The following is a 144179-nucleotide window of genomic DNA, read 5'->3' on the forward strand; positions in this document are numbered from 1 at the left end:
ATCTATCTATACCTATTTTAGTCTTAGATATAGCCTTCACAGCCAAATAGTGGTAACTAATCGAAGATTCACGAAGTGGTTTTCTCTTGATTTAATCAAAAGTCTGTCTACCGAATTAATGTTATACGTTACATTAATTACAACTTTCCGAAATGAAATTAGTCTTACAGCTCAGCCGACGAGTGGTGGTAGAAATAATTAAGTTTTCCATCTTAAAAGCAAAAATACCGAAATGCTATACGTATACAGTGATGATAGCGGCGAAATGATAATAATGTCATAAAACGATTAATGAAAAGAAAACAATCAACGTAAAAGTTACTAAATCAAACAAAAGTTGGTGAATGGAAAAAAACATTCCGTCGTCGTCGTTTTCCTTTATTCTAGATAAACTCATTCATGAGAGACTGTTCGTTCGTCGTTCGTTCTTGTAGCATAATAAAACACAGCATAGAAACGAAAAATGATGTATATTGTATTCATTGCTCTATACTAGTAGTACTAGTCTAGTACGGCAAATCGAAATGAATGAAAAACATTATTATTTCGACGATGAAGTTTTTTATCGGTTGTTTTTCTCGTCAAAAGATTTTTTTTATGTTAATGGGCCATTCATATTTCAAAGGCTATTGTTCGTTGAATATGTAACTTACAGAAAGTTACTTGTTGATGGAAAAACAGCAATGGCGTTCTCGGAATTACTGTAACTATAGTTTGTAGTGTTACAGGAACAGTATTAAGTCAGCAATTCTATTTTCTGTATCAACTTTATCAAGAGACTGTACGTGAAAACGTTTTCGCTAATATTCTTTATGAATTTCTGTGAATTTTACCGATTTTCGTAGATTTCAAAAATTGATATGGCTGAAGACACACGAGCAATTTTGCGTTGATGAGATCGACAATTATGCTGCGTTTTCCATTGTAATCGGATATTCACACATACACAATGGAAAACGCAATATAATTGTCGATCCCATCAATGCAAAATTGCTCCGCTTAAAATAAAAATAAAAAAACGTTTTCACGATTAGAAACTCTGCCAACTACCGTGGAACGGCCATCCTCAAATTCGTAGAAAATACATAGACAATCTTTAGGAAAATCCACAAAATCACAGAAAATCCTTTAAAAGACTCAATAAAATCAAATAAAAAGAAGAAAATCCCTGAAAATCGAAGAAAAAAATCCTTTGAAAATCCATCCAAAATCAGTAAAAAATCCTCTGAAAATAGATTAAGATTGGCTCACTTGGTATGTGTTTTTAATGTAGATATAGCACGGGGTTTCGGTGGGTTTTGAAATTAAGTTACTCTATATTGCCCACATTACAATGTCAAACATATGACCCAAGACTGTAAACTTTGGTGAGGTCACGCATACCGACATTTTATAAGATACGCGGGAACACACCACTTCTGATGATTTTACATACAAAGAAAACTCACCACATCACCATGGCGATGACAATCATCAGAGTAGGTAAATTTTTGTATGAAATCCTCCATGTTATTATCAAGTGTGGTGTTTCTGCGTGACCCTTTACCGACCTCCCCAAAGTTTATAGCCTTGCATATGACCAAGGTCTTAAATTTGTGCTGTTTGAAGTACTTTTTCACCAAGCGATCAGTGTAACCTCATAATTGAAATTGAAAAATCTTGAAATTGTCAATAATGTGTCCAAAAAAATAAAAATCAAAACCCACCAGAAACCGGTGGCGATCCACTTGTCAAAGGACAAATTCCTAATCTATCCTTGTAGATCGATAGGACAATCTTTAAAAATCCTCGAAAATCTTTTATCAACGAAATTTAAAAATATTTGCCCCTCGCGTCCAGCATAGGTCGAAATTATACGTCCAAATCCACCAATACAGACAATCAGTAGCACGTCGGACCGTCAAATTTTTTTCAAATAGAAATGAGTATCCTGATAGGGTTGAACCATGTATCCTTTGAGAAATATAGTTATTTGTTTACCGATGGAAGAAAATCTGAGATTCCAACAAGTGGGAAGTTTTGTGGCCAAAGCGAAGCGAGTTGAAACTTTAAAAACTAATTTAATTACTGTTCCAGAGTCCTGAGGTGGTATGCTTTACGATGACATTTTATTTGACTAATATCCGTCGAGTAAAACATTTATAATTTTGCTGTTCACATTGACTTTGTTGCTGAGACATCTGCCAACAAAAAAGTGAATCGTATTTTATCGGTAGAGTTGACATAAAATAGATAAAAGAGAACTGATGCCGGAATCCCTCTCCAGAGCAAGGTGCAGGGAGTGATATACCGTCTCTCTCAGCGAAACAAGAACAATATTTTGTTATTCACACAATTTTTCAAAACAAAAGCAAAAGTCATAGTACGGTGGAGTGCGAATAGCTTTTCATTGGAGAAGAAAATGAAGTAAGAGAAATGAAGAGTTTCACATTGCAGGCTTTTGATACGAATAGGTGTTTCGTACGGGTCGGTGTTAGCTATGTTTTTGTTTATTTTTCTTCATTTCCATCATTATTGGCTTATATATTGCTACTTTCTATTCATTTTTGAAAATTGGTTCTTTTCGTAAATACTTTTATATCATTTACACAATCTCCCAGATCAAAAACGTCTTATGATTCAACAACGTCAGAAAAAAAAATAATAAAAAAGAATAAAAATAAAAAGCGAAAATTAAAAACACCCTTCGCGTTACCGCCATATGATTTATACACATTTATAGGCAAGCCGTTTTCTTTCCCTTCACTTTATTATTCACAAGTCATTTCCACTGGTGTACATACAATCACGCTCGCATAAATTTGTATCCGTATAAGATCCCTCATTAGAAAGATTTAAAAACGAAGAAAAGAAATGCTCGTTTTCGTTGTCACTCTTCATTTTCCAAACCGAAAACAAAGTTAATAAAAGTTATAAACCATCCAGATTTGTATATTTTGCCGCATAACACAGCAATGATATATAACATTTTCATATTCCAAGAATTTAGTGCCAACTCAATGTGACATTTCCGCTTCCGTACTAATTTCAAAAGATTTTCTTTTTTTTACATTTAAATAGAAAAGGGCAAAAAGGGTTCCACTTTCAATAAAAGAGATTATGCTCCCTGGTAAATAACGAAATTTCATTTGTCTCACATCAAGTCAGCGAAAAATTTTTGTAAACTTTTTTCCACAGAAATACATCGACTTGTATGGGTGTTGAGTATATAGTATATGGTAAATTTCTAAAGTCGAATGATGTCAGCTCACTTTTTGTTTTGTTGAACAATAAGGAAAATACTTTTGAATGTAAAATTATCAACACCATACTACCATGTGACACCGACACGGTAAGATTATGTAGCTCGTCATAACTCTAGAAGGTCCACTTTATAGGCTTTAAACAAAATATTAAATAAAATAGAAAAAAAATGTCACACAATCTGTTAATGCCAATCGATTCCAAACACATTTTAAAACATTTTGGTCCAAAAAAATATGAAAAACCACTTAAAACAGCAAAGATATCTCAATTTTAGTTTTAATTTCCATACTAAATCGCAAAATAGAAAAACTGACAGATCGTAACAAAGGAGAAAAAAGCTCTCTCTGACCTATAAATTTATACGACTAATGGCGTGGATTGTTCAATCTACAGTGTTTGCAGACAATAGAACAATAGACATGCAAATAGTAAAACAATAGACATGCAAATAGTAAAACAATAGACATGCAAACAATAGAACATAGGATATACCAACAGTAGAACATTAGACATACAAAGTTTATAACAATAGACATTTCAACAATAGACATTTCAACAATAGACATGACGTGCAAACAATAGACATGCCAATAATAGACATGCAAACAATAAACATACAAACAATAGACACGCCGACAATAGACATTATAACAAGAATAAACATGCAAACAACAGAAAGAACACTTGAACTTTTTCGCTTCGTCACTATTTTGCTAACTTTTTCGGGACAGTAGTTTCCAATTACATTTACATATGTACAATTACAATTATTTCTGTCTTTCGACCGTATTTGAGACATTTGAGACAGAGATTGTAAGAGCTTTCTACTTCAGTGAATCTTTCTTAAGTTTCTGAAGTGAATTGCTCCCAACATGTACACATTTTCATAGGGTCTCTCACTTCATGCCGGTCACAAAAACCTGACCTTTTTCAAAAGATTTCAATCGAAATATTTTCGTATAATGTGATTCTTGTGGTGCTGTCTTAATCAACAACGATTGGAGACATTTCTCGTGCACGAGAAGCTCACCATGAAAATTTTGGAATACATCGCATTAAACGAAGAGTTGCCTGAGTGTAAACAATAAACATCTAAAGACCCAGTCTGAACGAGTCTCATAAATATTGAATTCAACAAATTAAATGTTTCATGAACTGTTGATCACGTATTTAAAAATGGTCTTAGTGTACATGTACGTGATACTCTAAAACGTTTTCTAAAGCTTATAACAGTTCCGTACACAACCAATGCAAATACTTTATGTTCGTGACAGATTTTCATGATAATTTCGTCAAATGTATATTTAACATAAAGTAAAGAGGTGAATATAAGTAACCTACTTGCCACTAAACTTCACAAAATTGTATCTGAAACCTTAAAAGTTTATTCTATATACGAACTACGATTTCCTTTCAAAGTATCCCTGGAAACTCGAAACTTATTCCGAGAAGTCGGTGGATTAAAATGTGTACCACATTGCGGCGATTTGCAATTAAATATTCAACAAAATAAACACACAGCCAAAAAAAGTGTTCGGTTTAGGTTATTCGTGTGGTTGAATGCAATAGCACAATATCCATTTAATTTTTGACATTTTTGTTATATGCTACGGATATTTCTAAAGCACATGTTGACAATTGTTAATCAAATGCAATTTAAATTTGGATTATTACATTGCTAGTTACAGCATAAAATTGTTTAATTTTGTATTATAACGAAAAACCGAATTTCAGAAACATCACCAAAGTTAACTTTTATCAACGCACTTCAAGCAAAAGTGCTATTAATGACAGCTGCCAAATAAAGTACTATTTTGTATGAAATTTTATCCCCACTATTTTTACAGTGTAAAATTATGTTTGGAGCACTGTCAAGTTTCAGTACCCTATTTATAGTACTGTCTTGAAGTGCGTTGCTCTTATGCAACTAGTTGCGAAAAGTAGTCGCTTCGCTCATTTAATAACATCACAACTAGTGACAAAAACTACCACTTTTCGCAGCGTGTTGCATACAACGTTTTCTGCAATCAGCTGCGAAAAATTAACTTTTAACCATTTCATCACTAGTGCCGAAAAGTACATGGGAAAATGTACAGCTCGTTGTGAACAATGTGTTTATTTGAGCGCGTTCAATTTTTAGTTTCTCTTATGAGCGAGTGTCTCTACACGCAAATGTCATAAAGTGAACTGTATTTCGCATACATCAAATCAGAAAGGATTTTTATATTGTCACGCAACAGCAAAACGAAATGTGAAATTAATTAAATAAAAATTGTTTATTTGAATAAAATAATTCCAGAAACGTGTTCCTGTGATGTTTTCTACTTGTGAGCCCATAAAGTACTTCTAAAAAGTTTTTGTGTTAGTCATGAGTTGTCGTTTTGCGTCAACCTCGCACATGAAAGTTTCAATTTTGTAACGGTAGCAGCACAACAATTTTGGTGTGATTTTCTATAAAAATTATTTATTTTTTTTTCTTCAAATATTAACAGAACTACTAATGCTCTACAGAATCTAGTAAAACAATTTAAGTATCATCGCCTCTTATTCCCTTAATATTGAAGAAGTTTCACAGAAAATGTCTAATTTAGATCACATCCGATGAAAATCCATTTTACCACTAGTGATAAAACGAAGACCTTTCGGTCGCCACCCAAAACACGCATGATAAAGTTCAGTTTTCGCAGCGCAGTTGCAGAAGTAACTATTATTCCACCGAGCTATTACAGATTACCTGGAGCCAAAATTACCAGCTACAGGTGAGATTTTCAACTCTTCTTCCTCAGTGTAATACAAGAAATTCTTTAGTGCGAAAAAAACCGCTCGCTTCACTCGCGTTCTACTACACATTAATCTATCTTTGAATAGAAAAGTTAGGAATTTTACGATACAGAAAATTGTGTGACATAAACACCCGAATTCTCGAAATTGGGTTTTTATCAAACTCGCCACACTTGTTTGACAACTACAAATTATTTAGTGACAAAGACAACCCCATTTCGCAACTTGTTGCATAAATAACTATTGTTCATTAGAGTGTTCTCGTTAGTGCGTCAGTACATTCCAGAATGGGCTGTGATTTTCGCCATTTTAAGAAGAAGAAAAATTACGTTTCAGGTCTATGACGCTCAGTAAATACACAATTTGTGAAACTATTTATGTTTCAGGCATGTAGTATACGTTGAACAAATTGGTTTATTGAGTCTATATCTCAATTTCAATAGATCATTGAAGTGAAAAATCAAAAAGAAAATGTTGACAGTGGCGCTGGCGATCAGTTTCGACGGTCAAATCATGAACTTTCATCACAACCCATTCCATTCCACTCAACAAAAAGTACTTCGTTAGATAGCAGAGAGATATGGAGAGAGAGTGAACTCTCAAATAAACAAAGCAAAAATTGAAAAAAAATCAATTTTGTCTCTCACACGGAGTACTTTATTGTTAAGTGTCCATTCCACTCAACAAAAAGTACTCCGTGAGAGAGCGAGCTGTCAAATAAACAAAGGAAATATTGAAAAAATTCAATTTTGTCTCTCACACGGAGTACTTTTTTGGTAGAAGAAACTAAGCATTAAGATAATATTTGATTTCCACTTACCAAAAAAGTACTCCGTGTGAGAGACAAAATTGATTTTTTTTTTCAATTTTTGCTTTGTTCGCTCTCTTACGGCTCTCTCACGGAGTACTTTTTGTTGAGTGGAGTGGCCACTTAACTTTTACTGCAAGCATTTTGTTCTATGACTATTTCCGTGTGGTCCTTTGAGGGTAGAGCTATCACGGAATCTTGTGCTAATATTCCTGAGTCTTATGCTCTCCAATCATCAGTACTTTAATGTCTTTAAAAACGACTTGGACTACAATCAATAAATCTCATGTTAATTTTTGAAATCTTTTACTTCAAACTTTGAAGCGATCATTATCCTTCATAAGAAAACATTAACTAGAGCATTTATTATCGTTGCTTTCGAAAACACCCGTTTTTAAAAGGTGACTTTCATGTCATGAGGGATTCTTTTGAAAAACAGCGCACCGAAATCGGACGCATTTTCCAGTTGACTTTTTTCTATGTGCCTAGAAAGGACTTCAACCCTAGAACCCAAAACCACTTTCAAAAAAATTCTTCGAAGCTTTTGTGACTGGTGAAAGGTAAATTTATGTGCTTTAAAAGTTAATTAAATTTTATTATCACCCCAACAAAATATTTTAATTTACATTAAGTGAAACATACTAGACATCAAAATCTGAAGTGAAAGCATTTTTGCTCATGTTGTCTACAGCTGGGCTTGAACTAGCAACCTCTGGTTTATAAATCCAGCGCCTATCCAACTCGACCAACGAGACGAGCAAAAAATGAAGTCATTTCAGATGTTTATGTGCCACATTTAACGTTAACCACTAATGCCAACAATATTCATGTCATTACTAGCTCACAGGCTCGCATGAATATTGTTTGCCACACATCAGTAACTACGCTGATCTATCCAATACACTTCGTTCTCCATTCGTATTTACACGATTATAGTCGGCATCAGTTCGATGTCATCGTATAGTGTGGATTTTACGACAATGGCCAACTAAGGCCATTGTTTGGAGAAATGAGACTAACTCAACTGAACAAATACAGAATTATGAGTTCCTATGAACTCTGGTGTGAAACCAACAAATTTTTAATAAAAATTAAAATTAAAAATTTGTTGGTTTCACACCAGAGTTCATAGGAACTCATAATTCTGAAAATATTTTACTAATTATTAATATAAATAAAGAGTGGTTTTGGCTTCTAGGGTCGAAGTCCTTTCTAGGTACCTATAAAAAGTTCCACTAGAAAACACGCCCGATTTCGGTAGGCTGTTTTTCAAAAGAATCCCTCCATGTTATTCCACCTTTGTTCGAAGCCACATAAATTTCACTGAACCGAATATACGATTAGGGCTAAATTGTGAGGGTGTCAATGCTCATTACCTTCGAATTAGTAATAGAGAAGGATGTTCCGAAGAGTATTTAGCATGTTTCCCATTATTTCGATGCTTTTTTTTGTTTCCTTGTAAACAAAAACAAACTGAAGAAACAGACACCGAAAATGCCTGCAGCCAGTCATTACGCATAAAACTCGTCGACGAAATCATGCCGAAATAATAAATGATTTCGTTACCATCATTTATCGAAATGCGTCTGTGACATTCTCATTTTGTTCAATTTAACGACGAATAAGATTTATTATACTTTTATGTCATATAATGATTGCATGCTATATCCCCATTTGCTATTTTAGCTCCAAACAATCATATATTGGATAGAATGTTTGTAGACAGGGACTTATGTTGTCAATCTAATTAATTTAGTGTTAGTGTTACATCTGATGTTACCATCTCCGGATATTGATGAATTATACGTATGCTGTGCTTAAGTGGTATTATGTATCTCGTATACGAATTCCATTCAATAATATGAAATGTTCAGTTCAATTTTAAGATTGAAATGCTGACGGTTTTTTCTATTTCAATCGGAAGTAATTGAGACTTGTGCTGTTATAAATCGATTGTCATGTCTGTGCTACATTGTATATATATACCAGAAAAAAACCTTTTAGAAGAGGAAAGGTGACGCAAGTCCTTCGTAGAAACCAATAGCATAACTGTCACATTTCCAACAATAACCTAAAACCATAAAAATTAAACATTTTTCCAACTGCCCGACATTTGTTCCCAATGCCGCACCCTTCTACCCTCAAACCACTGAGACTTTGTCGAAGAAATCAATACTCTATCTGTCATGGTTCCAAAAAAAAACTAAAACCATAAAATTGAAAATCTTTTCCAACCGGCCGACATTTTTTGCAAATGGCGCACCATTCCAGTTTTTTGAGCCATCTAACATGTCAAACCGAAACTCTAACTTCACAACACATCAAGATACACTTACTCACACATAAAAAAACTCATTTTATATTATGTAAATATATGGGGCGTCCATACAAACTTTCGAGAGCTGTAGCTCCCAAACTAGATCATTTAGACCAAATTTTCTTTCGCCAAATGTCTTAGAATTATGCCTCCGAACTACTCCCACTACTCCCAAAATTTCATCAACATCGCTTGAGCCAATCTCGAGATAGAAATTTTTCACAGGCAAACAAGCAAAGGTTGGTAAAATTCATCATTTCAAAATGAGTCAAATCTGACCATTTCCATACAAATGTGCTATAGATCGTTGAACTCGTACTCGTACCTAGATTACAACTAACATACTTTTGGAGTCATTGGAAGCAAGGGGAAAAGCCAAAACGTTCTAAAAAAAATCAAAAAAATTTTGTAGTGTGGACTTGCGTCACTGCGCCTTACTAACGTGGTGCCATGATACGTAAACATGTTTGTATGTACAACTACAACTGACGAAGAAACGAACATACAAAGTGATACTTTGGATGGATTTTATAGCCAGGAAAAGGTCAGCGAACATAAAAAAACGGAAAAACAAAAATATGTTCCTCGAGTAAACTCAATAAGTTTATCACATCATTTGAATTCGATCAATTGTTTTTTAACGGAATGAAATAAAATGTCAACTCAAAGTCATCTCTATCGATTTTGACCACTTGGGAATCGCTATACTTGCCTGATGTTCGCATATAGAACGTTATGTCGACACAGTACATTTAGTCGGCTTTTTAATCTTGGACGAAAAATGTGACAAGCATATAATGAGAAATTCGCGATTTTTTGAAGCTTTTCTGCGATGTAAATCAAATTATGTTCAACGTCTCATTAGTATTTTCGTATCTCTTTGCACACACTTTCGCTCACGAAGCAAGATTAATGATTGGGTACATGGGGTACACAAGGTTAACGGTTAGGTTAACAGTATGAATATGTGATATCTGAAGGTAGCAGGAGATGATAAATTAAAGAATCACGATTTAGCGTTTCTCAATTTATTTATTTTTTTTCGATGACTTATTTGCCCTTCGATATTATATTTCTTCGGCACAATGTTGTTTGTTGTTCGTTCGTTTCGGTATCCAGGGATAATCACTATAAAAATGAGGTACTTTGTCTGTAATAATTCCTTGATTATTTTAGTTCTTTGGACAAGGCAAGACCAAAAACTAAATGTATTCTGAGTACGATCTACTCGTTTTCTCTTTTGTTAGTTTTTATTAGACTTATGTCCGATATTCAAATTTTCTAACATAGAAAGTAGTGTCACCTATATCGTAATACTTGCAAATCGCGAATACAGTCCCAATATTTTATTCATATGACGAATAACTCGCCAAAGTGGAAACGAAAATTCTCGTTGACATTTCAAAAAGCTATATACAAATTGTGACACATCGATGTGTCAAATTTGTTCTTTACGTTTACTCTTTTCTGATGTTCTTATGATATTTCGACAAACATGCCTTTTTTTCGTATGTGGGAACGGACAACAAGTTTCATTAATTTTTCAGCTGGCTTTGCATTGCTTCAACTGGTCAACCAACATTGTAAACCTTTGTGCTTCATTAAGCTTTGTGTATTTATTAAGCACTTAAGCTTCTTTTGTGCGTTTTGGGTGTACACAGATGATAAATGCATGTCGTGCTAACAATGCAATACCAGTTGTTGCTGGTGATGCATTTAGAAAATATTTTACTGTAAGTTCAATCAAGTTAAGTCTAACCCTACCCAAAACCAGAACAATGGACCCAAACGGAGGCCCCCGTACGTGATCTACGCTAGTAAATCGGCTTATTTTCTAAAAAAAAATAAGTTCAATTCTGCGAATTTGTAGATTGACGTCAGACTTCAATGTTTAACATATCAGCATCCAGTCCATGTTTAGGGGTTACATGAAAAAATGTTCTCTTACTTTCTGCTCAGATAATGACATGTTCTGAGCTTTATTCAATTTTACAGGCGCTGCAGATGAGAATGAGATCAGATACGTGCTTTCATATCAAACTTACATCTGATTGATCTGTTCTCGAGCATGACAGAGAAAAGTAAACCATCTAGCTCATATGGTCTTTCTCAATCATTGGTGATTTGTCTATGCTATTAGCAACATTAGTTACAGTGGATGTTAGTGAAATCTAGGCATAAATTTGCTGCCAGAGTGTTTAAGCTGGTCCAGTCATATAAACAAAAACAAACGTATTTATACGGTTTGCCACCATCACACCGTATAAACAAGTATAAGCGTTTTTGTTTGTGTAAATGGGTCCAAGGTTCTAAAATAACAGGTTAAGACACTTGCGAAGGCTGGTCGAACACAAATTTTGACAATTTAGACATGTTTTGTTAAACACACTCAATACTAGTATTGACAGTAAAAAAAATTGTTTTCATCAAGATGACATTTCACTCAATCTATAATGAGTTAGACAAAAGTAAGGTTCTGAAAGAACAGGTTAGGACACTTACGAAGTCAGGGGCGGATTAAGGTTTCCAGCGCCACTGGCAAACGGAATCTAAGCGCCAATTTTTCTATACGAAATTCGTATATAAATAAACGAACATCATTACTGCTTGTTCAAGACGAACGTTACGTTACGGAGAGTATTGAAATGGATGATAGTGTTAAGATAGAAGTGGAATAAATGTAATTGCGAGCTCAGCGAGCAAGATAATTTTCAAAAATACTATATCACTACAAAAATTCTGATACATCTGAAAAGAAAATGCTGTCTTGATTATTGTGGTATAGCACTGGTATGAGTGAAAAGTTAAAAATTTTAGTTCGAGCTTTTTCTTTTTCATTTTTTCACTTCTTAATGCGCTCTGGTATTATTTTCGAGAAGTCAGCTTTCCTCAAACAAATCGAGGGCAATATTTATAAAGAAGGGCATATCCCCGAAAGGTAGTGAAAAATTATGAATCTCGAATCCGACATAAATTTTAGGGAAATTAGCATTAATCGGCGTATTCTCCTGAGGTATTTCAGTTTTTCGACAATATCTTCGGAACGATATGGCGGTAAGGCTCGGAAGCAGGTCAGGTCAACCTGAAACCTGAAGCAGGCTACCTGAACCTGAGTTGACCTGAAACCTGTTTTATTCAATTTTGACCTGACTTGATTGACCTGAAAACCTAATTTTGGAAAAACATGAAATTGACCTGAAGAATAAATATGCCAGAACATAGAATTTAGCTTTTTCACTATGTAAAAGCTGCCTTAAAGATCTCTGAGATATCGGAGATATGCCTTTAGTGATGTTGCCCTCGAAATGAAGATCAGATCAACACTCCATTCTGAACTAGTTCACGAGGTCCTCCTTTTTTGCCACTTTATATAATGTAAGGAAGAACTATAGTTTTAAATATTTCATTTTAGACTTTTCGTAGATCTTTTCAATTGATTTCGTCACACCAGAGTTTGGTTTTTGTAATTTTACCTTTAAAACTGAATTAAATGAAATGGAATGACCATTCATGGACCCATGCGCTTGTCAAAATAAAAATTGGGAACTACTTGCGTACTGTGCTTTACGAGATTATTGTGTATAGTTCATTCGCAAACTCTCTGTAGGTTTGTGACAGATTACGAGCGCCAGAGGCAAAAATTTTTTAAATTTCAGTTTGAAACTAATAAACAATTTCTCTTCAGACAGTAATTGTCCATTCAGTGACTGAGCTCAGCGCCAAATTTTTCCAGCGCCATGGGCACGGTACCGAATTTCCCATAGTGTAATCCGCCCCTGTACGAAGTCGGGTGAAACACAGATCTTGACAATTTAGGCATGTTTTGTTAAATTCAATCATTAAAGATTGTACGGAAAGAGAACTCGAAGAAAAAAAATTGATTTTATCAAGTTGACATTTCATACAATCTGTAATAAAGAGTGTGTTTAACAAAACATGTCTAAATTGTCAAAATTTGTGTTTCACCACCTTCGTGATCAACTCAGACGTGTCTTAACATATTCTTTCTGATAGGAACCTTGAGCCTTAATTTCGATTACGTCCACTGTAGCTCTAGTAACACTAACAAAGTCGTGCAAAAAAGGTCCTGCCGTCGTGACATCTACATTGAAATAGCAAAAAAAAAACTTCCTATTCAAAAACGTGAAAAGACTACGATTGCTTTCCTTGGTCATTTTCTATCATCTTTCCTTGGTGTGATGAAATTATGTTTTAAAGGGACATTAGTACATAATTTTCACACAACTGTTTCCTGACCAAGTATTTAAAAAAAAGGTCATGCCCTCTAAAAGAGATAGGTGATGGGATGTCGTGCCATTACATAAATTGAATATTTTTCTTGCATATTTTTTCTCTCGAAAGTTTTTCATAAATATTAATCAAAGAACATTAAACAAATTTTTTTTTATTGATATCTCATAAGTAATGCCGTCGTCTTATAAGTAAAACTTTTGAAAAATAAGGAAACATATTGGAATGAACGAATTATTGAAAAGCAATAAAAGAAAATATCTTCAGCCGAGAAAAAAATACATAAAATAAATTGACAAAGTTTTGAAGCGCAAAAAAAATATTTTATTTCTCGAATATCGCTAGTGGAGCCGATATATTCGTTGGTAGATGCCTTGCAGCAAATATCAATAATATCCTCAATATCTCGTTTTGTCGAATCACTTTAAACCGGAACCGACACTCCACAAAGCAAACAAAGACAAACTAACACTTTAGCTTCAAACACTCCAAATATGCTTGCAGCATATTTACAAGCAGAATATAATTTACAATTAGGCGTACTCTTCGACCTAAACTATATGGCACCAAATCTGACTGAAGAAATTGTTGTCCTAAATGAAATGAATAAATTGGGTGGACATCGCAGTTATACCCAGCATAATTGTCGACTAAAGACACCAACCCAGGCGGTCAGCAACGACCGGATATTTTATCTATCATATTCTGATAAGTAAAACGGAAAGAAAACGTTTTTCTTTGACCTCCATTCCCCGTCGTATTTAATTTCTCCACCCACTGTGATGCGGTATTGGAAATGAACGAAAAATGAAGAAGTCGCTGAAATGAACATTTTCTCCTTCTTTTCCATAAGGAAGACATGCGCCACACACAATCACCGCGTGTACGAAAGCTTTGACAACAATTGAATGAAACGAAACTGGTGAAAGTAGTGCTTTATCAGTTCGATGGTTGGACGTATGTTGTGCCTCCTGCATACATTTTGTGTGCTGGATAAAACGGCAATTTAATTCGGACACCAGATTGTGTTACAATGGATAAAATGCGTATATTCAGGACTGGAATAAAACAACTTGAAACCAAACATTTTTGTATTATATTATGTACGTACACACATGGATCTATCTGCCTAGAACGGATGAATTCTAGCGTTTCGACATTGAGGAATGTATTTCGAAAATAAACTAACAAAATGCATGCCCTGCCACAAATGGGATTATCACATTGTTGTACATTTCCCATATTAATGGATAATTGATTATGCTGGTTTAGCAATTTTAGATGGATGGGACGTCGATTGATTATGCTAATTAGTGGCATATATAGGTTCGGTATCATCTGGTGTGTGCGTTAACAAAAACTGCAAGCTCCATTTAATCAGTAATCAGTAATGAGACCATTTGCCCGAACCAACATTTCGTATAACGAAAATAGTTCCGTACCAGCGAAAGAGCATAATCGCTTTTCTATTATCCTCTGAAGCACAGGAAAAACCACTAGAGTATTAGACAGTAAGCACCGTCCGTCGTATGAAATTTGAATGTACGAAAAGCATAATTTAACGAAACGAGAAGACGATGGATTGTACATCAATCGACAGAAATGTTGTTTCACTTAACTTGAATTATGTATTAAAGAATGTAAACTACCTTTCGTGTACGGATTAGTGACGTGAAGCATGAAGCGTACATATAAATTAAGTTGAGTGCTGGTTCCGCAAATCTCCGCAAAGCTAAAAATTGGGTTTGTTGGACGTAATACATTTAAGCTTCTAACGTAACAACATTTTTCGAATACTTAAAACGTAATTATTCTTATTGTAGCATTAAAGCTCAAAGCACACGAGGCAGCGAAACGTGTTTCGACCAAAATTTTCTTTATTCTCTGATGCTTAACGAAACTATGACAAAGCGAATTTTGATCGACAAACGTTTTCGTTGCCTCGTATGTTTTGAGCTTAATTTTAATAGCATCGCTGTGTTTTCGGAAATGTTAAAAATTTCGGATATTTTGCAAGGGGGCCCAAACAGATGGCCCAAACATTTTCTGTCAAAGTTTCATTTACAACTTTTTTACTTTACATGTGAAGAGTTGTTCTAGTTTATTTACATATTTCAAGCACTGATTTCGACGCACTCAACATGTAAAATTTATTGCTTAACTCGGATAAAAATGAAAAGTATCAGCTATGCCTCCGATCAACAAAATTCACACAAAAATTCTACTTTTCATCTTTTTACCCCCAGTCATGTAATATGTAGTTGAAATTTACGGTTGTGACAGCAAAAAAAAAAAAACTATATTGGATGTTGTGGGTTGTGACAACTTGTGGGGCATGTAATTCATTGAGTCGGGATCAATTTTGTGATACTAGTGAACTCACAAGTGTTTATTTACTCATGACTACACTTTGTTTAAACGTAGGTTCCCAATTGATCCCGAATGAATGAATTACATAATTATCAGGATCCAATGAAAGTCTTAAAAGGGAGCGATTTCTGACTAGATTACTTGAACTGATGGGGTTAGAGGCTTTTCACCCATACATTTTTGGCAGATGATAGAATTTCGTTATCAAAAAACGTTTCTGCGTTGGATTTTACGCCATGATTTGTCGATTTTATCTGCAAATAAAGTTGCAATTTTTGGTTGAAAACTCATAGATGGGAACACTGACGTAGCCACTCTGCCCGACTGAAGACGTAGATCATTATGCTATTTTGTAGCTGGATTCCTCAGCTATAAACTACAGTTATCAGTAATGTCTTCTGTTCCCAAATGCCAGATATATCAGTCAGCAATTTGTGCAAGCTCACGCTACGAAAATAGAGGTCCGCCTGGAGGCATGGGCCAAACCAATTTTTTAGAATTTCTTTTGCTGTTTTAGGTTTCTTGTTCAATTTTAAGTACAAACTGGGGTCAGGCTTTTTAAAATAAAAACAAAAGTAAAATACGACCCATATAGTATTATATAGTATTAATATCAGCTCTATTACTTCCATCGAACAAGTTATTTTTAATCTGTTGATTTCAAATCTTCTACTTCAATTGTTTTAACATGCATTTTACCATACAACTCACCATAACACCCAGAGCTTGTCATTATTTTTGTCGTCGTTATCGATAACAGATGAATAGCCGACAAAGGGTTTTATCTAAGTGTTTGCCTCTCGCACTATACTGTGTGGTATCCGCTAAATGGCACGTACATTCACGCCGTAAGTGCGGTCGAAATTCAAAATAGAAAGTGCGGAGGTCTTTTTAACGTAGCGTCATTTTCATACAGGGAAGCGTGGAAATATATTTTTTGGTTCACTTTTTCACCTAATCGTTCACTTAAAATTCAAGTTTTAGGCACACTTACGGCGTGAATTAATTGTTTTCCGTCAAGTGACAACTGTCAAAGTTCACTATCCATCTCTCTCCTCCAACCCATGTCTGCAATATGGGTAGCTTTGTTAAAACTGTCAGAAATTCGCTAGTGAATGTCGACGAATAATTGCTGTATGGGCTCAAACTATGTAAACGAAACACTGTCAATTTTGAACGAAACTGTCAAAATTCACTAGTGTTAATGAACGAACAAGTATAAGGGATCTTTCATTGATTCTCACGCTAAAAGATGGGCTTGGGGAATTTTGGCACACGGTACTAAAAGAACGCATTTTTCAACTACGTGAGCTCGTTCAGAAACTCTTCGTTAAGTTTTACTGGTGAGGATTTTGACACTTCTTTCATATAAAATATGTCAAAATCTTCACTTTGGGTAACGAATTTTTAGTTCCTGAACGAGTTCTAAAAGGTGAACTCGCACACGATTTTTCGATACCAAAATTTTGTCGATGACATGGCTAAAAAGCATTTGCAGCAATAAACTTGCGTGTGCGAGTTCACCTTTTACGTAGTTTAAAAGTTCGTTCTTTTGGCACCGTGTAGTGTGCCAGATTATCCGATAACAAAAGATGAGACAAAGCATCGAAATTACATACGATAAAATCTCCTTTTGTTTCAGGTTTAGCGTAACATACCTTATGAGAGGTAGAGTGGTCCCTAATGAAGAAACCACGTTCGTTCTTAAAATGCGATACGAGTTTCAGAATCAAGGCTGGAAAACTCGAACAACATAAATAGTCCACGAACTGTAAGAATCTATGGTTCCACAATTTTGTTAATTATAAAGTGTGGCAATCAATGCGCAAGTGTATATGGACGTGATGTGTTCCTAAAAAGTTACGGAAATGTATTTCAATATTCAAATTTTAAATTGCCGTTTCACACGTCTATGCCAAAATGCATTTTCCCCGTCCAAATTGTGTTTAATGCTCCAGGGAACAGCAACAAAATTAATGTAATTTGAACATTTTTAAAAGCAACAAACATTTGCATCACATATTCATCCTCCTTTCGGAGTCACATAGTCACATCAATTTGCGTCTAAAGGGAAGTGTTTGCAAAACCGTGATTCATATAATTTGACTCGCAATGTAAACTGATATAAGAAGACAAAACTTTCTCGTTGTGTATAATACGAAGACAGCTTTTTCATGCACATTAGGCAAATAAAAGAGAAAAGCAAGGAAAAACGTTTCCAAGTTATCGCAATTTTTTTTTTCTGCTTCGTCTTGTGGCTGTAGCAGACCTTTGTGAAAGAAATTTCGAACTTTTTAAGAATATTTAAAGTCGTCACGAAATAAAAGTTGACTTTCAGTTCGGTATAAATGATGTGAATAAAAGCAATTCAACGAAACTTAAGTTCAATACTAAGATGCTAAGACGGCTTTCAATTTAAACTTTTTTCTTTCTTCATGTACATTTATATACGCAGGTTTCAGTGGCATCTGATTCGGAGATGTTCTATTAGCAAAAAGACAAGTTGCGGTACTGGTTTTGTTAATGACAAAATCGTTTTTTACACGAACAGATGTTTTTGAATGTCATCAACATAATCTAAACGAAACAAATTATCGAGAGAGAAAGAGAGAGAGAGACTCTCAGAGTCTGAGAGAGAGAAAGATTGGAAAGATTTTTATGGATTTAAATTGTTTCAACAAAATTTTCGTTTAACAACTGATAGTCCTGATTAACATTTTCTGTCTTGTGAAGCGCATGCAGGAATGAGATACTAGAGTGTAGAATCTAGATCTTCATTTTCCAGACGAAATTTCTGTGGAAACAATTCCAACCCGCAACAATTGCTAACTCAGAAAATGTGTCACATTCCTCTTCTCAGCGAGTGTAATAATTTCCCTCAGTTATTTGCATTTGAATAATAAATTTAGCTAAATTTACTCAATGCACTTTATTTGTAAACAAAGAATCAAAGAATTCATCCAATATGATTTTATGAAATTTTCCCAACTTTTATCGCAAACTATACAATAGGAAGGAACTAAAAGTTAAGTAGCAAAGAGAGTTACGAAGAAAATTCATTTTCAAAAGATGTATTGAAAAGCTTTTACTCAAAGGAAGACATTGCACAAAGACTTGATGAAAAATTTATTTATAAAAATAAGAACTTACGAAGTGCAATGATTATTATGCAAATATTGATGCTACAACATCTTTCAATAAATAATGCAAAGGGGGATGTATTAACCCCTTCGAATGCCTTTTGTCACTTACTTGTGTATCGAATATTAAATGATGGCAATTCAGAGAATCTGCTTCCGCAAATTTGCCATTTTAAGGTTTGATTTGCACTTACGAAAATAGTACTACGTGTGAGAGACAAAATTGAATAAAAGAAATTTTTGCAACAATTTTGGTCAAAGCAATACAAAGTTTTTGCTAAAATTGAATTTTTTCAATTTTTACTTTGTTTACTTGACAGCTTGCTCTCTCACTGAGTACTTTTTGTTGGGTGGAAACCATACTTAACTGGTAAAGATGATTTTACTGGTAAAGCAGACTTTTACGTATGAGCAATTAAGGCGATGGCCCTTGGCGCTGAAAAAAGAGTCAAAAAAAGTGTTAGAGTCACGTAGAGAATTTATTTGGCATCCAACATCTCCGTTCACCACTTCACCCTTGGCACCAAAAAGAAGACTGTACTGAATGAAATAAAAATGTCCGAACAGAAAGCACAAAGAAATGGACACCTTGCCTTTTTATCGTTGTTAAAACAGCTAATTTCACGTTTCTACGAGCGTAAGCAAACATGTTGACAATTTGGTGCATATGACTTAGCCATTTTACCTCAGCTCTCTTACCTTAATTGAATTTGCGAACACGTACACGACGCATACGTATGCGCGCGATAATATTTTTTTTTAATAATTTATAATAGACGAAGAAGCTCGGGTTGTATGTTAATAAACTTATTATTGTTAAATAATGCTAAGTGAATTGAATATTAAATTAAAATGAAATACAATCACAATTAATATTAACAAATAATTGTGATGGAATAGAGGATGACACAAAACAAAAAAATGGTTGGTGCAACGTTGTTTTTTAAAGAGAATTAGTGGCGTATAATGATTAAGTGAGGGACGTTGAGAAGTTATTTATTTTGCTCGAGTTGGAGGGCAATGTCAAAATGAGAGAAATTTCATCACAGCACATCAAAATGAATTTTTGAGAGAAAACTGTGTACTAAACGGTGACAAAATTGAATCGTGTTCAATTTTTCATCATAAATGGAGACAAAACGGAATGAAAACGGAGAATTTTTACGTAAACGAAGCTATAAGCACGAAACGCACTGCACTCCGTTTACTCACAGTTTACACTACGACAATGAAGAGAGAGAGAGAACAGTTTTCCTTGTTATTTTGAAAACGGCTACCAAAACGGAGTGACTGCGAATCGGTCCATATCGTTTACGCTAAGGCCTGATTTCAACTTACCAAAAAAGTAGTCTGAGTGAGAGACAGAATATATTTTTTCAATTTTTGCTTTGTTTACTTAACAGGTCGCTGTCATGCTGCCTCACGGCTCGCAAGAGGAAGTTCTTTTTGTTGAGTGGAAACCATTTTTAAAACAATGGAAAGAGAGAGAGTGGGAAGGAAAGCATTTTTCATTGTGTATAAACTCAGTGAAATGCGAATCAAGCTTTAAGGTGCCAGCGCACTTCATTGTTTTGGGTCTCCGTTTAGATATTGCACATGATCACCGAGTACTTTTTGTTGAGTGGAATGGAAACTTTAAGCTTTTCAGCGCTTTAAGATTTTTCGTTTATTTAGAGTTTTGTCAAGTCCAAGTAGAGAAGCAAAAATATTTGATTGCGTTCAATGTTCTTTTTTCGAAAAAGTCACTTCATAGGACTGTATCCTTGGGTCAAACGAAAAACAACTTAACCAAACATTGAGAGTCACAAGTCCTTTTGACGCTAGTCACATGAGTTTAAAAAAATTCGAATTTCGGAAAAATGTCCTGCAATCCCTGATAAGCTATATGAAATTTAAAAAATTGTGCCTTTCAAATTGTCATTGTTTATTGGATGGAGTGGGAGGACTATTTGGTCGAATCAAGTATTTCCTCCCCTTCTCTAAAAAATAAGTTAACTTTGCCTTTCAATGTTTCTACATAGTCCAAACATTTTACCATTTAACAACAATACTCTACCATCCAATCCTGAATTTTTAGCAAGGATGGGATTTCTATCAATACCATGAAAAACTTCAGCGTTACCCAATGATGCAGATTAAAAAATGAAATAATTGAATGTACATGTCCTTGTTCTTTGAACGTTTAATGGTTATTAGAGAACGAACTTACTTTTGGGATCATTTGCGGTATTCTAGATTTTCTAAAATTACTAAGAGCTTCCGCTAAATTTACTGCTAAAGAAAACCATATTAGCCCTTATCTCGAAAGACAGCCAAATATGTTACATTACATTTTCGTTCGCCACTCGAGGACAAACGTGCTTATGGAACGGTACCCAAGCATTTTATTTAATTTCTACGTAAAATAAATTTTATTAAACCATTGCTGTGACACCACAATAATTTCAATATTTTTTCAAATTAATTTTATTAGTCGTAAACCAACCATCGTTATAGCTGACACACAAATGGAATCGCTTGAAGTGAAGGATATAAGTGGAACCACCCACACAAAGGTGGAACGAAAGGAAATTTTGTACAGCGGATACTTCTACGATGTCACTGAATTCATTAAAAAACATCCCGGAGGAAGAATCATTACGTATTATACTCAAACAGGTGAAGACAGTACAGTTGCAGTACAGCAATTTCACAGCAGATCCATGAAACGAGTCAACATAATGATGAACACTTTAAAGAAACGACCAGCATCAAGTAGTGAAAGTACACAACATGCAGCTAGAGTTGTTACAGTCGAAGAAATTTAGTTTTCGGGTTTTCCAAAGGTATTAATCTTATTTAACCCACACTTTATCCCACAACAATGGAATCCACAAATTTAAATTTAGTTAACTCAGCGGTCGCAATGACGGCGCTGCAGTCACGATTTCAAAATGTGATATAGGGTGGATAAACTAAATTTTGGTTTTGGTTACATTTTCTCTTGGTTTTTAATTATTACATCAGGCTTCTAAATTAAGAGTACCTTTATGCAATATAAACCGTTTGAGTTTGAAAAAATATGTTTTGTATCAGTGAACGATATAGGAAAGCGTTCAGTACGTCTCAACATACAAAAGAACGTAAAATATAATTGTACATTTAGCCACCCTACGTCCGTCATCGCTTCTATTGTCTTCAAAAACATATTGTGTGCTTGTCATGAAATGTATCAGACGTTTGTTTATTTATGTGTCTCATCTAAAATGCTGGCCAGCAAAATTTTGATCATTAAATTCAACGGCAAAATTGATCTAAATGTTAAAATAATTGTGAATAATAGTGAAGCTAATGTGGTTTTGTTTTCTCTTCATAAAGGAATTTGCATCAGTTCGATGTAAAGTGCGGAGCACCATTAGAAAAAAAAAAACTTGTCGCTGAAGAATGATCAAAAAGTTGCTGGACGCAGTAGCTACAATTAATGCTTTGCAGGATATAGAATAAAAATTAGAGAAACACCAAGAGCCGTCCATTTGAAATCTTCACAATCATCATTTCAACTAAAGGCTTTTTTTTAAACGAAACGCAGATTCGGAACATTCTTTTTCGCCAAATTACAATTCGGCATAGGAAATAAATTCAACTCTTTGTATAAGTGAAGCTCATGATTGAGCTCAATCATGAAAACAGAATCTGGTCAGGAATAAGATAAGAATATGAATATATGACGAACTTCAAAGTTCCTGATTTATAATCCTGAGATGCCTGCTCATGCAATTATGCGATTTACGATTTCCAAAGAATTTTAATATCAACTTTTAGACAAAATAACAATTTCCAAGTCTGTTTTCTATTTGATTTATTTGATGTATTTCCGACCTCGTTCTAGGGTAATAAAATTTTCTGTGGATTATTTGTAACTTCATGAAAATATTAAGATGGAAAACCTCAGAAACATTCACATAAAAATTATGCTTTCCTAACTAATGTTGAAATAGCCTTTTTGCACTCATTATGAACTTAGGAAAATAGCTACTGGGCAGTCGAGACGGTTTAATTGTAGTCCGAAATTATATTTTGGCTTCGTAGAACACAGATAAACACAAGAGAGAGGAATTATATGATATGCAGTACATACTGTCCCGTACAATCTTTTTCTAAATAAAAGTTATAGTCAAATCGACAATATTGTATTATTTGGCGATTTGTCATATTTTGGAGTTTCTTCACACTTTGGCGATTTTTCTTGACAATTCATCATATTTAGTTGATTTGTTAAATCATCAAGAAAAGTCTCAGAAGTGTGAAGAAACGCCATAAAGACAAATTTTCAATTCTCTATGATCCTTGGAGTTTCTTTACTCTTTGGCGATATTTCTTGGTTTTTCTTCACATTATGGCGATTTTTCTTGTTGATTTAACAAATCAACCATAATGATGAATTGCCAAGAAAAATCGATAGAGTGTGAAGAGAAGAAGAGAAAAACGCCAGAGTGTGAGGAAACGCCAAAGTGTAAAAATACGTTTTTGAAATGTCTCTACATTATCTTTCGTAAAATGATAGTGTCCTCGGGATCTTTCGTTAAAGTATGAATTCCCTAGGATCGAACAAGATGCCGTTACCTGACGTAAAATAAGAGTTTCCTTAGGATCGAACCAGGCAGCATTTCGTAACTTTTATAAAAGGATAGATTCACTAGCTTCGAACAAATAACGCCTTTTAGATAAATTTCGTAAAAGGATACATTTCAAAGGATTTGTTTAATCACCACGAAGAATCGCCAAAGTGTGAAGAAACGCAACAAAGACAAATTTATCATTCTTTGTTTTTGCCGGCGTTTCTTCATCCCTTGCCAATTTTTTATTTTTGGCGATTCTTCATGGGAATCATGATTAATGACGGCTACGAGCGTTAGCGAAAACGAATGAGATGTTCCGATCCGAATCTGCGAGCGAACTTCCGTTTCGTTAAAAAAAACCTTTAGTTGAAATGATGATTGTGAAGATTTCAAATGGACGGCTCTTGGTGTTTCTCTAATTTTTATTCTATATCCTGCAAAGCATTAATTGTAGCTACTGCGTCCAGCAACTTTTTGATCATTCTTCAGCGACAAGTTTTTTTTTCTAATGGTGCTCCGCACTTTACATCGAACTGATGCAAATTCCTTTATGAAGAGAAAACAAAACCACATTAGCTTCACTATTATTCACAATTATTTTAACATTTAGATCAATTTGGCCGTTGAATTGAATGATCAGAATTTTGCTGGCCAGCATTTTAGATGAGACACATAATATATATTATGCACCTGTTGCCACGATTGGTATTTTGACGCGTAGGACATTATTGCCATAGCCGAAGGCGTGGGCCATAATGCCTATACGTCAAAATAACAGTCTGGCAATAGGTGCATATCATATTTTATCTGTCGAGAACAGATATATCGAGATAAACAAAAACTCCCTAGAGGGATAAGCTCGAGATTATCGTTCTAGACAGATAATAGTTATTTACGTATCGATTGAGCAGGCCGAAAGAGTTACGTATTAAGTTTTGTATGCTTGCTACGAGGACCGAAAGTAAAGAAATGTCAATTCAAGGGGCGAAAGCGAAAGCTTTCGCCCCGCGAATTGACAGCTTTACTTTCGGTCCTCTTAGCAAGCATACAAATAAACAAACGTCTGATACATATCATGACAAGCACACAATATGTTTTTGAAGACAATAGAAGCGATGACGGACGTAGGGTGGCTAAATGTACAATTATATTTTACGTTCTTTTGTATGTTGAGACGTACTGAACGCTTTCCTATATCGTTCACTGATACAAAACATCTTTTTTCAAACTCAAACGGTTTATATTGCATAAAGGTACTCTTAATTTAGAAGCCTGATGTAATAATTAAAAACCAAGAGAAAATGTAACCAAAACCAAAATTTAGTTTATCCACCCTATATCACATTTTGAAATCGTGACTGCAGCGCCGTCATTGCGACCGCTGAGTTAACTAAATTTAAATTTGTGGATTCCATTGTTGTGGGATAAAGTGTGGGTTAAATAAGATTAATACCTTTGAAAAACCCGAAATCTAAATTTCCTCGACTGTAAAAACATGTTTACATTCAGTAATGTCTCTGTTTCCAGTTGGATTGAATGCAGAACAGATAGAAAAAGGTCGCGTTCTCACGGAAGATTTCACAAAGCTGTATCTGGAATTGAAAAGCGAAGGGCTATTCGAACCGTCTTATACGCACATTTTTCTACGAATCGTGGATGTGCTTGTTATGGCACTGGTTGGATATTCATTGCTTTGGTCGTCAATTCATTCTATTAAAATCATTGGCATGCTCATATTTGGTTTGTCACTCGGCCGATGTGGATGGATCCAGCATGAGTGTGGCCACAATTCTATGAGTGGAAATCCGAAAATCGATCGACTTATGCATGTGATTTTCATGGGTAAGCAAACTACTGAAACAACACGTCGTCAATTGCATCGAACTCTCATTACAATTCGCAACAGGTATAGGAATGGGACTATCTTCTACGTGGTGGGCACGACAACATAATCGGCATCATGCAATGCCTCAACGGTTAAACTATGACGTCGACTTGAATACTATGCCAGTTATAGCTTACAGTGCTAATGTTGTGAAAAATTCCAAAGATGGCAAGGGATTTATGATTCAAAATCAGGTTAGGAAAGCGCGTCTGCATTGAATTCGTCATACGTAAGACTAACCTATTGATTACCAAAGGCTTACATGTTCATGGTGATTGACACACTACTCATAGGATGGCTGTGGAAGCTGTATCTTCATCCGAAATTCGTCTACCAACGCAAATACTACCTGCAAATAGGCGCAATGATTTTTCACTGGCTACTGCTCTACCACATCGGTTTCTGGCCTGCAATTATCGTTTCGTATATCAAGGACACTTATTTGCTGGTGAACTTTACGTTGAATCACACTTTCTTGCCGACAACAAGCGAACCATTACATTGGGTTGAATTTGCTCTCCTTCACACAGCCGATGTAGAGCAGACTACGTGGTGTGACTATTGGATGGGATATCTGAATTATCAAATCGAGCACCATTTGTTTCCAACAATGCCACAATTTCGACATCCGTTGATCAAAGATCGAGTTAGGGCTTTGGCTGAAAAGCACAACATTCCGTATATCGTTCACTCATATGCAGGAGCGTTGCGGAAAGTGTTTCAAAATCTGCACGACGTTTCAAAGGAATTGAAATATTTGTAAATTGACGAGAAATGAAATGTTTTCTACCGAATTTGTGTACAAAGTCATGTCGGATAAATATATTACCAAGCAGTGAGATATCATTGCATAGATGAGATAAGCACAACATACCCACTGATGACTTAGGCGCAAGGTCTCTCTCCCACCCACTCACATTAAAGTGTCATGAATGTTGTTCTAAGAAAATTTCTTATGGATTAAGTGTGAAATACTAAATTCAACAAAGTTCACCACAGAAAACCTAAAATTTCCAAAATTCCCCAATTTGAAAACCTGTCCCAAAAACTGTCAAAACTGACTTCAGATATTTTTTTATCCGCCTTCGGCAGGCTGTGGCATGTCTTCAAAGAACGAAATTACGATTTTTTTCGAACTTCTTTTACTGCCCCTAAAGTTAAACAGCTGAACTGACAAAAAGTCTTCAAAATCTCACCTGTTCCGAGTAAATTTCTCATCAGGTAATTTAAAATGACTGTCACAGCTGTGTTTTTCGTATGGCTTTGTTGAAAAAACAAGGTCTTGTTATGGGTGAAATTTAAGTGCCCAAATATATCGAGCTGCAACCATCAAACTTTTTCATTTTTACCCCGAGATATGTAACGGATTTTATATTCAGGCGGACGAAAAACGTTACATTTTCTCACCAAATAGAGTGCCAAAACAAAATCAATTTTTCCCACTCTTTCTTCCAACATTTTTCGTTACAGTTGTGTCAACTTTTGCATCCTTTGACCAAAAACATATATTTTCAACCGCCTGGGCCAAAAACACATCTTTTTGGTTCTAGTGACATAATATGCTATTACTTGCTGAAGGCGTCGAAAGTGCATGATCTATGAAAAGTACGGGTTTCGACCCATATAGCATGCAAATAACTGTTACTCACTACATACTGTAATATCGGGTGGAAACACAGTAGTGGTACTGTATTGGACCTGCTTAGGCAAAAAAATCGTGCATCTTACGAAACAATGATTTGATGTTGTTCCGTATCGATTCCTGATTCAAAATTGATGTGGGTCAATGTCGGCATCTCAATCGTTCACCCGTGAGCGGCCGTTATGTCACTTCTTTCTATGGTTTTTCATTCGTAAACGAGAAGAGGTTAGAAAAAAGTCCATTTTTTTTCGTGCAAGTTATTTTAGGATATTTAGGATATAATTAAAAATGGTGGAAATATTGGTCAAAGTCGAAAAATATTTTTTCTCAATCGCTGAAAACGATAGAAAAGACTGCAAATTCACAAAAACTTTCTTCGGAATGTTTATATAGAATTCAAGGCACTACATTTTCGTTTATTTTTGTTTATTTAAATCGGTGAGCTCGTTCCAAAGATAGTTAGTAACAGTGGAGTTACCACATGCTCCTCCAATGTTTTTCATGTAAAAATACATCGAAATTGATATTCGATTTGAATTAATAATTTGATAAATAATCATGACTATCGACTGAAAGTTGTATTTTCTGTAAATTTCATTTACATTGAAACATGCTCCCACTTCTAAAATTTAAGGATTTTGAAGGATCTCTGAGTTTTAGTCGATTCCCTTCAGGATTGATTGAAATATTGAGGTACTGCAGAATTTTAAAGGATCTTTAGGTCTTTTTGAGTTGTATTCTGGACTTTCAGGATTATTGGGGTACCTAAGATGGTCATCCAGTAAGTCCAGAAGATAATTGATAGAATCTAAGAAACCTCAATGTCTAGAACTGTAAAGATGGTAAGGAAGAATTTTGAGAGCCAATAATCCCAAAAGTCCGGAAGGATACCCAGAACTTGACAAATCCCTCGAAATATCAAATTACCCAAAAATTTCCCGTTTCTCCACAATATATCTTTAAATTTAAAAAATGAGAAACGGGAGTGCCACGTTAGTGATCTTACTTCTTCCTAAAATGAAAAAAATATGATTGTTGGTTGGTTGGCTCGAGTGCATCAGAAACAACTGAGAAAGTCATAAAACAAACATAGGAATTTTGATAAGCGATCGAAGGAGTAAATACAGCAAAAATCTTTTAAAATGTAATAATTTTTTAGAATTCAATTCTCTCAAACTAGGCCCTGTTTTCAAATGATCCCTCTGACTAAATTAAACAGTATCGCATCGTGCGTGTGTATACTCGTAGATTGCAAATGCAATAAACCTGGTTCTTGTTATCAACCCGCGAAAACAAAAAGCAATAAGTAACATAATTTGCCATAAATCATTGCTGTTTATGGATTCAGACGATACAATTTGTAATGTCCAATACAGTGAACGACATCTCAAATGTCTCACTGTCATTTTTTTCAGAGAATGTCATTGTGAATTTGCAATGACACAATAAAATTCTCAGAAAAATTTGACAGTGAGACATTTGAGATGTCGTTCACTGTAATGATTAACAATCAGTAAAATACCAAAAGTGATTACAATTTTCATTTAAAAAATCAATTTAACTTCCGTCGTAACACACCGCTCTCTATAAAGAGTTTCCAAATGAATCAACAAAGCTACATCATGATCGGTTGATTAAATTTATCATTAAAATTCCCAGCAACGACGAACCAAAAATATGTCGATACATAACGTTTAACAAAAATTTGTTATTTTCCATTGTTATCTCTAAAATGCATAATGCCATTCCGAACACACACACACAAAAAAAAACATCGTAAAAAATGAGATTTTGTGGAAAATAATTTGATTTATGTAAATCAACGTTGATAAGCATTGGGAAGGAAGTCACTTCTGTCACACAATATTTCATAGTCAATAGCATTATTTCAGCCATCTAAATCCCCAATCCTTCTCGGCACACAAAATGATCTGGTTCAATATGGTTTCCATTTTGAAATAAAGCGATTATAATTTACAATAAAATGTTTATACATTTATGCACGAAATGTGCTCGCTCTCATGCTCATATTTTTCATCCATCCGTATTCGTCTCCAAAATATGTTTCATCCTTTACAATATCTCATAAATTTTATCGCTGCTATTGTGATGTAGACCTGGATAAATATATATTCATGGAACCATACAACAAGCCTCGCTCATCGTAGTACTACATACTTTCATGTCTAAGTTGCGGTATTATATAAATAATGTGTGTGTTTCATCTATACGGTCTTATGATTCCAGGTTATGACTTTGTGTACCCTTTTTGCTATAGTTATCGTTGCTATTTGACTTTCAGTGAACCATGTTTAATATTCATAATGTCACCATGCTCTGCTGACGTTGAGAGTAGTTTTGTTTTAACATCTGAATATGATTCACCGGAAAACAGTCGATTTTTTTTGGAAAAAAATTGTCTTCAAAAACAGACGGTACTACATAGTTGTGGATTCCCGCAATCGATGACAGGTATATTGAAACCTTTTTATCCTTAGCATGAGCGAAATTTCTTACATGCATATTATACATTCCATCTCGCAAAATTGGTTCAATCGACTTACAGAAGGTTCGACAATAAATAAATTAAGATTGGCGCGTGATGGATGTATTTATTACGTTGGAAGCACGGAGTTTCAAGCAGGGACTACTTATAGGAAAAGATTTTTTTTCTCCATATTTTTTCGACTTTTCTAGATTTCCTAGATCCTAGATTTTTCCATGTTTTTCCTAATTTTCCCGAAAAAATGTTTTTGAGAAAATTCAGAAAATTGTTGAAAAATTCGTAAAAATGTGGAAAAAGTAAGGAAAACATGGGGAAATGCCTGATTGCATGAGGTTTTCAAATTCAGCATTCAACCTTTTTCTCCCTCATATTTTGGGAACAATAATGTTCTGGGAAAGTGATTTCTACACGTGTCCGAAGGTTCTCTACCCGAAATGTCATTAATGTCATAATATTCACAATTTGAGTGTCATTTTTAGAATTAAAGTGGGTTAGATTCAAACACGTCATTCTCAGATGACGTGCGGTTATTAACCGACTCAATGGCGTAATGGTTAGCACGTTCGCTTTCCAATATTCGATTGAGTTGTCAGTGTCAGTGGTTCAAGCCTCAACCAGGCCAGAGAAAAAAATCGGTTGCGTGTGTAGAGCTGTCACATGGCTTACCGGACAAGACATTGTTGGGAGCTGCCGGTATTCTACTCCTACTGCGATTTAGTGGGTACTGCTATAGGTACTAAGGCGCAATATTCAAAAGACCTTTAAAGTGTAAAATACTTAGATGCCGTGGTTCGGAATTCTCGTTAAGCATGTGGTGCCTAGTGTTAGGTCATTACAATATCATGTAAAAGTACCTTCACTAGCAATAGCAGCAAATGGTAGCCGAATCTGTCACTTAAAATGGGCCCTCCCGGCTGAAAATTTGGATAATTTGCGCACGGCTAACTTCGATAATTTCACATTTATTCACTGAAAATTAACAAATTTTTTTATTTTTTTTTAAATTTGTTTTTTTTTGGTGATTACGACATTACGCGAGATAAAATCGCTTCGCTCGTTTCGTCAATCTCACGTCTGGTGCGCAAAACAATCCCATTTACTACCTTATTATGAAAATAGTTTTTTCTCACTTCCGCCTTTGTTGTGAAAAACGTTTTGTTTAACACAGGAAAAAAGTTGGAAATTGCATTTTCTCGGGTGAATTGTGGCCCTTGTCGCTACGCTCTAGAACACCATGAAAATGCAATTTCCAACTTTTCTTCCCTCGATGAACAAATAACAATTACTGCCCTTCCGGGAAATGAGTCATTAGGGAACGTCAGCTTTTTCGACGCTAATTTACAGTCAACCGGAATTTTCACCGATGTAGCTCACACCAACGATAATAAAGAATGAGTTTGAACCAGCATTTTGTTATGGAAATTCGTAAATCTGATTAAGCGATATTGAATGATACAAAAATGACACTTTACCATTAGAGGTTACACCTGCTTGTGGTGTACTGATCTATCGAATATCGATTTGTAAAGTGAATACATTTTGCCAACTCAGTGTGGCTTGCTTCCAGCCACGGCAGAGTAAAATAAACCAGGCAGAAGCGGTTCATTTTCGAAACGTCAAATTAGGGACCTAATACACTGTACGAAAATGAACTCAAATGAACACTGATAAGAAAGGGCTACTAGATTATTCAGGTCACTAGTCAAACCAGCGCTCCTGCCTGGTTAACTTTACTCTGTCGTGTTCCTGCACGTGCTTTGTGAGAAAAATAACGTACGTAATTGTTCGGAACTTTGTAGTTTGCCTTGTGTGGTTGCTTCCATCGCCTTCGGCTCGATCTTCACAAAATAAAAAGTTCCAAACAATGACACACACACACACAACACATACACAGAAGAGGTAAATTTTTGTAGTGGTGCACTCGTATCACGCGAACTATCGTGTGAGCCATAGCACTTACGTTCTATACCATTGAATATAGTGTGGAATTTTTCGTAGTTTGACCAAAATTTTACCAAAAAAATCTGCGTCGCATGTGGCAGATAAATTTTCTTGCTGGTCTGTTCCTCAACATTTGCCACTTTGCGACGCATTATTCGATATTCGATATTCGAACTTGACGCATTAAAAAACACCATTCACGTAATTAAAAACTTTCAATGCTAGTGTTTCCCGTACCACTGCTTTTGTCTATATTTCATTTTGCTAATTGTTCGACGCCAAGTTTAAATTAAAGATTAAAAGAACAAAAATTTTCCTTCATTTACATACTTACTCCCATTCTTTCAACAGTTGATTTGGTAAAGTTTTTGCTAATACTTTTAACAAATTCACGCTTAAAAAGTGCTCAAAATGTAGTTTCATTCCATTAAATTAACCGAAGCTGTAGCTTGAGCAAACATACGGTAAGGAAAGGAGGAAATTTATTTGAATAAAAATCATTCGAATTTAGAATGGCAACTTGAAAAGCCATGTGGTAATTCACTTACAACAGTATAGTAAACACCGTACGTTGAAGAGCGCTTTACAATACAAAACCAGAATCATTCCTATAGTTCCTATACAGAAATCATTATTACAAACATGAATAGGGAGTTGTGTGTTCGGGTTATGTAGTATTTTAAAGTTAATGTTAATATATGTAACACATCCCATGTATGTTGTGTATATAAACACCACAGCTATCTATATACAGCGAAGTAAGACTAATAATAGATTTAGTGCTGTGCAAAACTCGTCAATTTAAAAACATAATGAAATGTTGAAGCGTAAGGATGTTAGCAAAGCTCCGTAGAGTGTCCTTTTTAGTAATACTCACATTTAATTGAGTGTAGTTGGGCATGACAATACTATATTTTCCATTTTAATCCCAGAAGAGAGCACCTAACATATATGCATATATGAATGAGAAAACAAAGTGAATAAAAAGGAGTGCGCCATTAGTCCCCAACACTACCATTTCGTTCTATTTAAAGTGATGCCAAAATGTTAACTGCTAGGTTCGTGCTGACGTCCATCAGCCATAACATAAAACATTTCTATATATTCATAGCATGTCGTTTTGTAGGGGATGCTCCATTTCGTCGCATATTTTGAAAATTCTTGAATGTTCATCCAAAGTCTTCACAACTGACAACTGTCACTATAGTTCTTTAATAAGTACAAGTGCACCACGACGACAGAGTAAAAGAAGAGTCGGTATAAAGAGATAGAAATTTTGGATTGAAATTGTAGGTCAACGTGGGATTACTTTCGATATGTTAGGGGCTGTAAGGAAAGAACGTATTACAATCCCACCGGGATTTAGATTTTTTTTCTCTGTAACAACGAAGAATCTTGGCTGGTGTGGTATATTCATATAAATAAATGAAGTGCCTCACTACATGCAGTAGATGTCGACACATCTATTAAAAAAAGTGATTTGTTTACCGAGGGGAGAAAATAGTAAATTCTAACAAGGGAGATGTTTGCGGGCGAGCGAACAATTTCGCTCGAGTTAGAATTTCCCATTTCTCCCAGAGGTGCACACATCGATTCGCCATACCATTTTCGAAAACATAAACAAAGTGACGGATCGAACAAGAAAAGTTTTATTTTCTACACACGGGAGAGAAAGTGCTCCATTTTTCTCACTAGAAATCTCATTCGACCAGTCGTCAAAAAAACGCAATTTTCTCATTGAGTGGAGAAAATATGACAAAACAATGCGCGTATGAAACCGTTATTTGTTTACCAATTGGATAAATCAGGAAATTCCACCAAGAGATGCAATTTGCTCAAGGTTGAATTTCCTATTTTCTCCCTTTGGTAAACACATGTTTTTCATGGTAGCGTTTTGCGAAAATCGGCATTTTTGTTCACTTTGAAGAAAATGAAATAATAGTACTTTATTTCATATGGAGTGGGATCCTCGAGCGACAGCGAGAATCCCACTCCATATGAAATACAATGCTTTATTGCATGAGAGAAAACAAGACAACAACAACGTGTAGCGTGAATGACAGCTAACGAGTAATTTCTCATTTAGAACTCTAGGGAAGTAATTTGCTGTCACAACATCACTCTAATGCAATAAAAAACGTTTTTTTGTTATTCAACCATTTTAGGTGAGAAAATGATCTCACCCAATATGGATAATCCGACATTTTAGGGGAGAAAATAATCATGACTCTCGGAATGACAACAAAACGCCATTTTCACAACGCTTTATTATGTACAAAAAAGGATTTTCGCATCGCAAGCATGAAAAGTGCTATTCTGAAAAGCAAAAAAAAACACCGATACTTTTTCATATCAGCATTTGACGAGACACGAGTGTCTCAGACCACAATTAATACACTCCTTCTATGTAAACACGGTCGTCGTTGCATTATACTATTTCCGTTTATGTTCGTTTTCAAATGACGAATATTTTGTTCGCTTATTTTCAAGCATATAAGCTACGAACTGCCAAGGGGTTTGATGAAAAAAACCATTCTCCTATTCAATTACATGAAATTTGTTTTCCTTTTCGGTAATTTCCTGCCTCTTGTAAATTACCGTATCTATTGCGTAGATATGATATTAGTCGGAGCTTTCTATTAAAATGCATTGAGATGAAATATTACTTTCCAATTGGACAAATACATGAGGACAATACGACAAGTCCGTTGTGCTCTGGCGGAATAAAATCGACGAATTTACAAAACAATGAAAACAAAAAAGCTTCCTTTTGAAAATTTACAAAAAAAAAAAAATTCAAACTACACGGATATTTACTATGCCATGCATATACAGTGACTGAATAAATGATTTAAATTTGGAATATGTATACAATACATTGCTACGTATACATAACATACACTGAGGTTTACATATTGCATATAAAACAGAGTATGATATTATGAAAATTGTGTAGCTGGCAAATTTTCCATTGACCTAAAAGACAAACAGTCATGCTGTTTAGTACAATGTATGTTATCGGTACATAATAATATATTTATATTTTCCAGTGGGATGCAAGGAAAATGTATCCGAAATCAATACACTTTTCATGGCATTATGGCCCGATTGCGTTATCTTATTTAAAGAAAACAGAAATACGAAGAAAGAAAAACGAAATATCCGAATAATGTACAAAGTGAATTAGCCTTGCAGCGTACACACAAAATATATTAAAAATAAGACGAACAACCCATTTTCCTTATAAATAAAACATCGGTTTGTATTTTGAATAAACGCAGCACAAGACAACAACAAAAAAAAATCTGGGGACGACAAAAAAAAGGCAAAAAAATTTGCATTTAACGAAGGACTGTGTAGGATACTACATTATACACTACACAGTGTGTATAGCAGAAAACTTTTATTTTATTTGAAATCAGGCGTCGATCTAGATACGGTTGTGTAATGTTTCTAAGATTATATAAATGTGAACGTAATTTGTTCTCTCTTTTGCAATGCTTGTTATAGTTGTTTGACAATTTAAAGTTTCTTTTAAAATTTAATTAGAAAAAGTGAATTATTTGAAAAAATAAGCCTTTCAAAATGGGAAGAAGATTATCATTATATCTGTACAGAGGCGGGTCGTCGTCGTTGCAGAGTTTCTTCCCGGACTGTTATTGCGCTTGTAGTGCATTTATTGTATGTTTTTTTTTAATTAAAAATTAATTGCAATAAACGTTTAATAATCAAATGAAACCACCGCGCCTAGAGCTGTTTTTGCACGATGCAAACATATTATTGGGCAAACACACAATATTTACGGGTCAGGTGTTTGTTGCGAGCTCAGCATACGAGAGAAGAGTACAGAAGATTGAAAAATAGGAAAATATGCAGTTTTGCTTGCTTCCTCACCATAAGCTACTGTTCTACAAACCCTAGCCGATTTTCTTAAAAATTAATTATTTTGTTTCGTCTTCTTAATACCTTTCATTTGACATATCGTACACCATTTTTGAGCGAAAACATCCAGAGATATGCTCGAAAAACTATAGTAAAAAACAAGGAAAATGGGGAAAATACGCTTAATAGCCACTGATCGACCAACCAGATATCCCTAAAAGAAAAATATTCTGATTCGTCTCGTCCAAACCTTTCATTTGACATATTGCACACGATTTTTGAGCACGAAACAAAATATTCATTTTTTTAGAAAACCCGATCTGTACAACAGTAGCTATTGGAGAGAAAGCAAGTTAAACTACATATTTTTCTACTTCTCCAGGTTTCCCGCTAATTAATTCGCTTGTTTTTGCTTGACTTTGAAATAAGTGGCGTATTTCGTTTCAGCTGATACACTCATACAAACAAATATGTTTCAATGTCTTCAAACGGTACAAAAATGTAATTAACCTGTCACATACGGTTATTCATCTGTTATCGATAACGGCGACAAAAATAATGCCAAATCTGGACAATGTGGTCCTTTATATAGTAAAATGCATGTTAAAAAAATTGAAGTACAAGATTTTAAATCAACCGAATAAAAATACTTAGATCGATGGAAGTAATAGACCCGATAATAATACTGGTAAGATGCTTGCTGTATGTAACATGTGAAAAGAAATAGGCTACGAAAAAAACAAGTCCTACAATGTAGGACCTACAGTTACAAAAAATTAGGAATTATCACATTTTTGTTTTATGGGGAATCATCTGGTATTTCTAGACCCACCGGTTCTGATTGTATAAAATTTTTGAATCTTTTCCCAGGCGAAATTTTGTTTTGTTGCACACGTATAACGATCGGTTTACTGGGACAAAAACAAAAAAAAAACATAGGTTTGTTCAAAGAAGGTCGTATGAATTGTCAAACATCCTCATCGAATTTGTAAGAAAAATTACGTAGGTTATGTTGCTGTGGATGAACCCTTGTCGTACGTGTTGTCAAAGTTCGTGTTTAAAGTTACTTAGAACAAACCTATTCCATAACAAGACTGTTAAATTTGTGGTTATAGAAATCAATGAAAGTGTAAAACAGGTATGGTCTATTGTCCGCCCGGAGGACATAAAAAATTGATTTTCGTACTTAAACGCACTCATTTTTATATTATTTTGACATAAAATGTGAGTGTGTTTAAGACGAATTCGCCGATCGACCATACCTGTTCTAGACTTTCATTGCTATAAATTATATAGAATCTGTTGAAATCGAAAATGTAATAATTCTTTAATTTTTTTGAGTGTATGAAGTCAGTCAGATCATGGCGAAGACGTGATCGTTATCCAGAAACAAAACATCTTTCCACCCAATTTTTTAAAGGAATTTTAGTCTTAAGTACATTGGAGGATGATAATTAGCTTAAAGTATGTCCCTGACCTTGCGGTTTCTTTGAATAAATTCTCAAAATTCTATTCAAATTTCATTGAACTCCCAAAATGGCATATGCCTGTCCTGATAATTCATCTCTTTTTTTCGCCTTATTTTTAATTTTAATTTTCGATTATTATAACTTACTCCATTAAAAAAAAAGTTGTAGCTACGGCACTGCTTTCTGTTGACAGAAGAAAGTTAAATATCTTTAGATTTGAAAATCCAGATTAAAGATAGTCTCTAGAGCTTGTGACGAATGATGCCATCATGGGGAAAATGTATTACGAATGGAATGTAGAAGTTTACAGACCGTGAGCCCACGTGCATTTTCATCCCTCAACCGTCCACAGAACGAGGTTAATCATATTTCTCAAAATGAGAAACATTTTTTCCACGGTTTTTGCAATTCAGAGAAGGGCTTCTAAGGTTTTGAACACTATGGATGAATTTCAAAAAATAAATCTTTGTCGGAATGTCCTGCATTGCATGACAAGTTCAACTTCGCACTAATGATTTTTCGATAAAAATTTTATTTTTACTCTCCATGAGGCAGGGTTTTATTTTGGATTTCTATGATATAAGACGGCTGTGGTGAGTGTTTTTGACAACGCTAAATGAGAGGACCTGAAGATACCAAGTTCACCTACTTACGAATTAGATACCAATGTAACACAAAGTACATAGGCTCTCAATCTACCAGTGCTATTACTTTAAGCGTCTTACAAGAGATGCAAATAGATATAGACTGAAATAAATCTTTTTGAATCGGATCGGAGAAATTGGCATCCACATACACTCGCACACAAAAAATGTATTCTCAAAGTCGAAAAATCGCTTGAACTTTATACAATAGAGGTCAACAGTCAATTGAATATTGTTATCAGCTCACCGAAAAGGATTTCATCTTTCAATTTCTAATCGTGAATCCAATTTATCACGAGCTTTTATGAAAATCATTTTTCATTTCACACCACTATCCTCGCCATTACAGTGCCAATAGTTCTGCCATTGCCAGTCAGAGCCTAAACTGGAATGGTTTCAGTTCGTCAGTGTACTATTTTCCATGTAAATATCAAAATTATTCATCGCATAATATCGTAAAATGCAAAATATTTCAGCATAAAACGAATGTCTGGTTAGCTTATAACGATTAGTGGATTCATGCCAAGCATATTATATGTTATTATTGCTGGATGATGTTACCCGCACCGATCATCACATATGTTTTACTATTTTTTAATGGACTAAGTGACTAGACTGTGTATTATTATATATGCACAAGAACATCGCAACCTTACCATCATCGTTGGAAATGGTATCGTCATTCATCATATGGATATAATAAAAAAAATTTGGCAAATATGCTTGACTTTCGTAAATGTAGGTCTTATCACGTTGGTATAATAATGGACGAGTAATGTGAGAATATTCACAGAAGGATATCGTATGTATTATTTAAAGAATAAGTTAATATGCGACCGTATGCGACTGGTGTAGTGTTGACGTTGACATGGATTTATTTTAGATTAGACTAGAACTGCTAGAGACTGAGGCTATGTAGAAGCAAAGTTAATAGTATTTTACATGACTACAATTGTTAAATGTTTCCTATGTGCAGAATGAGCACCAGCTGGATCTACTAACACACACTTATTGTATGATAAACAATCAAAACACATTATTTACAATGTGTTTACTTAATTCATACGTTTACAATACACAGTGTTTTCTTCAGCTAGTGCTTATTCTGCACATAGGAAACTATTAGCAATTGTAGGTATAAAAAGATGAAAAGTAGAGTTTTCGTGTGAATTTTGTTGATCCGAGGCGAAACCGAACCGTACTTTTCATGTTTCAAGCACTTCTTTCGACGCCCTCAGCATGTAAAATCCATTACATAACTCGGATAAAAGTGAAAAGTCTCGTTTTCGTGTGTTTATTGAACTCGGCTTCGCCTCGTATCAACAAAATTCACACAAAAGTCTACTTTTCATCTTTTTATAATGACTAGGTAATAGTTATTTACGGATCGATTGAGTCGGAAGAAATGTCCATGAAAGCTTTCGCCCCGCAAATTGACAGCTTTACTTTCAGTCCTCTTAGCAAGCATACAAAATACTATTGTTTACCGAGGGGAGAAAATAGAAAATTCCAACAAGAGCAAAATTGTGGCTCTCGCTTCGCTCTGGCCGCAAAAATCGCTCAAGTTGGAATTTCCTATTCTTCCAACGGTGAACACAACGTTTTTCGTGCATGCATGTTGTGTTTTGACATTTTTCTTCACGAAACTAAAATATCGATTCGCAATACCTGCTTCGAAAGAAGAAAAAAACTGACAGTTCGAATGAGAAAAGTTCTATTTTCGCCTCACGGGAGAGAAGGTACTGCACTTTACTTTCATTGTAAACAATCACTCTTCGAATTTGATCGAGAATTGAAATACGACTCTTTTCAGCACTCATTTCAGTATTGTAAAGTGACTTATTTCAGCACCCGTTTGATGTGATATTACAACACTCAAAGCAGTGTTGAAATGAAATTCGTATGAGTTATTACAGCATTCGTTTTAAAAAAATGCAAAGCAACGTGATCGATCAAATTCGAAGAGTGATTGTTTACAATGAAAATTCTGAATTTTTGTGCATTTGTCTATTTCAATTCTCGCTTGGCACAAAGCATGATGTGTTACACGTATTGTAATGAGATTTTTTCAGCACACGACCCAAGTTTTCCTTACGAGCGGAGCGAGCTGAAAAAATCAACATTACAATACGTGTAACACAACATACTATTAAATACCCAATTATCTGTCAGTCAAAAATACTCCATAGGCGATAATCTCTGTCTAGACTTGTCTTCACTTGTGTATGGTAAAACGTATGAGAGTTAAATTTGACGAGAGATTAACAATTTAAGATCGGTCTTGGCATGCTTATCGCTGGGAAACAGATTTTAAAGTGACTGAATGTCATATTTGCATATCAATCGTGTACTCATCGTATTAGCACCCATGCTTGTTGGTATCATTGAAAAGTTGAGGCTAGTAGGAACGAGGGTTTTGAATTGTTTTAGTTTCGAGGTAGGAGAACTCTTAGAAATTCTTCGACATAGTCCAAATTTTGAATTTTTTTAAAACTATCTCAGAGTAGATGAGTTCTCTGTCCTCAAATTAGACCGTGTTTGCAGGTACTTTTAGTATTTGGAGTACATCGTGGAGCATGTCATTAGTTTATGTTGATCCGTATTCAGCTATGAAAGCATGGGTGGCGCCACTAGAGAAAGGTGCTAGTTCTATGTTGAATCGAAAATTCAGCTATGAAAATGCCGCCACAAGAGAAAATGGTAAATAAACTCACCAGTCTTGCCCTATTCCAATGGTGTAAACTTTGGGGAGGTGACGTACACAGAGATACGCATGTGAAACACCAAAATTGATATCGATTTACAAGATTGTGTCATGGCGTGTTGATATTTAAAAGCGCAAAACTACCCCATTACCACCTAGTTATGAAAATAGCTATTGATGTGGTTTTCGATTCTAGCATTCGATACCTTTCTAGCAAGGAATATTCTCCGACTATTTTGGGGAAAATTAGTGAAAATGTGTGAAGACTTGAGAACATTTGGAAAAATGTTTTCCCAAAAAGTAGTCTCTGCTTTCTAGCGACAAAAAAATTTTTCCTCCGGGAAATTTGTCCCATTTCGGTAGCCTGTTTTTCAAAAGAATCCCTCGAAATATGTCTTTACATCACATCGTGCCAAACTGAACGAAATGTAATTGAAAGTGGTATGTGAGCAAGGTGTCATAGTACCACCACATATAATATTCAATTTAAATGTGAAGAACTTGTCGTTGAAGAACTTTTTGAAACATGTTCGAGTTTTCCATTCAAGTCCTCACTTGTAATTACTTGAAATTTTTCATCAAACATCTTGATTTAATTGAATTGTGAACGGTGGTGTGTAACCACCGAACCACATTTTCTGTTTTATGAAGCCACTCAATATGCTTTGACATAAAAGCCTCTTTACCGATGACATCGTTGTATGGTACAAGTTTGGTGGAGTATCTTCCGTATATTATAATGAAATCAATGAATTTATATTTGCTCTCGATTTGCTACGTATATATTTACATGGCAACGTAAAAGCATTGAAAATCACTTCAGACACAAAACTGACTCGGAAATGGGGTTTAGTTTGTCATTCTGCTTATTGAATTCTATTAAATTAAATTTGAGAAATTTCCTCTTGATAGAGCCTCTGACTCATGTATCAGTTACTTTAACCCAGAAAATTTCCAACTTGTTGAATGTGAATGAGTTGCAATTGAAAAATAATTGAATCAACTCACAAAACTTCTAGATGCAATCAGTGGCGTATGTGTTGAGTATACGTCTTTTTAACGGCAATTTTTTTTTAAATCCATTTTTCTACAAAGTGAGAAGAGATACGTATGGAGACACACGAAATGTTTGTCAAGTCATTTATAAGTTTCGACATTCAGTTGGAAATATATTCGCAACTTAAAGTCGCCACACGAACATATATAATGTGCAAGTCACGTGTATGGGTGCAGTGTACATTTCATACGAAATATGTTGAGATAAGTTGCAGTCGGGGTGTTCTCAATCAGGACTTCACCAAACAAAACAAACGAATAGTCACCATATTAAGCGTACGTGTGCTAACACTTATATTGCAAAAACTCGTGAATCTATTGAACGTTGCTGATTGGTAGCAGTTTTTGGGAAGTAACAACTCGTAATTGAAGAAAAAATGCTAAAAATCCTGCCCATATTATGATTGAAATCTTTTACTTCATCTTTTAAGCATACGTTTTCTTATATAAGGACGAATTAATCACAGCTTTTCGTTTATTCCTGAAGTCATCATCGATAACAGATGATAGCCAAACTCGGGTATTTGGGAACTCGTAAGGTAGAGCAGTATCGAGAGTTTCGTCATTGTATTCTACAGTAAGGTGGGCTTTCACTCAAACAATCATCTATTCGACTATTGGTTTTCTTAATCGATTTTTGCGAAACTTTACTGACACTCAGTAAATGTGATTTATATGCAGAAATTAACAACAGCAACAGCCCAACAGCTGACTGTCCACCAGCTGGTGCACTTGATTACTTTCTTTACGCGCCACATGGACATATAACTTCTAAAATTCTTTCACTTTTGAATTTTGTCAAACAAACTATGTTCAAACGAAATGACTTTGCAAAACGTATTTTTCCTGTGTGGTGATTTCGAAGAAAAGAATTTTAGTTACGCAATAAAGTTCAACAACTGTAATAGTATCCCACGATTTAATACTTCACATCTAGTAAGGAAAACAACCTCATTTCGCAACTATTATGAATGTTCGTTGTAATTTTTGTTCAAATGCTGAAAATAAATCCCCTTTGATTTCGCAACTTGTTACATAAATAACTATTACGCGACTAGGAATAAAAAGATGAAAAGATTTCGTGTGAATTTGTTGATCAATAAAAGCACGAAAGCGAGACTATTCATCTTTTTATCCCGAGTTATGTTATAGTTATTTATGCATTCGAGGTGCTGAAGTCCTTTCTAGATGTGTAATTATAATACACATCGTGAGCCTAATAAAGCACTTTTCATCGAGTTGCATACAAGTTTGCAAATTTTGCATAATAGATTTTATACGCTGACGGCACGCCGCGGCATCAGAAGAAGTGCTTGAAACATTAACATAGAAAGTACGGTTTTCGACTACGTAGCATGTAAATCGATGTAAATGACACGTTTTTGATCAACAAATATCAACAAATTACATGTTGTCAAGACTGACAATTTACTCCTTTAGTTTCATAAATTTCTCATTTTTTTCGCAATCTCTGTATCCAAGCATAAACTCGGAGAGGAATTCGGGTTTATCTTTGCATAGACACATAAACTATAATATGCACCTCTGCCCAAATGTTCATTTCGACAAGTGGGATCGAGATCCGCACCTTCGGCTAAGGATCGCAATCTCCAACTCGTCAAAATAACATTTGGATAGAGGTGCTGATTCACTCAAAATATAAATTCTTGGGTACACTTAAAAAGTCCATTCAAAAATGTTGAAAAAGTGGTTTCGGATGGATCGCCGACCGAGACAATGCCTAGTGTACTGGTAGTACTCGACCTCCTCTACAACCTCATGCCAAAAGCTAAACTTAATAATTTGTCTCTCAGGAAATAAAAGTCAAAAACGAAAATGTCGAACTTTCGATGTTAGAAAACCTCGACAGACACACCTTTTGGACCATCGGTTTCTTTGGCAGTTTTGTAGAGTTTTTAACGCTCTACATCCTGCTAGAACATTGTTTTCAGAAATACTCTCAACTTTCCGAGTTATGACCATTTGAAAGTTAAAGTCGTCCGGGGGGACTTCTTCCCGGGCACCTTCGGATCCATCAACCATATGCCTGGAATTAGTTTTCAATGATCTACGTTTTCCGCACACAGGCTATCGCGGCCCTTAAAATTCTAAAAATTCGATACGCCCTATTATGCATAATGTACGTTTTACGACACAGAGTCATATAAAATACAAATAAATTTCACCGCACTCTAATAAGGGAGTATCGTGAACTGGGGCTGGGCTGAGTCACAACTGGAATTGCTTAGTTTCGTGACAATTTTCATTTAGAATTTTTATTGCACTTAAGGCGTCAGTCGTTTTTATAGCTTTATCTGTTTTGAATTTTCGTTTTTATCTATTCATTTTACGTAGCATACCACTGCTAATAGCATTAACCACACTTTAAGACGTCAAAGCTCCTCCAAATTTCGTAACATGTTACCCTTGTAAGTGTTGTGATTTTAACTCGCACGAATAAAGCATAATAGTTGGGTCCCTTGTGTCAATCCCTCAGGGATTCTTTTGAAAAATGACCTGCCACGGACACATTTTCCAGCAGATTTTTTTTGTATGTGTAGATTGGTCACTAGAAGCCAATTTTCTTTTCTTTTTTTTGAAATTCATCTACGCGTAGCCTAGCGAGAGTGATCAAAGGAAATTACTTTTCCAATGACACCTCACACGACCATGTACGTGTCGTGTAGTAGGAGAAATGTCCATAAGAAAAGTTATGTTTTTGACTTTCGATCACCTCTCACTAAGCGCATAAGCATCGACGAATTTTCAAAAAAAAAATATTTTTAGCTTCTTGGGACCAATACCTATCTGGACACTTATAAAAAAAGTCCGCTGTAAAATGCGTGTGGTTTCGGCAGGACATTTTCAAAAGAATCCCTCTCTGTCTCTTTCGAGTTTTTCAGTTAAGAGTGATATCGCCAAAACTCGAACCAATTTTGGTGAAAATAAATACAATGGTTCGGCGATCCAGGCAAGCTATAGCTCGTTTGAATCGTCTTTCAATGGGGGACTGAAGTTTCAATAATTTCGATAGACAACATTATTCTAAGCAACAAATTATTCTAAACTATCGCAAAATTATAAACATTTATATTTTTAATTAATTATTTTCTGATTTTCAAGGATCAGTCAAACATAAAAAAGACTATACGTCTCTATATGCCTCTCTTTTCTTCTCATGTCATTTTTTGTTAATTCTCTCACGAAAAAGGTTTGCTTTTAGGTTGAATTTGGGTCGTAGCCGTAATTCAAATATGAATTAAAAGTACAAAACTTGAAAATTCTGTAATAGTGTAGAACAATTTTTTGTTTACAATAACATTCTTAATCAAAATACAAAAAATGTCAAAAGTTCAATGTCCCATTCTAAGAAATAGGGATCTTTTAGTTTTTCGGTTGGTTTCCTATTTTCGAAGTTCACGCATGAAAAGTTGTAGCATGTCAAGGGGTGGTGAACACAGTTTTTTGATGATAGCTCGAGATAGACTCGTTTATAAAAGTTGAAATGTTGTAGGAATATTAACCTGTGGCAGACCTTCATAAAGATAAAACTCGTAATCATCGGCATGGGCCGATATCCATTCTGGACTTATGACTAAAAATATGGTGAATTTTTGGACAGCCCTGCTGGCTTGCAACAGTGTTTATCCGCGGAACTGACTATAGGGTGTTGTAGCTGGACTTACCATCTTTCATTCCACGTATAAAACACCACAGATAAATTGTGTTGCATAAAAATAGTCGAGGTAAAATGTCGCTCCAGTAGACCCAATATTTTTCAGTGTTTTCAATTTGTTTTTGTTCTTCAAACAGGCTGGAGCGATGGGAACGAAATAAACTAAATCAAAATTACATGTTCAACTCGAAATTGTCCTGAACTGAGCGATCATAAGCCTTGAAAATGTTGCTTTCCTCCAACTTGGCAGTAGGTGGAATGCCTCATTTATTTGACTTCACCAAATGAACAGAAACTGAACTGTTTGCTACGAATATAGGTTTATTGTGAAGCAGAGATGCACCGTCCATTTACAGTCAATAAATGGACATCTACTAAAGGAAAGCCTTTAGTCTTTACTTCGAATGTTCTCCGACTAAAAACACACACGACACACAGTTTCTTAATCCGTTAATGTATTGACCGTGACTATATTTACTTCAATGCGGTGTACCATAATTCTATCGTACAAATGATTACACACTGTTACAATAAACATAATGACCTACTCCTATCTCACAGCCTCTTATCATTGACATCTTGTTGTGTCAATCTCAATAATATGCCTCTCACCGATCGGAAAATAGATTTGCTTCGAATTCGAAACACAATACGTTTGTAATCTACATATAGCTAACAAATGAGCACACACACCGTCATCGAATCAAATTACCTACAGCCAAACACCACAAACATCAAAAGCAACTCCGATTTCCCGGTGGAAAATTCCATTTGCATTCGGCAGTCCAATTACAATTAAGCAAACCATGTGAAAGAAGTCGTTATCTTCATTTATAGATAAATGTGCTGTGTACAGTGTACATTACGACAGTTATTGGTTTCATTGGAGCTAGTTCGTTATTGTAAGCTCAATACAACTTCAAATCGATGGTAAAGCATTATAATGGGGGGTGCTACCGTAAACTCTCGTAGGAATCTTTAACTGCTTATATATAATCAATTGGAATTTATTCACAAAGGCGAGAAGGAATTAAACGACAATTTAAAGTGTTGAAAAGCAAGGCACTTGACTGCAGCCTTTTTTGCCTATAGTTGCAATCACTTTTTCCTTTGTCCTTTGTTCAAATCTGTTAACGTTTTTCTGTTGAACATTTAATTAAAAACAAAAAGTGCAACGCAAACGTTTTTATGAACAGCTTTGTTACCCACTTCTACTTTTGTAAAAAATACTGAAATTACCTCCGTTCCAAGAATTTTTTATTGGCTCAATTTTTAATAATTCCTTTTATCACATCCAACGACATTCGCGAGAAAACGAACCATTAATCAGCATTCAGTGTCACGCAGACACCTTGCAACACCCAATGACTGATATCACTCTCGGTTCTTAAATCCGCCTCAAACACCAATCCCACACCCATTGCATTCCGACGCTGAGACGTTGTGTACACGGGAGCACAGAAAGTATTCTAAGAAAGTGAAAATATTGTCTTCGGCTTCCCGTTCTTTTAATAACAACAGACTAACCTGCAACAGCAATCGATGAGCTTCGATTGGAATGATTGACATAATTGGCAACGGCTCGACCAAACGTTTGGGATGTGAACGAGCGAGACAGTTGTCGGCTATCGACCATCTGGCTCCCTCCAGATAAAGTCCACACACGTAGCATCCCTGATTCACATAATTTAGAGGTCAACATGCCAAAGATGATAAGAAAAACTTTTTCGAACTTACAGTCTCTTGTCGCTCGAGAACATCGTTTTCATTTTCGAAAGCTGTCACTGAAGTGTACAACGTAGACCGATCGAGAGGCCACAGATTTTTGCGACAGGCAGTCTAAATGCATTCTACGGTTTAAGTACGAATCGGCGATACAACTCAATTGATTTATACCTGTACGAGAGCTGTAATGTAGCTTTCTGGAACGTGTAAGCCCGACAACCACATGACAACGGGCTCCTCTGAAGCTGACCAAAATTTGTATTGCTTGTTACGGCGCTGATGGTTTTAATTTTCATAATAGACAGATTCGAGGATAAAATACGAAATGATCAAAAAGGGCAGGAGAGAAGGTCTGCCGTGTTAAGCTCAAACAAACTATAGCATTTGTGTCTGCTGCTTTCGAGAGCTTTAAGCTTCCTTCGCATTCCACCCTTCTAATAAAATCCAAAAAAAGCTCAAAGCTTTCAAAAGCTCTCCAAACGCAATGTGATACGGTGCTTTGGCATAACACGGCATTGGTGGTGATAATGATGAAGTGTTCGTTTAACATCATATACATACGTGATTTGGTAAACATTACTTACCAGCAAATGATTCATCCAAGCACCTAGTTGCATACATGTGGCTGGTGCCAGTTTTCGCCAGTCGTTCGGAAGTTGACCATAGTACAGTGAATTTGAGATGTTGTCCAATGTCTGATCCATACCAATTTCGCCGGATATGGCCTAGAAATTTGGATATTTTTAGTATGAATTTTCCAATGTAATTGACATCTCCCCGGATGCTGTTATTCTAAACACTGCGTCTTTTTGAGAAAAGGTTTTTTGATTTTCATAGAAATTTCTTCAATTTTTTTACATTTTTTACCTGAAAACTGACCCGATGTACCTGCCTTGCTTTGAGAAAATGATTTCGAAAAAATCGAGACTTCAAGAAAGTTCAGGTAAATCAGGCCAGATTTCAGGTATACCCACAATCACATATATACCTGAAATCTGACCTGATTTATCTGAATTTTTTTAATTTTCAGGTAAATTCGGGTCAATTGAGTTCAGAGTCTGAACTTCAGACTCAGATATTTTCATGTCGACTTGAAAATCAATTTCAGATCAAAGGGTACCTGAACTGATTAGGTTCGAGAAAATTGTGAAAATTTTCAGATTTTCCTGAATTTTCTTGAAGTTTCTCCGAAATTGTGAAATTTTTCTCGAAAAAAAAAATTCTTAAACGTAGGCAGGCAGTGACTCTAAATGATAACATAACCGATTCAAAACTAAAGTTCGTTGAAGCTGCCGTTTACCTGAACATGACCTTAAAAATACCTGGACCTTTTTCGACCTGAACAAACCCTGTCTCAGTGAACAGCCTATTTCAGGCACTTGGAAATTTGTTCTAAAACCTGAGCCTGACTTTCTTCAGACCTATCCAGCCAGATTTTTAGATCTAAAATTTTCTGACCGGAAATTTCCTCTTCTTCAGATCAACCCGAATTTTCTACCACTCTACCATTTCCCACCTCACCTTTCTCAACAGCACGAGCGTTTTCTCCAATCGTTCCAGCAACAAATTGAAACGATCTAATTCCTGCAGCAGCACCACTCCCGTCGGTGTCAAATTCATTTGAAGAGCTTTCTTTATGCGCCACACTTCGAACAATTTCGGAACTTTATTTAGAATATCCGATGCAACATTATCGATAAATTCGTCATGACTTATGCCACCTTCCACCGCTCCTATTCGATTAAATTGGATGGAAATATGTTAGAGTTAATAATGGATTGGGAACAACAACAGAAAAACTGTCGATTTCGCCGGACATACCACTTGACCTATTCCACAACTCAACTTTTAATAAGAAGCAAGAAAATTCAAGTAGAAAAATACGAGTCAATGAAACGTTACGTATACAAAGTGTACGAAAGAAAATTATGGGCATAAGGATAATTCCATACCTGTTTGCGGTTGCAACTGAATCAAATGAGACCACATATCCCGCACGGCTAATGTATAGTAACCAATCTCTGCATTTGGATGTAATCCAAAAACTTCCGGTGAATTTGCTAGCGGTAGTTCGTCTATTGCCGCTAAAATTTTAATTAAAAAAAAAAATTGTGTGTGGTCCCGTAAGTGTCCGACATATCAAATGAAAGCAGAAATTCCGCACTAACCAATGAAATCCTTTTTGGTCGCCGCTTCATACGGTATCGCATAGTCGACGGTATCGTTTCTGTAGAAGTGGAATGGTTGAAACGAATCGAATATAAAATCGCCCATGTATTCATCCATGTACGTATTGACGATGCGACGATCATATCCATCAATAACTCGACCGCCGTACATCACCTACGTAGTAACACACACCGACGGTGTTTTAATGTTAATATGCACTGCTCTAGTCACGTCAACGTTTACGGTCAGATGGGAGGGATTCTTTTGAAAAACAGCCGACCGAAAACGGACGCATTTTCCGGTGGAATTTTTTGTGTATTCCCAGAGTCTGGGCCCCAGACCCTAGAAGCCAAAACCACTTAAGAAAAAAAAAATCTTCGAAGCTTTTGTGGCTAGTGGGAGGTGATCAAGAACCGAAAACTTGCACTTTTCTTACAGACATTTTTCCAGTTACACGAGTCGTACAGGGTCGTGTGGCGTGTCATTAGAGAGGTAATTGCATGTACTTCCGGGACGAATCGGGTCTTATTGGGTATAAAATTCATCCACACTGAGATATGTACAGTTGAAGTTTTCAATCGAAAGAGACTGAAAACTTACATTTTTCTTACAGAAATTTCTCGAGGCACACGAAACGTATATGGTCGTGCGGCGTGTCATTGGACAGGTAATTGCATGTACTTTCGTGACAAATAAGGTCTTATGGGGGTTTGGGAGTATCTACGATGAAATATGAGAAGTTGAAATGTTTAAGTGATCATATTTCATCGTAGATGCTTCCAAATCCCCATAAGACCTTATTTGCCTCGAAAGTATACGCAATTACCTTCCTAATGACACCCACACGACCATGTACGTTTCGTGTACCTTGTAAAATTCTGTAAGAAAACTGTAAGTTTTCAGTCTCTTTCGTTTGAAAACTTCAACTGCACATATCTCAGTGTGGATGAATTTTAAACCCAGTAAGACTATATTTGCCCCGAAAGTACATGCAAATACCTTTCTTGTGACACCCCACACAACTTTGTACGGTTCGTGTACCTCGAGAAATTTCTGTAAGAAAAGTACATGTTTTCGTTTTTTGATCCCACCAGCCACACAAGCTTCGAAGAATTTTTTTTTAAGTTTTTAAAGCACAAAAAAATTCCACTGAAAAATGCGTCCGATTTCGGTCGGCTGTCTTTCAAAATCCCTCTGGATTCAGTGAGTGTGAATGTCTGTATTTTCTATTGTATGAAGATATACCTTCAACGCAACGGGCACAGACGAATTAAATTTAATTAAAATTTTATTCGCTCAACCGGTTTTAATTAAAGATGAAACGCAAATGACATTTAGGACTTTATGACGCTTCTTGTGTTTCTATTGAATAGAACGAGAATGCCTTCATTTCAATTTTAAACTATTCGTTTGGCTTACATGTTCCACAACATAGCGTGTTATTGCTTAATGACAAAACACTATTTGCCGTTGCATTATTAGATTTCGTTTTACCCAGAAAATGAGAACAACATAGACATAGGTCATATCGTGTGAATGGATAACTAAGGGTGGAGAGCGTTTCCAATCAAAGTTTTACCATCGTCGTACACTCACCTCTCCAATTAAGTACTTGAGACTGTTCCATTGAATGTTTGCTGTGCCCAATTTAAATGATTTGTTCAAATAGACTTGCAGAATCTCTAGGCAAACATTGAAGTCGGATTCGTTGAAGTCATACAAAATGTTCCAGCCCTGTTTATCGTACTTCCGTCGTTCCTAGTAAGATATGAAAGAGAGGCCGTTCACAAATGACGTCGCACTATTTTTAACGGATTTTTAGACACGAGAAAATTGTCACAATTATCCCAAATCCCGTCACGTTTTCTCGGACGTCCCCCATTACGGTGTGACGTCATTAGTGAACAGTTCCAGAACAGTTGATTTAATATCATTTTCACATAACGTTAGGATGCAACCTCCAGAAGCAACTTATCATACCTGTACCACCGCATGGAAGAAAGCCAAAGCGTACACCAGCGGCCTATAGTTTGGATGTTCACAATCATCCAAAGACTGGTCTCTCAATTTGAAAAATGTCGATCGTAGATTCAATTTAAGTCCGTTCGGTGGCTCCAACACGACTGCAAACAATTTGTCAACCCATCAACACGACCGAACTGTTACGAGATGAACTTACTCTTTAACGATCGCTGCAAAATTCCGATCGGGAATGTCGGAGTGGGATCGGTGGTGATCCACAGCCGAAAGTCTGGATGGGCTTTCTCAGTCTTCTCCAACCAGATTTCCAGATCTTTCATAAATTTCACCAACAAGTGACCGTTTTGTAACATCAACCATTCGCCTGGGTAATTCAATGTCATACAAGTCTTTGAGGTATTAACCAGCCTGGCCGACGAAAATCACTCACCTCGATTCACAGCCGATTCCAGCATTTCGAAAGCCTGCTTCTCCTGTCCTTGACCAAGCGAAATGTGTTTGAACTTGCCATCAGCCATTCGACAGCGTTCAGCCAGTTTCATAAGTTCAGCGGTTGGGTCTGAACCCGGTGATAGAATAAACACAATTGGCATCATGGTTGCGGACTGCTGAAAAATGGCATCGAAGCTTATCACCGGTGGCGTAATGAATTCCTCGCCCATTGTCGATGCGATGTACTTGTTTGTAACGCTGTAGACTCGATCGACGCGGAAGCATCGGAAAAACATGAGTTGCTGAAAGTTGTTCAACTTCTCCGAAAATCCACCAGGCATTGGACTTTCTTCTGGTTGCTCAAGATCTTGCCAGCCCTTCCACTCATCTAAATGTTCTCTGAAGTGCTGCAAAACCATTCCAAAGACATCCGGAAAATCAGCACTTAATTTCAGGAAATCTTTCCATCCCTTCTCGGACATCCAACCGACTGGACATTCTTCATCAGCGGCTTCCAATGACACTGAACCTTTTAGGAAGAATTCCAATTCCTTTTGCGTTAATCGTTTTGCACTTAACTCCAATTTTGTGGTCATGTGGAGAGAGAACAGCACCTTGTGTCTCTCGAATATTCCAGTGCATCCGTATTCGTACACATTGGCGGTCAGGGTATTTATGATGTTCGTCAATCGTCGCTGTAGTATCACATTCGGAACAGCTTTCCTCAGTGATGACGTAAAAACGGTCAGATATGAGTTCAACGACGATTGATACATGGAGTCTACAGCTGCCATGTCCGATATAACAAAAAATAGATTTCCTCCACAACTGGCGGTTGGACGGTATCCCTCTCTAAGTTCCTTGATCTCTTTGGCTGTTTCTTCGGCCAAGTTAATGCGTTCAGTCACCTCGGCAGCTTTCTCTTTGGTATTATAAAGCGTTGCAACCAGTTCCGTATTGTCGAGCATATTACCGGTTGTTGTAGTGAGCTTCAGCAGCAACGAGTCTTCGAGTTTCTGAAGTAGTTGTTTGTTCGAACTGGTCTCGACTATCAAATTTTCTCGTTGCTCTTCCAAGTCCGGTCTTTCGTATTTGACGACAAAGCTTAAAAGTTGATCTTCTAAGCCGGACAGTGTGACCGAATAGTTGATTACGGTAGCCTTTGCATAGGCAGCCGGATCGAAATTCGGATTTGAAAGCTTTGTGGTCAAATACATGCGGAAGTTTTCGTTGAGGTCAACCTCTTTGTCGCCAATTATGAAGAATGATCGACCGGATTTAGCTGATGAATAAGGAGCAAACGTAAGAACATGGTCGGTCGGTCTATATCGAGAAACTCACTTTGGATATTTTTCTCCAACACATTGTCGATCGATGGATCAATGTAGTCGTCGACATCTTGGAACAGAACGGGGAAGCCATAAATGATTGCCATCTCCAATTGTTTCAAATAGTCTTTGTCGTAGAAGGACAAGACTTTTAAGTTGGACCCCTCACGCTTCTTAATCCACATCAGCGCCTGTTGTTGTGGATCAATACACAATGGATAGCGCGACGATCGCATGGTCAAAATTCCATTTTGTATTGAGACTTCATCGAACGGTAGCCCTTCCGAATTCCAACTGTTTGAATCGAATGTACTTCCAGTTGAGTGAGAAGTTCGATAACAAATTACACCAAGAAACTCACGTGCTCGTTTCCACCTCGCTGCTCAGAGTCTCTTCGATTCGGAACGGTAGAGCAATCGGAATTTTTCTCTCGACGACACTCGAAAGCCAATCGTCAAATACCATTTTCGTACGGAATTCCCACGAAAATGCAGACGTATAGGCCAAGAAAGAGGCCGCCACCAGGCACGTTCCAATTATCTTATTTTTACCGTCATGCAAACGAATCAGATCTTCTGACCAGCGGACTTTCTCCGAGCTAAGACCGTTTATCAAAGCGTCAGCCGCTTGCTGAAAGAGCAACAATCGTTCCATATGATTCCGTGGACATTATAATGACACCTTACCAATCGCCGTTGTGCCTCATCCAGTTGATCTTGCAATTCCTGTTTTTCTTTCATCGCCGTTGCGTATCGTTCGTTCAGATCATTTAACGTTTTCGCTAATTGATCCAATTCCGTTTGGAATCTCTGCAGCATTTCCATCTGGGTGGCCAGTTCGGATTCAAGAGCCTCGACACGTTCCTTCTTCGGCTTTACCTCTTTGTATACATCGCAATATCCAAGCACTGCTAGCACAAATTGGTATAGGCCGTAACCAGCTTTCGAAATGCTTTTCATTTCATCCAATTTACTGTTAGTCTGAAATGAGAGGATCGCAGTTATGCGGTGAGTAACTCAGTCAGAATGATGAGAGGTGCGAGAAAACAGTAAAAGTAGGAAAATAAGCAGTTTGGCTTGCTTTTTAGCGAATTGCTACTGTTGTATGTACAACGCCAATTTCCCGCACCTCCCATTTCGTGACTTACCTTCATATGATTTCGGCATTTCGTCACTTGTTTTGGTGTGATCGCATCGCAATTCATTTCGGTTAATCCCTTCAAAAAACCACCTTCTGACATCATAGATTTGGCTGATGCCCATGACACCTCCTTCAAGCCCTTAATGATTACAATGCATTCACATATTGTTTGAACGGCTGCAGGTGGCGTTGCAAAACTTCGAATTTCAGTTATGTCCCCTTTGTCTAACCTATTTAGTGCAGTTCTGGCAGCCTCCAGAGCTGGTAGCGCTTCCTTTAATACTTCTTCGGCCTCCACCTTTTCAATGGTGATGATCTTTTTCGATTGTTCCACTTCGATTTGTTTCTTGGATGCCTCTTCGGTTTTACGTGTTGCCCTGTCAGTGGCTGTGGAATGCGGTGAAAACAATGAGAAGCAAGTTCTGACTAGACAACAACCTACATTTCTGAATTCCTTCAAGCATTTTCTCGCAACTTTCGGCTGCTGTTATCACATCTCTTTGCTGCTCTTCCACCAGAGTGCTTAACTGTTCGATCTGTTCAGCGGCTTCTTCAATCTTACCAATTCCCTCGGCAAGACGATTGCATTGTGATGTGATGAACAGATTCTTTTCCGCTGCAATTTATTCCAAAATAAAACAATTTTTTCAACGCCAAGACGCAACGCCATGATACGAAACCTATTAACCGCAAGTACGTGCCAATGAAATCCAAATAGTGCTTCGGAGTTACGAAATTTTTGCGTCGAACGCTCTGCAAATACTCCTGCGTATAATAGAGCACACTGTTGTGCACGTGGACCACATGCTCGACAATATCCTGTTTGTACAATTCCGAAATGCTGGGATGTTCGCCCAAATATTTGGTAGCCACTGAAAATAGAGCCTGTTCGGGCCACGGGAATATCCAATCGATTGACGTGTTCCCGACGAGTCCGGGAAAGTTTCGACAACGATTGCGTAACGATTCGCCGGACGGGGACATGGACAGTACGATGTGTAAATTTTCCGAGCATTTGTTTAGGAAGTATGACCAAACGCTGTCCCTGTGGGGGGATAGATGAATTGGAGATGAAACTAGACCACCGGACTTTCCAGAATCTCATTTCATATATGGGACATGGTTCTGCCACTGTTTCGATCTGAGAGACTCCTCAAACGTTGTAAAGAATTATTTTTGTCAAAATCTCATCAGGCCATGGCGACAGTGGCAAAGAAAAAACTAACCATAAGTGGCTTGTTGCGTGTACAAGTCTAGTGAATCATAAGCGCAATGAAAGTAAATTTTCATTCCACTTCATTGCTAGCCATGGAGTCACATTAGGGACACGTGGTGAACCATGAATCATACCAAGAAGAACATTTTATACCTTGCAGGATTATATCCGGCTGCCGCTGCTTTACTGCGACAAGAACCGATTATGGCTTCCTTTTCGTCATCCGCAAACAGTGCCGAAATGACCCCACTGCTCAAAATTTTGTTTATCAATTCCAGGAAACCTTCGTCGGCAATCTAAAATTCAGGATTGATGCAATCGGATAATTCTTCGTACATCATCAATTATGATACCTGAGCCGCAGACAAAACGAACGCGGTTTTCTTATCATCGACCCCGGTTTTATTGAACAGAATTTTCAAATCTTCCCGGAAATTCGTCAAATTGTAACCGCGAGTCAGAGAAATTTCGAACACTTCGCATTGTGCTGCGAATGCAGCAAGTCGTGTAATTGATTTCTTTCCCGATCCACCTACGCCCACAAGAAGCACATGCCCGCGATGCATTCGCAATGTTCGATGCACGCGAGTCAGATGCTCCAAGCAGTCTTCAAACAGAACCAGACTCAATTTATTCGAATGTCGTTCGTTGTATTCGTCCAGGATCTGTGGACGAGTCGTGATAGACGTTTTGGATTAAACAAAAAAATCGTTTGCTTCCGACCTCTTGGAACAGGAACAGAATCGCCTCATAGTCCAACAAATCCTCGTAGAATCTGGGTTCAGACTCGTTTACAGCATTTCGGTAATCGCCGAAGAGTAGCGGATCGCGTAATGCATAGTCGTAGATCGGTTCTTCGGGAGTGATTTCTATGGAAAATTGAAAACCGTGAGGTTCGTAAGACCAATTCAATATGTGACCTCAAGTTACCATCATTTTCATCATCATCCAATAATTGAATAACCTCGACTTTATCTGGCGCAGGAAATACTCTTCTCACTTCGCCTTCGATGTGATTTCGAACGAGATGTAGGTCCTAAAACGTGATACCAAAATTAGAATCTGAGAGTTCTTGCATCCCAATTTACCTTATCGTCAACCAGACGATCACAAATGACTCTGGTAAATTCATTGCGCCACACGCGAACAAACTGCCTGGGTAATTTGAACATTTTCGAATCGATCAACAACATTCCCGCACAAATTCTCGATAAATCTTTCAAATTGAAAATGTAATGAAATTTGGATGGTGTCGGTGGCAGTTCTGCGATCACAATCTACATGGGAAATCGAGGCATAATTCCACTAAAAACAATTTTCACCATAGTTGACCAATGGTCACTGACCATACCTTAAACAATTTCAATGTCATTTGAATCAGCGTGTCAGCAACGTCTCTAATTTCTGGCTCATAGTCATTCACATGACCACGAAGAATGGAACTGTAGATATGCTGAACGGTACTATCGTGCGGAAAATGCACATCGAAGACAGCAAATTGCGAAATAAATCGCGTGTCAACTTCGTTACGCCCACCACCAGCCACACCCATTGCTGCAAAGTATTCCAAATCTGCGAATACCATCCACTTAAGACTTTTATCTCGGCCAAACATTCCGCCACGTTCGAAAAGCAGTTTTAAAAGAGCAATCGGTTGTTGCGTTCCATAACTAAAAAATCGGAAAAAAATTCAGATCGGTTCGGACTGAGTGTAACCGAAACATACGTATCGACAATCGGCATATTCATATCGTCTATGAACACTGCCAGTTTCTTGCCAATCGGCGGACCGAATATATTTTTCGATCTCTTCTTCACTGAAGTTTCGATGGTTCGTTGAACGTCCATCGAGGATGTACGAGATGAAAAATTTAGATTTAAGACCGTCTGTTAAGCAGAAAAACGTAAATTCATCATTTGAGGGATATAATGGCACTCGTACGACAGCTTCTAAAAATGTAGGATTGTCGTACGGGCGAATACAATCATACATAAACGTTCGCATCCAATTGCTTTAAATAACTCGTCATAATAGCAGTTTTAGCGGTTCCTATTTCGCCGATCAAAAGCACTGGTCGATGAATCTACAACAAATTGATAGTAAGTCTCAACGAATCCATTCTCCATGCATTGGATTACTCTGTTCATCATATTCAGTATATTTTGATTCCTCAATGTGTCCGCCGTTGGAACGAGAATTTCGCTAAATTTGCATGATCTATCGTGAATGTATTGCGGAACTATCCAATCCCATGCAATCCAACACTTTTTCTCTTTGTCGAAAAAATAGTCAGCCAGAGATTCCTTAGCAGTTGGAGTTTGAAATGAATTTGCTGGCTTATCAGCGGTGTCTTCAACGGTCATGATACCTCTTTGTCTTAAATGTTTAAAAGAAACAAGCGATGAGAATGATGACGTCGACGTCATGATTTACACAGAAAAATATTGTTTCGAAAGCATAAGAAAATTAAGTAACTATTTAAGTAACTACACGGGGGAACAATCAGTCTAATATGCACTATTTACTTCCAGGTGCAAATAGTCTTAAATGCACTAGTTTCACCAGGGTGCAAATAGTCTATAATACACGTAAAGACTCAATAGCGCAGGTTGTGTTGAATTATTAGGGGTAAACGACTATGGTTCGTTATGCTCGTAAGTAGGTCAATTTCGTAAGCTTTTGAGATTTTTCCCATACATTAAATGTCAAACGTTTACGAGATTGGCTTACTAACGAACTTTACAAACCACAATGGTTTACCACTATTGAGTTGCCCGCTCGTAGGCTCGAATTTCAACTGCAACATAATGATTCTATCAGTCAGATTTGTTCACAATAGGTAACGTGAGATTTTTCGTCCATAAATGCCGAACAATAACAAGAACACTAAACTCTAACAGTAAAGGCAAATGTCAAACGATAAAGGCAAATGCAAAATAATTAAATTTTGACTAGATGGATTCTGATCAAACAAAATGTCAGTTTGTAGCGCGTGATCTCAGGACTCCGGAAAACTGGTTTTCGAATCGGACTAATATGCCGAACAATAAGACTTTAAAATCATCATCATCTCATCATCTCATCATCAATAGAGAGTTTGCGCGAATGACATATAGAATATAAGTCAACTTATAAATCCGAATTTATAAGTTACATTTTTGACTAACGGTTAGTTAAAGTAACTAGAACTGGTACAATAATTATCAGAAATCGTAAACCGTATTGGAATGAAATTCAATTTGAAAAGAAAAAATTGGTTCACGCGTGGGGACCGTACCCACAATCTTCAACTTGCCGGGCTGATGCTCTAAGCTACCGTGGACATCTTCTTTTCGAACCTAATTTTGAACCGTTCTTTAAAACACTACGTCACAGCTCATATCGTGCTCAACTGGAGCTGAATGGTTACAGCATTAGCCCGGCAAGTTGAAGATTGTGGGTTCAGTCCCTACCATTGAACCAAATTTTTCTTTTCAAATTTAATTTCATTCCAATACAGTTTACGATTTCTAATAAGTTAAACGTCAGTCACTTATAAGTTATAAGTCACGTGGTTATAAGTCCTAAGTTATAGGTCGACTACTTATAAAGTAACGGTTATAAGTTCATAAGTTTACAGGTCAAAAGTTTATAAGTCGATTCTAGAGATGGTGAGCTGTTGGACCATGTAAAGTAACAAATTTTTAGGAACAAATCGATTCAAGAATATCAAAAATCCATAAAATACTGTAGTCACGTGTTTTTGATGAAAAATTTACTTTATCCGCAGAAGCATGAAAAATCTTAAGTTCTTGAGGAACGGTAGAGAACTAAAATATTTTCGTTATTCTTCCTGATCTGACCTCAGAATCATTGAATCGACTTTTTTTTCTCAATTTCTTGTCACAACCTTGGACAGCGACGACCAACGGCTTCCGTAGTTTTGTTGGACTCCAAATGGACTACTATCGACTAGCAATTGTCAAACTTTTTTGGTCGCTGCTGTCCAAGAGATTCCGAAGCCGAAAACCATATACTGAATTTCGATGTGTAGCACTTCCACACACGACCACTTTCGACCTTTTTTGGGTATGTGTCACAGCGTCTTTCTAAGCCCTACAAACCTGCACACTTCCAAATAAATCGTCTGTTTGTTGGCGAAATAATTCCACTTTGAGTTCACAAATAAATATTTTTCAACATGCGACACAGCTCACTTTTACAACTCTAGTGCCAAAAATAAAGAGACAATCAGAAAAAGTTGTTCCACAAAATTGTCAGGGGAGACTAACGATTCTATAGAGCCATCAATCATTCCGATTGGGTGTTGCTTGAATCTTAGTTGTTCGATACCTTGGCAAATTCATTCTTAATGAATGAACGTGCGGATTCGGAACAGTCTTAGGTAGCAACAAGTCAGAAGTAAAGAGCATATGACTAAAATTTCGGCTTGTAGAAGAAGTAGTGACGGAGTATTTCACATAACGTACCGTATAAATCAACTCCATCTATTTACACTCAAAATAGTACAAAGACTAAGGCAGATTACCATAAGACTTATGACATAAATGCATAGAATATCTCCCTTTTATTGCTTAAACGCGCCAGCATTGTGACATAAGTGGCAAATAGATTGTTTCATTTCAAATCGTCACAATGTTATTTCATTCGAAATTAAACCGAAGCATTTCCCTCACATCAAACAGTTCAATTCGACACAGTTATTTCGATACAAATCGTTTCATTCCCATTATTATTCGTTACAAAAGGTGTACAGCACAAACTAGACACAAAGCAAATTGTAATCATATCAAATCAGTCGTTACCTTTTAATGAATTCATCGAAAACAAGCAGATCTCGTCGAATTAATGTCGCTCCCAATGACAAATAAATTGCCTGCGATGGCAAATTATTACAAAATCGTTAGCGGTGCAAATACAATTCATTTATGATTTGTCTACCTCGATGAAACAGCATTCCAGGAAATCGTTTTCGTATGGCTCATCGTCATTTTGCACTGGTAGCGAAGCATCAAAAATGTGACACAACTGGCTCAGCATATTCAAGTTTGTCTGATAAATAACGGATTTCAGAGGATTTCCCTGGAGGTTACCGTCAACACCTTCAAGAACAAAATCCATACAGGCTGGTACATACTTTTCGTACAGCAACTGTGAACAAATGATGGGATATGGATTGGCCGATTTAAAAATGAAATTCTATTAAGGAATTTTCGGAAGGTGTGTCAGTCATTCCACTTTTAATGATATACATTTCTCTTATCTCCCCCTCCATTCGATTCAAATCATTTGAATCAAATTAGAAAAATGATAAAAATAAAAAAAAAATGGAAGAACTCACATTCAACGTCTGCCCCTCATCAGTTTTGCGCGTACGAATCCATCGTTTCCAATACGGTTCGTATCCCAAATTTTTGGGATCCACATAAACCATGCCAGCACGCGACACCGTTGCTGGTGACGCATACACGAGATTGCCAACCTTTGGTATCATAAATTAAAACAATGATTTGATTGCCAGACGACAATCACGAGAGTTTAACAAACCTCAAACAGCAGTGCGCAATAATTTTCAAGTCTTATTCGTTCACCGTTTGCAAGGGTTAGCAGCTTGTTATCGTCCATAACAGAATTCATATTTTCGATCCATAAGGCATCAACGTCTCCATCGAAACACACATAGCGACGTTCCTTTTTTTTTTTTTTTTCGAATAAAAGATAAATTATGGAGATTGCACGTATGGTATACATGGTATACGAAGACATTTTTTTTTTGTTAAATAAAAAGGACATGAACAGATTAAATCTGATGAACTTCTGTTCATGAAGCAGATACTATAGTAAACGGGGAGGAAAGGTTTTGTGAGTTTTCATACATACATCTTGTTCAATTGGTCGATTCATCTCACGAAATATGTTGGAAAATAATCCGTCAACCCAGTCTCTTGTGGCCATGTCCAAATAACCATATAATTCAATCACCGAACATGCCTAACATTTACAAAAAAAAAATGATGAAGAGGAAGCCCGTATATGTACAAAAACACCATCGCAAAATTACAAAAATCATTCAATCGAGCAAAAAGCATCGTGAAAACTGCCAGTGTAGTTTTACCTTCGGGTTGAGATAAATACATTTTGTTGGTAGTCCCAGATGACACTGCGCGTTTATAAGTGCTGTAAGTACAACCGATTTTCCACCACCTGTTGGTCCGACCAGCATGGTACAATGTCGAGTCATCATTGTTTCATACAGTTGAAGGACTTTATCTTCCTATGTGATTGAATATGAGAAAAAATTTAATTTGAAAAAAAAAAACGGAAATCATTGTCCACAATGACTAAGGTGGTACCGAAGGGTCGTATTATCTTTTATAATATAAAGCCGAAAACACACCAGCAATTTTGCGTTGCTGAGAACGCTGGGTTCTTTTTATCGTAGATCGATTTGCAGCCTACGTAAACATTTAGCCTTAAGGCCATGTTAAGCCGTTAAGGCGCCTGACATCGCAATGTAAACATTTAGCTATGTATAAAGGAGCATAGTGGTCGATCTAAGCAACGAAAAATGGTTCGTGTGTTTTCGCATAAAGTATATTGTTTGTATGTCAAGTTATAAGAGCCCATACGAAAGTCTTCGAGACTCGAAATTTGGAATACTCCTTGAGGAGGAGAAAAAGTTAGTAAGAAGCACCACATGACGCGTGAATATTTTTTTTTTGCTTGTTCACGTCGTGGATGCTGTCTTTAAAATGGGAAATATTTTTGTAACGCGTGACGATTTTCAACGCTTCAGAATATTTTTGTCTATTCCATATGACAAAGTGACGTTTTAAACGTCAAACCAAAATTTTATGCCGAATAATCACGAAATTCTTAATTAAACCAGTAGAATTGAGTTTAAAAAAATTAAATGATTCTTTAGCATAAAAATTTTGGTTTGACGTTTAAAACGTCACTTCGACAGATGGAACTTTTGATACCACCTGTCCCATTTAAGAAAAAGTTATCATTATAGCAATGCCACGAAAAGCCAGGTAACTCCACTCCTGCGAAATATAAATTTTCACTTAAAAACTCAGACAGATACTCTACCTGATCGCTCATTCCAACATATCCGTCTCGTTCTAACACAACTTTAACAGCAGCAGTAAATTCTGGATTTCCTACCGTAGGACAATCGATGTCCGGAAAGAGATCCTTGAATGAAAAATTTAGATTTTTCTCGATGCGTTAGTGATGAGTTTGATGGCAAAAACTACCTTCAACAATCCAATGAAGAGTGGAACGTCCTCGAAAATGAATTTCGGATAGTTCATGTCACGCAATACTTTCATTAGCACAACGGATTCGGTGAAATCTTTATTCTTTCTTTGCATCAATCCGGCCATTCTTAGCACAGCATTTAGAGAGCGTAGACCCCAGTCATAGTGGTTTTGCTACAAGCAAATATTTCGATAAGGGGCTATCTGTAAAAGGGTGTTCAGGTGCGCAACTTCATTTATTAGAAATGTGCGGATAGAGGGGAAAATGAGGGGTAGCAAGTTTGAAGAGAATCAAGGACGTGCTTCATCAATGGTTGCTAATTGAAATTCTTTCTGGAAATAAATTGACAAAATCTGCGAAAATATACCTTCGACAACTGATCTTGAGCTAATTTGTACAAAATTGTCATCTTTCTAGCCAGGATCTAAGGAAAATACAAGGCAATTAAAATTGAACATCTGATGCATGCATATGTGGCAGATGAGATCAAAAGTCGTTTTTTTCGATCTGTCAAAGTGACGTTTAAAACGTCAAACGAAAAAATATTCTAAGTAGCCAAAAAATGGTTTATCTTTCCTCAAATCAGTTTCTCTAATTAAATTGAGGAGAAATAAACGATTTTCTGGCTACTAAGAATATTTTCTTTCGTTTGAAGTTTGAAACGTCACTATGACAGATGGAAAAAACTTTAGTTCTCAACTGTCACATACCAACCTTTGCCGTTAAAAATCCATCCGAAAACAATGATATCAAGCAAATCAACTCTTTGTCCGGCACTATACAAGTTACCGGCCGAAATAGCGCCTTCACCGATTCAGGCAGTTCCGTTCTGCCAGCGTATCCCGGATTCATTGTTATAAAAATGCCAACCTTTGAGTCTATTGAAATTTCCGAGCCTTCAAACTGAAAATTGGATTTTTGTTGCTGCAATTTTCCATCAATTTACACACTCAACTTACAAAGAATTTGTCGACTTTCATTAGCAAAGCGGTTCGAATATTTTGTAACTGAGTCGATATCACACTCAGCACCGAAATGTCAATGCGATTGAATTCGTCAAAACAACCCCACGCACCGCACTGAGCCAATCCGGAAAATATTGTTCCGACTGCACGGTAATCCATGCCTTCGCCACAATTCGTGACGATGCACAACAGTGCTAAAGCTTTGGCCAAATCTTTGGTGGTTTCCGTTTTGCCAGTACCTGAATGAATTGGTCGTGCACTTAAATTAGCTTGCCAATCACATGACTAGGGACAAAAAGCTAAACAGTAAAGTTTTCGTGTGAATTTTGTTGATCCGAGGCGAAGCCGAGGTCAATAAACACACTAAAACGAGATTTTTTACTTTTATCTCGAGTTATGTAATGGATTTTACATGCTGAGGGCGTCGACAGCATTGCTTGAAACATGAAAAGTACGGTTTTCGACGCATGTAGCATGTAAAAGTAATGAACATTCGATGTGTCTGTACTATAAGGGCTCACTCATCGAAACAACTACTCCGAAGTCCTTGCAAATGAAGAGTATTATTCATACTAACCTGCTGGACCCGAAGGTGCAGCACCCAATTTCATTGTCAAAGCTTGTGTGATAGTTAGGTAGATTCTGTCAGTTAATGGTGTTATCACGAGTCGTCCATTTAGACCCATGTATTCGTAGCCATAATCGAAACTTCCTGTTTTACAATTACCGTGTTGGCTCTACTAGCAGATCCGATTTTAAAGCAACTTACCGGTGCACTGAGTAACGATCAGATTATCAATTTTGTTCATCCAGTAAAATCGAATCTGACTCTCCCAAGCAAATTCTTCCGAATCCAGTACGTTGTCCCGCACAAATTGTTCGATTATATCACGAGCATGCACGTCGATCGTAATGACGGTTTTGAATTTCAGCCGATCGTTTCTGCTTAGATCGGCTCGTACTTTGAAATATTTAAGTTAGTAACAGATTGATTCCATCGGAAGCACATTCCCATTACCGGTAATGACCAAATCATCGATTTGCTTATTCTGTTGATTCAAAAAGTCTTTCATTGCACTTCTCTGGCCATTTGCCACTTTAGCGAAGACCTCTTCCACTTCAGCCGTCCACCATACAGCATTAGCGGCCAGACAAACCATGCCCTGGTAGGCGAAAATCCAATCGACTCGGGAACGTTCGCGTATCTTCCCAAACTCAAAGATCGCCTTTTTCGTCACGTAACGATTGGTTTTTCGCATTTCGGCTAATATCGAATTCATCCAATTTTCGACCCGACCGACAGCGATCACAGGCTCACGGAAGTCCATAAATTCTCCGACACTATCCACCATCGCTGTGGCCAGAACATCACCGTCGTTTCTTTCGACGAATTTCAGACTTTTTATGTTGTCGAACATCTGGAAGCGGGGAGTGAGAGTAATGGGGCAGATAAAAATTGGAATGCTGGAACATACTTTGATCATATGCTCTTGAACACAATCCGCACTGCTGCTGCCCAATATCGATAACAGTTCGTCGGTGGAAATGAAATAGAATCTAATGGGGAGTTGATGGGAATGAACATGTAAGACCAAACGCAACCCAACACCGTTTCAACATTACCTAGAGAATATGCGCCGCTTCGAATCCAGATAGTCATTCAACGATTTTTGACAATTTTCTAATCCGGCGCTCAGCATTTGAAATTCGGTTAATCTCTCCGGGACGCACATCGACAGAACCATCGTGTTCGCTTCACACGCGTTCATGATCTGTTTCGTAAAACGGTTAGTTGTGAGAATCGATTACGGATGGAATTTCATCAAAATCTTACTCGTTGAAATGATTTGTCTATGTCGTCAAATTTCCGTGCCTCGTCCGGTAATTGTGCCCGAATATCACCACCAACGAAAATCCCTTCCAGATAGCACCATTTGCGTTGTGTGGCCAACCATTCGTCAATTATCTCTATACCCAACGACAACGCTCGCTCTAATTTCTGAACAGCTTGAAGAAAAGGTCCAATAAATTGAGAGGCCACCATTGACTGTAAGGTCATGATGTTATCCTCTATGGCTGCAGTCACTTCATCAACTGCTCCCAATATGAATCTGTTTTCAAATAAACTTTGTTATTGTCCGCAATTTTACGTTACTATGAAGACCAGTATGTACCCCCGCTGGTCAGAGCCTCTAAAGTGTTTGGTAACGGTAAAGCGGAAACTTTCACAAACTTTGGTGATTTCCTGCAAATCACGTTCGATGGCAAATTCCTTCACCGCATAATTAACGATTTCTTCAGCAATCGACTGGTACTTGTGCAGTTCCATCGAAAACATGTTGTCTAGGGTGAACGTGTCCGCTTGCATATTGAAGAATTTTCCGGTTTTCTCCATAAGCTTTTCCCAGTGCTTCTCCCGCATAGCCTCGTGCTTTAAGCTCACCATTAAGGGCACAGAGTCTTTGAACTGTTTCATTTTCCTCCGTAAGGTTATACCGACCGGCAATTGACGAACCTACGAGTCGAAAAAGTCCTTCAACAGGATGATTAAGAGAACTCGGAAGGCACTGACCGCTTTCTCAAGCTTATTGAAGTCTTTCATGTACACCTCAATGCCTTCGATAAGTTGGTTCGGGTTTAGGAATGACCACAGTATCTTCCCCCAATTGTTGACGGCAATTTTCTGCTGTTTGTACAGGGCGTACACGTGTTTCATTCCCTCGTAATCCTGTTTACACTGAGCGAATTCCGCATATTCCGACATTGGCATGTCGAACAATTTTTCCGCTTTGGCTGTAAATAATTCGATTGACGTCATTCCGAACGAGGATCAACCCAATACAATGCATACCTAACGAGACTCTTTGTTCTTCGAAGAAATCAATATCACGTCCATATCCTTCCATGAGTTTGCTTCCCTTTTCCAAGTCGTCTCCGACAGATCCGGGACCTTCGTTTTTGAATTTATCCAAGAAATTCGCCAGCTAAATGGAGAAGTCAATTAGACACGATATACGAGAAGCGATAGGCTTAAGTACATCATTAGCAAATGTTGAAATTTCCACGCAAGTCATGTCTGCGAATTCCTGCTTCGTTGGCTGTAACGCTACGTTCCGCTTCAACGATAAATGGTACAATTCCTTCCAACGCTTCTCCAAATCGTACGCTGTGATCGTATGCGTGTAGTCGAACTTTATTTTATGTTCGTCGAGCATTGCGTACGTTTCTTGCATTTCACGAATTTGCAATTCCACCGTCAGCCGAGTGGCTTGGATCAGAGCTATGGTTGACATGACGATTTTGAAGTCGACAAGACCTTGTATGTTGAGATCGAGATCTCGTCTTAACGCCTGTGGAAGTTACGATCAGAATTGGTTCTCCATTTGGTTTGTACAGACACAACTGTTGGGATTACCTTAATGTGTTCCTTCAGGTTGTACAAATTTAGATTGTTGCGATCAGTGAGTATTCGTCCCAATGTATCACGCCATTCAAACGCATGACTGCAGATGCTATCATAGAGTGGCTTCAAATTAATTCGGATGCAACACAGGTCATGATACTGGCTAGAATGTCGCAGATCGCTCACAATTTGTTCGTAAAAAATGAAATTGTCGTTCAATCTGGACAGTGGTAGATCTCGGGCAACAAATTTTTCGCATGTTGTGTTCTTGTCCAGTGTCCATAGGTATTTGTAGCGGTACCATCTGGGCAGGAAGACCCATTGGAAGGAGTTTCTTAATCTTATTTTTGAATGGATACTCACGACGTTAAGTAGTTATGTGCATCGGTGACGAGGCCTCTGGACAACTTATGTAAATGGGATACGATGTCACTGATCTGGGAAATCTGCAAACGTATTCGCTTAGCAAGAGTAACGAGGTAAAGCTACAGGAGAGAATCAAACCTGAATGACGTCTTCGAAGAAAGAAAATTCAATTGCGTCCTTCACGGAAGAGACTGGCTTGCAAGTACCATTCATCCAACGAGAGAAATGTTTTAATCTAAAGAAGTGGACAGGAAATGAGTTTGCGATTGTTGAAGTAGAGGAAGGAGGAGCGAAGATTGCGAAGCTGTAGGATCATTACGGACCTTTCCAAGAAATCCTTAACCGAATAGATGATTATGTTATGGCATTCCGATGCTGTCGGTTTCAACTGAATATCAGGCGCTGTTAAAACAGCATCCACCTGAAACATCGCCCTTTCGCTCTGCAACGCTGCCTTAAAATTTTCCAGATTGCACGTTGTGAACCTACACACGGAACATTTATTTAACTTAGTGCTACCCTGGCAGAAGTGAGAAAACAAAATGGCGACAAAACAACGAGTCCATTACTTGATTAGCGAATTGTACATTTCTCGTTCCCAGAACACGTACGACTGTTTCATTTTGTTCGATTCGCCCGTGTACGTGTTCAGTATGATGCTCTCCAATTTGATCAGAGTCGGTCCGATCGAATCGAAAATCTTTTTCATCCGGGCCACTTTAACGGTACGCACGGAATCTAACTCGCGATAGAACTCTTTGCACGGAAGAACGGTCAATTCGTTTGGTTCCGTTGCTGTCTCGTTGAAATTGTTCAGCGAAAACAGGGAGAATTTTTCGACTTCCATCAGACTTCGACGAATTTCTACCGCAAAATTTCGTATCTGGTAAACCATCGCATTCACTGATTTGATATGCTTCGTGACGGCGAAATGGATGAGATGAGTCTACGTAACGTTATTGTAAAGAATCCCACTTACCAGTTGGCATTTCTCACAAAATTGCCTGATGTTCATGGACTGCCAAGTGTAACGTCCCAGGCCAGCCTGTATTTTCGATTCCGTTTTGAAAAGGTGCTCTTTGAGTATTTGGATCTGATGGAGCAAAATAGAGTGGATAAGGGAACCGAGTAATTGAATTTAATCGAATCTACCTCTGCTGGTAAAAGCATCTTAACAACACTCCTGTACGCTTTGATCATCAAAGTTAACTGTTCGACATCGTCAAACAATGCGCGTTTACGCATGATTGCCATTCGTAGAGTACGGTTCAGACTGAAGCCAAAGTTTCGAAACTCTTGTGCCTCGATGATAAGATCATGGAATTCTAACGAAATAAAATCGAAATTCCCTTAACAAGATAGGCGGATGAAGTGTGTGAGGGAAGCATTTGGACATAATGATACGGAGAAGGTGTGAACAGAACTTTGTGACAATCAGCACTTACCAGACGAATAGTTAACGGCGAAATCTAAATTCAAATCCATTAGAATAGAGTCACCAATCAGCTCCTCCCACGTAGGTAAATTTTGTTGATCGTGACACTCTACCAACACTACAAAGACAAGAATTATGGAATTTGGTGGGCTCTCCCCAAGTGCTATCCCTAAAGTCTGGTTTCCACTTAAAAATTTTGGCCGTAAGTGAGCTCCGTGAAGGATTGCTATTGGTCTCTCTTGTTTTTTACCCAATAAAAATCCTTCACGAAGCTCTCTTACGGCAAAAATATTAAAGTGGAAATCAAGCCTAGGTCCTTACACTTAGCTTGCTTGTATTTCGTGACGTTCGTTTTATCGTTGGTTGCCAGAAACAATCTGGCATCGGCCAAGTCCTGATGTTCCAATTCCGTCCTGGCGGAAACTAGTTCGTCACTGTTCTGTTTTGTTTTCGCAATGTTGGTCTTTCGGTGATCCTTTTCATTGTCCTTTGCCGTGACCTTTTTGCCGTTAGCCTATAATTGAATAGTTCGCTCTGCAGCTAAACTTTTAGGTTTGAAAAGGATCGATGAAACTATACCGCTTCCGTCTCCGTTTCCGCTTCCCCAATGGATGGCAATCTCACAATCTTCTTTGATTTGACTGTAACACAGAGACTCTTTAGCTTAGAATTGAAAAAAATTCCACATCTAGCGCCATACCCTTCAGCTTCGTTCCATGAATCTTCACGATCAAAATATTTTGCTGCAATATCCTCTCAACTGCTTTCGTAGCATTGTCCAAAAAGTTCTGGTACGAACTCCGTTCAAAGTCCAGCATTACATTCTGCAAATCATAGCATTCCTTGAAGGCGGACCGTCTCACCAAACTGCATTGCATGGCCGGATCATCATCGAATTTTTTAAACGAAATGACCGAATTCTCCAATTCATCGAACAAGTTGCGAGTGAATTCAATGGAACCGATGTACGGCGGACGATTTCTCGGTGTTGGTGGACTCTTACAAAATTGCTGTGATTTGACACGTTCAGAACCCATGAAGATGAATAAAATTGAGTGCGGAATATAAACACGGCGAGCTTGAACGAATTTAAATAAAGGTGTCGTGCAGATGGAATTTCTCTATTCTCTATAGCTTATGTTTAAGGACCATCTATCGACATCAACAGAGTGTTGGACATGTTTTCTTGACTTTTGAAAAGTCTGTAAATTCTTAACCTGTTTCAGACGGCAAGCATATGACCAGTATTATTATCAAGTCTCGATCAGCATTTTTAATCTGTTGATTTCAAATCTTGTACTTCATTTTTTTAAACATGTATTATATAAACGACCATTTTACCCAGAGCTTGTTATTATTTTTGTCGTCGTTATCGATAACAGATGAATAGCCGTATGTGACAGATTAAAAATCTCGAATTTCATGAAAATTCTTTAATTTAGAATTTTCAAGAAACTAAATTCTTTAAATTTGGGAGGTGCGGGAAAACAGGAAAACTAGATAAATATGCAGTTTTGCTTGCTTTCTCGACTATAGTTACTATCGTACAAACCCGATTTTCCTAAAAACTAAATAATTTGTTTCTTATCGTCATATTTGACATATCGAACACAATTTTTATTTTTAAGCGAAAACATTCAGATGAAGAACAGTGAGAACGTGGATTGTTTTGAGACTCAAACTTAAAAAAATTATTAGTTTTACGTTGTTTACCTCTGTTTTGTGTGCCCACCAAACGTTCTAGTATATAAACGTTGTCGCGGCCCAACGGGAAGTGATCCAAAACGGCGACGGAAGTTTGGAGTCAAGTTCCCGGAACAGTGTTTTTGATTTATTTTGATTTGCCTGTTTTTCATTAGTTTTTTCAAGCATTTATCAGGATATTTTCGCTCAAACATGGTGTACGTTACATCAAATGAAAGGTATTACCGAGGGGAATACGAAAATTTTACGAAAATCGAGTTGGTCGATCAGTAGTTAAAGATAAGAAAACGAGCAAAACAGCGTGCTCTGCTTGTTTTGCCTGTTTTCACTAGTTTTTTCAAGCATATCTCTGAGTGATTCAGCTCAAAAATGGTGTGCGATATGTCAAACGAATTGACGAGACCAAAACCATCTATTTGGTTTTTAGGAAAATCGAGTTTGTACAACAGTAGGCTTTTGCGAGAAAGCAAGCAAAGCTGCACATTTTCCTACTTTTCCTGCTTTCCCGCATCTCCCGGTATGTTGTGATTGTTTAAAATTGTTGTCTGACATGATCCCTAATCATAGTCACAATGGAAACCCAATGCAGTAGTTATTTCCGAGGAAGCAAGCAAAACTGCATATTTTCCTAATTTCCTTGTTTTCCCGCACCTCACTGGTTTTACATTGTGATTGCTGATATTGTATTCTAATCCCTATAAGGGAACGTTAGATTGTTCGAACAGAATGGAATTTCCGACACAAACGAGTTTTCTTTGGCAAAGCTACATTGTCTCAAAAAAAAATTGTTTGTGTTTCCGTTTCTGTTGGAACAATCTGACGTTCTCTAATCGTAATCAAAAGGGAAACCCGATGTGCACGAAAATATTTGTTTAAATTCGTTTAAGATCGCCGTTAAAGTTACCAGAAATGTATTTTCGATGGTTCCGATTTCGGTTACAAATTTCCGTAAAACTTCGTCCGTCTTAAGTGACATAAAATGTACCAACGATGGTCTGGTGTTCATTCTAGCCATGTCTTTTATGAGAGACATTCCCTGTTCAGCTTTGCTATTATCGTTACATTGAAAAAAAAAAAAAAATTTAAAAAAGTGGAAAAAACGGGTCGATTGGTTCAATTTGATGGACAATACAATAACACAATTAGCGTCAATTATGCTGTTGACGACTATTTTTTCCAATTGAATCATTAAAAAATTATGATTATGGCTTTCAAAAGCGGATAATTGGCAATAATCAACACTTTTACAATGTCCATCACTTTTAATATAAATTCATTCAAATTGTACCGTAAATTGTTGATGCATTCATCCAACAATGCCATTGATTCCTTTTCAATTTTTGTCAATTTTTCGTAGAATAATTCCAGCGTATTTTCCCAATTTTCCAAATTGCCCGGATTGAAAATGTCATAATCAATTTTCACAATGTAATCAACCAATTTGTAAATTTTTTTCAGCATTTGATCAATTTCGTCCGGATCGGATACAAGGGATTTGAGGTACGGACCGAAGATGTTCTCAAACTCAACGAAAATCTATAAGGATGCACAAAACGTCTGGTTGAAATATTCCCGAACAAGAGACACACTGTGGCAGGCGAATGATTAAAATTTATGGAAATTTTATGCAAAACCATTATTCGTTTATGCAAATTTAGTCGGATGGGAAACTGTTGAAATACAAACCTTCGAAATGTTGGCAATATCCTCGCTGATACGGGCACACTGAACCACACCGGAGAACAGAACTTTCTGATCGAATTCCCATCGGGAACCAACTTTTGTATTTTCAATGAACGCTCTCGTATGCATATAGGATAATTTCCAAGTCAACAACAATTTATTGCAACCGCTTGACAAATTGTACGCGTCGGCGGCATTGTAACCGAAAATCTTATTCAATTTTATTATCTCTTTCACTTTGTCGGTGAATAGGAAGGATATTTTGTACAGCAGACTTTCCATTCGCTCGTCGTAGCAATAATAATTGGACATGGTCCATATATAGCGCAGACGAACCAGCAATTTGGGCAGGAGTAATTGAATGTAAGCGAAATCATCTTGGTAACGTATTTTCTTCGGATAGGAAAAATTCTTGTGGTTAGTGGAAGTTGCAATCGCTAAACCGAACTGGTGTGCATACGTTATTTTGCACCAGCTGGTCACATACAATTCCAAATGTAATTTAAAAAAAAAATATTTTAGGGCATGTCCCAGAGTCAGAGGGTTGTTAAAGGTTCACGCAGAGCCAAATCAAATTTATTTTGTGATAAAAAAAAAAAACCTGTGTCACGACACGGCATCAAAGATCAACTGGTCAAAAGAGATGTAGAGGTCGAAAAGTCACCGTAATGTCAAACTTTTCAAACTTTTTTGTCAAAAAGTCTCGCATAGGATAAAATTCTAACATTTGAACATGGACTTTTGCGCGTACTACGAAAATTGTTACATTTCAGATGCACTTTTGCGCGTAGAATGCAAAATTGTAACATTTGAACATGGACTTTTGCGCGTACGCAAAGATTGGAAGTCACCCTTCGGTTTGTTGGAGAGTGCGAGTGAAGCCACTCTTGGGTTTGTTGAAGTGAGCGAGTATCTGATATACCTGATATAAGACCTGATATGCCCACATCCCCAACCTCCAAAATCTTAAAAATAAAATAAAAATTTCAAGCGAACAATATTTCACTTAAAAAAAACATTGGTTGCTGCTGGTCCTTGGACTCCTGATAGACTTTAAATAATGATAAAAATTTCTTTGCAAATTTTGAATTTATTGGAAAGTTTGGGCGGTTGATATCAGGCCTCTTTCTTTCGTCTTCACTTTCCCCTTTCCAACGAACCCAAGTGTGACTTCCAATGTTACAACATGGTCTGGCAATAAAGTGACAAAAATAATTATTTTGAAATTTTGACATCTAGTGACCTTTTGACCTCTCTACCTCAAACTTATACGAAGATCCTTTTCAACCACTATGAGACTCGCCATCATAATCCACAACACACATTTAAAAATGAGTTTAGCTCTACATGGACCTTATAACCCGTTCAATGTAATCTTCTGACGATTTATTTTTTTGTCTAGAATGCGAATTTACCCTCAAATACTCGATAATCAAGGATAAATGCTGAGAGTTTTCCTTCGAAATTTCATACTCTGCTGCCAGTGACGTAATGCACTGTTTCCATTCGGGAACGAGAGTTGAATTGGCGCTTTCGAGTCGATTCAGAGCGGCTTGCACAAATGAAATTTTTAATTGATCCAAAATGTTTTTGTACTCTCTTTCCTGTCTCATCCACTTGTCATACTCTGTCATCGGACTTTCGTCGCATAACTCCTGCACAAAACGAAATCTTTTACCGGAAATTGTTTAACAGAAACCCGGTTCACAACTTACTGTGGTCTTGTCAGTCTTCAGCACTTTACTAATGTGTCGAATCCAACCCTTGACCACATCTTCCATTTCATCCAGCGTATAGTCATCTGGATTAGCTGTTGTGCAATCGATTTGTACTTTGTCTTTGTCCTCTTCGTTGGATATGTACTCTTGTCCGGGCAAGTTATAGCCCGTTGGTAAATTGAAAGTCTTCTCAGATTTATCCATGGTTCTGTGGAACGGGCTGAGTGAATGTATATCTCGTCAACAAAGTACCGAACAATAATACCCTTCGACAGAACGGGAAAATTTCTCTAAATGAATGTCCAGGGTTTCTCGTATCGGTGCCTTCTTGACGTCTGTGTAACGAGTCCTTCGTTTGCCCTTCTCAGCATTAATTTCCTTTTCCGATAAAAGGCATGACCATCGCGGAGAAACTCCTGCTTCTTCAGGCTCTTAAAATGCGTTCAAATGTTAGTTTTCTGATGTTGAAAGCTCGAAATTGGCTCGAAAAGTTATACCTTCCTGTTGAGCCACATCATCACTCAAATCGTCTTCGATGTCGTAAAATTCCTTTGGCTCTTCTGACATCGGCCTGCTTTCATCGGAGTCCATGTCTTCGGGTACTTTCGATTCTTCTCTAACCGGTACAGGTTCGACAACCTTTTCAGTAATCATTTCTTGATAGGCCCTCTCTGATGTCACCGCCTTGAAACGGAAATCTGATGGCCTAGATGTGTCGATAGACTTGATGGCAGTCTCGTCCATTTCAACGTTTTCATCTCGATCGAGCAGAGTTTTGTTCTGTGCGGTCTCCGCTTCACGAAATTGAGAATCGATTACGATGGGGAAAATCTGCAACAAATTATTCGTGAACAGAGTCTCGTCAGATGTTCTTCATTACTTATTTACGTCTTGCACAATCGTTTTCAGCGTGTGAATTAAGTTTCCCTTGATTGTACCGAATATCAATCTTTGTGGCATAACAGCCGCACTTTCTTCATACGAATTGAATGATTCTAAAGAGAATATGATCTAGCGTAAGAGTGAAATCGATTTTCATTATCGTAAAGAGAGAACCTATGGAAGAATGGGATTTCCTAATGATGTACAGGTAGTTTATGTTCGGATTCATTGCTTCTTGCGCCATCGGTCCAAAGTGGCAATGAATGATTGGAGTTTTGACGTACGTTTGAATAATTTTCTAGGAAAGTTTGTGGTGTAAGGATTGAAACGACTACAGATGCAACAAAAATCTTACTTTCACTTCAACATATACAGGTGATGGTGGTTTGGCTGGTGGTTTTCCTCTTCCTTTCTTGCCACCCTTACCACCTTTACCACTCTTTTCGTCCTTAGCTCCTACAAAAAATTATTTTTTTAAAAATATTTTCTGAAAAATACTGTGAATGCAAGCACTTTACCATCAGCCTCGTCATCGGATAGACCTTAATAATATCAAAAATATTTAGAAATTTGTTACAATCACCTCGCATCAAAATTAAGACTGTAAATGTTGGGTAGGCCACATAGGCTATTTTGTTAGATACGCTGTTTCATGGAAAAGAAATTCACCAAAATGTGATTGGTGAATTTTTAATATGCAAATTGGTATTTTTGGCAGCATATTTGTTGAGTAGCACAGCAGACATATGCTCTAACAGAGAGACTCTGACTTCTCTTTCAATCCTTCTTATAGATGTTTTCAACAATTACGGCATTAGGTCGAAAACACACAAACCCAATAAAAACCTTAGAGAGGCGAATTTGTGAGAGAATTTCATATATTTTCTCTCACAAATTCGCCTCTTTAAGGATTTTATGGTTGTACGGTAGAATTATGCTTGTTTTTTATTGCAATGCTTAGTTTCCTCTTACCAAAAAAAGTATTCCGTGTGAGAGACAAAATTGAATTTTTTCAATTTTTCTTTGTTTATTTGACAGCTTGCTCTCTCACGGCGCTCTAACGGCTCTCTCACGGAGTACTTTTTTTGAGTGGAATGGGCACTTATGCTTAGTTTCCTCTTACCAAAAAAAGTACTCCGTGTGAGAGACAAAATTGAATTTTTTCAATTTTTCTTTGTTTATTTGACAGTTTGCTCTCTCACGGCGCTCTAACGGCTCTCTCACGGCGTACTTTTTTTAAGTGGAATGGGCACTTTAATCTTCCACAAGCGTTTCACTAAATTTAACCAAAAGATTTACCAATTTTAGTGAATTTTTAGGGACATTTGGTAAAAGTTAGTGAAATAATTCTCAATTTAAGCCCCTGTGTAGTCCGAAATTCATCACAGGGCAAGCAATAGAAAATCCTGCATTATTATTGATCCCATCAACGCATAGATGAAGTACTATTCCAATAATATATTTCTCTAAATTACATTAGGGGCCCGGGCCATTCACAAATTACTAAGAAGGGAGAGGAAAATGCACGCGTACCGATGCAAAGGAATATCTGAAATTCTTTCTCACGCGTATTTTGTGAATAGCCCCTTGCGTCTACTCATATCTGTACTTACTTGGAGTTGGTGGCTTTGAACCCGCTTCTGATCCAGCTTCTTTGGACTTTTTTCCTTGAAATTTACTTCGTTAGTAACGGGACAAAGTTTTATCGGCAGGTTGTTTACCTTTTCCTTTGCCTTTACCCTTTTTCACAGATGGTGTTTCGACAGGTGCGGGTGGTTCGACTAATTAAAATTATACAAACAATTCAATACATGAGTGACCTGCATAACATTAAACCAATTTTCACCTTCCTCCAGTACGGTAATTGTTTCCTCAACCATTTTGTCGTAGTACGTCCGCCAGAGAAACAGTATCTGTTTATCAATGTCGGCATTCTGTGTGAACTCATCATCGAAAAATCCTTTAATTTGTTCCGAATGTTCGTCGATTAAATCTTCAGCATATTTCGTATCGAAAATTCCGAGCAAATTCGAAATGGTCTTGCAAAACCATCGATAACCGATTCTGTTGTCCTTGGATGTGGATCGTTGCGAATCTTTTGATGATTTCGTTGACATTGATTCTATGGATGTTGTTTTCGCAACGCCGGTCTTGGATGTTTTCGGCATTTTGTATGCCGATCTCTTCAGACTGTTTGTTCAAAAAATAATTTCCAATTTCTCTTTGAGGATGATTAAGACTTGTCTGTTATAAACAAAATTCGTTTTATTTACCCAGCTATTAGTTGCTAGGGCTGCTTTGTCGAAGTGCGAAAATGTTTTACTGTTTCGAAGGGTAACAAGAACCGTTGCTATTCAAAATCGTTTCGACAACAAGAGTGAAGATTTGCTTAACAATCTGTGAACATGCGCATGATCCATCTATACTTCTGTAGACCATAGGGTTTACAAGTCATTTGACATTTAGATTTTCCGTATTAAAAACAAATTTATTCGCCAGCATCTTATATTCTATTCACCCAATGAACGTCAACACATTCATTGTATTCGCCCCCGTGTATGTACAACATCTTATCTATAGATACGATAAAATTGGACGAATAGGAACGTAAGAATTTAGCTTTGAACCGGCATTATATGACTCTTTTACGAGGTACACTATGAACTTAGCTGCAGAAAAGAATTCGATGTTCCTTGCACGAATGGTAACGAGACAACTTATTCGCTTTGATATGCTTTGTACAAACAGGAGCGCAAGAATTGTAGCTGCTCACAGGAATCTGGTATTGCTTGTACAAATGGGAGTTATAGGATTATAGTTAAAGAAGAGTAATTTACATGACTAGGGATAAAAAGATGAAAAGTAGACTTTTCGTGTGAATTTTGTGGATTCGAGGCGTAGCCGAGACTCTTCACTTTTATCCCGAGTTGTAATGGATTTATGATGCAGAGTGCGTAAAGTAGTGCTTGAAACATGAATAGTACCAACGCACTGCTCCTAACATGAACACTACTTTGACAAACGTCGAATTTGGAGGCTTTTGTGATGAGAGCTACCGCTTAAGATTGATGGTATTGTGTGTTTGAACTCACACAACTAAAACAAGTCACCTATCTTCACGAAAGAAACGCAGTGCCTACTGTGACTTCATCAGCCTCCAAATATTTCTTATGTTCATGCTAGGAGCAGTGCGTTGATAGTACGGTTTTCGACCCACTTAGCATGTGACGGAATTTGATATTCCTTACACGAATGGTAACGTTCCTTGTACAATCGGGAGCTTTAGCCTATAAGATGCTATTCCCACGCGCAGGCGATTAGCAATGGTCTATTGAAAATTCCACACAAAAACGAGAACTTTGCTGGCGGTCATTTATTTCATTTTCAGAAAGTAATCGTAGTCCTTATCGGTACCGCTACTACATTCGGCCATTCTACTTTTATCTACTGTTACGATGCTGTAACTTTTTACAGCCTAGACCACATACAACCAACACCAATGCCGGAAATACCTGAATTACTTCTTGAATATTGTCTACCGTTTTCCCTCGTTGATGGCTTCCACAATTTCCTCTCAAGTTGGGTGAAAATAACCAAAGTCTTATTACGATCTTATCTATCCTATCAACACGTTAATACAAGTTGGAGTGGAGCTTGTTGCAGGTATATATAACGTAAATGGTTTTTTTACAGGGCCTGGTATCTATGGTACCTAATAGCCGAATGTATACATCGGAATTTATCATTTTCAAATAACTTTAGCAGCATTGGGGACAGTGGTTGTTTTTTAATTAGCCGCAATTTTGAATAAAAATTTAAAATAGCAGGTACGTTGGCGAGTTGTGTTCCATGCATCTAATATTTAAATGGATTTATTCTGTTAATGTTAAACATTCAAAATTTAATTGTGGAATTTTTGCCATTAAATAAACTTTATGCGAATATTTTTTGCACACATAATTAAAATGTAAAACCAACTAAAACAATTTCATTTAATTTGCATTTAATAAAGCATAGTAGTGGACGGACTGTTTGTACGCAAAAATTTCATTTACAATTTTTCCGGACTGTATAGTATAACCTGCTCTACCTATTATTATTCGTAAAACATTTTCAAATTGAAAATTTAGACTGACCATGTCTAACAAAAGAGTGCATTACAGTGCTGCTGTTGAAATGGTACGAAAATGGACAGGAACTTTGCTCTGCCGTCGATAACAACACTAACAACAAGTTGAAATATTTATTTTAATTTATAATTGGGATTGGGATACGTAAGTTCAACCAACCATTGAATAATTAAAATAAACAAATAAAAAATTCGGTGGAGACAAGCTGAACGAGATTACATTGATGGACCAAGAGTTTCGATGGAAATGGGGAGATTTGTAAGCTGGAATTAAATAGCCTCAATAGAACGTACACACACACTCCCCGATACATACCGCAATTCACACAAGATGTGTGTGCACGCGCGGGCGAATCCCAAGCGAAAACTCACATCGAGTGTGTATTGGGGTATTTTGAAAGATATTTTTCTGTATACGTGAGAGTGTATTGGTGAGCTATGATATGAATCGGTCGGTAGGGAAAGTAAACGGTCGAGAAGGAAAGTAACGGTTGGGAAGGAAAGCACCAACACACTCTCACTATTACAGAAAAATATCTTTCAAAATACCCCAATACACACTCGATGTGTGTTTTCGCTTGGGCTTCGCCCGCGCGTGCACACACATCTTGTGTGTATTGGGGTATGTTGAAATATACTATTTCTGTAATAGTGAGAGTGTGTTGGTAAATTCCTTCCCAACCGTTACTTTCCTTCTCGACCGTTTACTTTCCCGACCGACCGATTCATATCATAGCTCACCAATGCACTCTCATGTATTAAAATAAGATAAGTAAAATAAGAAACTCGTTACATAAGGATCATTTAATACCAGGGCGGCACTGGCAATAAGGTGAAATCGGACAAAACTATATTGGCGGCTATCTCACATAATTTTGCGCTTTTAGAATAAGATTTTGTGTACAAAATCTAGACTGATTTAGGATACTAATGTCACGTGTAGTCTTAAACTGGGAATTTACGATGTCCCAGTGAATCTTTTATGGAAGAATAGCTCATAAAGAATCTAGGATAGGTAGGCATTTTGAAATCTGTTTAAAAATACTTGAGTGATCAATTTTCTCGAAAGGTCTATCCCGAAAATCATAAATGGCTCCCCGCTCAAGTGGCATGGTGAAAACATATTTTAAAAAAAACTTTTAATTTCTAATTGTTGTATTGCTGGTCTGGTACGTGCAAGGTATATAAATATACTGAAGTTAACGCAAACCCTCAGGGAATAGCAAGAAATACGGACCCCAAGTTTCGGGTGAATATAAGATTGGTTATGTTGCAACCGTGACGTTTAACATAATAATGTTGTTGGAACTGCGTTGTTTAGTATTGAGTTTTGGCAACCTAACAAAGTAAATTTGACTTGTGTCCAACATTATAAAAATTATATTCACCCGAAAGTGAATTGAAGTGTATTGAAACCAATAGAACAAACTGAAAAATTAAAATGAAAAATCATATATTTAAATGTGTTTGTGTCAGCTTGTCAGTTTGGGGTGTGTGCGATATAATTTTTCAATGAATTTCGGATCACAATTCCTCTAGGTACTATGATGAAACCTAACTGTGCCAACACACAACGACACGAAAGTGACAGATGCGAAATTTTTCTTTTGTTCTTTGACATTAGGACATTTCGCATGTGTCACTTTTGCATCGCTGAGTGAAATGCAAAGTAAAAATAAGCCATCGGTGATTTTTAAAAGCTTTTGGTAGGCATATTAGAGGCACACATGTTTACCTCTTAAACATTTCGAAAACCTTTGCGTAAAATCTCGAAGTATTTACAAAAAACCACATGTTGATGTCGTTGGACAGGTACTATTAGTGACACCATAAACCTCACCTCTCCAGGAGTCCATAATTGTGGTTCAAGCACTACACAATAATTCTCCAGAATTCCAATTTTCATCGCTTGAATTCAATTTGAAAAAGGTCAATTAAATCAATTTGGTCATATAAAAAATCCTAAGTCTTCAGGAAACGTTCGACCTCCCAGTATGGTTATTGCGGCACTGCATTAAGTGTTTATTAGCAATTTAAGTGTAATAGACCCTTTGCAAATTTGTAGCATACATTTAGGCGTTTTTTTGATGATTTATCTGAATCAAAGTCTTTTTTTGAAAAAGTAAAACACGCAAAAATGTGTTGCTTTTAAAGAAAAAGTTGGTTTTTAGGCTATAATTGTTTTACTTTTTCAAAAAAAGATTTCAAAAGTTCTATTGCTCTTAAGGCGAATCGACAAAACGCTAGATTGTAGCCTAGATTTATGTGAAAAAAATAATATATTTTTGATGATAACTTCGTATCAGCGCCCTTTCTGGAATCGTTTTGTGTTAAAATATGTTAAAAAATGTTTGTGGTGGTGTAACCTACTACGAGAAACCGCAAAAGTTCACTTGTAAAATTGGCACAAATTCCGAGTTCTCTCACAGTAGGTTACACCACCGCAAACGTTTATCGTTGTTACTCAAGCCTTCTTGACACAAAACGATGGTCCCATCTTTTCGAAAAAGGACGCGGATACGAAGTTATCATCAAAAATATATTATTTTTTCGCACAAATTTAGGCTACAATTTAGCGTTGTGTCGATTCGTCTTAAGAGGTACTTAGCTAAAATTGTAGCCTACGTCTGTGTCTAGTATCTCATTTTTGATGATTTATTTTCATTAGAACCCTTTTCGAAAAGGGTACCACCGCAATAACGACCACGAATGTGTTAGGTTTAAATAAAAATTAGTTTCGGTTGTACCAGCTCTGAGAAAAGCGAAAAACGAAATTTTCACAAACTGCTCATTGTTCTCACAGCTGGTCAAACAATCGATGCCTCTTAAACGAATTTCCATTTGGAATTTAGTCGACTTTTTGGAATTAGTTGAATTGGGATTGGTGGGACAGATTTTCTGCTATTGTCTAATCCTTTGCAAACTACACAATTGATGATTACGATGCATCTGAATGGCATTTTTTTGCAACTGATTAATTAGTGAAGTTATTTGGATTTTTTTGTACAATATTCGCTGTTAATTAGTCAGTTCTTTTTTGTTTGATTTTTCGCTGCAACATTTTGCGTAATAATTATTTCAGTTTTGAATTTTTCATGAATGTGTACATTTCAAATTTGTTATACCACAGAGTAATTCAATTATTAGCAATATTTGAATGCGAACACTTGATGTGCGAGTTCATTTTCATTTGTTAAATATTTTCCATACGAACGAGTAAAATTGGATGCTACTAATTTGAAGTGAATTTCTTTTTTTTTGTGTGTTATTAACATGAAAATGGATTTTTTGTATGCGAATATGCAAGTGGTATAGCAACTGTTTCAATTAAATTGAAAAATTGCAAAAGATATGTTTGGCCTAGCCTGACTTGTTGGTTTGTTCAATAATTCATCGTTATTTATTTATCCGATACACTTGAATTTTATTTTGCAAACGTAGAATTTTGAATCGAACAAATTGAAAATGAATTTCGAGTTGGTTTTTTCAAGTGGAACATTCAGTTTTTTCGATAAAACCGATGAAATTTGCATAAAATTCAGTTGAATAGACATCCCACTATTACTGAATGTAATTTGCCCATTATATATTTTTGCTCATTAGTAATAACGAAACACTATTCAGCAATAGTCTAATAACAGTGAATGCAAAATTGGTTTTGAAAATGCGAGCTATTTTTTGTTTGAATGCGGTTCACTCCAGATCGATTCATAGTTTACACAAAGAGATGAATGTGGTACGAAATGGATTTTAGACGTATTTGCTATGATTGCCATAACTATACACAACGACGTACGAGAAAATATTCGCCATAACAACACCAAAAGCTACATTTTACTGTGATGGTAACTCAAAATTCGCAACCATAAGTCCGCTGCAAATTCAAAACGAAACGCACAACAACCAAATCAAAAACAGCGTTGTTTTCGGTCATCTCGCTTTATTTTCAAATAAAAATGCTTTGAATTGTTTTTTCAAATCATTGGTTCATCCATCGACTCATCGAAAATTCAAATTCTGAAGCGCACTTATGGCGTGAATTTAGAGTTAACCATCAGTTAAGTTGTCCCTTTCGGGAAAATTGAATTTTGTCGTCGACTTTCCAATGCAGCAATTCAGTGCATCAAGAATTTGATTTAAACACTGTCGTCGTAGTGTAAACTTTGTGTTTCAGGGCAAATTCAGAATTTTGGAAACTGTGGCTTTGCACAATGACATATGCGAGATTTCCAGTGCTGAATTGTGACGCTTTGAACATATAAAACCTTAAAAACATTGAAAAGTTAAATTTACAGATAGATGCTAATATGACGACTGGGTCGTTAAGACGGATAGAGGGAATATGTTGAATGATTTTGAAATTGGTTGAGAGAATAGTACATTGAATGACAAGGGGCGAAAGTAAAAAAATTCAACCGTGTGCGAGAGTTGGAGCCCGCGCCGAAGGCAAGGGCTCTAATCGCACAGGTTGAATTTTTTTACTTTTGCCCCGAGTCGTTCATACTATTTTTTTTGATACCAACATTGAAAATTGATACGTATCGCAAACATCGCAACAAAATGTTGAAATAAAAAGGCATTTAGCCAGAAAATGCGGGGGTCCAGGGGGCGGCAGCCTCCTGGTATATGAAAAATTTAATAATTTAGCCATCACAACAATAACACACACAAAAATTAAGATATAACTAACAAATCATTCAGTAACAAAAAGTATCAACTTTGTATGCTAATTTCAATAAGAACACTGGCGCACAGTGTTTTACAATTTTGATCAAAGTATTCTGCATAATATGAGCGGATTTTGTTGACAACTCGACTCATTTCTCTCATTTTCTGTGACGTCAGTCACTTTCGCTGTTCGTTCAGTTGCTTTCGCTCTTCGTTAAGTACTTTCTCCCCGTGGGATGCATTTTTTTACTTTCGCCCCTCATATGCGGGGCGAAAGTATCATTTTTCAATGTTGGTATCAAAAAAAATGTATTGAATTCTCTATCAAAAACTCAACTGTCATTCGACATATTCCCTCTATCCGTTGAAACGACCCAGTCGTCATATTAGCATCAACGTTTGAACCAAACGAATTGGTATGTTTCTTGATCGTGGAAATGAGAAATTACGAAACGTTCGACAGAAGACATAATCGCTTTTTAGTCGCATTCGGATCGATAAATTGATCGATAACTTTGAACCAGTAATTAGCATCAATCTGGAAAATTGGATGAAATCGTTGTTGTTCGTGTTGTCAAAGTTCGGGTTTACAGTTAATCGGAACAAACCTATTGTTTTTCCAACGTCAAATCGTCAAATTAGTACGTTGGTTGTGAAATAGTTATTTATGCAACCGAAGTGAAAAGTACTTTTTTAGGCTCTAGATGTGTAATTATGACACGAGTAATACACATCGTGAGCCTAATTAAGTACTTTGCATCGAGTTGCATACAACGTTTTATGCCACGGAGGCATCTAAAGTTAGTAAATTTTGCATATTATAATGATGAGTGGCATAAAATGTAATAATTTCGGTGATTTAATTCAGATTAAAATATTGGTTAGTCACCAAAATGATGAAAAATGTGTTATGACCAATCATGTAAACAAGTAACAATATTGTCGTTTGGTGTGATGTGAGTTCCAAAGGAGGTGTCCAGTACGCATGTGGAAATTTTGTTTTCTTCCCGGTATCCGTGTCAAATTTCCCGGTATCTAAAATCATAAATTTGATTTTTCGCCACATATTTTTCCCGATTTTTTCGATTTCCCGGTATCTAAAGAATTTTTCTGAAAACTTCCCGGTGTCCAGGATACCGTGGATAGCGTGAATTTCCACACGCGGTCCAGTAATAAGAAAATGTCGTCTGAAAGCAACCACTTTTGAGGATCTTTACGGTAACACCATTCGTCAGATGTAGGTCACATTCCTATTAAATTTTGTATACCTCACCTCCGGCTAGAATATACAAACTCTACACTTGCTGAAAAGACAGTTCCCGAAGTGAGTTCGCTTTTATCACATATCATGTAATGAATTACTTACGCCGCATACAATGTAATCTAGTATTTTTGCATCATGCCAAAACGACGATTATTAAGTGTCCACCCCACTCAACAAAAAGTACTCCGTGAGAGAGCAGTTAGAGAGCGAGCTGTCAAAACAACAAAGAAAAAATTGAAAAAATTCACGGAGTACTTTTTTCGTAAGATGAAACTAAGCATTAGGTTTAGAAATTTTGAACAATTTTTATAGTTTTCAAGAATTTTACTTCTTCAAATTCCTAAACATTCTAGGACATGTATCAAGAACATAAATTGAAAAGAATAATATTTCACCTCAGAGGGATGAAAGTAGCATAGCCCATTTTTGGAATTCAATTCCGTAAAATTCTTACAATTTTTTTTAACAGAATTTTAGAATCGAACATCGATTGTTACCCTAGGCAAATAAACTTTTGTTTTCTAACTGTGTGTATGAGTAACCATTGTGTGCCTAAAAAACCAATTTTCACACATCATTTACCTGATTCAGCTGATATTATAGCCAATATCTCGGTGATAATTCCCAAGGTTGTATATTAAACCTATTAAACCTTGATAAGTCCGTTGCAACTTATTTTCGTCTTTTTTACATTTCAGTTTGAAAAAGAATGGAATGAAAATAATTATTTAGTTTTCTTTTTTATCGCAGTTGTATTCATACAAGCGACACCGTCATACTGCAAATAAGAATGTGTTAGGAGATGCACATTCCGTTGTGAATACGTCCATTTATTATACCAAAAATATGCGACACATTTGTCTGAGAATGGTATCCATATCCATACGAGTACAACGTATGTATCGAACAATATTTCGAGTAATGGCTTAATAAAGCTTTATGATCAATTATTCCGAAAGAGATATAACATTTTCCAGTAATCATAGCGTTATAATAACAGCGAAATGACCTTTTCTGTGCACCTATCGTAATTATGGATCGCACAAAAACCACTCACAGTGGAAATGTGACGCAAGTATCCACTTAAAAAAGAACTTATATCGGTGGGGTGACGCTTACAGCTTCGACACGCCCAAACAAATACTGCACAAATGGCAGGTGATGAGGATATAGTGTAAACAACTGATCCAAAAAGTTGGTTGATAAAAATGAGTTATTGTTTCATTGTTTCTTCAACATTTTACTATTTTACTTTAAGGGTAGTAGTAGCAAAGCGGGAAAAGTCAAAAATTTCGTGTAAAAAGTCAAAAAGTTCATCAGTCCAACGGATTTTTTCCACATTTTTAGTGGGTTAGAACTTGCGTCACTGCCCTTCCCTAACATAGGGTTATGATTCGTAACCCTGACTGTGTTGGCTGTGTTTGTTTCCGTTATACTATCGTATTCCATTAAATAATGGCTGAGCTTTAAACGTAATGTTTTCGCAAAAAAGTGGAGACAATGCATTCGATGTTGTTGCATTAAAATTTTACTTTATTCTTGAGCTTTTTTCACCGTAGGTGGCCCATTAACGTTGTGATTTATTACAATTTTTCACAAAACAATTCAATTCAACACAAGCGAGTCCATTGTCATTAATTTTCGAAAATGTTTACCCTACAAAAATATTGAAAAGTTTTTGGCAAAAATTACTTTAGCAGAATTACCATAAATCACAGGGAAGAATAGGTGGGAAAAATGCAAAGCAGAGTGAAGCATTGTTGATTTGTTCCATCGAAAACGAGAGAAAAGTTTTAACTAAACTTTTAATACTTTGAACTTTGACCAGAATTGGTTAAGGAAACTTCCCCCCGGTCATAATGTACATTGCCAAGTAAAATTATTCGTAAAATACCAATTACGAAAGGGCGAAAACAAATCATTATCGATGACAATTGGTTTGCCGGATTGCATTTAGGCGGAAAAAGTATGAGAAATTTTGCATTGGGATCGACAATTATGCTGCGTCTTCCATTGTAATTCAATTCACGCCGTAAATGCGTGAAATGTATTTTTCGGTTCACTTTTTCATAGACTCGTTCACTTGAAATTCAAATTTTAGGCACACTTACGGCGTGAATATTCACCACAGGCTAAACAATGGAAAAGGCAGAATGTGATACACATGTTCCTTCAATTTCGCCGCAGGCGTACCAACTACCAACTTATCATTTCCCTGGATTTTATAAATAAAGTTAAGGGTTGCCAAATTTGGCACCTATTGTGGCAAATATTTTCGCATATCGTTGTGTGCAGGGGCAGTTAGATTTATTAATGAAAATTTTTTAAATCTCAAGTGTCAAGTCAGCACTGGAAACCTGGCATACGTCGTTAGTTGAAGGCATAGTTTCCGCCACACTGAACTCATACCACACAACAAATTTGCACTACATCACGACAGAGTAAGGTTTTTTCGACTGTGTTTTAATCAAATTTTTACTGACCCTACACACAATAATTTATACATCGACATAAATTTGGCAGACATTTCTTTTGTTTTCATTATTATGAAATGTCAAATATCCATTTGCTACCAAATTTCATGGATTGATTCATTTCAATCATAACGAAAATTGGTAGAAAATGCATGTTTTCATAACAATGGGACAAGAGTTGAAAACAAAAGAGATGTCTGTCGATTTTATGTCGCTATGTAAATCAGCAGTAGTTTTGCATTGACGTGATCGATAATTATTATGCAAAATGCAAACTTGATCGTGATTTTTCGGCCCTATTTAACCGATTCTTTTGAAGCAATACATTGTGTCAATGTATCAATTACCTAGAGTTCGGAGTGAGACGAATTATAACTTGCCTTGGGGTCTTGTCAAAATATTTCTATTACTAATACACTCTATTAAAGGTTTACACCAATGGAAAACTACATCTGTCGTCGGAAAAATTTGACTTTCAATGCAAATTAATGCGAAACACATTGACGTTCGCTGGTAAATCAATAGATATTCAGCTTAACAAATGTTTTTCACACTACAAGCAGCTGTATTTTTTGTATGGATAGATTGAAAACGAATTCTAATTTTATTTATTCAGCTTGCTTTAGAACTCGATTCTAAACTATCTTGTGTTGATATTACATAAATTTCCATGCAATTAAAAATTTGTTTATTTATTTAGTTTTTCTTTTTTTTAATATCCTTACTATAGGAGAATGGAGTTTAGAAACTAAAGGGTAAAATCTAACAAAATTTAGTACTTTTCTTTATAAAAAAAACTGCTGTCACTGAATTATTTTTTCATGAACAAACTTCACTGCTGTGACATTATATGGGAATGAATCAATGTGAAGTTGTTACATAAAAAAATAGTCCAGTGAGATTGAAGTACTATAAAAAAATGTGGCGCCTGCCTCTACAAGCCAACCGTCTAAGCGAATACATATTGAGCCAACATTTCAATTATTTACGGTTTCGCACAAGCGATTACTGTTAACTGCATGACAGTCTCCCAACTTACTAATAACAAACTGTCAATCTCTCAATTTTCTGTTTCCTGAAGGATTTTTTTAATATTTCCGATTTCCGAAATGACTTAAGAGCGCTTACCCCTTGGCAATTTTCTAGCCTACATTTGTACGCAAAAATATTCGTTTTTTGATGATTTCTCTGAACCAACATCTTTTTCTGAAAAGTAAAACCATTAAAGCATGCAAAAATGTGTTACTTTTAAGGGAAAAATTGGTTTGTGGTCGATAACTTAACCCACTTGGAGAAACATTTGCAAAATGTGTTAATTACGCATTTTGCAATGTTTTCTCCCAGTAGGTCAAGTTTTGACTCACAAACCCAATTTTTCCTTTAAAAGTAACACATTTTTGCATGCTTTAATGTATTTACTTAAAACAAAATTGGTTTGGAGAAATCACCAAAAAACGAATATTTTTGTGCACAAATGTAGACAAGAAATTTACCAAGGGGTGAGCGCTCTTGTCCGATGTAATGCTTTCCATTCACTTGATATGAACGTATAATACACGTCTTCTATTAGCTACCAATACAACCATGCACGTTTTGAACAACCCCATGTATGAGGTATGTCACAGCTAGCTAGTAACCATAACCCGTTTGTTCGACCACACGCTTTATGTGATTTCCTAACCATGCCTGTAGGTTTCAGTCAAGGTTGTATAATGCCCCAGTAATCGACGTAACCTCCTCATATTCAACCTTGGTTTTAGCAAGCATTTTTATAGGATTTCTTCTGGTGCTAGTAATATTTCCGCCTAAATCTAGACGCAGAATTCATAGTGAATAAGATGCGTCATGGACGTTATTTTTCTGTTGAGGGCACCAAATATACATTGAAGAAACGCTACCACTGAGCCAACCCGTTCCACTGCATTTATGTTGGTTTAGTATATATTTCCTCCAACGGAATATCTGGTAGGAAACATTTTCGGCGTTTGATGCAAATTAATGCGACACGTTGACGTCGACTGGTAAATCAATAGAAATTTTAGCTTAACAAATGTTTTTCAAACAACAAGCAGATGTCGTTTTGTATGGGTAGATTTGAAACGAATTTTAATTTTATTTATTCAGCTTGCTTCAGAACTCGATTCTAAACTATCTTGTGTTGATATTTCATAAATTTCCATGCATTTAAAAGTTTGTTTATTTATTTGCAAATATTTTATATTCGCTGTACAATAGCACTGTCAAGCGCCGTTTAGCTTCGGTGCTTGAGAGCAAAGTATATAAACATACTGAAGGTAATGCAAATCCACAAAAACTCACGGAACCCTACTTTCGGGTGAATATAATTTTTACCATGCTGGCCACTAGTTAAATTCACATTGTTAGGTTGCATCCCGAGGGGTAACCGACTGGCCAAAATGGTGGCAAATCAATTTCTAATTCCTTTCAATTCCGTTTAATTACCTCAATTACCGGACCAACTCGTCTAATTGCCGGATTCGCTCTATTTCCTTTCAATTCCTTTCAATTCCTTTCAATTCTGTTCAATTCCGTTCAATTCCTTTCAATTTCCTTTCAATACCCTTTCAATTTCTAAAGGTACTTCCTGTCAATTCCTTTTAATAGACCGTGTGCAGTATAAATAATTTATTTTTAATTGATGTAGATTATTATTCTGTAGAACAAAAGTGTAAACAGAATATCTGAAAAATGTCTGCTTCATTTTATATCTCACTTTAAAAGCTGTAATTTGAAAGAGACTAAAAGGATATGCGAACCATTCTAATTCATTCTAATTGGATTTTTACTAAGATTCTAATAAGTGGGATGGCATCGGGATGGCAACAATATTTTTCAATAATTTCTATAAAAAAATTTAAATATTTGTTTCAATGGTTTTCATGGTAAAACTTCTTTTTATTGAAATATGAAACTTTTTTCTCAAAATCGCACACGGTCTATTGCTCTTAATTCCTTTTATTTCTTTAATTAACGGATTAACACCACTACTTGCCGGATTCGCCCTTCAATTCCTATAATTCCAATCAATTCCTTCAATTCCACGAATTTGAATTTTCGAAATAATTGCTCGATATTTCCAAATACAGCCAAGGACAGTCAAAAAAGTGCATTTTTATGATTTTCGTTTTTATCGATTTTAGCTGTTTTAACAATACAAATTACAATGGCAAAACAGCTGAAATCGATGAAACACGTATAGAATAAAAATGCACTTTTTTGACTGTCTCAGGCTGTAGATATAAATTTAAAGTCAAAGTTAAACCCTTGAGCATTTTGGAAAAAGAATCGTCAGACTATATCAAGATAAAATTTGGAACAACTATGTTGTCCTACATTTGTGACTCATTTTGTTAGAATCTTTAATTTTTACTCATACTTTTAGAAGAGATTTTTCAATTTCAATTTACATTATACCGTCCAATTGACTGCAGTTTTGTTTAAAATGATTTCACATCGCACATCATTGTTTATTTTAGATAAATAGTACTTTTCGTACAAAGCCAGGAAATGGCGAAAAACTTTTGTGCCGACAACTGAAATATGACATATTTTGCCATGATTTTTCATTAGGAAATGTCAGTTTTTCCCGAACTATATATCGTGCAGAATTTACGTATATGTTGTGGACGGTATATTTTAGGCAATTTCGCGGATTGTAGCGCGAACGAAGTGAGGGCGACACGCGAAAGTGCCTAAAATAAACCGTCCACAACAGATGCGTATACAACTTTTCATGCTGAGGGTCTAAGTTACGAGAAACATTCCGTAATTTATGCCCAAGGCATGAAAAAAACTTCATTTCTTGACGATTTATGGTGCGGGAAAGAAATTACATGAATTTTTCCATGACTATACGATTGATTAATATGGTGAATGTGAAGTGTGTCTGTTTTCAAGTAAATTTCTGTGTTTTGTCTATTTCAGTTGTCCGATGCACAAAACGTTGTTCGTACCTCGACAGGAAATGGATTTGTTCAGCACACGTCAGCAAAAGCCAAAGCACTCAATTTTTTGTTTCGTTCAAGTGATCGACATCGTAAGATTTTAGGCTTTTGAAAAGTTGATGTCGGTGATGCCTTTTTTTGTAAATTTGGTTTGAAACTAGAGCATTTCGCATCGGCAATGCCCCAGCCTAACATTCCCCCGATGAATATTCACTTGTTTGTTGCGGCTCAAACTCTTCCGTATCTGATTCACAAGAATCGTCCGAAGAAGAATCCTTCAGTGTGCATATTTTGAACATAAAAGGACGTTGGACCAGTTCTAAAATGGAACTGATCAACACTGTACACTGTTATTTATTGTGCGGGAGCTTTTAAAATTAAAACAAAAAGGAAATAATGTGGTTTTGCATTCGCTGGTCCTTCTTTCCGATTATCACACTTATCAGCATTTACTCTTATTTACTTTCAATTCCTTACAATTCCACATATTTACAGTCAATTCCGATCAATTACTGCCATTTCCAATCAATTCCAGTCAATTCCGGTCAATTCCAATTATTTACCGGATACTCCGGCAATTCCTTTGAGGGTGTGTAGTCAATTACCCGAGTCGGTTACCCCTCGTTGCATCCTTATACTCAACACAAAACATTATATGCAGCAAAGTATATAAACACTGAAGGTAATGCAAATCCACAGCTACACACGGATCCAAACTTTCAGGTGAATTTTAGCTCCTTCATGTTGCACACTATTGAATTCGTTTGCGTCAAGTTGCATCTAGTGGTGAATTTCGAACGATTTGGCGACGTTATGTTTCACACATATATAAAATTTGTTTGCGTCAAGTTGTATTTAGTGGTGAATTGGAAGTATTTAGGGCCGTCATGTTGCACAAGTCTAAGTTAGACAACATACGAAAATGAATTCACCTGAAAGTTTGGAACCGTAATTTCTCTGATCCGCTGAGGGTCAGCATTACCTTCAGTGTTTATATACTTTGCATTAACCCCCTGAAAATCTGTGCCTTTACATACGTATTAAACACAAACTAAGCGAGCTAACCTTAATATATATCAATATATATTGAAGTAGTAGAATTTGTCTTACAACTTTAGTTTTTTATGTTTGGAGAATACCATTGCGGGCCGTAATAAGCAAAGTATATATATTTACGTGTTACGGCATGTTTCATTTTCATTTACATTGCCTAATCACGTAAAGCATTGTACTTATATTATAATATATTATTACCTTGGTAATAAGAGGCTCTAGTACTATGCGCAGCCACCCCAAAGTTTAAAATAGCACATGCTTGGGAACTAGGAGTACTGTCATATATTTGCATTTTTCAATATCAACGCTTTGTCTGTATTTTATCAATATATACAAAACAAACAAATATAAATTACCGGTGACAAAAAAAAACCTTTTGAAAGGCTTTCATACCACATCTACGTATTCAAATTTCAAGAAAATATTAACTGTTGAAGCGGCGTAAAACAAACCAAATGTAATTAAAACGTTCGTATGAAGAAGCTAATATTTGCTAAGTGTGTTTTGGAGCTCTGAAGAAAAACCGCCCAAAATGTCAAACTTATTTTTTTTAACGGTTTTTAACAAGCTGAAAACGAACGAAAGCATCCATAGAGCCATAACCTCAACGCTTTTGCGAACAATTTATCTACAATAATTTTTTGGATATGGCTCTATGGATGACTCTTTGACAGCTTAAATTACCTATGGAACAGACCTATTGGAGTGTTCACGAAGAGCGATTTCTGACCAGTTAATTTTAACTAATCTGTGAGTCATACATCAAAATGAGGGGAATTCAAAGAAATTTAAACTGGGCTTACTCTAAATGTGTTTTATTAATTCAAGCATTTTCAACAACTGACCCACAGATCAGTTAAATTTAACTGGTTTTCGCTCTCTATGAACATTGAATGTTTCACACTGCCGTAATTTGCATGAGGGAACGAGAAATGTTACGAAAAGCAGCGCAGGTTAACAAAAATTCTTTCTTTAATTGTCGCTCTCCTTCACAAGCTTTTGACAGCTACGACTGATTTACCCTGATTTACCCTCACAAAACACTTTATTATGATCAAAGACATAGGCAGTTAAAATTAAGTGCAAGTCTACGATTAGCCTACGATTTATCAATTACAGGTTACTTGGAAGAGATATTATATCCTTGTTCCTGGTAAGAAGGCAGTTCAATAAACAACGCAAGAATGTCGGGTAAAAACAGGCCTACGTTAAGAGGCACCGGTACTTCACTAAAATTGTAGCCTACATTTGTGTGCCTCATAATTCATTTTTGATGATAATATCTTTCCATCATTTCATCAGTTTAACGAAAATTTCATTAACTGTTCACGTTTTTCAGAGGATTTTTCAAAAAGGATTCTGATGGAAAGATATCATCAAAAGTAAACTAAAATCCAGGATTTAAAAACCGCCTAAATGTATGCTTTTCACCAAATCACCGCCGCTTAGGTTTGGTTTCACTGTAAGAACGTTCATTAGAAAATGACATAAACATTCCAGAATTACGTTCTCAAAATCATTTTGAATTTTCGTTTCAATGTGATACCGTTAAGTCATACAAAGCTAATTCATATGGATATGAGAATTACTCTACTGTTATGAAAATTTTGGTATGGAAAAACAAATATTTTGATATAAAAGTTGCAAAGAATGTCTGTGTCTATATCATTTACAGTTGAATAGTACGAAGCGTGAGATCTTTCAAGGAGTGTTGCGATGATCTGGCTCATTTTTTTGTCACTCTTTCTTCGGGCAACGACTGCTCAAAACCACGCTCACAGAAACGTTCGCATCCACAGCGAGTCTCGCAGCAGCTCTCACAGCAGCTCTCACAGCAGCTCTCGCAGCAGCTCTCACATCCACTCTCACATCCACTCTCACAGCAGCTCTAGCCACTCTAACAGCCGCGCTCACAGCCACGGTGACAAGCCGAATCACATGGCTAAGTAAGTTTCTATTTTTATTTTATATTTAATCGATATTGGTGTTGAAAATTTGCTTCTCTTCGATAAAGATTGCCACCCTGCTCAGCTTCAAAAATGAATATGAGTGAAAGGTGATTTAAAGTTAATAAAGTGATCCCAAATTCGAATCGAACTGTCCGGCTGCTTTCTCTTTTTATTGTTTCTAATGTATTGTAACTGATATTTTTCGAACTCTATCATTTAAAGTGTTCTATTTGCAGAGGATATGCTAATATAAAGGTTCCGTTCCGTTCCTATTGAGACATCAGGAAGGACACTCGATTTCGATTCAATTTGTTTTTTAAATTTTCCAACTTTTATTGAACTCATAAAAAGGGCAGTTTTGCATTAAGGGGTTTTTCTTGTACACGCGCACAATGTTTATCGAAGTAGTAGCATTTATGCAACAAGTGGCGAAATCGGATTGATTTTGCAACTAAAATATCACGTCGTCGTGTGCCAAAAAGAAACGAATTTCACAATGTGTCGCATATAACGTTTTATGCAACCAGCTGCGAAAAGTGAACTATTAAAGCAATACCCAAAAATAAATTAAGCAAACTTACTTGAAGATGATCAGGTAACCTGCTCACTGCGAATCAAAGTAATATAAATAGCCGAATGGTTAGAAGTGTGGTTGGTTTTACGTTTATTTTACTTTTAGTTTAAAGGTTCAAAAAGAGTGATAAAAGTGAAATTTGAGTGATAAAACGATACTTCATTCACACTTGCAGCGCCGCGTCGGTATAGAAAATAAGTATACAATAACTTGTTAATATAAACAAAAGTGATATGGTCCAACAAAGTCCAAAATTTAAGGAGTTTTGAGAGTTCGTTGAGACATGTTTAAATTTTGTGCCAACATATCATAGACTGGAAACACTTAATTCACGCCGTAAGTGTGCCTAAAATTTGAATTTTAAGTGAACGATTCGATGAAAAATTGAACCAAAAATACATTTCAACGGTTCCTTGTATGAAAATGACGCTGCGTTAGAAAGACTTGCGTGAGAAAGATTTTGAATTTCGACCGCACTTACGACGTGAATTGACTGGAAACATCAATGACTTTTGAAGCTTTTAAAAATCTGTTAAATGCGTTTATTTTAGAATGAACCGACTGTAAATGTTAAATCCCAAACTAATTGTCATCCCTAATGACAACTATCACTGACAAGCTAATTCTTCTCGATCAAAATCTGTCGTTAGGAATAAAACTTCACAGTTTTGACCGGATTAACCAACCCCCAAAAGTTAAAGTCAGTGAATGAAATAGAATTATTTTAGTTTTAATCTAAATACGGTAGAGCAAGTGAACAATAGAATATGCAATTTTGCGGGATGAGCGCCATCTACGGATGAGTGACGATATCAGTTGATCATGTGGTTGTATTTATCGAGTCGATAATATCGACCTTTCTCTTTCACATAAACTGCTACGCAAATGAGTGATAAGATAAAAATCCTATACATCTCAGGGGGATTGAGGTCGGGGTTTCTGTTTGGAAGCTAGAACTACTTACCATGCCAACTCTTCCCCTTAATTGAACCGAGCATTGTAATGATAAGATATTAAGCCAAACCAATACCATCTCTAGCAAACAAAGTACTTTTATTAAGGTGGTGAAATTTGCATGTCAATTACAACGTAGTCAGTCAAAATGTAGAATAGCGTTTATAGAATACAAAAAAATAATGTGTGAATTTAACAGAGAGAAGTGAGAGTTTGTTTGCTAGAGAGAGTATTGGCCAAACCTAACATTCGAACTCTTTGTCTTCAATATTGTAATTAGCATATTAGTTACATTGTTAAACAGTTGTAATATTCAGACGCACGTAAAAATTAAAATTTATTTCAACAAAGCCAATGCCGACTTATGCAACGTAATTACAACCAGGCCGCTCAAAAGTCTCAATTTCTGGCAGAAACCGAAAGTACTGTAAAGCTGGTTCAACGTCATGATGTCTGTCAATAAATTAAATTTTCAAAGAACTTTTAAAAGAAGATCCGAATTTTAGATCGGAAATAATTTCTTCATACAAAACCCTACTCCTGCAGCTGCAGCCATCGACTTTAATCGTACTACAACACTTTTAATGGCTGAGCAGATATACTGTGCAAATAGTGAAGAAGGAAAATGCAGACGCGATACTCTCAAGCGACTATCATCTTGCATACCTAATGAGAAACGGTGCAGCACAATACCAATTGAAAAACTCCCAAAAGATAAACGGTAAACCATTTTGAAAATTTATAACAGAGGTTATGGCTAACCTCATGACATTGAAACAGATTTCGTACCATCACTGGAGCTTGGAACAACTTAAAAAATCCAAAGTGGGGAAAATCGTTCACTCCATATGGCCATTTACGACCCACCAATTTCGCCGACGGTATTTGGGAAATGAGAAAGTCCGTCACAGGGGAAGATTTACCTGGGGCAAGAGTGGCAACAAATGCAATCGATAATGATCCATTCACATGTACTCCCGAATTCCCGGCCAATTTTGGTTCAGTTATGTTTGGCCAATTAATGGCACACGATCATGGAATGAGACAAATGTACCAGTCAAGTGCGAATGACGACGATACACCAGGTGGGCTAACATTTAACGAACTCTTTTATTGAATTTACAGTAGACGGAGGTCCAACCAGAACTTGCTGTAATGAAGATTACTCTGCGGCATTATCGCCACAACCATTTGCATGTCACGCAATAGATTATCCAGAAAACGATCCGTTTTTGAAGGTGGCTTCGGAAAACTGCAACAACATTGGATGCATGAATTACATTCGTTCGCAAGCGACATTCTCAAATGATTGCAATCTTGATTCATTACAAGCAGTAAGTGAAATGATGATTGATCGTTATTTAGTTATGGTGTTTAGTTTTCTCTATCGCACACCTAAAAAAAATCAGGTATGGATGGTAGAGTGGTTCATCTTTACACCGTCAAGCAAAAATGCTTCGAGTGGTAGCTGCTGCCAAATAGAGGACTATTTTATATAAAAAATGTGTACAAACTCTTAACAGTGCCAAACTTTGGTTGCTACAATGTCCAGTTTCAGAACTCTATTTAGAGTACCACTCGTTGCGTCACGACTGGAGCCCGTTCACTTCCGTAGCAATAAGCACTTAATCTAATTAAAAAGTGGATGTGGAATGAAACTCTGCACTTAAGCATTCTGTTGTACTTACCCACATATCGAGGGCAACATAACGTTAACAAACTGCTTGTACCCTAATTTAACTTCTGAAACATGAACTGCTCCTAACCTGCCGTCATACTGATTTTATCTCTTTCTTTATTCATACAGGTAAATCAGGTTTCTCATTACTTGGATTTGTCTCCAGGTGAGTAGAAAATGACAACAAAATTTAAAATTATCCGAAATTTAACAAGAAGGAAGAAAGACTTCGGAGCCTGGATCCACTAATTTTTCGAATTAATTTTCTAAACAAAACTTTTTCCGTTTTCAAGTTTATGGAAATACTGAGGAGATTGCCAGTGAGTTAAGAACCTTTAAATATGGCCTACTGAAAAACAATAAAAACAAAGTGTTGCCGGAAACTTGCGACGATCCTACCATAGATTGCTACCTTACCGGTTAGTCATTAGTTTTATCCAAGGTTCTTGAAGACCAGGTTGAGACACTTACGAAGGCGGTAAGACGCTAATTTTGACAAATAGGCAAATTTCGTTAAACACACTCATTACAGATTATGTAAAATGTCAATTTGATAAAAATATATAGGTTTCTTCCAAGGCCGTTCAAAATATCAATCGTCATCCACAGAGAAGCCAACACAACCTCACTTTGAAGTTTTAACAAACAAATTTGTTTAAGTTGCGGTTATGATTGCTTCTGTGGATGACGCTCGGTTGTTTACGGCCTGTCAAAAATCGTTTTTACCGTACGATGGAAGAAACCTATTTTTTTAAGTTTTCTTCAATAATCTGCAATGAGTGTGTTTAACGAAATAATTTCGTCGAAATTTGTCTATTTGTCAAAATTTGCATCTCACCGCCTTCGTTAGTGCTTAACTTGGTCTTTCAGAACCTTCGTTTTATTATATCGATGTTATGACAACATGACAATGAATGATTCGGTGTTAGGTGACTTCAGAGGAACTGCTATGTATTTTCTTGGCATTTTACAATCAATGTACCATCGCTTCCATAATGTAGTTGCACCGCAATTAAATACTCTATATCCTAAATGGGATGATGAACGACTCTACCAGGAAACGAGACGGATTGTAATTGCTTGTTATCAAAATCACGCTATTGATTGGCTACGCGTTTTTGCCGGTATGTTTAATGATCTCTCGAACCGTTCCGTCATCATTAACTGACTTATATTTAAATTGAAGGTAAGAACGAGACCATGAAGTTTCGTCCAGTCGGAAATAATTATGTGGGAAGATACAATGAGAAGGTTGATGCCAGCTCAACGGTAGAGTTTAGCCATTGTGTGTTCAGAGTGTATCATTCAAATCTTGCCGATAAAGTTCATTTTATGGATGCTAATAACACAATCATCAAAACCATCAACCTTGAAGATAACGATGTCGGCTTGAAACCTTTGGAGACTCACTACAATGTCATCGCTCAGGGAATGTTTGGTACTGGTGCTGGCCATGCATCTTTTACGCCTACAGTTAGTATAGTGGAAACTTGGAAAAGTTTCAGTCATCTTGTTATTGCAGTCAACGGATGAGACTATTCTTCCACTTTAGGTTCGCAACAAAATGTTTAACAACGACAACGAATGTCATCTTGGGCTCGATCTAATTTCGACTGATCTTTTGATTGGACGCGACCTCGGCTTGCAACCGTTCTACGTTTACTTTGAACAATGTACAGGAAAGAAGGTTACGTCGTGGGACGACTTAAATACATTACCCGCAAAAGCTCTTGCAGATTTGAAGAACGTATACAAAAGTGTGTTTGATGTAGACGCTTTTGCAGGTCTAGCGTTGGAGGAAAAATGTGGTTCGTATTTGGGAACTGTTGGTAAATGTCTGGTGGTAAAACAATATGAACGAACAATATCAGGTAATGCGGTGGTTGTCTCTTATCCAGCAGAATTACAAACGGTTTTAATCTATGTTTCAGGCGATAGATTCTTTTATTCACTATCTGGCGGAGCCTATCCCTTTACAAGAAGTGAGTGTTTGGACAAAAATTTTTTTTTTCTATTTTAATTCAAAATATTTCCTGTCTTTTATTGATGTGCCTTCTCATTTACAGACCAACTTGATACGATTTATAAATTTTCGTTTGCAAACCTTATATGTACTGTTACTGAACTCGAGAAAGTACCAGCCAGTGCTTTCGAATTTCCAACTATCAAAAATCCGATGGTCGCATGTCAACGGGGCATAGACTTAAGTGCGTGGAGAGGACTTAGTTAGAATATTAGAAAAATATTGAATTATTTTCGTGTTTTTTTTTAATTTGATTTAAATGTAATAAAGAGTTAATTCAATAAATTTCAATTAAGCTACTCCTTTGTAATCGACCGGTGGTACAAAACTTTATTTTACCTGGAAGTTAGCTCTGTATTTTGTACGGTGTGACTATTCGGACGCGCGGCCGAATAGTGAATGTCATTAAGATTGACTATTCGGACGCGCGTCCGAATAGTCAATTTCACTAGAATTGACTATTCGGGCGCGCGTCCGAATAGTGTATTTCACTAGTATTGACTATTTGGACGCGCGCCCGAATAGTCAATTTCACAAGTATTGACTATTTGGACGCTGCAAATATATATAAACTTCAAACTTCAAACTTAATTAAAAGAAAATCAAAATCTTATTTAGGTATAATGTCTACATCTTATCACAATGCAAAAAATAAACTTATTGCTTCTTGCTCGTCTTATTCTTTGTTTCTCCTCTACGCATTTCAGACATTTTTTCTCTTGAATTTCTTATTCGATCGGATCTTTTGGGTAGGTTTGTAGGTCCATTCGGGGATGAGTCACCGGGGTTCGTCTACATTTTCATATTTTTTCAATTTATTAAGTGGATTTCAAATATTTTTACTTAAAATTTACCTTAAGCTTCTTTCGTTTCGTGCCAATGACGCTTGTTGTCGATGATCCCTTCGGTCGTCCAATTGAAGCATTCTTGTGTGGTAATTTTATCTTCTGTATGTCTTTTGATGTTGGACCGACAATAACCAATCGAGACTCATTTGCGTCAAATCGTGAATCCGATATCGCATTTACTGCTACTTGAGAAGGGCAATCGATTTCCATATGAGACGGTCCATTTGCTGGTATGGTAGCCGAACCATCAGCTGACCGTGTTGTGGCAACTCTATTCGATTCGAGAATGGGCAAAATCATTTCACCGGTGTTACAATTCCTTGGAACAGATAAATCCAACGCATCAAGCGCTACATTCGACTGATCGATTTGACCATTGCTGGCGGAATTTACGACACCTAAATTGATAGTATTTTGTAATTTAATCATAATGTACACATCTTTTGTTGATCTGTATGAACTTACCCTGAAATGATGGTGAAGCACCATTTTCTTCATCAATACCAATGAAATGATCGGTGATAGGAGTGTGAATTTGATTTTTAAAGTTTTTCAACTTTTCCAGAAAAAAAGTATATTGGCCGGTTGCCATTGTCGAAACCAAAGTGTTAATTTCCTTTGTGATGGACGCAGCGGCCCTGTATCTATCTTTCTCTTCAGGTATACGAACTTTTTGGACGTAAATGGGAACTGTTACGGGAATGTGTATGTTCATTTGTAGCGCTGGATGAGATGCATTGTAATACTGAGCAGTCCACCTTGGCGCACATAATTCGGGAGCAAACAATTCCATTCCAATTTCTTTGCGAAAACGCAATATATGGCGACATGGCAAAACCATGCTCAAATGAAATTTACAGGAACATTTTGAGCTTGTTACTGTACGTCCTGAGATGGTTATTCCAGAGTCGGTGTCACAAGAGGTAAAATTCACAATTTCCATCTGGCCGAACTCCAATTGTATTTTTGAAAATACGAATGGTGTTAAGAATTGGTGATAATTCAATAGATTCGCATCCTGGAACCTGATTCGTTCAACACGCATGTCTTGTCGCAATACTTTAATGTCCTTTTCTCACGCTAACACTGACACTGAAGTTGAAACATTTTCAAAAAATGTCAACAGATTTGAATTACGAGTTCCAACGGTTTTGATTTTATGGTTCATGCTCTCACTTCTGTTATTCGTATTGTTTAAGAAGTTTGCATACTGGTTCAGACCACACAATGTCCACTCGTCCTTTATACTATGCCAATTCGTGTTGTAGGATTCCGTAACACTTTCGATGTTAAGTTGACACAGTTTCTCATATTGTTCGTCGTAATAGTCGTAAGAACTCGCATAACATAACCGTTGTAAAATTTCCAACGCTTTCTGCCTTTCATCTTTCGTTATGCCTCTCTTTGCACTTATTTCACGATTGAATGTCCTCAGAACGTGGAACAAGCAAATTTGCAACGCAACACCAATGAACTTTTCTTTGTAAACAATTCGATCGGCGAAATCCTTGTCTCCGATGACGCACTTAATTTTTGTCCAGTTCGGATTTATCTCTTTGAAACTATCTAATACGAATTCTATTACGACTCGTGATTCGCTTTTGCAGATGGCAAGCGCTACGATTTCAGTTGTTCCATTAGCATCAACAACGGATTGAACAAATAAAGGCATTTCACGCTCGTTCATTTTGTATGTTGCATCATACAGCACTAACTCTGGATATTTATCAAATATCGATGCCATTCTTGTGTCTTGAAAAAATATGCACACGAGTTCATCGTTTTCGTCTCTAAGCACACGAACATTTGCACCGGGAACTTTCAGCATGCTACACAACAACTTTTCAAGCTCACTTTCTCCAGGAATAACCTTTTCCTTATCGATGCGTTTTGCGGTCTGCAAGTTATGTATTGATTTTAATAAAATCGGTGCTTGATTGCCATGTTTTTTTCTCTCTTCCATCAGTTGATTCTTAATTTTGAATTTCTTGCCATTAGCCTCAAGTGACGTTGAAGCTAAATTTATTTCTTCTTTGGACAAGCGGACGTTCTCGGGATAGTGTAGGAATGTTTGCTGATTTAATTGGTGGTTTTCGTGGACTTCATTCATACTTGTCACTTTCAGTTTATCTCCTTTGAAAACGATATTGATCTGTGCGAATGAATGAAAATTTTGTCGATACAATCATGTAATCTATTTGTTGGGCGGGTTTTTGTTCGTAAATTGAATATAAGTTCATGAAACTCACCCTCATAGGACAGTTTTTCTTAAATGTTGATGACTTTCGCACCCCCTTGCTCTCAGAAGGACGTTCTCTTCCAGCTTTACATTGCAAAGATAGTCGACTGTAAATGAGTTTCCTCACTATTTCGCCTTCACCTTTTAACAAATGTGTATCGCGACGGACTAAAACAACATTATTAGCACATTCATACGCTTCTTTCACTTGCAATAGTTCTCCGAAACTGTTAAATTCTTGATTAACAACAAATGCCATTATTGTAGAAATGTAACTGTTTCCAATATGGCTACATAAATTGTGAATGACATGCACAAACCGCACAAAATAGATTTCTAAAGAATCTAACAATGCAGAGTTTACAATAAAAAGTATGAATATCTGTATATGTGTCACGTTCACTTTTCTTATTATTCAAATTAAATAATTAAATAGGCACGAGATTAGCCACCTCGGACGGTCACAAAATGATGGAAGAGATTAGCCAGCCCTACTAGTACTGACTATTCGGACGGTCACAAAATGATGGAATAAAATTTTCGCGCGCGCGAAATTTTATTCCATCATTTTGTGACCGTCCGAATAGTCAGTACTAGTAGGGCTGGCTAATCGGGCGCACGTCCAAATAGTAAATACTAATGGAATTCACTATTCGGACGCGGCGTCCAAATAGTCAATGCTAATGGAATTCACTATTCGGACGCGGCGTCCAAATAGTAAATGCTAATGGAATTCACTATTCGGACGCGGCGTCCAAATAGTCAATGCTAATGGAATTCACTATTCGGACGCGGCGTCCAAATAGTAAATGCTAATGGAATTCACTATTCGGACGCGGCGTCCAAATAGTCAATGCTAATGGAATTCACTATTCGGACGCGCGTCCAAATAGCAGCAGCCTATTTTGTATAACTCTCTTTTCTTGATAAAAGAAACTAAATTTTGTCCAGTGACTAACAAAACTTCGTCAACCGAAACAGCTCTAAGCTTAGTACACTCGGATTCTTCTGAGTTCGGTCCAGATAGTAGATCAGATAAAGTTCCATGGACGTTACTCTATTAGAAAAGTATTATAGATTTCGGACATGTGATGAAACTCGCCATATAAATTTAATTATACGTTGCACCAATGCACTTCAAGCATGAGTGATCATAGTCAGCTGCAAAAAATTCTCTATTTTACATGAAAATATGTTTACAGTGTTTTGTGTTTTATGATACACTGGCCCGTTTCAGTACTTTATTTGGTGTACCACTCATGCTTGAAGTGCGTTGGTTGGATTAATCATCTGTCAAAATAAGATAAGTTTAAACTGTTTAAGTCAAAATTAATGATGTAGCTTTACTCATAGAGGCTACAGTAAGAGGCAGTTATATTTCAGCATGAATTTGCTTCGCGTTTTTCAGCTATTCCACACATACAAAGAAAACTACTCCGACGACTTTATACGGTCATTACAACTACATCGCGTGGGCGTCTAGCTTCTTCAACTGTTTAAACAATTAAAAACCGAGGCGGAAACAATACTAGCGAATAATGGGACAGCGTTCGGGCGAATAAAGGGAAATGCAAGTAAATAATGGGGAAATAATAAGTTAATAATGGGCGAGTGGTCGAACAGTGGGACAAATAATAAGTTTCGTCATTCAACAGTTGACATACGTCATTAGGTTTCTTTTTCATTTCTACTTTAAACCTATTCCGCTTCAACATCATAATTCGTTCACTATCCGTATCATATGCGCTATGAGATTGAATTAAGGATCCACTGGAATACCAATATCTCGAACCTCCTGTTTACGTTCGATGACTTCACATTTTATCAACCAACTTGCATCAGTAATTTTACACCATCCGCGAACAAAATTGGAAGTGCAAGCGCCACACACTCAGTTATGTGATTGACACCAATTAATAACAACGTCCGAGGATACTACCAGCTGGAACACCTAAGGTCATTGTATAAGTTCTCGATTTGATGTAGCCAATTACCACATAAAAATGCCGTTCACTGACAAATTCAATTAGCCGCAATGCCGTTCATCTTGTCGTTGAGATCGTTTGCGTCAAGTTTCAGATAGTGGTGAGGTGAATTCGATTCCATACCCTTCGTATGACGATTGCAACATTACAAAAATGAATTCACCTGGGGATCCGTAATTTCTCTGATCCGATGAGGGTTTGCATCACCTTGAATGTATATAAACACTTTGAACTAGATTATGCCAGTGACTGCATGTCCAGTCCATGAGTAATATTGCGCTTAGACATCTGTCAAATATTTTTAATGGAGTTAAAGCACGGCAGAGTAAAATAAACCAGGCAGGAGCGGTTCATTTTCGAAACGTCAAATAAGGGACCTAATACACTGTATGAAAATGAACTGAAATGAACACTGACATAAATTGAAAAATTTTGTTCGCAAAAAATATTGGGCTGCTAGATTATTCAGGTCCCTTGTCAAATCAGCGCTCCTGCCTGGTTAACTTTACTCTGTCGTGAGTTTAAGGAGTTTAATTCACGCCGTCAGTGTGCTTAAAATTTGAATTGCAAGTAAACGATTCGATGAAAAAATGAATCCAAAATTAAAATGACGCTGCGTTAGAAAGTCAATTGCATAGTTTCAGGATTGCTTTAAGACATGCTTGGCTTACCCTCGGGCTTACCTGACTTGTATGGCTGGAGGAATTTTGAATTGCTATTTTAATGTAATTCATGCTACATTCTACAGATGACTACATCATGTAGGAAAATTTTTTAGATTTTGCTTTTGACGCAAATAGTTACGGAACATTGACGTTCGCAAATCCAGATCTACTAATGTTTTTCAAGTTATAAACAGGTGTTGCCTGTGCGTATTTCAAATAGCGCCGGCGGATTATTATTTTATTTATTCAGCTTTCTTAACCACTCGATTATAAACGGTCTTTGTTGATTTTTCAAATATTTCCCTCCATTTAAGCTTGTTATCTACGTACATCATGAGCAAATATTTCAATGTGTTGTGTTACACGTTTTTGATTATGACAACCATTTCAATTTAATACACATATGTTTTCTAACAGAACCAAATCAATTTTATTTAATAGATTGTAGGTAAAATCATTTTTCAGGTATGTGCGCTGCGAAGATTCTATTATTGGCCTCTCAAATGCGTTAAGAAAATGGCATATTTCCTCTCATTCTGCGAATGGTGAATTCAGAAGCGAAAATTTTTATTTATTTTATGATTATTTGTTACAGTCGGCAACTTTGAAACAAGTGCCTTATTTCGTTTAAACTGCATTTCAGCTGGTCCATTATATAAAACCAAAATTCATATAAAGGTGGAATTGTTACACACATGTGGTAGAGGTTAAAAGAAAGAAGTCACACTGTAACATTTGTTTTTCTTGGTTTTTTGTGGACAAACCCGAATTTTCGCAAAAAGTTACATCTGAAAAGCGCAGTGTTTTCCTCACTGGGGAAAGAGTTACTTTTTCTAGGTGAAATTTACTGGAATTTATCAAAAATTAATCCAATCATGAACACTCAAATATTCCGCCGTATTATCAATCTCTTATTCTTATAAGTTCACTTGGTTCCACACATTCACATATGTGTATGAGACTATGAGTCATAAGATATAAATGTGTGGAACAACGTGGACAAAAAAAGGATAATGGCACTACGGCAGCGTAATGTGTTCATTGTTCGTTCAAACAGATCACTGTAAAAAAATCCATAAAAAATAGTACTTTGTTTGACAGCTGTCACTACGATCAGTCATGCTGATAGTGCGCTGACTCTCATAACATTCAAAATTCACGAAAATATTAATTGCTTACTACGTCGTAAAAGAAACCAAATGTATAAAAACGAGTGTATGAAGAAGGTAGTATTTTTGCGAAACGTGTTTTGGAGTCAAGTTGAAGAAAATCGACTCAAAATGTCAAATTCATTGAAAGAAAAATCTAACTATCATCAAAGTCTGTGCTAGAATTGAGTGCTACCGAATGGTTGAGTCTATAAATCGTCAGAAACAACTAGAAGGTTGATTTAAGCTGGCAACATCTTCTACTGGTAAAAAATACCTTATTTCTATAGACTCCACTAGAATGTCGAATACAAACTGGACACAGTCAGTAAGATCTTAGATCCATTATTTATTAACTATCAGTCTCAAAACTACATTTAACTGACCTACAAATCATTCTAAATAACAAAATCTTTCGGATATGAGAATGGCTCTACCGTTAACAGCTTTGATAAAGGCAAAAAATATTATTGAGAAATGTGGCGAAAAAAGTCTGTGTCCCGATCATTCATCGTTGAACCATTCGAGTGGTGAGGTCTTTTCAAAGAGTGCTGCGATGATTCGATTCATATTTTTATCAATTTTATTTCGGGCAACGATTGGTCAGTCTTTGTAAGTTTTTACCTGTTTTTCTATGATGATGATTTTAAAAAGTTAAAGGCTAAGCGAAAGTGATGAGTTTAATTTAAATTTTAAATTTTAAATAAAATGTGAAAACTTAAAATTAGTGAACGTTAGATGTTAGACCTCTAACATCTATACCCTCTCTAGCAAACAAACCAGGAAAATTAGGGTGGTAAAACTGTGCAGTGTAGCTGTCATAGAAAATTTTACACTTTTAAAAATTAATTAAATGAAATAAGAGCAGCGACAGCGATGTTATTTTTTGTGTTGAAAATATTACGTCACCTGTCACCATTTCGGTGTTCGAAAGTGAATAATTTGTGATCGTGATGTCCTTTTTTGGGTGTTGCTCCCGTCATTTTGGTGTGCAAAAACGAAATAAAATTTAAAATTTATGTTTTTCCTGTGATGCCGATTTTGCTTAGAAAAAGCGCGGCATTACAAAAAAAAAGTCAGTGTCAAATTTGTCAAAGTAAGGTGGTATTTTGACTGCATTAAAACGAAGTTTGGTTGCTAGAGAGAACGAATGAATGCATAGCTTGGTAAATAAAGTGATGGTGTAGTGAAATAAATGTCTTTACTTTAAAAATCGTTCACACTCGATCACTTATAGATTTCATTAACTTATAACATTTATTTATAACAACGCACTTAACGCGATCATGGTCGACAGCTGCCAAGTGTTTTACAATGTGTGACATACTGTCAAGTTTCAGTACCCTATTTAGAGTACCACCACAGCTCTGCTTCTAGCATTAAAATAAGAAATATTCGGAGGCTTATGAAATCAAAATAGGCCTTGAAAATTTGGAGGCTTTTTGACGTTGGAAAAATGAGTGTTCGTGCTCATGCTTGAAGTGCGTTGCTCGGAATCGTGTTAGGTTGTTTTCAACCTGAAGCCAGACTATTTGATAAGGGTTTATTTTTAACCTGACCTGAAATCTGCTTCGATCTAAGTAATAATGGCAGGTTTTCAGGTTATACTTGATTTTTATGTAAAATTTTCCATTTAAGAGGAATCTAGACGTGGTTAAATTGTTGCCTACATTTGGGGGAATATTATTATTATTTTGATGATAATTTTGGACTCGCATTCTTTTTGGAAAAAGTTTGGTGTTAAAATTTTGTGCCAATTTTCGTGAACAAAGCCAAAACGATGGTCCTACTTTTTCCAGAAAGTACATTATATTTCGCACCAATTTATTCTACAATTTAGCGTTACATTGATTCGTCTTAAATTTCTAACTAATATTTACCTCAAGTGAGGTTAGATCAGGTCACGTTAGGTCAACGGAAATCAGATCAATCTAAAGTAATTTTAATGTGAGACCCAAACACGATTAGAATCTTTTTTGGGTTGACTGTTTCAGGTTCAGTTTAGGTCAAAATCAGCCGGTTTCAAGTCTTAGAAAAATGAAACTTGATATTTTTATTAATGGCATACAGGGAACGTCAGTGATTTTTTAGCTAGTCTAGCTAGCTTAGCTAGAACAGAACTGCTCGTACGTCCTTATAGGATTTTACTACCAGTACAAACAAGTAAAATCTGAAGAGCAGCCGAAGTAAGTACTGTGGAAAAATCTAATTATTTTAAAATGTTTTTCAATTAAGCCATTGCCGATTTATTCAACACGCCTACGACAAAGCCGTTCAAAACTCGGAATTTCTAGGAGCAAATGATAGTGACCTAAAGCGCGTGCGCAGTGATGATGTTTGTCGTTAAATTACATTTTAGAAGAACATTTCAAAGAAAATCTAATTTTTAGATCGGAAATAATTACTTTGCACAACAACCCACACCTCCAGATGCAGACGTCGACTTTAATCGAACTACAACGCTTTTAATGGCCGGGCAGCTCCTTTCTTCAATTGGTGGACGAAACACTCTGAATCGACTCGCATCCTGCATACCGCTTGACAAACGTTGTAGCACAATGCCAATGGAAAAACCTCCGACAGATCCTCGGTAAATCATTTTAATTTGACGAGATGAAATGTACGATATTCAACTTTAAAACAGATTTCGTACCATCACTGGAGCTTGGAACAACTTAAAAAATCCAAAGTGGGGAAAATCGTACACTCCATACGGTCATTTGCTAACCGCCAATTTCGCCGATGGTATTTCGGAAATAAGAAAGTCCGTCGTAGGACAGGCAGACTTACCTGGAGCAAGAGTGGCAACAAATGCAATCAATAAAGATCCGTTCAAATGTACTCCCGATTTTCCGGCCAATCTGTTGTCCGTTATGTTTGGCCAATTAATGGCGCACGATCATGGAATGAGACAAATGTACCAGTCAAGTGCGAATGACGACGATGCACTAGGAGGGCTAACATTAAACGAACTCTTTTATTGAATTTACAGAAGAAGGAGGTCCAACGAGAACTTGCTGTAATGAAGATTACTCTGCGGCATTATCGCCACAACCATTTGGATGTCACGCAATAGAATATCCAGAAAACGATCCGTTTTTGAGTGATGCTTCACCGAACTGCAATATTAGATGCATGAATTACATTCGTTCGCAAGCGACATTCTCAAATGATTGCAGAGTCGGTTCATTTCAAGCAGTAAGTTAACACAGAATAGAACTGACGATCATTTGATTATCATAGTTATGGCGTATTAGTGAGTCATCTTTTGTCAAAAAATAACGTGAATGTGGCTGGAACGCACTTCAAACAAAAGAGCTTCGATTGACAGCTGTCAAATAGAGTACTTTTATGTATTAAAGTTTTTTTTTCAGATTTTTCAAAGTGGCAAAGTACTGTCCACTCATGCTTGAAGTGCGTTGGCATTTGCAAAGCAAAAATGGAATGTCGATTCGTTTTTAGATAGAGGGTCGTGAGTTAGAAAACTCGTGTTTCACATTTTGTTCTAATTTTCATTGTACGATCAAATCGAACATTGAAAATGACGAACAATAAATAATTGTCATGCAACGAGTTCAAATGTGTGCACGAGTATAAATGAGAATGAATCCATCTTTGTGGAACGAATAAAATGACTTTTATCTATGCACATGTTAAGCGAATCATGTGAAAAATGTGACTGTATTTTCTATGAGAAGGTCTGTTACATTTTTCTCATGATTCGCTCAACATGCACATGACAAGTATGAAGATAATGCTAGCATCCTTATATTTATTGAGTGTATTTTAGCTGCTGCCTGTTCGCGCGTGACAAATCTTAACGGTTTGGTTGTCGGTACAGCCCGAAAAGCGCTACGCCCGTATACGCCATAACAATGAAAATTCATTGTTATTTTGGAAATAATTTCAATTTTGTTTATTTTCAAATAATTTGTTAAAATAAATGCGCCAGTATGCATTACAGTTCTAAGGAGCTACAACAGTTAAACATAAACAGTTAAATTGGTAAAATTTGTACAAGCAATACTCTCTTTAGCAAAAAAACTATTAGCTCTCTGTGTCAAATTCCTTTATATTCTACAAACACTATTCTACATTTTATTCAAAAAGAATACACCTTAATAAAAGTAGTTTGTTTGCTAGATAGAGTGTTGGTACAAGGGAACTAGATAACATAGACAGTTAGTAAGGTAATGATAGCAAGCTTAAATCCACACATTAAATTTAATAAACAGACAGAAGTTAGGACTAGCTCTTTTATTCGATCGTGAACGAAACACAGTTAATTTAAATCAAGTCGCGTCAGCAAATACCCTTTCAATGAACGACAAAATTGATTATAGTCCGGGTTCTTATGCCATCCTGCTCGATTCAGAACTTTTTTGATTTTTGACGATTGGATATGATTGGAAGGCCAGCCTTTCCTGACTATTTTTTTTTTTTTGGTGCTTTGAACCGGTAGAACTGGTTTTAGTGTAAAACTTAAACGTGAAATATCTCGGTCAAAACTGAATATTTGTTTATGTCTATGTCTATGTTTATGTTTAATCTAAAAGGTTGGCTCAATACCTAAAATCGCTAGAACATTTTTTTTTTTTGAAAATTTAAAGTTCAGTGAGTTATTTTGGGTTCCCTGAAAAGTGTACCGGAAAAACCGCTAACTTTGAACTCAGTTTCCCTGGCCAGTTTTAAATAAAATTTGACGTTAGGCCGCGTTGGAAAATTGGTGAAATTTTATGTTTACGTTAAATCTTATTGAAGCTCACTTTATCCTTGAGTTGCGTTGGAAGCAAGATGGACACTGAGGAGTGATGAGATTTTAGGAACTGACCTCTGGAGAGCTTCAACCATCCTTAAAAGCAAAATGCGGTCGAAAAAAAACTGATTGAAGCTCACTTTATCCTTGAGTTCTAGCGTTGGGAGCAAGATTGACACTGAGAGTGCAAAAAACATTCGAAAAGTTCAGGTAATTTCTCATTTTATTTAGAGAAAAACGTCTGTGGAAAGGGTGTGCTTCATAACGGTATATCTCATGTTCTTCTGATACGTACAAGCTCGGCCAACTAGATCTGAAAGTCACCAGTTCCAACGCGCCCCCTAACGTCAAATTTTATCTAGTACTGGCCAGGGAAATTGAGTTCAAAGTTAAAGGTTTTTCCGGTACACTCTTCAGGAAATCCAGGATAACTCATTGAACTTTAAATTCTCCAAAAAAAAATTGTTCTAGCGATTTTAAGTATTGAGCTAAAATTTCAGATTCTGGTCCAACCATAAAAAAATATTCAATTTTTGACCGAGATATTTCACTTTTAAGTTTTACACTAAAACCGGTATTTACCGGTTCAAAACACAAAAAAAAAATAGTTAGGAAAATCTTGCCCTCCAATCATATCCAATCGTCAACAATCAAAAAAGTTTTGAATCGAGCAGAACGCTTTTTTTCGACATAAGAAACGATTTAATATGTCGGACCAGCATTAAGCAGGCATAGAGGTGTGCGCCGATCTTAAAATAATCGGCGGCGGTGCGCCGACTGGTAAGGGATCGGCGGTGGCGCGCCGAGAGAAATTTATAGTCGGCGGCGGTGCGCCGATCGGCGCGCCGATAAATTTACAAAAAATCTAAATTTTCGAAAATAATGCAAAAACATTTGAAAAAGCGTGCGCAATCCTTTTTACGAACACTGAATTCTTACTATCTTGCGATCTGAAAGTATCAATAACTTATACAAGGGGAATCAACCGAGACATATCTCACCTTTTATATTTTGAATGTACAATCACTGACCTTTTATTTTAAAAACATATGACTTAATGAATCCACGAATGATTAGTGAGTTTGCGTAAATGACATATAAGCGAGAAGGCTGCAAAGCGCAACCAGTAAAAAACGATCTTTTCAAAAACAAGTATTTACAATAAATAAAAATCATCAACTCTGTTACGCCCCAAAGTCCACAAAATGCAACTAGCGTTTCTCCGTTGAATTGCAATAGAAATCTTTTGTATTTGGTAATCCATGGAGCGTTGTTCGCCAGAAGCTTTTCTCATTAATGAACAAAATTTCTTAATTAATGTACTTGTTTCGGGACCCATGCAACCTAGTGATTCAAAAGCAATAGGTGTAAATAATTTTTTTTCTTTTAAACGTATGTAATGATTATGCTTGAATCTTTCAGCATTATCTGCAATTGATCCAGATTTTTTGGATGATTGATTTATATAATTTATCTAATGGTTACATCGCACAAAATCCCAACGTCCGGTCTTTTACCGTCATCTCTAGAAATGCCCGGAGGTTGTAACAGATTGAGCATGAGAAAAGATTTTATTAACTTCATCATGTCCTGGAATCCATCGTCCGCTTTTTTGCAAGATAAACCGTGTAAGCCATCCTTCATAACCTATAAGCTATAAGTCAACTTACAAGTTGGAAATTTTAAGTCACATCATCGCATACTAGATGTTCTGCAGGTTTGTTATTTCCAACTTATAATTTATATGTCATTTACGCAAACTCACTACTATTATCTTTCGATTTATGCAATAACCGTTCCCGTTGTCTTTAGTCCATCTTCTATGTAGGAGTGAGTTCGTAGTAGAAGGTTTTCGCAAATAAGAGATTTAGATAAACCTAAATTTATGAGTAATAAGTGTATTAGCTGAGCAGCATAAAGAAACCTGACTTATAAATTAAGAGAGATAAACATTTGCTCAAACCTTGTACTCAAGCACACACTTTTGTATAGATATTTCAATTTAACTTTATATTACCGCCCATTAAAATGGTTGAAAGCAGTACACGTACAAAATTTCGGCGCGACGAAAATACAATCGGCGGCGGCGGCGGCGTGAGCTATTATTTTTCGGCGGCGGCGCGCCGAAAATTTAGCAAAAAATCGGCGGCGCGCCGGCGTAAAATCGGCGGTGCACACCTCTAAGCAGGCATCGTTTGCCATAGTGCGATATTAACGCTCAACACGTCACTTTATCCTGTCAGGGTGGGAACAGGGGCCTAAGTGGGAGAAGTTTGACGGGTGAAAAATTATAGAAAGCCCGAGTGGAGCAAATGCTGTTATCCAGGATGCAGTGACTTAGGACTTTTCTGTTATCTTTCAATGTGGACCAATGTGAATTTGAAAATCTCGATTCGTAAAACAGAATTAACATTAACTTTTTAGATGTATATACCATCTCGTTCTCATAGCTGTGGTCAGAGAACTAGAGACTTTCTACTAATACTGATTCACAGAGAAATTTTCATTTGGAGCAGTGTGTAGAAACCATTTCGGATGTATAGTTGACTTTTCGACTTCGCTCGCTCTATCCAACAAATCTTTTTTTTATAGCCCACAATCCACAATTTCCAAGTTCCTACTTATCCCACTATCGTCTATCGAACTCTTTACCGTAGCTGGAAGAACGTTCAAAAATAGGATCCTCTACTGTTATCAACATCCAAAGTATATAAACACTGAAGGTAATGCAAATTTACAGTTACACACAAGGTAAATGTACATACTGAAGGTAACGCAAATCCTCAGGTAATAGCAAGAAATGCGGACCCCAAGTTCCTGGAGAATATAAGATTTGTTATGTTGCATCCGTGACGTTTGTTGCGATAATGTTGTTGGAAGTGTTGAGTTTTGGCATGTGTTGCAACCTAACAAAGTAAATTTGACTTGTGTCCAACATTATAAAAACTATATTCACCCGAAAGTAGGGTCCGTGTGTTCTTGCGGATTTGCGTTACCTTCAGTGTTTATATACTTTGGTTACACACGGATCCAAACTTTCATGTGAATTTTAGCTCCGCCATGTTGCACACGTATTGAATTCGTTTGCGTCAAGTTGCATCTAGTGGTGAATTTGGAACGATTTCGCGGCGTTATGTTGCACACATATAAAATTCGTTTGCGTCAAGTTGTATTTAGTTATGAATTGGAAGGATTTAGGGCCTTCATGTTGCACAAGTCTAAGTTGGACAACATACGAAAATGAATTCACCTGAAAGTTTGGATCCGTAATTTCTCTGATCCGCTGAGGGTCTGCATTACCTTCAGTGTTTATATACTTTGATCAACACCAACTATCAAATCAGCAGTACATTTTTGCTTCACGTGCACCTTTTACTTAGGCTTCCAATAAATGTCCTTTTTGACGTAGCTTCTACCAACAGCGTTTTTACATTACATTCTAATTCTTTGTTTATTCATACAGGTAAATCTTGTTTCGCACTACTTGGATTTGTCCCCAGGTGAGCAGAACGAATTACTTGACAATTATAAAACATATTATAGCAGAAATGCAGTAAATTAAAATATAAATTCGTATAAACTTACTTACCGAAATAAAATCGTTACATTTTGTTGATTTCGTCTAATAGTCTGTTATGATCAGAGCGAGAGTTTCGAAGACCAGTTTATTTTAACTTGCCTTGGGGTGCTTGTCATTACTCATTTACATATAAATTTTTGACGTATTTCTCAAGGCAAGTTAAAATAACTGGTCCAAATTATATGTCCTTCTCTCTCATCACAACATTCTATGACCAGAAGCCTAAACTAAACATAAGATCAGTTTTTATTTTTTGTGGACTTTGTTCGTTCCATAATGCTGTTCATGACACAAGACTAGTGGTCACTCTCTACATTGCTTCCATCCCACGTGTACATGTGAGTGAGACAACTGACTTTGCGTTTCTGTTGTTAACAACATTGTCGAACGATGTGGATTGAATATAACTGTGGAACATTGACCAGGCAAAAACTTTATTTGAGTTTTGTTTAGGTCACAGAACCAAAATTTATTTTACATTTTGATTTATCGACAAATTTTCTTTGTTTTTCTTTCCCAAATCATCCCAATTCCAGTTTACGGAAATACTGAGGAGATTGCCCGTGAACTAAGAACGTTCCAGGACGGCCTACTGAAAAATAACAAAAACAAAGTGTTACCGGAAACTTGCGACGATCCTAATCAAGACTGCTACCTAACCGGTTAGTTATTAGTTCATCGGGACGATGAAAACATCAAAATGATTCGTTATACCGTAGGTGACTTCAGAGCAACTGCCATATTCTTCCTTGGCCTTTTACAATCCATGTACCATCGCTTCCATAATGTAGTTGCACCGCAATTAAAGGTTTTAAATCCTAAATGGGATGATGAAAGACTCTACCAGGAAACGAGACGGATTGTAATTGCTTGCTATCAAAATCACGTTATTGATTGGCTACGCGTTTTTTCCGGTATGTAATTTGTACTCCCCGCTTTTAATTGATTAATTAATTGATTTTCGGTCAATTTGAAGGTGACGCAGAGACCAGGCGTTTTCGCCCAGTAGGGAATAATTATCTGGGAAGATACAATGACAAGGTTGATGCCAGCTCAACTGCAGAGTTTAGCCATTGTGTGTTCAGAGTGTATCATTCAAATCTTGCCGATAAAGTTCATTTCATCGATGGTAATAACACAATCGTCAGAACCATCAACCTAGATGATAACGATGTTGGCTTGAAGACTTTGGAGACCGATTACGATAGCCTAACTCGGGGCATGCTTAGCACACCTTCTGGCCATGCGTCTTTCACGCCTACAGTTAGTATAATGGAAATTTGAAAATGTTTCCAGTCATCTTGTTGTTGCAGTCAATGGATGAAAATACTTTCCCGCTTCAGGTTCGCAACAAAATGTTTAACAACGACAACAAATTCCACCTTGGGCTCGATCTAATTTCAACTGATCTTTTCGTTGGACGTGACCTGGGCCTGCAGCCGTTTCACGTTTACTTTGAACAATGTACAGGAAAGAAGGTACGGTCATGGGACGACTTCAAGGTCACAATGCCAGCAGAAGCTATTGCCGATTTGAGGAGCGTCTATAAGAGTGTGTACGATGTAGACGCTTTTGCAGGTGTGGCGTTAGAGGAAAAATGTGATTCGTATTTGGGAACAGTTGGTAAATGTCTGGTGGTATCACAATATCAACGAACAATATCAGGTAATATGCGGTCGTTGTCTCTATGTCTCTTATCTAGCAGAATTACGAACGGTTTAAATTTATGTTTCAGGCGATAGATTCTTTTATTCACTATCCGGCGGAGCCTATCCCTTCACAAGAAGTGAGTGTTTGGACACAAAAGTTTTTTCAAAATATTTCCCACCTTTTATTGATGTGCCTTCCCTTTCACCTTTACAGACCAACTTGGTACGATTTATAAATTTTCGTTTGCTAACTTTATATGCACTGTTACCGGTCTCGATCAAATACCAGCCAGTGCTTTCGAATTTCCAACTAGCAGGAATCCGATGGTCGCATGTCAACGGGGCATAGACTTAAGTGCGTGGAGAGGACTTCGTTAGAATGGGCAGAGCTTTTGATTGTTTTTTTTTTAAAGAATCGATAAATGTCAATAAAGTACTGAGCCATTCAAAGTCAAATTGACGCAGTTCCATCTTTATAATTATTTAAAAAATTGGATGACTTCACAGCATATTGATTGTTGGATAGTTTGTAGACTACAACACGCTTTGTTTGGATGACTGTTGTCACTTTCATCGAGGGGTACTCTCTGGCCTAAATAGTGTATAACCAATTCGTTATTTCCTTGGCAGTTTCTCGTGTTTTCATAAATTTGTCTTTTATATGGTGGGTCCTCGCCCTTCTACGACGTATAATCAATAACCCAGTGGGTAGTAAATAGGTCCACAAATTGGCTGCTTGAAATCCAGAACCTGCCTCGTATTTCTGGTTGGACGGATTCCTGACTCAATGACGAATCAACGTGGCTATGAATCCGTTTTTACTGCATGAATTCATCATTTTCGACATGTACAGCTGAATTTTTTTATAAAAATAATTTTTGACCGTTAAAAATTTGAATTTTGTATGAAAATTCAAATTTTTTGTCGTTGTTATGTTGGATTTCCATACAAGCCTGTCTGTCAAAATTATTTTTATAAAAAAATTCAGCTGTATGGTTTTCAAAGATAAAGCCGATTGAGTTTGTTCAGTCTAGCATGATATGCTGGACGTTTTCTTTTTGAAATCATGAATTTGTAATAAAACATTTTCGAACCTGATCGCCTGGCATTAATATCCCAGTCGGCTTCTAACGAGAGACATGTTCAGTAACCGCAAACATCTAAAGCCAAGTGTTCATTAATAGTTATTTGTGTAAAACAGATACTCAAAAAAATTTTCATGTAAGGGGTCGAAAACCTGAGAAAAATATCGAAACTCCCTCATTTTCGGCCCCGACACATGAAAAATATCATTAATCGTCCATAATCACTACAAGATCCTTTTTTACCAACACTCTTTTCGAAGAAACACCATCCACATTATGCTGATGCAGCAACTCACAACTCATCAATCCACAATCTACTGGGGGTCTCCTTTAAGCAAGTTACAGTTATAAGTGGTTTCAATTTTTTTTAACGACCTTCAAGTTACAGCAAAACCGGATAACAGATAGAGTTGCCACATACCAAATTTTGAATTTTAGTGAAATATTTGTTAAATTACTCATAGTTGTTCAATGGTCACAACAGGGCCTATTTTACGGAAACATGTTTCTCAAGTTTTTGAAAGTTTCCAAAATGTTTCCGAAAAGTTTCTTAAAGTTTCTCAAAGTTTCTTAAAGTTTCTAGAAAAGTTTCCTTAAGAAACATTTTGGAAACTTTCAAAAACTTGAGAAACATGTTTCCGTAAAATAGGCCCTGGGTCACAAGGCAATTTTTGGTAAAATTACACAAATCTAGTATCATTTCTAGTATCTACATCTACTACAATTGTTATACTACTGCTACTACGACTAAGGAGTCGAGGATTCGTTAACAAAAGCTTTTAAACTAATGGTGCTAAATTGTTTGAAATTTCTACTGTCACGTACACGTAGGCAAAACGGAGACCAAACGGATGACTGTAAATCCAACTTAATTGTCTAGATAAGCAAATCTTATTTGAATGACAACTTTTCGCAGTAAGTGTATGAAAATGTAATTCTATTACATTTAATCATAAAACTGGCGATGCCAGCGCTCTATTTATTTGAGAACCAACTTCAATGCTGTGACATTTCGTGGAGTTAAAGTCGAATAAAATCAGGACTCCGCGTGCAATAGTAATTCGTTTTATATATCGGCTTCCCATTGCTTCATCGAAATTTTTCAGACCGTCAAATTTAAATGTATCTGTGATGTATCGTAAACCGTATTGAATCCATCTCATTTACCTACTCCAAAACAAACAACACATTTTACGAATTCCGATACCTTTTCAAATGCATACAGTGTATGTTCTGCTCTTCCACCAATCTATCTATTCCGAGACATACACCATCATTAAGTTAATTTTCCTCAAAAGATGGAGTCCCTAAAGCTGCGTAATTTATGATTATAAGTTTCGTAAATGTGGCGATGCCATGCAATATATTTCTATGAGGTGGTGATGCCCAGCCATTCGTTAATTTGGTATTGTGCTGCTAAATCATAAAGAAATTATATTTCTTTAGGGAAGTAATATGTTTCAAAAACTAAGAAAGTAATTAAGCTTGGGCACAGCACAGCTACTAGCACGAACACAGAAAATATTCGAAGGCTGATGAAATCACAGTAGTTATTGCGTTCCTGTTATACAGATAGATGACTTGTTTTCGTTGTATGAGTTAAAACATAGGTTTCTTCCAAGGCCGTTCAAAATGGCAATCGTCATCCACAGAGAAGAAAACACAACCTCACTTTGAAGTTTTAACGATCAATTTTGTTTAAGTTGCGGTTAGGTTTGCTTCTGTGGATGACGGTCGGTTTACCGTACGATGTAAGAAACCTATACAATAGAAACAATCCTAAGCGGTAGCTGGTATCACTAAAGCCTCCAAATTTGACACTTGTCTATTCAGTCATCATGCTAGTAGCAGAGCTGTGGCTAGGGGCGACGAAAAAACTCTGAGTTACGAAAAACTGACTTTTTTGTCTTTACAAAATTCACGGAAAGTTTGTGTAGGCCAGTAGGCCACTACAACCTACAACATTTCTCCTAATCACTGTGATTCGAGGTGAGTTCTGGAGAAAACGACTTTTCTTTACAAATAACATCAACTTGACACCGTTGGCTTTTCAATAAAAGTGTGAATATAGTTCCATTTCGGAAGTTGTTCACTTTTATGCCGCGGAGACACAATAAAAAAAATTGTTTGTGTTCACTTTTGCAATTTTTTTATGCTGCGGGAACAAAATTGTTCGAAATGTTTTCGAAATTCGAACTGCAACACTCTATAGCAGAAGAGATAAGAGTAACAGCCAAGGTAACAGCTGCTAAAATGTTTGTGTCGTTTTTGCAACGATATTATCGATTTTAGACAAGTTTATCGTTTTTAAGACATAAACAGAAAGTTACGTTTATCACAAAGCCAATTTATTTCAAAAAATACTCGTCAAACGGTAATTTTGCCATCGCATCATTGGCTATTTTCTGAATCTCCTCTTCAAACGTTCGAACCAATGCTGGCTTTATATCCAGATAAATATCTCGCCAGTATTCATTGACGAAGCGTAGGGTGGTTGCGCCGAGAATCTTATCACCGTTGTACAGATTGTCGAATTGGAAGACCAATCTGAAAGCAATTTCGAAAATATTTTGTGTCAACCAAATTCAGTGAAGAGTGTTCCAGCTCAAATTTCGAATAGCTTTCCGTTTTTGTTTTTGACAGCTGCGTACCTGCTGCATTCATTTTTGAAAGCTGTTCGAAATTCGAACTGGAACACGCTATACAGTGTTAAAAGAGCATAGAAGAGAGGAAAATGGCCAGTTGCGTAACAGGTCTCGATGTCAAAATACGTCAAAATTTGTCTGAAAAAGTCCAGTTAACTAGGAACAAACCAATGAATTTAACTGAACTCGATGGGTGAAGACTCTTTTTGACATTATCTTTTAAAACAACACTTTATGATGACCAAGGCTGTTAAACTATGGTGTGTCACCCGCGTATCTGTACTGCGTGACCTCCCCAAAGTTTACAGTCTAGCAAAGAGTTACCAAAATGTCACTAACTTTTTAACATTAAATGAAACTTTCATATCCTCAGTTTGCATATAAGTTTTGCCATCAACTACACTCGGTTTTCCAGTAAATTTGAGTTGAATGTCTGGATTGACTGAAATTAGATACACTTATTGTTGCTATATAACTTATTCAATTAATTCATTTCAATTCATACTTATGGTAACGTTTGCATCTCCGTTACCTACCACCGGTAGTATCAATACTTGACCATGCAAAATGTACTTTCCAATCAAATTCAATCGATTCCCTTTCAGGTGAATTTCATTAGCGCCATTAATATTTTGTGTAAATCCACTGTGAATTAGAATGTTCAGACGAAAATGTAGAGAACTATATCAACACAAGCAATTCCATTCATTCCTTAATTGGATTTTACCTAATTTTGTAAATATTGAACTTGTGCAGACCGTACATTTCAATGTTAGTGATATTAAAGTCGATGTTAACCGGTCGAGTGAGATCAGGTGCCAGTCTTAAAATTGGTATGTGAAATGGATCGATTGAAATTATTTCAAAATCTGCAAGGTCACAATGCGTAACAGATTAAGACACCATTAAATCTTTCATTTCATTCTTACCATTGGTCACATTATGTAGAATGTGATTACAAGCAATTGCGATGCATTCAGTATCGCCCGGATGGCATTTCTTTATTGAATCAGCTGATTATAAGTGAGTCAAAATAAACATTTTAATCATAACGTGATAAGCACCAACTGGTTGAGAAACATACGTAATTTATCGCAGATAACAAAGATTGAGGTAAATGCAACAATGATGATAGAAACACTGATTGTCCGAATGCGTAACATTTTCTTCACTTCTTGACGACTAATTTATACCGTAAATTGATTTTAAAATTGTAAAAAAAAACAGAGAATAACAAATCGTTGTTTAAATACCAGCAGTAGATTGTGTTCTAGATCAGTAATGTTTGATCTAAGTGCATTTATGTAGTGAGCGGTAACCTACATAACATATTCATAATAAGTATCTATTACTTATGCCTCTGATTATAACTTTGACATTGCAAGATCAGTTACATGAACTCTATAAGTACTGTTGTTGTAGATGCAAGGAGTTTTTAGTCCGGTACGAAGTACAGAGAAATGTAATAGGTTCACTCATCGTAGTAATTGAGGATCATCCATTCGTCCTATTTGAAGGTGGAATGGTGTTCGAGGAAAGTGGGACATGCGAGTTATAACGTATAGAAAAAGGTATAGAAACGAAAAGGAGAGTTCATTCACAGCTTTACAAACGAGGTGGAAAATAAGAAATACTTTACAACCCTAGGGCTGAAATAGTCTCTACATGCTTATGACAGGGAAAATACACTTACCGTCCACAAACATGTAAAATGTGTTACGGCACGGCTTGTAAATGCTTGTTTAGGGACGTGTGATTACTCCACTCGCCTTCGCCTCGTTCAGGTCGTTCTGCAAACCTCACACTTGCCTAAGCAAATATTTACAAACTGTGACGTAACATACTATTATCTACCTAGAACGATAATCTCGATGTTATCACTCCAGGGCAAATTTGATTATCTCGATATGTCGGTTCTCGGAAGATAAAATAGCGCATACATCGGCTCGGTAGATAACTTCCAAATCGTCATAATAAGCTTTTGTAGACAGAGGTGCAAAATCTATCACTATAGTGTACGTGCTCTGTTTCCCCGCTTAAAATTACTTAATTAGAATGTATAGTATATTCGAAAATCGTTGTCTGGTGATGGCTTATACCAACCCACTTCAAGTATGAGTGACTTTCTAAATAGCGTATTGAAACTAGACAGTGTGACACACAACAGTAAAACACTGTAAACAAATCATTTCATACAAAATAGTACTCTATTTGGCAGCTGTTGACTATGATCAGTTTTACTAGAAGACGGCCGTTTTTTCACGTTCTGTCTGATGACAGTTCATTTTTTTTCTCTTTGCAACTGTCGCTTTGTTTTCGTTGTAAAAATGGTGAAACGATTTGATGTGTTTGTTTCGTGGATAAAAACAGTTATTCATGCCACGCTCGAATGAAAAATTCCTCGGGGAGAATTAGGAAATTCCAACTTTCACTTCTGTTGGAATTTTATATTTTCTCGCCTTGGTAAACAAAAAACCATTTCATGCGACAGGACAAAATTACAGAACTTTTCTCCCTCGGCATGAAAAGTTGTTAACAACTTTGCGAGTTGTAGCCCGAACAGAGTGATACGTTTTTTTGTGCCTTAGAATCATAGGTTTCTTCCATCGTACGGTAAAAACGAATTTTGACAGGCCGAAAACAACCGACCGTCATCCACAGAAGCAAACATAACCGCAACTTAAACAAATTTGTTCGTTAAAACTTCAAAGTGAGGTTGTGTTAGCTTCTCTGTGGATGACGATTGACATTTTGAACGACCTTGGAAGAAACCTATAATTCGACGTTTTCTGCACGGCATCTACGATCGAAAAGTTCGATCAAAATACTGCGTATACAGCAACATATGTGGGTCCGAAAAAGTAACTTTGTCGACCGGTAAACAAAGCCAACAATGGAATTTCATATATTTTTTCGGATGCCATCGAGTGTGCCAAGTAAAAGTTAATAGTTATTTATCTACCAAGGTAGGTATGAAGGTATTTTTTCGCACTAGATGTCGATTGTCGATCCGAGGCGAAGCCGAGGTCGACAAGACGTCTTGTGCGAAAAAATACCGGCATACCTACCGTGGTAGATACAACGTTTTTCGCAATTTCGGGCCATAATCACCTTTCCAATGCAAAATATTACCAAAATTTCTACCAAACATTCACATGCAAACATGAATTCATTTGAACGATCAAGCAACTTGTTTTATATACACATTGCAATGTGATGTATAGAGACGCGCTAAATAAAATCAAGTAGTCAATGCTTAGTATGTACGCTTCAACAATACGTTCTGTATAATTGTGTGACTCTGTAGCCGAATGGCTATGGTCGTTGCTTGGTGTTTGGAAGAATTTTGGTGTTGGATGTTCAAATCCTGGTCTGTGCAAAGTTTTTATTTATTAGTCTTTCTTAAAGGTACTGAGCTATGTAGCGTGCGAAAAAAATGTGAAAAAGCCCAAGTACGAAAAAATAATCAAAAACGCACTGTGAAATAAATACCTTCAAAACGACATTAAATGGATGCATGGAAAGGTGATGATTATGGACCGGAATTGCGAAAATTATTGTAAAGTGATTTCCTTGTTATTGTTTGTGTGTTCCGTCTCATTATGATTCTTAGGGCACAAAAAACCTAGTTCGTGATGAAGGCAGAATTTTTCAGGACACGTCGTAAGCTTGTTGTATAATATTGCCGGGGTTATTTGAATCGTGATTCATATTCAGTACGAACTAATGTTTAATACGAGCCATCTATCGTAAATTAATACATACAATCGGCTTCGCCTCGTTACGACTAGTCCTGACAAATTCAACTTTTCATCTCTCGTAACGAAAAATACTATTGTGAGACAAGCCTATGCAAACAAAATGTGAAGAAAACTAAATATGATAAGTGACTTCATGCGATGCAAGTTATTACCATCGATTACATAGATATAAAATGCCATGAATCAAGGTGAGCTAGTTCACAACAACACTATTCAAAATTCACTGCTCGAGGAGGGGAACTATCGAAATTTATCCAACAAAATTTCTATGGAAATGTTTGGCTTGTTCAAATTTCTGAAGCCTTGAATGTCGGTCAATAGATGCAACTCGTTGATTTAAAGATTGTCTTCCGAGTACGTAAAAACAGAGACAATGATTGATTGGCTTGGAATGGATTGGACAATAGGATTGGTAATTTAGATGTTCCAAACTGGCCCGAACTGGAGTCCAAAAGAGTCTTTGATTTTTTGTACGAATGAAGGCACTGTTACCAAATGTTGTCACTCAGTGCCCAAAGTACTATTGAGTGGCCAGTCCGGCCCTGGTTGACGTACAGATTGTATGAGTAAATTGAGCTGAACAGATCAGAAATAAGTTATCTGGAATTCGCGTTTTCGGTTTGAAGGAATCGTAGCCCTCGTTCTCCGTTTACATAAAACAGCTGCCAAAACTTAATAAGGAATTGCCATTAGTCGGAAACATGGAACAGACTACGGCATATCTTGTAGTTTATCAAAATATTGACCGGGAGTACGAAGAAAACTGTTTTATCAGCTGCGTTGGATTACGTTCGTATCATTTTGATTAGATTATTTTTTACAAAAGCGTTACATTCTTTCCTCATGATTAGTCAATATATTCATGCTGGTTAGCCACATGCAATACGTACAATGAAATCAATCTCATTTTCAACATTGTTGTCTTCGCAATGTTAATGTTTTGTAAGAATTGCAACCAATTCTATTTACGATCCGTCGATCGTAGAATCTCTTCAACCGTCTCTTGTGACGCTTCATCGTCGTCATTGGCCTAAGTCCAGCGACCATGTAAATTATTTTCATTTCATAAATGGTAAATGCAAAAAGTCCCTCACCTGAATATACTTTTGTATACCGACTAAAGCGTGTTTCAACGACTCATAACTGGATGCGTATATCATCTTATTCGAAACGGATGCTGTGTCGGGACACCAGAGCATTAAAAAGAGTTTCTGTTTTATGGCCACCTAAATGATTGTACATTTTAGATACTATCAGTTCGACGCTTTGATATTCCATCAGCTTACGCTAGCAGTTCCCTGGTGCTGATATGTGTATTCATAATCGTATACGCCGTATCGACACTGTTTTCCTTCTCCAGCTTTCAGTTGGCTTAAGAATTCATCGTAGCTGGCATCACGGCTGCCTTTAATTAAAATTGGTTTGAAACCGCACTCTGTATGATGGCTAATTAAATCAAAATGATTTACCAACTTGTTCAACGTCAATTTTATTTCCGACTATCATGAAAATTGCAAACCGATGAACTTTACTATTTTTGATATTTTCAAAGGCTCTAATGCAATCATCACTCACTGCTACTCCAGATGCCTTATAATGATTAACAAATTTAACAAAATAATGTGAATATGGAAATTAACCAAACCGACCTACCATTTTATTATGCGACTTTCAGCTTCGATAAATTCGTGAATACTACAATTGCATTAGGCGTGACAACCATTTCAGCAAGTGTCTTTTTATTAATTCAGCTAATTCTTCTTTCGGATAAGATAGGGTTAGTCCAGTTGCATGTACAATATTTTTCTGAATTTTAAAGAGAAAAAAAAATTGCTCAAAGCACTAATAACACATATTGTTCGGCAAAGATGGGCATAACGAGGATTGAGTTAACCAAACAACATTTGTCAAAATCCCACACGGAGCCAACAGTTTCACTTATAGTTACTGTGGCACTTCCTAACTTCCATCGGATTTTTCGATGGATTTGGGTTATTTTCGATATAAGCGAGGTGTTCCAAGGTTGGTTCCTAAATTTTGGGATGACAGACGATTCCTCTGGCACTTCCTAACTTTCATTGGATTTTTCGATGGATTTGGGTTATTTTCGACATGAGTGATGTGTTCCAAGGCTGGTTCTTAAATTTTGGGATGACAGATGATTTCTCTGGCACTTCCTAACTTTAATCGGATTTTTCGATGGATTTGAGTTATTTTCGATATAAGCGAGGTGTTCCAAGGTTGGTTCCTAAATTTTGGGATGACAGATGATTCCTCTGGCACTTCTTAACTTCCACCGGATTTTTCGATGGATTTGGGTTATTTCCGATATAGGTGAGGTGTTCCAAGGCTGGTTCGTAAATTTTGGGATGACAGATGATTTCTCTGGCACTTCCTAACTTTAATCAGATTTTTCGATGGATTTCGGTTATTTTCGATATAAGTGAGGTGTTCCCAGATTAGTTCCTAAATTTTTAATTACAGATTCGGATAGATCTTCTGAAACGTCGAGAAAACACTTTTTTGGAAAAAGCATGTTCGCGAGATTTCGCGTTTTCGGATGGAAGATATAGAGGAAGAGGATATAAATTGCAACCAAATAACATAACAGAAAATCAAACCAAACTTCCAAAACAACTGATATCAGTCAAAAACACTCAAAGAGTAAAAATGACGCAAGTGCATACTTCCAAAACAACTGATAGGTGACGCATTCTGGGCTTGTACGCAAACCTTGTCAAAGCAAAAATTAGACCGAAAAAATTGTAGAAGAAAAATTTTACCTAAAAAATTTAATTAATTACAATCGCTAAACCGAACTGGTGTGTATACGTTATTTTGCACCAGCTGGTCACATACAATTCCAAATGGGACCAGCTGGTGCAAAATAACGTATGCACACCAGTTCGGTTTAGCGATTGTAATTAAAAATAGTAAAGAAAACCCAAAATGATTGAAGAACCGCCATTTTTTTCATTTCTGCAGCTTTCATTATGAATTGTGTAAAAAAAAGCGCGACAACGTTTTATACAATTCAAAATGAAAGCTCCAGAAATGAAAAAAATGGCGGTTCTTCAATCATTTCGGATTTTCTTTACTATTTTTAATTAATTAGAAGTGTTTTGAATCAAATTCCACTTGGGAATATTTGGAATATCGATTTCAATAATAAAATAATGGTCCCAAAGCATCTATATGTGTAAATAATGTGAAATTCTACATCTTTTGTGCTCAGTGTAGAGCTGTTTTAAAACGTTATCATTCGTTTCATAAATTTTTGTAAACATTTTTTTCTGCAATTTGGTGATGAAAGGTCCAAACTTTAATATTTTGCAGTCCAATACATGTATCAACGTGAACTCCATTCAATAATTCTTATACAAATTGAGGTTTATTTTATACAAAGAACGCCGTTTACGTGAAGCTTTTCAACAGATGGCTCTCAATAAGTAGTATGCCATCTTAAGAAAATTGTTAAAATATCAAAAATACGTTCTGAAAGAATGTACAAATGAAAAACAGCCGAATCATCTGCCACTTTGTGACGCAAATTTTTTTAGGTAAAATTTTTCTTATACAATTTTTTCGGCCTAATTTTTGCTTCGACAATTTTTGCGTACAAGCGCCAAATGCGTCACCTACAGCGATATCAGTTGTTTTTGGAAGTATGCACAGGGACTTGCGTCACTTTTACTCTTTGAGTGTTTTTGACTGATTATCTTATATAATATATTGTAGCCAACCCAATATTTCTTTATTTTTGTATTGAATGGACTGTCATCGAAACGCAAACGGAGACTTATAACAGTGAACTGTGACTGCTGTTTTAGTTCAATCAACGCACTTCAAGCAAAAGTGCTATTAATGACAGCTGCCAAATAGAGTACTTTTTGTATGAAATTTTAACCCCACTCTTTTTACAGTGTAAAATTTTGTATGGAGCATTGTCAAGTTTCAGTACCCTAGAGTACCACTTTTGCTTGAAGTGCGTTGGTTCAATTCAATTTTTTTTTTTGCTATGCGCAACTGGAGTTATTGCTAGAGTCCACTGGCGCGGCGGCTGGAACTCAGTGGTGGACAAGTCTATTCATGATATCACATCTACGGTTGTTATCAGACTAAAATCACAATTCTATTTATTTCAGCAGCTCATTTTACCACACAAGTAACATTTTAGTCTGAGAAAAATTCACGGTAAGCGAATTTCTGGAATATTGGTTCCATCTTCTTCTTGATAATATTTCCAAATACTTTATCCAGAGCCGGTCCCAGTTCCTTATACAGAATGTCTTGGTTCTCGTTAAAGAAATTGTTCATATTCTCACTAATCAGTCGGTCGTTGAATAAATTCTCAAAATTCATCGACATTCTGTAAACAAGATATCATTACCATTCCACACACAATGCACACTTCACCATCGTACCGTTTAGATATGCTATTGTAGACCACTTGGTCCAACACTACGTAGTCCTCATCCTTTCGCCTCTCCGTATGTGTTAGAAATTTCATCTTAACAGCAGTGTCGACTAGAAGTTAAATTGAATGCTGAATCATTAATCAAATGTCTCCATATTTGTAACCTACTGAATGTTATATTTGCTGCTCCATGTCCGTTAACTGGTACAACGAGAGCTTTTCCAGACATTTGATAATTTCCCAGTACGGTGACTTTGTTGACGAAACCATGAATTTCAAACCGTGAAGTATTTGGATTTCTTTCAAAGCCTCTGCCAGATAAATTGATTTATTTAGAAGAATTAAAAAGGAGGATAGAACTGGTTGTTGGGTACGACATTATCATCAATCTTTTTTATTAATAAACATTTTATGAGGAAGATCCTAACATATCTTGTAGCGGCTTCGAAACTGTTCTTGGACTGTCGTGCTTTGTTCATAAATGTAAAAAAAAATATTTTGACCTACGATGTTTTTGCTTAGGAGGGCGATTACGCAACCTACTATAAATTAACTTACATAACTTTGTTGACATCAAAATTTCTTATTCCACTCATTGTTGCATTTTTCATTCTAATTCTGACATTTACCGGACTGGTTGGGGCCCCTTGTTCCATGACGGTTTTACCAATGTAAAGAGGATCGATTGAACCCAAACCGATTTCCGGTACGCCTGCGATTAATATTTTTTTAAACAAATTTTGGACTAACTTTTGTAATTTTTTATTTCTGACCTTCTGGTGATGTACGAATCACTTTGTTCATAATACTTTGAAGGCATTTCACGTCAGCGTATTTGCATCGAGGAATTGTGTTTGCTGAAAGTTTATAAAAAAAAAAGTTTTAATTGTTGACGAGCTTTTGTTGCAAAAATGGTACCAGTGCTTATTTTAAGGAATTTAAATTTTCCAAAATTTCCATTAAGAATATCGCAGGGCACAGGTCTATAACGATTTAATCGCTTTGCACTTTCAACATTTTCGGAACAAGTTAGATTGGATCAGTTTTTAGTTCAGGTACGAGCCTGCTTTTGACCTGAACCTGGCTTAGTATATTGGCACTGAAACATGCATTTCTTCAGTTCAGATTTGGGACAAGATTAAGACTAACAGAAGGATGTAGAATCAAGAGCGACAAAGGAAGAAATTAATTTGATAATAAAATTTTGATTGAACTTTCAACCCATCAAGTTATCAACGGGATAACGGCATCGACTCTCTTTCCTCTACCGATAGAGTACGATTCACTATACATTGACTTTGTTGCAGCGACGTCTTTCAGTGAATAGTGAATGGAACACCTATCGGTTGAGTTGTCATAGAATAGAGGAAAGAAACCTGATGCCGTAATCCCTCTCCAGAGTCTCGATTTTTATGCTTTCCTAACTTCAAATATTTGTAACATGACAGATGCATGTATCAAATCCCATAAGAACTGTCAAGTTTCGAATTCTTAAAGTTACAAACGTATATAAGAATGGAGACCCAGACCAATAACAAACGTACAGTTGACTATTGACAAGGTTATTAACACATTGTCGTAAAGTTATAGCTTCCATGAAATGCAAATTCAATTGAATTCCAATATCAAGGTTAAAGTGCGTACACTTGTAATGTCTGTATCGCATACGGAGTAAATGGAATGAAGTGGATTTGAATCCATTTTGATAATTTCACAACTTTCTAAGCTATCAAAATTTTCTTTGATTTGTAAGAAAGGAAATACAAGACACCAGAGTAAACAGCATCACCACAAATTACAAAACGTCTTTAAAACAGAACAATCCAACACTATCGTTCAACTTGAACTTTTAATCGATCACACAGTCATTTTATAAGCCTTTAGATTAACAACTAGTTTGGCACCAATTCCAATGGCCATGGCTTTGATTCATTATACCATTCACATTGCTACTTTAACACTTACGAAAGCTACTATCACAATGCACCAATGCACAATATGCAAACAATGCTGCAACAAATTTAAAGTTAAATTGCTTGGAAGTCATCTCCGATTCGGTAAACGGACACTATCGAAATGGAATGAATGGAATTGCGAACGCTTGTATATATATGTCGATAAGAATTTTTGATTGCAGACCTTAGTATCACAATTCATTTTTCATCATTGACGAATCAATTACAATTGAATGCAATTTCCTCTTTGTATCAAATTGCTTATTCCGTGCAAAAAAAGAGGCATAAACCAATCACTCTTCACACAGTAATTTCCATAATAAAATGTAAATATTGACTCCGTAACGACTTAACACTATCAATTAGCTAATTAATTGATTCATTAATTAATTTGTTGGCATCTCAGAAATTAGTTGACTACATCAGCAGATATATCTTATTTACACTGCTTACGTGCTTAGGTAGCGATCAATTTGACCTATAAACCTGTACAGATACACCCAAAAATATACAAAAATTGAAATTTCGTCGAGGAATTCGATTTGATAATAATTTGATAATTTTTACGCTAATGTGAAAGAAGTGTGCTAATAGGTAAGTGGGAAGCAAAGTACATTGTATTTAATGGAAAACCTCAACGGATCAGAGATCTGGCTTTTTTAACGTTGCCGTAACTGTATTTTCTTGTGACTAATGTTGCTGCACCTGCTAAATTTGTATGGAATTGAATTCACCTCATCACTAGCTGCAACTCGAATTCAATTGTGCACCTAAAAGTAGGAGTCCGTGCGTAACTGCAAAGTATCACACGGAGCCTTATTTTCAGGTTATTTTTTCAATTGTTGGACACAAGTCAAATTCGCTTTGTTAAGTTGCAACACATGGCAAGTCTAAATAGGAAACAAGCAATTCCAACAACATGATTGCGCCAAACGTCACAGATGCAACATAACAAAACTTATATTCACCCGAAACTTGGATTCCGTATTTTTTGTGATCCGCCGAGGGTATGCATTACCTTCAGTGTATATATACTTTGGGTAGAAGCACCGACATGTCAAAGCACCTAGCAGGGTAATAGAGATTTTTACACGTCAAATACAGTAGTTTTTTGATACCAATAATACCATTAGCAGCGTTACTGGTAATTTTGCAATGACATTATGAAAAAAAGGTAGGGAAATATTCGCATACTTCGATTAAAGTACTACTTTATTTTTTTCTATTACCCTGCTAGGTGCTTTGGACATGTCGTTTCTTTTTCGAAAACCTACTACCTTGGTATTCGGCACAATTTCAATGGTCAATGCAATAAGTTTGTTCCAAGTAACTGTTAACACGAAATTTCACTAGCCGAACGAACACGATTTCATCCACAGAGATCGGTTTTCATGTAGATGTTGATGAGGTTATGTCTCTATGGATGAAATTTGACAATTCGTATGGCCTTGGAACCGATTTATAATGTCATGTCACAACGTGTGTACTAAACAAATATCCAACCCGCTTTTTAATGGTTGATATGCACTTGTCTTGTCATGCAAGCATTATAAGAACAAATTCTATCACCTTGTTGTGACTGTTTTACCAACTGGTTCACTCATACAATCAGACTGCTTATGCGTGTTTTAAACAGCTGAAGCAAATATAAGACCAAGGTACATATATGGGCGGAGGTAATGCCATACATACGCGCGGCCTAGCACAATACTTCGATGCAAGTGACACTTTTTTTAAAAAATGGTTGACTATGATTTACTATGTGTAACATGCAAATATGGTCACGATCGTATAGTAGTTAATTTATTTAACACAGATACCAAATGTCATGTGGAATGCGTGGAACGCGAGTGCTTGGAGAAACAGCGACTGCTACGCAATTGACATCTGATTGATTTTTTGTTGATTTGTTGGTTTTGTCGAGTGCTTTTCAATTTTAACATTTTCTTTCGGTTTGGTGTAACAAGGACTAAAACAGCTTCTACTTTTGTGTTAAAATTGTTTCAAAGTATTCTAAATTTTATAGGTTTCAGATGTGTTCGTATATAATAAGCCCTAATTTAGCCGTTAAATCGTGAATTTTGCTTTGTGTTTGAGTGATTTGTTTCCGTACAGAACTCATTCTGTTCTTTTCTTTTTTTAAAGAAAAATTTAATTAATTTGATAATACAGTAGGCAAAGTATCTAAATTAATAATTTTCCATTAATTCGTCACAACTTTTAATTCATAATTCAATCCTGAAAATTCGTCAATCTAAAAATACACTGCTCGTTCGCATTCATATCCGCAATCAACAAACGTCAAACGGTTTTCATTGTCTCATTAGATTTTTTTGTGAAAATGTTTTTTGCCTACCTATTAAACCAGAGCTCTCAATATTTCCGAAATTGTTTCATTTATTCGATTCAATAAATTGTTTACAAGATGCTTCAATTGATAATTTTTATAAATTTCGAATAAGGAAAGTGCTCTTAAAATCAACAAATCGAAAACAAAAAACAATGTTTTTATTCTTGGAGTTATTTTCAGGAAATTTATGCTACGCAAGCCTTTGAATCGTCAATTCAATCGACTGTTGTATTTAATCGATGATGCAAAGATCTTTGCAGCAAATTGGAATGCATTTTGGGATCGGTAAAAGATTTAGGCAAAGTTTCAGAAAACTATGTACAGTGAACGACATCTCAAATGTCTCACTGTCATTTTTTTCAGAGAATGTCATTGTGAATTTGCAATGACACAATAAAATTCTCAGAAAAATTTGACAGTGAGACATTTGAGATGTCGTTCACTGTAGTTTATGTGGAAAATCAAATAGGAAAAGATTTCTTTTGAAGTTTGTTTTGAAGATTGTACTTAAAAAGGTGAGGCAACCATGCCGTTTTCGGTCAGTGAATTAGCTTGGCCACACTACAAACCACTTATGCCTCGGAATAGGTAGGTTTTTGACATGAAAATCAAACACCTGATCTGACCTGACATGTTTTAAATTTAACCTGAAATAACCAGGATTGACCTGATTCATTTGCATATTTCTTGTTAGTTTCCTTTGCCGCTGAGTTCTAAAATCGTAATTTTCGTTTCGTAGTTTCACGGAGGATATTTGCATAATAGAAGTAACAAATTTCTCAAGATATTGTTAAAATAATTTGTGAAATAGGTCTGATAGAATTCACTTCAGGTCAGTGTCTGTATTTTCATGTTCAACTCAAATCAGGTCAAGTCAAAATCTATCAGATCTGATCCAGATCATATCAGGTTTCAGGCTATTCCTATTTCAATGATTTTCGATTACACTCGTGGTGTCCTTCAAATTACTAACGAAAATACAATGAAGATGCGCCTGACGTTTATTGACACATGTTGGATTTTGTTTCTTCGCCGTTGGCTAAATTAAAGTCAAAGCTACAAAACATTTGTAATATGCATGTGGAGAGGAGTTAGTAGTCTTAGCTTCATATTTTTGTTGATTTTCAGTAATGTAATTAGTAGTCAAAAGAGCCTGATGAAGAGCAAAGCCGAAGCTCGAAATATTGCGTAAACTAACGTCTTTTATTTACAAACCACCGCTATAGTCCAAGAAATCAACCAACTTTAGTTTATTGTCACATAGCACATCTTTCTGACAGAAAAACCAAAGAATACATTTAACGAAAAAAAAGTTGAGCTACGGTTAGAGCTTAGAATTTTATTAAGATTTGAGATAAGCCTACGAGGTGTAGTAGTCAAGCCATTTTCTACACTCACATTTTCTGATATTTTTCAATTGTTCAAATTTGTTAATGTTCGACATTTACGCAGCATTTCGGAGATAGAAATATGAGATTTATTACATAATATGTAATTATTCCCCACTGGATTAATAAATTATCAAGCAGAACTGCAAGGTATTTTCCTAAAAAAAGCAACGAAAAACCAAATAAAGAATGAATTAACTGAAGTAACGTACTTATTTCAAGAAGTTCAATACAAAAACCAGCGCTAAGAGTGCAATAAATTTATCAGATTTATCTTTTCGACTAATGGATTGTTTAAATCTTATTAAGAAGGGGTTGCTGAAATAATTCCTCCAAAGTGACTTGATAAGAATTTCTGTAGATACTTAAAAAGAGATTAGGTCAAAATTCAAAGATATTCAGTGAGCCCGGCTAACAGAACCCTTCTATTATTCAATATTAAAATGAAGATCCATTGAAATAGAGGAAAAAAATTTTTGAATCGAAAACATCTGCAACTTATTAGGAATTCCTGATATTTCTTTATTTTCGAGTAGATAAGTAGTCAAAACACATTTTAAATAAGAGTGAATTAAAAACAGTATCGAACAAGCGAAGAACAATTTATCGATGAAAAAATGCTAATAGGCCCTATGTCGGATCCGTCCAATTTACTCAATAAGACGTAAGTCCGGGAAACTGCACCTTCTTTATCATTTATCGATTTACAGTCTTCCTCGATTATTTTAAAAATCTTAGTAGCCTGTGATATTCGGCCGACAGCCAACTGTTAAACAGAATATCTTGATATGTGATTCAATCATTTAATTGTAATAAAAAATGGAAATGAAATTTGAAAACTCAGAATTTGAAGTGTTGATGGAATTCGAAATTGATAATTTAAATTCTATTTTGTGTACAAATCAAGTTATCAATGAGAAGCAAGAATTAAGTCAATGTAAAATTTCATATAAATAAGTAAATAGAATCGACTTTTGCGAATCAGATTTTTCATTTTCAGTTGACGAAGAGTTCGAAGAGATAATTGATTTGGACAAATTTTTTTCATTTGATAACGCGTCCCCAATTTTCGAAACCCAAAATGATGCGATCTCTGACGCCGAAGCTGCAATAATTGAGGAAATCGGTGCGCCCAAATGTTAGATTTCCATAAACATGTTGACTGCAGATGCAGATCTATGAATCATTTACATTCTAGGTATCAATGCTTTGGATCATTCGACATTAGAGATTATTGATATAGACGACAACGACACTTTCGGTCCAAATGACATAGTGCGCGCTGTGAAAGTAAAAGAGTTAAGCAAAAGGGACAGTGCTCGTGTTCAACGCGAGAAAGGTGAAGCGTATTTGGGATACTCTCGGATGGGTTCCAAAGTTTTACACAATTCTTATCGGTAAGCTCGGCGACAAGGACCTCGATGTACTTCTAAATTTTGTGTACGAAGCTCTCTTCGTCAATGTAATCTTTTTGACGAAAAGGACAGAAAAGAACTGTTCGATAATTTTTGGCGAATGAATTGGGACCAAAAACAAATGTACATTTGTCAACTGGTCAAGGACGTTTCCATAAAAGAACGTAAGGTCGATGAGGAATCATCACGAAGAAAACGTTCTAAGCAATATTTCTTGATAACAGCGGATGAACGGCATGTTCAAGTGTGCATTAAAATGTTTTTGAACACATTCGGCTTGAAGGAAAAGATGGTGAGAGAATGGTTGAAGCATAAGGGCACTTATGGTCTCCGTGAAAATCCGCTAACAGTTCAAAAGCGCATAAACACAAAACGGCAACAATCTGACAGCAATCAAGCTCTACTCAACAGAAAAATCGGGCTTCTGACTTTTTTGATGGACTATCCTAAGGTAGACTCGCACTATTGCCGAAAAGACACCGGAAAAGAATATCTACAGACGTCGCATAAAACACTAATTGACCTGTACAAAGACTATGTTGACATCTGCAATCACGAGAATTCGATTTCATTATCATTCCCTGTCTTTAGCGGAACTATGAAAAATTTGAATTATTCTCTGTTCAAACCGCGCAAGGACCAGTGTGACACATGTATTGGGTTTAAGGTGGGAACATTGAATGCTAATGAATTTGCTGAACATCGAAGAAACGTTGACCGAGCTAGTCAGGAAAAAAAATGACTTGAATGCCGCAGCTATGAAACTGTTCACTCTTTTATGTATGGATGCTGAGGGCGTTGTGTTGTGTCCGAAATTATTGGCGAGTGCCCTGTATTTCAAATCGAAGCTTCAACTGCACAATTTTACTATCTACGATATATTGACTCACGACTCAACAAATTATGTCTGGGATGAAACCGAGAGCGACCTGCAATCATCTACATTTGTTAGCATAATCATTCATCATTTGGAGAAACGTCTTCAGTCTGGACCTCTTCCGATAACAGTTTATTCTGATGGATGCGGTTATCAGAATCGCAATGTTGTAATGGCGAATGCGCTTCGATTGTTGGCGATAAAATATTCCCGATCGATTACTCAGAAGTTTTTGGAAGTTGGTCACACTCACATGGAGTGTGATTCTACGCATGCGTGTATTGAACGAAGATCAAAAGGAATGACGTTCAACTTACCATCTGACTTTGAAACAGCCATTTCAACGGCGCGTGACAAACCATCACCATTCATTGTTGAGCATTTGACACATAAATTCTTCCGGAATTACGATGACCCAAACTACTTGACATTGAAATCGATTCGTCCAGGTAATATTTTCCTTCAGTAATTTATTGACAATTTTCATTCATTTGTACATTTCCCATTAATTCAGGTAAAAAAGCGGGCGACCCTAAGGTCACTGATATCCGGGCCCTTCGATACGATCCAGATGGAAAGATTTTCTATAAACTTCATTTTGATGACGAGTTTAAAGTGCTACCACAAGCCTTCAACAAGCAAAACATTTCGGTGCCGACCAATTTGCACAAAGACCGACTGGCAATAAGTGCGACCAAGTGGAAGCACCTGCAGGAGCTTAAATCTGTTATTGACGCGAAAAGCCATTCTTTTTATGATAACATTCCCCACCGCGTTGGCGAAGAAAAAATTACATCAGAGAACGACAAACTGAAAAAAGTAATGGCGAACATTAATCTCGTCGAAGCCACATCAACTAATAAAAATGTGAAGCCGAAAGTAGTTCGAGAAAATGCAAAGAGAAAAGTTGTACGAAAAAATACAAAAAATTAAATAATTCTAACTTCGACACATTGTCAATGAAATTCACTTGAATAAAACAATATTAAACTTACGCATTTCTGCTTATTGAAGAATTCCATGGAGGAATCTTGAACCTCAAAATTACTGAGATGAATTGACGAAATCAACTGTGGTTATGTTTTGAAAATATGACAATAATGACATTTGCATTGAAAGGTAAAGAAGGTGGCAAAATTTTAAATTATGATAACGCAGTTGCTAATTTGAGATACGGCCTGTTCGCAGAAAACCATTTACGTCTTATTTCCATTTTTCCATCGTTATATAAGTTCTTTAACTGTTTTTGATCAATAAATCTAAGTTTTATTTAAAAAAAAATCGATATCCGACACTTGCGGAGCATAACTTTTCTGAAAATAACTCCAAGAATAAAAAACATTGTTTTCTGTTTTCGATTTGTTGATTTTAAGAGCACTTTCCTTATTCGAAATGAAACAATTTCGGAAATATTGAGAGCTCTGGTTTAATAGGTAGGCAAAAAACATTTTCACAAAAAAATCTAATGAGACAATGAAAACCGTTTGACGTTTGTTGATTGCGGATGTGAATGCGAACGAGCAGTGTATTTTTAGATTGACGAATTTTCAGGATTGAATTATGAATTAAAAGTTGTGACGAATTAATGGAAAATTATTAATTTAGATACTTTGCCTACTGTATTATCAAATTAATTATTTTTTTTTTTTTTTAAAGAAAAGAACAGAATGAGTTCTGTACGGAAACAAATCACTCAAACACAAAGCAAAATTCACGATTTAACGGCCTAATTAGGGCTTATTATATACGAACACATCTGAAACCTATAAAATTTAGAAGACTTTGAAACAATTTTAACACAAAACTAGAAGCTGTTTTAGTCCTTGTTACACCAAAGCGAAAGAAAATGTTAAAATTGAAAAGCACTCGACAAAACCAACAAATCAACAAAAAAACAATCAGATGTCAATTGCGTAGCAGTCGCTGTTTCTCCAAGCACTCGCGTTCCACGCATTCCACATGACATTTGGTATCTGTGTTAAATAAATTAACTACGATCGTGACCATATTTGCATCACATAGTACTTGTGTTTCACAAAATATTGCTCCTATCACAAAATAAATGGCCCAGGTTTCTAAGCAATTTTGTGATTTTAAAGAAAGAGAGAGATGGCGTTTTTAGCGAACTTTCGTGCCACTGCACATCTGATTCGGTTATATATGGCATTACTTCCGCCCATATATTTACCTTGGTTAAGACACAAATTTTATTGACATTGTATCTCTCAAAACAACGCAGCATGAGTGGTACTTTAAATAGGGTACTAAAAGTTGACGGTGTGTAACACAATTGTATACGACCATTTCATACCATAAAACACTATTTGGCAGCTGTCGACTATGATCACCTTTGTTTTAAGTTCCTAGTTCAAATTAACTACATTTAACAATTAGTCAAGCATTATGGCTGCAGGCAAATGTGGTAAGATTTATTTCGATAAACTATTAAACAAACAATTATCGTTTTTACGGATCTCTCATTGTTTTGTGGTTCATTATGTGAATATGGAAATCATATAAAATTGTTTACTAGTTGCTGCACTCTAGTCTCATTAAGTTTTTTTATCCAGCACGGAAAACTTTCGTATTGTCACACAAAACCAGATTTAAATAGCGCCTAAGTTTCCATCATACAGTGATGAACCGAACGTACTGATGGCGTGAAACATTGCCATAGATCCATAGATAGAAGTCTATAAATTTGACTCTGTCTAGAGTATTACATTCCTATTCAAACGCGTCGCATCGAACATTTAGTACGAAGTAGATAATAGCAGCGTTTTGGGTTTAAATGGAAAATGATTTTACCTCAGTTTTCTTTTTTAGGTTAGATTTGTTGTCAAGAAAAAACGTGCTTTATCATTTTTTAGTAACTGAAACGAAAGTTTCATTCCATTGTTACATTTGAATATTTTCATGCAAGTTTTTAGTCTTGAATACGTTTTTCTTTGAATTTTCTTTTTAATGTCTAAGCTTACTATTTATGATGTCACAGCGAGAAATCAACGATAATTTAAAATCGCCAAATTTAAAATGGATCGAAAAGGATTTGCTGCTTTTTTGCTGTCGTTACCGGTCAACGCGGTCCACCACGAGGAGGAAACGTCAACGGAAAAACAAAATATGATGAATGTAGCGAATGGTTTACGAGTGACACAACTAACGCCATTCCAACTTCTACAAGCATTACATCATCCACTCAAAGACTTTTTCGATGATTAAGTTCTCAAGAACCACAAGCACAAGCGCAAATGTTCGTACAATTAATGGAGGCATGTACGATCGAGATAAAGCGTGAAAATTATTAAATCGACAATTCTGGTAATCGCATTGTCGGTCCTCGTGCAGACAGTCCCATTAGCCATTTAACTGAGGTGTTTTTGACGAAAGATTCACCGTTAACCGAAGAACCACCTTTACTCGCTGAAGAGGATGCCATATATGGCTTCGTAATTCGACTCACTTCGGCGAAACCTCTTGCACGCCATGCGAGGAAAGATCAATCGACTCAGTCATCGAAAAAGAGAACGTGCAAAAAACAAGGGAGATAGATGTTGCCTACTATAAAACTTTTTAAGCTAAATTTCTACACAGCAAAACACTTTTCAGTGTCATTAGCAGAATTGATATAAATTCCCGTATCTGCATGCATTGCACGCATATGAATTATTGTTTATCTGAATACTCTTTCTTCACTAATTGCTATAAATTCAATTTATGAGAAGTCAAACTTAAGGCGTTTTCAATTTCATTTCACTTTAATGTTGTTAGCATCGTAGTCGATTTCAATTCACTTTGATGTTGTTGACATGGTAGGATGAATATAAATATTCTCACGACTATATTCACGCTAATACCAAAATCTTACTATAATTTTTGAGAATTCATTTTGCAATCCTATATGGGTGGATGTGTATGATGTTGGCTTACGGTTTATAATTCATGTAGTTGGCTCATCTTTCTTCTTTCGAGACAACGAGGTTTGTTAGTTCGTACATGATACTCCAGGTAGGTGCCCCATGAACTGCCGTTTTCACTTACACGTTTAAAGCCTTGGTGTCATCTCAGTATTATACAATGTTTGGGATTTTTCCCACGAGCTTATATGTTACTTTAGGCCCTGCTCTAAAATACACAGATTTTTATAAAATTAATTTTGTTTAAAAAAGACGACCCTAAATTGTCCCAATGTTGTCAGCCGCGTATAATGTGCCGGAGGCCGTTTCCAGTTTCGATGAAAATAAGTATGTGTAAGGTGTTCTGCAGCAAGAACTACATGAGTATCGACAATTCTGATCAAAAGAATTTCTAAAAACAGTGTAAAATCAAAAATATAGACCAGCCATTTTGTAATTTTCTGATGGGCGGCTGTACATTTCGACGTTTAGACGAACTTATAAAAAGATCAGTGCATTTTACAGACATACCGTTGAACAATTTTTTGTTTAGAATAATGTTTTAATTCGATTAAAAATAACTTATAAGTACTTCAATCCCCCATTCAAACGAAGCGGAAATCCTTACGCGTATTTTAATTTAAAAAACTAACGTAAAAATTTTTGATATATTTCTCGAATACCACAATTAGAGCAGACGTGTGATCTTCAGTTGTACTATGAGCATTTCCTCAACCTTCACAATAATGAATTGTAATTAATTGAAAAAACATAATCAGAGATTTCTCTTTGTTTTGAAAATTAATTAAAAAAAGAAATTAACACAAATTCCATATCAATAAGCAGTTTGCTGATTAAATGAAGCATTCATAATTGCAATAATGAATGAAACGTAACTGTCAGATCTCTAGAACTGATAGTCTCTAGTTAACATTCCTAAGGGACACTCTTGTAATAAATTAATGAACACGGTTTCAACAAAACGTTGTATTACATCTATTAGTATGATCATCTATCTCGAGACTTTTGTTTTTTAAGAAAAAGTGTGCACGTCAAGAAAAAGTCTGGGTTTTTTTCGAACCGGTTTAACTAGTCGGTAAGCCAATTTTCACGCTAATTTTATAATGTTCTATATCAACGGATTGAACTAATTCATTTTCTCGATCAATTTCAAAAACCATTTTATTTAAGTTATTTATTGACCTACATTCATCACTGGTCAGTTGTTGCTGATTCTGCACAAGCCTTCGGTTTAATGAGAACAGGCTTTTGATTTTGGTGCAAAATTTTTACTAATACAAATGCATGAAACGAATACGTAAACGATTGTAACGGGATTTAGGTCACTCCTTTAAATTTATTTGCGTCCTCTGCTACTGCCTGGTTAACTTTACTCTGCTGTGGTTGCAAACGTAAGCTAATGTTTAGTTTGCTCTTACCAAAAAAGTGCTCCGTGTGAGAGACAAAATTGAATTTTCCAATTTTTTCTTTGTCTATTTGACAGCTTGCTCTCTCTCGGCTCTCTCATGTAGTACTTTTTGTTGAGTCGAGTGGACACTTAAGTATAGTTTCCACTTAAAAAGAGCACTCCGTTTAGCCTCCGTTTACATGACAGTTGTAAAATAGATCAAAAGAACTGTCACGCAAACGGAGTGGAAATTGAATTTATTTCAATTTTTTACTCCGTTTACGTGACAGTTCCTTTGTTCTATTTTACAACTGTCATGTAAACGGAGGCTAAACGGAGTGCTCTTTTTAAGTGGAAACTATACTTTAAGTATCCATTTCACTCAACAAAAAGCACTGAGTGAGTGAGCCGTTAGAAAGTAAACTGTCAAATAAACAAAGAAAAAAAATTGAAAAAATGCAATTTTGTCTCTCACACGGAGCACTTTTTTGGTAAGAGGAAACTAAGCATGAAGGTGCCAGCGCACTTCATTGTTTTGGGACTCCGTTTAGATATTGGGCATGATCACAGAGAGAATTTTCTCTCTGCGCAATTGTCTAAACGGAGACCCGAAACGGTGAACTGCGATTGCAGCTTTAAGTATGTCGTGTCATGAAATTTTGACAGAATATGCATGGACTGTCTGTCATTATTGAGAAGGAAGTGACAGAAAATCCATTTATTCTGTCAAAGTTTTGTAACACGGCTCACTGTATAGTATAGTTTACTTATCTGTAACCGCTGTAGCAGTAAAACCCTAATTGGAACAGTCAAAAAAACCTCTACGTTTACTTGTCAAAAACTTGTTTAAACTGTTTAAACAATGTAGTTGTGCCGGCGCAGCGCCATCTGTTATCATTTCTCTGGTTAAAAGAAATATTTGTGGCTCAGTGTCTGTGTTCTGTTGTTAAACACTTTTTTTGAAAACTAAACGCAAATTTTTGGCAATTAAACGGAAAGTTTTTTTTGTCATTTTCCTTCCGCTTTTGTGACAGGTGCGTTTAAACCACACAGTTCACATGTATTGAAACAATAGGGCGTTCCATTTCGGATATAGTTCACTTTTATGCCGTGGGACCCGTGGGACATCATACAAAAAATGAGTTACGTGTTCACTTTTGGCATTTTTTATATGAAGATGCCGTGGGACAAACTTGAACCATCTCCGAAATGGAACACTCTATGGAGCACATGCTATAAAAGTCATGGGCTAACATGTGCGCTATATATTGTGTAAATGCATCTGTCAAGAAAACGGAGAGATCTTTTTGAGTGGGAAGCCGACTAAAGTGTCCACTCCACTCAACAAAAAGTACTCCGTGAAAGAGCAAGCTGTCAAATAAACAAAGAAAAAATTGAAAAAAAAAAACATTTTGTCTCTCACACGGAGTACTTTTTTCGTAAGAGGAAACTAAGCATAAGAACTGAAGAACTTTAAGAACTGAAGTTTTCATTTCTTTGAAAATATAATTGAACTTCATATTTTCGACAAATTTGTAAAAAAAAACTCAACGACGTTGTGGTTCTGGAGAAGCATATTCGCGGGGCCTAAAATTACATTCGACAAAATTAATCCAGATGACCTCCTAATGTCTCGAAGACTGTTTTCAGTTTGAAGTTTTTTTTTTGTACCAAAACATCTGATGTATGTAACAGCTAATACGACAAAACAAAAACTTGTCTGTGTAATTAGCATGTGTCGTAAATTGTGCGCGCAAGATATAGCCGTAGAGTTGGTAATATAAAAACAAGATCTCTAATCGACTATCGATTCAGTTGATTATTTGTGATTTGTGAACAGTGCCATAATATTTGAGAAATGATCAGTTACCATTTGTTAAAAGGTATTTTTCTGCTGAGCATTGTCTGCAGTTGCAGTTGTGACAATTTTCGTAAGTAAACCTTAAAATATTGGTGGATAAGTAAGGTAAGTGAGGGTATAGCTGACCGTGCAGGTGTACCTGACCAGCTACATTATTTATCAGTTTTGGAAAATAATTACGAATGAAAATACGCAAATTAACGTTATAATTAATCTTTAGAGCCTAAAGATTAATTTTTTCATGAAAATAATGCGATTATTATGTTTACTTATTTGATAAAACCATAAAATGAAACCAGTGCACCAGCTCAGTACAAAGTTGCACATTTCTTAAGAAAATCGTAAGATCGGTGTGGCCTAATTTAAGGTTTTTATTGACAAAAGAATTATTAATGGACAAAGTTTTGGTGTTTTTAGGTAGTAAATAGTTCGACAATTAATATTATTAACATAAATAGCGTCTAAAAGTTAATATTTGATTAATTACATGGTGGTCAAAACATTGCATCAAAAATATGCCATGTTTGTGTAGTTGACCGCACCAAATTCCGTACATTTTTCTTCATGTGACAAATTCACCTTCCATGTGCATTGTTGTGTACAAAATGATGTGATTAAAATTCGTTGATATTTTGTGTTTTTATGCGTTTTTATCATTGAAATTGGTTAATATCAGTGAATTAAGAGTGAAAATGTGTCGAATAATGCGAAATTATTGCGAAAAATGTGAAAAATGTCTTAATTTTGTAGCGGTCAACTACTGCAACAAGACTGGTCAGGTATAAAAACATCCGTTTTTTAGTGGTCAGCTACTGCATCAAAAACAGTGCTTCAGTAAAATCAGTTTTTTACAATAAAAATTAATTAATTGTCAATATTTCTGATATTCCACGGAATGGGAACAGATCAAATTAAATTCTGACGAAGGAAAAACTTAGCTTCATCCAAATCATCTTGAGATACTGATGACTAAAGTTGAAAAATTGCTTAGCCGGTCAGCTACTACCTCGCTTACCTTATGGTATATTGTGTGTGTCGTGTGTGTTGAGTAAAAACAAACTATTCGAACTATGTTTACATTTACGGTGATTGCTCTAGTATAGTGTGTACATTTACAAGTTCTTTCTCGATTGAACGCAATGAATTGCAAACCGACTCATTATGTAAACCTAATTTCATTGCAGCCAC

The 144179-nt window shown here is 36.4% G+C and overlaps 9 protein-coding genes and 1 long non-coding RNA gene across 11 annotated transcripts in view; 5 read left to right on the forward strand and 5 right to left on the reverse strand.

Annotated features, from left to right (window-relative positions):
• Positions 1–21366: 21366 nt before the first annotated feature.
• Positions 21367–26260, forward strand: LOC119077744 (acyl-lipid (8-3)-desaturase-like). Of its 2 annotated transcripts, none has more exons than XM_037185023.1 (4): positions 21367–21676; positions 25021–25353; positions 25418–25590; positions 25653–26260. In XM_037185023.1, exons 1-4 carry the CDS (start codon positions 21421–21423, stop codon positions 26157–26159), a joined length of 1269 nt encoding a protein of 422 aa, XP_037040918.1. In that variant the 5' UTR covers positions 21367–21420; the 3' UTR covers positions 26160–26260. The 2 variants fall into 2 exon arrangements, with proteins under 2 accessions (XP_037040918.1, XP_037040920.1); XM_037185025.1 differs by having other exon boundaries at positions 21385–21676; positions 25039–25353; positions 25653–26190.
• Positions 26261–46151: 19891 nt separating this feature from the next.
• On the reverse strand, positions 46152–76561 carry LOC119078162 (dynein heavy chain 10, axonemal). Its single transcript, XM_037185637.1, has 72 exons — positions 76176–76561; positions 76051–76110; positions 75943–75996; positions 74685–74785; positions 74504–74627; positions 74336–74442; positions 73945–74278; positions 73713–73878; positions 73445–73655; positions 73145–73384; positions 71733–72122; positions 71335–71582; positions 70951–71095; positions 69043–69352; positions 68922–68983; positions 68664–68856; positions 68353–68460; positions 68060–68232; positions 67887–68000; positions 67477–67823; positions 67231–67392; positions 67046–67142; positions 66905–66987; positions 66554–66845; positions 66177–66488; positions 65990–66122; positions 65711–65931; positions 65313–65653; positions 64973–65249; positions 64762–64910; positions 64614–64695; positions 64157–64556; positions 63908–64099; positions 63716–63850; positions 63133–63377; positions 62888–63076; positions 62541–62597; positions 62170–62346; positions 62003–62107; positions 61023–61181; positions 60788–60898; positions 60455–60598; positions 60249–60389; positions 59849–60058; positions 59713–59783; positions 57046–57283; positions 56898–56990; positions 56633–56793; positions 56258–56576; positions 55995–56183; positions 55837–55942; positions 55630–55775; positions 55260–55571; positions 55060–55202; positions 54371–54735; positions 54133–54306; positions 53698–54077; positions 53237–53530; positions 52912–53180; positions 52564–52844; positions 51221–52504; positions 50990–51154; positions 50791–50933; positions 50407–50568; positions 48810–48984; positions 48594–48725; positions 48163–48374; positions 47226–47366; positions 46813–46917; positions 46654–46755; positions 46444–46590; positions 46152–46385 (listed from the first exon to the last, which is right to left on the reverse strand). The coding sequence occupies exons 1-72, from the start codon at positions 76495–76497 to the stop codon at positions 46239–46241; spliced, it is 14679 nt and encodes a 4892-aa protein (XP_037041532.1). The 5' UTR covers positions 76498–76561; the 3' UTR covers positions 46152–46238.
• LOC119078180 lies at positions 58000–58545 on the reverse strand. The gene is made up of 3 exons (XR_005087947.1): positions 58440–58545; positions 58231–58232; positions 58000–58069 (listed from the first exon to the last, which is right to left on the reverse strand). It is a non-coding gene; the product is annotated as an uncharacterized LOC119078180 (long non-coding RNA).
• A 17004-nt stretch (positions 76562–93565) lies between the features above and the next one.
• Positions 93566–99357, forward strand: LOC119078181 (peroxidase-like). The gene is made up of 12 exons (XM_037185655.1): positions 93566–93831; positions 95714–95813; positions 95869–96083; positions 96143–96423; positions 96488–96696; positions 97170–97206; positions 97334–97459; positions 97970–98164; positions 98227–98513; positions 98593–98911; positions 98972–99022; positions 99107–99357. Exons 1-12 carry the CDS (start codon positions 93602–93604, stop codon positions 99268–99270), a joined length of 2214 nt encoding a protein of 737 aa, XP_037041550.1. The 5' UTR covers positions 93566–93601; the 3' UTR covers positions 99271–99357.
• A 293-nt stretch (positions 99358–99650) lies between these two features.
• Positions 99651–102682, reverse strand: LOC119078183 (zinc finger SWIM domain-containing protein 3-like). Its single transcript, XM_037185657.1, has 4 exons — positions 102161–102682; positions 100377–102063; positions 99918–100309; positions 99651–99855 (listed from the first exon to the last, which is right to left on the reverse strand). Exons 1-2 carry the CDS (start codon positions 102407–102409, stop codon positions 100987–100989), a joined length of 1326 nt encoding a protein of 441 aa, XP_037041552.1. The 5' UTR covers positions 102410–102682; the 3' UTR covers positions 99651–99855; positions 99918–100309; positions 100377–100986.
• Positions 102683–106433: 3751 nt separating this feature from the next.
• On the forward strand, positions 106434–116389 carry LOC119078182 (peroxidase-like). Its single transcript, XM_037185656.1, has 12 exons — positions 106434–106560; positions 108184–108283; positions 108339–108538; positions 108593–108876; positions 108941–109146; positions 114168–114204; positions 114821–114946; positions 115004–115198; positions 115261–115547; positions 115628–115949; positions 116020–116070; positions 116148–116389. Exons 1-12 carry the CDS (start codon positions 106505–106507, stop codon positions 116309–116311), a joined length of 2028 nt encoding a protein of 675 aa, XP_037041551.1. The 5' UTR covers positions 106434–106504; the 3' UTR covers positions 116312–116389.
• A 2958-nt stretch (positions 116390–119347) lies between these two features.
• On the reverse strand, positions 119348–129941 carry LOC119078163. Its single transcript, XM_037185638.1, has 12 exons — positions 129807–129941; positions 128615–128698; positions 128400–128553; positions 128010–128152; positions 127849–127951; positions 127599–127793; positions 120748–120845; positions 120593–120676; positions 120391–120532; positions 120169–120308; positions 120003–120105; positions 119348–119565 (listed from the first exon to the last, which is right to left on the reverse strand). The coding sequence occupies exons 1-12, from the start codon at positions 129886–129888 to the stop codon at positions 119367–119369; spliced, it is 1527 nt and encodes a 508-aa protein (XP_037041533.1). The 5' UTR covers positions 129889–129941; the 3' UTR covers positions 119348–119366.
• On the reverse strand, positions 124258–125234 carry LOC119077631 (cofilin/actin-depolymerizing factor homolog). The gene is made up of 5 exons (XM_037184845.1): positions 125078–125234; positions 124894–125014; positions 124711–124829; positions 124519–124650; positions 124258–124454 (listed from the first exon to the last, which is right to left on the reverse strand). The coding sequence occupies exons 1-5, from the start codon at positions 125078–125080 to the stop codon at positions 124386–124388; spliced, it is 444 nt and encodes a 147-aa protein (XP_037040740.1). The 5' UTR covers positions 125081–125234; the 3' UTR covers positions 124258–124385.
• A 5751-nt stretch (positions 129942–135692) lies between the features above and the next one.
• On the forward strand, positions 135693–137022 carry LOC119078177. Its single transcript, XM_037185650.1, has 2 exons — positions 135693–136275; positions 136341–137022. Exons 1-2 carry the CDS (start codon positions 135708–135710, stop codon positions 136757–136759), a joined length of 987 nt encoding a protein of 328 aa, XP_037041545.1. The 5' UTR covers positions 135693–135707; the 3' UTR covers positions 136760–137022.
• A 5899-nt stretch (positions 137023–142921) lies between these two features.
• Positions 142922–144179, forward strand: part of LOC119078178 (protein takeout-like) — a 4716-nt gene continuing 3458 nt past the window's right edge. The window contains exons 1-2 of the mRNA XM_037185651.1: positions 142922–143061; positions 144176–144179. The exon at positions 144176–144179 is cut by the window's right edge and continues 83 nt beyond it. Coding sequence (XP_037041546.1) covers positions 142989–143061; positions 144176–144179 — 77 coding nt within the window. The 5' untranslated portion in view covers positions 142922–142988. The remainder of the gene's footprint in view (positions 143062–144175) is intronic.

Source organism: Bradysia coprophila, unplaced genomic scaffold, assembly GCF_014529535.1.
Source record: "Bradysia coprophila strain Holo2 unplaced genomic scaffold, BU_Bcop_v1 contig_24, whole genome shotgun sequence".
Taxonomy (NCBI): domain Eukaryota; kingdom Metazoa; phylum Arthropoda; class Insecta; order Diptera; family Sciaridae; genus Bradysia; species Bradysia coprophila.

Excerpts from the sequence above, each read along its gene's own strand:
- LOC119077744 (XM_037185023.1), top strand. The coding sequence starts at position 21,421 with ATGGAATCGCTTGAAGTGAAGGATATAAGTGGAACCACCCACACAAAG. Across the intron at positions 25,354-25,417 it reads TATGCATGTGATTTTCATGG|GTATAGGAATGGGACTATCT; the intron begins GTAAGCAAACTA and ends AATTCGCAACAG. Across the intron at positions 25,591-25,652 it reads GATTTATGATTCAAAATCAG|GCTTACATGTTCATGGTGAT; the intron begins GTTAGGAAAGCG and ends TGATTACCAAAG.
- LOC119078162 (XM_037185637.1), bottom strand. The coding sequence starts at position 76,497 with ATGCCGAAAACATCCAAGACCGGCGTTGCGAAAACAACATCCATAGAA. Across the intron at positions 75,997-76,050 it reads GGGTAAAGGCAAAGGAAAAG|GAAAAAAGTCCAAAGAAGCT; the intron begins GTAAACAACCTG and ends GTAAATTTCAAG. Across the intron at positions 63,378-63,715 it reads TGCACCTTCGGGTCCAGCAG|GTACTGGCAAAACGGAAACC; the intron begins GTTAGTATGAAT and ends CAATTCATTCAG.
- LOC119078181 (XM_037185655.1), top strand. The coding sequence starts at position 93,602 with ATGATCTGGCTCATTTTTTTGTCACTCTTTCTTCGGGCAACGACTGCT. Across the intron at positions 96,697-97,169 it reads ATCTTGATTCATTACAAGCA|GTAAATCAGGTTTCTCATTA; the intron begins GTAAGTGAAATG and ends TTATTCATACAG. Across the intron at positions 99,023-99,106 it reads AGCCTATCCCTTTACAAGAA|ACCAACTTGATACGATTTAT; the intron begins GTGAGTGTTTGG and ends TCTCATTTACAG.
- LOC119078183 (XM_037185657.1), bottom strand. The coding sequence starts at position 102,409 with ATGGCATTTGTTGTTAATCAAGAATTTAACAGTTTCGGAGAACTATTG. Across the intron at positions 102,064-102,160 it reads AGAAAAACTGTCCTATGAGG|ATCAATATCGTTTTCAAAGG; the intron begins GTGAGTTTCATG and ends TCATTCGCACAG.
- LOC119078182 (XM_037185656.1), top strand. The coding sequence starts at position 106,505 with ATGATTCGATTCATATTTTTATCAATTTTATTTCGGGCAACGATTGGT. Across the intron at positions 114,947-115,003 it reads TCAAGACTGCTACCTAACCG|GTGACTTCAGAGCAACTGCC; the intron begins GTTAGTTATTAG and ends GTTATACCGTAG. Across the intron at positions 115,199-115,260 it reads TTGGCTACGCGTTTTTTCCG|GTGACGCAGAGACCAGGCGT; the intron begins GTATGTAATTTG and ends GTCAATTTGAAG.
- LOC119077631 (XM_037184845.1), bottom strand. Across the intron at positions 124,651-124,710 it reads AGCACCAGGGAACTGCTAGC|GTGGCCATAAAACAGAAACT; the intron begins GTAAGCTGATGG and ends ACAATCATTTAG. Across the intron at positions 124,455-124,518 it reads GTATACAAAAGTATATTCAG|GCCAATGACGACGATGAAGC; the intron begins GTGAGGGACTTT and ends CGCTGGACTTAG.
- LOC119078163 (XM_037185638.1), bottom strand. The coding sequence starts at position 129,888 with ATGACTTCCAAGCAATTTAACTTTAAATTTGTTGCAGCATTGTTTGCA. Across the intron at positions 128,153-128,399 it reads TTTGATGTCAACAAAGTTAT|AGGCTTTGAAAGAAATCCAA; the intron begins GTAAGTTAATTT and ends TTTATCTGGCAG. Across the intron at positions 120,677-120,747 it reads TGTTATCTGCGATAAATTAC|CTGATTCAATAAAGAAATGC; the intron begins GTATGTTTCTCA and ends ACTTATAATCAG.
- LOC119078177 (XM_037185650.1), top strand. The coding sequence starts at position 135,708 with ATGAAACTGTTCACTCTTTTATGTATGGATGCTGAGGGCGTTGTGTTG. Across the intron at positions 136,276-136,340 it reads ATTGAAATCGATTCGTCCAG|GTAAAAAAGCGGGCGACCCT; the intron begins GTAATATTTTCC and ends CCATTAATTCAG.